At 38.0% G+C, this 121896-nt stretch overlaps 1 protein-coding gene across 3 annotated transcripts; it reads right to left on the reverse strand.

The window, feature by feature from the left end:
* Nucleotides 1–42663: 42663 nt before the first annotated feature.
* Nucleotides 42664–118901, reverse strand: SS18 (SS18 subunit of BAF chromatin remodeling complex). Of its 3 annotated transcripts, XM_060118131.1 has the most exons (11): nt 118574–118901; nt 115634–115710; nt 106122–106206; nt 80447–80600; nt 76172–76393; nt 63651–63818; nt 62892–62996; nt 59888–59980; nt 59051–59173; nt 56617–56750; nt 42664–44442 (listed from the first exon to the last, which is right to left on the reverse strand). In XM_060118131.1, the coding sequence occupies exons 1-11, from the start codon at nt 118640–118642 to the stop codon at nt 44416–44418; spliced, it is 1257 nt and encodes a 418-aa protein (XP_059974114.1). In that variant the 5' UTR covers nt 118643–118901; the 3' UTR covers nt 42664–44415. The 3 variants fall into 3 exon arrangements, with proteins under 3 accessions (XP_059974114.1, XP_059974115.1, XP_059974113.1); XM_060118132.1 differs by lacking the exon at nt 59888–59980 and having other exon boundaries at nt 118574–118898; XM_060118130.1 differs by lacking the exon at nt 56617–56750 and having other exon boundaries at nt 118574–118724.
* Between the last annotated feature and the right edge of the window lie 2995 nt (nt 118902–121896).

Consider the following 121896-nt stretch of genomic DNA (forward strand, 5'->3'; position numbering starts at 1 on the left):
TATGGAAGGCAGGTGGTAGCAATTAACAGGAGAACAAAGGGTTTTGTTTTTTTTCTGCATTGATTTTTCTGGAGAGAAGCATTGCAATGTTTGAGCCCAATTAAAAGAATTCTAATATTAATCGCTTCACTTGTAAAGAAGAATAAATCCAAAGGAAAGGTGTATACAATAGGTAATTGTTGTGTTTTTAATCAGAAGTACAGCATTTTAAGAGTCCAGTCACATTTTTTAATGGCGAAGAGGGCTACAATTGTTTTTCCAAGACAGTTATTCAATAATTCTTACACTAACTGTTTGCTGTTATAGAGAAAATCTTTGGAGAGAGGGAATTGATGGTTGTACAGGGACAAGACCTGCAGAAGTTCCAGCACAAAAATGCTCCTAACGTCCAGTTGACGGTTCTATCAAAGTCAACAGCCATCTGGGGCTTGAATGTCATTTGCTATTTGTGTTTCTAAAAGTTATTTATCATCATTTCTTTCTGCCTTTCTAAAAAAACAGAAAGAAAAAAAAATCTACTTTTTGTATCCTGGGAGATAAATTTCATCCTCAGTGGAAAAGAGCTTTATGCTCATATGTTTTCCTAACAACATTTGTGTTACCCAAGCAGCCTCCTCCTCAGCTCTACAATAAAAACCTATTGTTCAAGGAGAGACATGGTTCCTGAGATAGTTGTCATGCTTCAGTTTATTTGCTGCACTGAAGGAGAAAGAATGCTGATCCCTCAAGTCCTCACTGCACTTCTGAGGGATCTCAAGGTTCCAAAACTTCAGTTGATGATTGAAAAGAAGAATCCTACAATGTTGTGTGTGGAAAGTCATGTTTACCTAACAGGCCTGAATGTTATAGAGTCACCAAAACAAAGACATGACTGAAGAAGAGAAGTCTTGCAATAAAGAGACAAAGAATCCCTGGATAGCGATGGGCCAGCTGTCCCTCAAAAAAAGGCCTTCAGTTCATGGCATATCTTTTTGGACTTTTTCTATAAACTAGTTCAATTATCTACTAAACCTCTCCTGAACCTTTCACTAGCAACTTTTCGCTCCTCTCTGTTACTTAAGACAAAGTGAGACAAATAGCCCAAAGAGGAAAAAAAAGAAAACAAAACTATAGTAATGCTTACTAAAATCAAGAACTTAGAGTTTTTCCCTTAAAAATGCATTATAAATTTTTTAAGTCATGACTTTAGCCATTTACTAGTTTTATTTCAGAACAAAGTGTAAAGAGTCTGAAGAATGTACACACATGTGTACATTCCATGTGTGTACATTCCATTTGGCTCGGGAACCATATGTATAAATTCAGAGATTAAATCCCTTTAGTGTTTCATATCTGAGCTCACATAAGTCAATAAATTTTGAAGTTATGGGTTTCTAGAACAACAAGAATTTTCCAACTCCTTCACAGTAAATATTTTATACTTTTAAAAATATATAAGCAAACCCAAACTGAGAGACATTTTACAAAATAACTGAATTGTATTCTTCAAAATGTCAAGGTCATGACAAAGACAGACTGGAGACTGTTCCAGATTGAAGAAGACTAAAAAGACTTGACAGTTGAGTGCAATGCATCATCTGGGGTTTTCTCTTGCTATAAAGAAAATTATTGGGAAAACCAGTAATTTGAATAAGGTAGATTAGATAATAGTATTACATAAATGCTAATTTTGTAAGAGAATGTCCTTGCTTTAGGGAACATACAAGCATTGAAGAGCAGAGGGGCATCATGTCTGCAACCTACTCTTCAAAATACAGTTCAGAAAAAACTAATAAAATGTATATATGTGCGTATATATATGCTATACACACATACACACAAAATAGGGGCAGTATAAATAAAGCAAATGCAGTAGTATAAAAATATGGAGACTGACTAAAGGGCATACAAGAATTCTTTGTACTATTCTTCTAAGCTCTCTGGAAATCTGAAACTCTGTCAAAATGAAAAGCAAATAAAAATATTTTTAAATAAAAATATATAAAGTTAAAAATTTAACTATAATACATGCACTCTTATTCAACCTTTAGAAGTATTTAAAAAGAGAAACATATTAAGGGGTCAAGACTCCTACTAGGGTGTTTTATCCTAAAAATATGTATGAGGGAGCACTGTTTCAAGAAGGAAATACCTAGCAATAAGTTAAAAAACAAAAACAAAAAGCTGGGATCATTACATTCAAAGCCTGGTATCTGGAAAGAGACTTTAGAATGTGGACAGGTTTCTCACAGGTTAGCAATAAATATATTTTAAAAGCTGAGGCTTACTTATTTCAGAAAAGGGAAAAATTATTGTCAAAGGAAAGAATGATTCCCCCCCAAAAAAAATCAGTACCTTTTAAAAGAGGAAGATCCCCCTGCCAACTCCCTACTATACTAAATGTAGAGGAAGTTTGGGGAGAGGAAATTGATGGGAATGGAAGTAGCAATACCCACCACTGATAAAAGTCCCTGCACAAATTGCTCTAAACTGGGTCCTAGGCTTGGGTTCACTGGATGATTGTTTAACAAATGTTTTACCAGGAGCATGTACGAGTTCTTCACCTTCCTTTACACCAATCAATGGATCCCTCTTTCAGAAGGATGAGATTCACTCTCCCTTTTATTTTAACTGATATAGAGAAAAATATCAGTGCAGATGAAATGTAGTTGAAACAATAAGTCAAATAATGGTCCTAGACAATCTGTAAAATCCAGTGGCAAAACCAAGAAGAGCATACGCCTCCTGCATTATGTTTCATGTATTTAATATTAGTAATTTGGTCAGAAACTTAATGAATTTTTCAAATGTCCCTAGGCTTTTGTTTTTGTTTTTTAGTAAGAAGTGGATTTATTAGAGAGAAAAACACTCTACAGACAGAGTGTGAACCATCTCAGAAGGTAAGAGGTCAGATGTCCCTAGTTTTTAGATTAACATCTAGGAGAGTGGGTTGCTCTCCTCACCCTCTTAGAAACAGTTCTCTAAGCTAAAATAAGAGGAAATCATCATAAATATGAATATTATGGCTACATTACTAATTTTTTTTTCAATTTCAGTAAAATTTCAAACCAAAGTGATTCCTTTTCCAATCTAAACATTTTATTAACATATATATTTGCATTTAATTTTATGAGTATGAAAACTCCTGAGCAGAAAATAAAGCAAAGTTAAATGTTAATGTGAATAGTGCCTTGTTTTAGCTTAACCTGGGTATCTCTAAAAAGTCATATGAATTATCATGAATTGTCTAAATGTCTGGACACAGGCTTAAATTTTTAATATTCCCATCTAAAAAAATATGAACCATTTTTCTTCTAATTTGACCCCATTTTCTTTGCTCAATGAGAATGCTACTCACATTCAGTTTGAAGTTTATGGCTTCAGCTCTTTAAGTTATATAAGCCTCAAAAGGTCAGAGCATTTTTTTAGAGAAGTATGTTTTTTCACACTCACATAACTCAAATATGGCTAAAGTGACCCAGCGGAAGCTTTAAAAAGACTCACATACCTGTTGATTTGGAAAGTTTTGACCTAAGAGAACATAATCCATAACCTAAAATGAGACTTTTCAGTAGCATGTGTCAGGGAGGGGGAAATTTCCCCTTCTACCCATGTTGAGTTCTTGTGGTTGGACTAATAATAAAATTGACACAAGACAGATTAACAGGGGAAAAAGTAACAAATTTTAATTCATGCACATGTAGGTCTTAAAGATGTGGGACTTAAGAAGTGGCCATAGCAGGCAGCTTTTATACTTTTTAGATAAAGAAAGAGTAAGTTTGTGAGAAACTGACAGGACAAAGAAACTTAGGTTTTGGGTGCTTAATGAGTGAAGAACCTAGACAGAGTCTGGACTTGGGGTAGTAAATTAAAGAAATCACAAGGTTTGTTTATAAACACCCTATCTCTGGTGAAAAGGATGTCTTTCTACCACCAGATTCAGGCAGTGCACTTTTCACATGAGAGATTTATTTCCTGCTTTCAAGGAAACAGAGAGGAGGGTCAGAGCGTCCCTTTTGCACTGGCTGTTTCTTGAGTAACTTTAATTCAAAATAATCAATGCCATTATGGCATATTTGGGGGCAGCCAAACGTGTTCTCATATTACCTTGATTACATGTTCTGTAGTAACATATGCAAAGTCTTAAACTCACAAGGTTTAAGAATTTAACACAATTATTTTTATTTGGTTTTGCAATACTTTTTCTAGATGTAAAAAAGCGATTTATTAATAGATTAATAAATTAATGTTTTAAGTTAAACTGTTCATTCGAACAAATAGGCCTGATGGGCATAAAACAACTATGTTGTCTCCCACTGTCCTTCAAATTAGCCCTGTCTGAAGCTAGTTTCTCCCACCTCCTTGGATGAAAATTAGGGCAGGTTCAAGAGCTTTTCTCGACACTCTTAGGTAAGAAACGTTCCTCTGGTGACTCTGGTCCCCCCATCTCAGTTCATTAATAAAATGTTCACTCTCCGATACTTGTTAAATTTTCCAACAGTGCTTAAAGTTACATGTTCTTCTGTTCTGCAGCTTGGCCTGATTCAGGCTGGACACTGACAGTGACAAAGATGAGCATGATGGGGCTTCCCTGGTGGCGCAGTGGTTGGGAGTCCGCCTGCCTATGCAGGGGACGTGGGTTCGTGCCCCAGTCCAGGAGGATCCCACATGCCGCGGAGAGGCTGGGCCCGTGGGCCGTGGCCGCTGGGCCTGCGCATCCGGAGCCTGTGCTCCACAGTGGGAGAGGCCACAACAGTGAGAGGCGGCATACCGCAAAAAAAAAAAAAAAAAAAAAAAAAAAAAGAGATGAGCATGATTACAGGCTTACACTTACGATAATCCAGGATAATCTCTTCATCTCAAAATCATTAATGTAATCACATCTATCAAGACTTTTTTCCATTTTAGGTAACATTTACAGTTTCCACGGATGAGGACTTGCTATCTTTGTGGGTCATTATTCAGCCTAATACACTGACCATTTTAGAAATGAGGAAACTGAGACCAAGAGATGTTCCCTAAAAACCATGCAATGAGTTAAAGTAAACATAAGAATATAAATGTCCTGATACCCAGCTGAGTGCAGCCCCCTTCATTACAATGGTTCCATGATTTTTTTTTTTACTTTTGCAGAATTACAAAATACATGTACACACGTATTTATTTTTCAAAACTGGCACCATAATGTATATACTGTTTTTGCATAAACTTCTTTCCATGTCAATTATTATTGTTTTCACCTCATTTTTAATTGCCATGTAGTATTCTGTAGTACAAGTTTAGCAAAAAATGGTGATATATATATATATATATATATATATATATATATATATATATCATCATTCTTGTATTGTTGAAAATTTGGATAGTTTCTACGTTGTTTTTCCAATGAATATCTCTGCACTGCAATGAATATGCCTTTGCATCTTTGCATTTTTGTATATATTTCTGATTGATTTCTAATGACAAATTTTAGAAACAGAATTGTACAGTGAGAGAGAGTGTGCATGTTTTTGAGGTTGCCCTCCAGAAAGAACAGAAACCAGCAGTGATTTTGAGTGCCATTTCCCAACACCCTTACCAATAACAAGAATTGGCATTCTTCTTAAACTTCACTTATCTGAAAAATTTTAAATTGTATCTTACTATTATTTTAATTTGAAGTTAACTAACCCTTATCCATTTGTATTTATTATTGTATCCCTGATACATTGCCTACTCTCTTTTGCCTGTTTTTCTACTGGAATTTATCTTTTTGTTATTGATTTACAAAGCTTCTTAAATAAGTAGATTAACCCTTAATCATATAAATTGCAAGTTTTTCCCCCCAAGTTTATCAAGTTTTTTTAATGTTATTTAATGTGTTGCTTTTTCTTCTGACATAAAAAGGTTTAAATTGTTTCTTGGTCAAATGTATCATTCTTTCCCTTTAAGGTGTTCACAGTTCCACTTGGTGCCCACAATTCTTAAAAGAGCATATGGCCTGACGTATTTGGAGGAAGAAAAGGGAGGAACTGGCTCCAGCAGAGCCATAGTGATTCCATAGTGGTGTTACTGAACTCAGCTTGGGTCTGCTTTGCCCAACTGGCAAAACAAAGCCAATCTACTGACACCAGGTTGTGGTGAAGGATTTGTTGCAGGCACCAAGAGAGGAGAACGGGCAGCTCATGCTCAAAAAACCCAAACTCCCCAGTAACTTTCAGGGAAGGATTTTTAAAGGCAACATTTGGGGTGAGGACTGCGGGGTACATGACTTTCTTCTGATTGGTTGGTTGTGAGGTAACAATGATATTTCAGGAATCGTAATGTCACCAGCAAAGTCCATTAACAAGTCCCGGGGAATAAAAATAGAATGTTGGTAATAAAATAAAGTCTCACCTTTCTTTTTTCCTTTATGCTTAGTCTAGTTTCACTTGCTCACACGAAGTCGAGTGCAGGGCCTTGCACCCAGCACTTCAGATCAGAGTTTCTACTGCAAAATGGCCACGCTGATATCTCAGCTCAACTGGCCGAGTGCAGAAGGCTGTGCAAGACACCTCGATTCAAAATGGTGGTGGTGGGCTGTGTGCAGAGAGGCTGCACCTGGCACTGCAATTCACCACCACCACCCCCATCCCCACCACGAGATCCCTATAAAGCAGCCCACACCTGTTGGGGAGAGCAAGCGTTCTAGCTCTGGAGCCAGCACCTCTCCATTCTTTGCTTTCCTTTGTTTCTGAACTGAACTCGGTCTCGTTCTATTGGCTCAAAATGACACTGGGCAAGGGGACACTTGATGGCGCCCAAAAGGGTCAGTAACAAATTTTGATGCCCCAGATGGGACAGACCGTGGCTTTTTCACCTACACCTATCCACTAGGCCTATTCACTAGGCTCTGGGCTCACTCCAGCTCTAGCAGGAGGACAGTGGAGGTTTGGGGCAGTTCGTGTAGGGATGATGGACTCTGGTCTTTGAGGACACTCTGACAGGGTAGAACGGGGGCAGCCTTCGGCTGAATTCAGAGCAGCTCTGCCCAGCAACTCAATACTTGGATGTGGAACACACAGAGTGTAGCCCCCCGAGTAATCTGGATTGTATTCCCTTGAGGGGATTACACTGTGGCATCGCTGGGGATCTGAGAGTGAAACTCACACATGTCTTCCCGCTGCCTCTGGCTGGCCTTCCCACAGTACCAACGCCCGGGGACGGTGGGGATCTGTGGATGAGTGGGAGCCATGGCAGTCCTGCCTGCTCTCTTGCCATTAGTGCTGTTCTTTTGACCCTTGTACAAGGCAGTAACGGCGGCACCAGGGCTTTTGCCCTCCTCGCCGACCTTCAGGCATCATTATCAGCATTCTCCATTGTCACTTTTGGTTTGGTAAAGTGGCCAGCCCCATGAGCCAAGAGGCAAGACCAGGAAAAGGCCCAGGTCATGAGGCCACCTGACAAAATGGAACAAGGACGCTAGATCCAAGTTTAGGAAAAGGCACCAGAGGACACCCGGGGACGAAAAGATCCCAACGTAGGTACGTGACCGGTGACTTGACCTCTGCTGGTCAGCACCAGTTTCTCTGAGTTGGGCTGGGGAGCCCTCTGAGCCCCTTGAAAGACCAGGAACCCCATTATCGGGAAGCCCTGTGAGCTGCTGGCAAGAACAGGAAACACCCACCGCCCTTGCTCTCCTCCCCCCTCTGCTTGTGAGGGGGAACTTAGGTGATTCTTTATCAACTGAGGTTCTGCAGGCTCTCCTCCTGGGATCAGCACAGAATACCAGCTGCCCCAGTGATCTAGTGAGTACCCCATGGGACTCCCTCGTGCTTTTAGCTCTCACCCAGCAGGAAGTCCAAAAACTCCTCCTTTTCAGCCAAAAGGAGGAAAGAGAAGACACCTGCCTCAGACAGCTGTACCACTCCCTAATGGACCAAGTTGGTCAGGACCTTATGTGGCTAAGCTGCTCTGGCCCAGAGGCCATCATGTCTAACCTCCTGTGGGACAGTCTGACTGAGGAAGGACTATGTCAAGCACAGGCTGTTATAAATTCAAGGGAAACCCCCAACTGTATCAGAGCCCACGTCTATTGGGTCTCTTGAGGAATCCATTAACAGTTTGGTGGTGGTGCCAAATTTCCCAAATCAGAAATCTTATTTGAGTCACATCTTGTGGTATTTGTATGCCAACAAATCACTCCAGTGACCCGTTCGGTACCTGGAAACAAATCCACAACAGGACATCTAAGGTATAGGGAACAAACGTCCAGCGTACTGAAGGATAGCCCATGAGGATGCATCTTGCCGAACTGGAAGTTTTTCAGGTATCATTGCCTGACCCCAAAACATTTAATCATCCTGTATAACACAGCTTGGCCCCAATACCAGCTGAAAGATGGGGAAACGTGGCCCGTCAATGGGTCTACTAATTACCAGCCAGGGTCCAACAATCCACCAGGAAAAGTTCTCCCTTTGAAGCAGGTCCCCAGTGGAGAAGGAGGGCTCATCCAGGTTTGTATAACTGGAAAATTCATAGTAAGGTATTGAGGGAAGATACATCCAGAGCCTCATGCTATTTTCAGACTAGGGAATCAAGTGATCCCAGATAACAAACCCAACTGGGACCACGGAGACAATGGAGAAGGGAGTAGAAGACAGAGGCCAACCCGTTATAAAAATCTGATGCAAAAGGGAATCTAGGCAGCAGGAAAGAAACTGTCGATTGGAATGAGATAAAGGAAATCAATCAGAAGCCTTTGGCAATCCTAGAGCACCTAGGGAATGCCTACCCCTGACCCTGAGTCATTGGAAGGGAAAACAACCCTGAGGTCATATTTCATTTCCCTAAGCACCCCCGATATCAGGCATAAACTTCCTACCTCTCGCCTGGTCATGGTTGCCCACCGGGTATTTAATAACAAGACATACAATAGCCAGGACATGGAAGCAACCTAAGTGTCCATTGACAGATGAATGGATAAAGAAGATGTGGCATATATATACAATGGACTATTACTCAGCCATAAAAAGAAACGAAATTGAGTTATTTGTAGTGAGGTGGACGGACCTACAGTCTGTCATAAAGAGTGAAGTAAGTCAGAAAGAGAAAGACAAGTACCTTATGCTAACACATATATATGGAATCTTAAAAAAAAAGGTTCTGAAGAACCTAGGGGCAGGACAGGAATAAAGACGCAGATGTAGAGAATGGACATGAGGACAGGGGAGGCGGAAGGGTAAGCTGTGACAAAGTGAGAGAGTGGCATGGACATATATACACTACCAAATGTGAAAGATATAGCTAGTGGGAAGCAGCTGCATAGCACAGGGAGATCAGCTCGGTGCTCTGTGACCACCTAGAGGGGTGGGATAGGGAGGGTGGGAGGGAGGGAGACGCAAGAGGGAAGAGATATGGGAACATATGTATATGTATAACTGATTCACTTTGTTATAAAGCAGAAACTAACACACCATTGTAAAGCAATTATACTCCAATAAAGATGTGTAAAAAAAAAAATAACAAGACATAGAGGAGGATAAAAAGGCCCAGAGGCAAGCCTACCTACTGGCTGTTGTCCTCCAATGTCAACCAGTCAGCACGTGAATCTGGACTAACCACCCACAGAGATTCTTGACTCCAGTGAGTAATTCCTGGCTCCCATCAAAGGAGAGAAGCCAAGGAAACTAGGATCCAGTCAGTGCGCCATATGTAAACAAGAGGGACACTGGGAAAGAGAATGCCCTCGCCGACCCGAAGGGGGATGTAAATGACAGATCCCAGCCACTACACTTGAACACAGATGGTCCAAATAGATTAAGAGTGACGGGGCTGGGGGCTCCTAAGCTGCACGCCAATTGACCTCCAAGGAGCCCCAGCTGACACTGGACGTGGGGAAAACCCTGTTGAATTCTTAGTCGACACCAGTGCCACTTACTGGGTTCTGAAAACCAGATCGAGCAGACCCAGTCACAAGGGTTGTAAAACTAAGGGGGTATCAGAGAAAGCCTAGGAACAGGCATTCTTAGAGCCTTTACATTGCCATTCCTTCCTGTTTGTACAAATTGGAGATTGGTGTCCCCTTAGACAAAGGGCACAAGACGATAATATTAATGGCTGAGAGCAAACCTCCCCAGACAGAGCAAGTCCATCTCCCTGGAGTAAATCCCGAGGTCTGAGCTCAGGGACGGGCGGGCTGAGCTGCAGGAGCCAATCCCGTGATAGTCCATCAAAAGCCCGGACATATATGCCCAATAGAAAAGAGCATCCTCTTTGGCAGGAGGCCTTGTTGGGCACTGCCTAATTGACCCGGGCCTTGTTAGATCAGGCCAGCCTGTCATCTCCCCAATCTCCCTGTAAAGAAATGTACTGGGGAGTACCGGGTGGTACAGGACCTCAAGGCAGTCAGTGAAGCAGCTGAGGATATATATCCAGTGGTCCCCAATCCCTATACCCTGCTGGTCGCTGTACGTCCACCAGAACCTGGTATCTGTATTTGATTTACCTAAAGCTTTTCTTCTAAAAAACAACAAGACAACAAAAACTACAATACACCAGGGATATTCAGGCCCCGGCAGTGAGCCTCGACACCAGGGCACACTCGCGTACAGGCGACAAGATCTAGATACCTGCATTTTTAGGTAAAATTTGACATGTGACCATTATTCCTTTCCTAATATTTGGGCCATGCATCCTAAATTTTCTGGCATCCTCTGTCGCCCAAAGGTTTGACAAATGGTGGTCGCTCAGAGAAACAAACAGTGAGGGCTGAGGTCTGGGGGCAAACAAACACATCTAAAGGCAGCTGAGGAGAAGGTCTGCTCCTCCACCCGCGTTATGACGACGCCCACACTCAGCAGGCAGCGGTTACATAAGACGCACCTGCAGCCCTCAGCGTCCCGCGAGAATGAGGAGCAGGGCAAAAGGCAGAGGAGAAATTTATTACCAGCAAAGATGATTAACAATTTCCGGGGAACAGAAATAGAATCTGGATAATAAAGTACTAACCTTTTTTTCCCCTTTGTGCTTAGGCTAGTTTCACTGGCCCACAGGATGCTGCTGGCAGAGGCCTCGCACCTTGCTCTTCAGACCAGACGTCCTCATGCAAAATGGCTGCTCCGACAGCTCAGCTCGGCAGACCATGTGCAGAGACCGTGCGTGTGACACCTCAATCCAAGGTGGCGGTGGCAGGCCGTGTACAGAAGCACTGCAACCGGCACTGCAGTCTGGAGCCGGGAGCTGCACAGCTGCGCCCGCCCTGCGAGAACTCCCTAGCCCCGCGAGAACCCCCTAGCCCCGCGAGAACCCCCTAGCCCCGCGAGAATCCCGTAGCCCCGCGAGAACCCTCTAGCGACGCGAGAACCCGTTCCCCCGCCATGAGATCCCTATAAGGTAGCCCCGCCCACCCCTGTCTGGGAGAGCTTGTGCCCCAGAGCGAGAGCTTCCGTCACTCTATTGTTTGATCAAGGGATAAAGGTTGGCTTGAAGGATACCGTGAAGGGGGACCCTTGTTGGGTCACGACTTGAAACGTTTGGTAACACTAATCATCAGCCTTCTGTTTCCAACCAGTCTGGGGTCTTCCTGCTTGTTCTCAGCATGTAGCCACCATCCTCCACCTGCGTGGGCGACTTAGTTCCTGCCGAACAACTGAAAGGTATGTGTCAAATTGTTATGACTATCCCTTGAGGAGAAACTAGGTCTCTGTTTTATCACTGAGCTCGTTTCTTGACTGCTTTTCCTTTGTTTCTGCATTCCCTCACTTCCCTAGAGAGTAACTCTCTTGCCTGCTCTTTGGGACTCAGGAAAGGCCTAGGAGACTAAAGGCTTTTTCCTGCAAACAAGAAACAGGGTACATGGAGGGGCTTTTGTACCCAGGAAGGTCCCCACAGGGTCCTGCTCAGTTTCAATCCCTTCTTTGCTTTGACACTTCTCAATCTTGAGGGGAACAGGGGTGGGACAAGAAAGGGAATGAAGTTTTGGATGGAGAGGTTAGTCATCAACTCAGCAGGAGAACTCGGTTTTAGGGGGACTCGGTTTCAGTGGCAAGACACATAGACAGTTGGGGAATGTTAAAGCTGGCAGTGTCAAAGGTGACTATAAATATTATCAAGTTCAATTCTTTTCAAACTTTGGAAACGGAATTCCGAAGAAATGCCACCAGGAGTAAAGGGGAGACGGAGCATGTGACTCAGAACTTTCCACTTCAGCTTTAAATGGAACAGCTTAAATTTAATGTTTCATTATTAGGCTTCCACAAAATGTTTCATAAATTTTTTAAAGGGTCCTCTGGAAAACAAAACCCTGCTCAAAAGCAGTATGCTTATTTACAAAAGCCATTAGATGGCCTTCACTTTCTTATTGCCCCCATCATCTTGGTCTGCAGAAGCAACTCCATAAATGTTGGTTGAATTAAGGCACTTGCCCAAAACGACACTGTTGGTCAGTACTAAGCTGGGACTGGAACCGAGGTCTCCAGATTCCCAGCCCAGGGTTGTGACTGCCATTGTCACACTGCTTTCAGTTATTAGGGTCCTAAGTTTAATAAATACTTGCCGAATGATTGCCCTAATCTGCTTCATGTAAAAATTGATGCACACTTCCAGGAAAATATATTCAGCTCCATCGTCATGGTTGGTCATGGCTTTTCCAGGACCTAGCTTTGAGTTGAGATAGGACAGAGGGTTCCCTAGGTGGTGCAACTTGGAGAGGAGTGGCTATGGCAACACCGTAGAGAACCCAATTTCCACATCTTTTTATTTTTTTAATTATTTTTTATTGGCGTATAGTTCCTTTACATTGCTGTGTTAGTTTCTACTGTACAACAAAATGAATCAACTATACGTATACATATATCCCCTCTTTTTTGGATTTCCTTCCCATTTAGGTCACCACAGAGCACTGAGTAGAGTTTCCTGTACTATACAGTAGGTTCTCATTAGTTATCTATTTTATACAGAGTATCAATAGTGTATATATATTGTTTATCACAGACTTCTGTTCCTTCAGTACAAAATTTTGCATCACCAGAAGTCCCTTTTTCAAATGCAAATGTTCCTGGGTAGACCAATTCATTCAGTCACTATCAAAATGAATTAGAACAGTGATTCAGAAAATTGTACACAGCCTTTATCTTGGGCTCTCCTTACAAAGCAACTTCTGATTCAGTCATTCTGGGGTGAAGCCTGAGCTTCTGCATTTCAAACAAGATGCAGGTGCCGTGATGCTGCTAGCCTGAGGACCACTCTTTGAAACTAAGCAAACAAGTGTCCAAAAAAGACCTAGGGGGAATAGAGCACAGGCATAAATCTGGTGGCAGAGCTTCTGCATGAGTTCCAGATTCAGAAAGGCCAGGCCTTGGGGACTTCTAGTGTGGGAGATTCTAAAAATTTTCTAAGAAGGGCCTGAGTGTGGTCACGAGGCACAGAAAAGGCAGGGCACCAAAGACTGTTTTGCTGGAAGCTGGCTAGTTTGAAAAAGAAAGTACAAAGCTGGGTTCAGCCAAGGGAATGGGTGAGTCTTATAATGAGCCATCTCTATGCTTAGCACCCACCTGGGCATCCACAAGAGCCTGGAGTCCTGGATTGTTTAATAAGACCCCCTTCCCAGGCTCCCTCGACTTTCAAGTTAACACCTCACCGAGGTGACTAAGCTGTAAGCATGCACTGGAGTCTCACCTAGCTCCGCCACAGCAGCAATATCAGGATTGGAGATGATCTTCATAAAGGCTGGGGGACAGGAGCACTTGCTAAGTTGGTTTCAGTGAGACTTTCACAAAACTCCTTAAGCAGTTTGCCTCGTAGCAGGCAATATCCAGTCTTCCTCCCTCTGTGGCGTTATGCAGGGGCTTGGAGTTTCCTTAGCCCCAGCTTAATTTTTACCAGATCCCTACTGAGCATACACAGAAGCAATTTTTTTAATTGGGCTATTTTTTTAAATATATTTTGTACTTTTCTTTCTTCTTCTTTTTTAAAATTTAAGCAAATACTATTGCAAAAGGGAGATGAGTCATTGGTGAAGTTTGAAGTTTTATTTGTCAGGATTTTTTTAAGGCATTATGGTAAAAAATATCTTTTCTCTTTTAGACCTATACAATTTAGAAATATATCCATATTTTTTAAGGGTGGGGAATATCTTTGTATAACAAAATAAAGAAAAACTAGCTCTAAAGTAATTTCCCAAACTATGTTATATGTAAAATTACATCATTCATTCCTTTGCCAAATAAGGTGTAATTTTAATTTCTAGAAATGATAGTTATGTATTTTGTCCTCATCTTGAACACATCTTTTCTCTTATTGAACACATCTTTCTCTTATTGTATTAAAAAAAAACACTCCAGATTATCTTAATTGTCAGCCACAAGCTTGAGACAAACTGGAGCTAATCTCATTTTTAACTTTCTGAGTTTGTTGACACCACTTTGCATTCAATTAGTTAGCAGTTAGCCCTCCTTCTCCCAGAAAAAGAAAATTTTCTTGTTGGTGTTCAATACATTCTGCAGGGTTGTCTTCCTAGTTCTCATCTGCACTTCCCATGTTGAGGAGTCTTCCTACTTCTTTTCTATCACTGCAAAGTTAATGTTATTTTAAAATGTCCCGTCAGAGCCTAGATTCTCCCGAGGAGCATATTCCTTTCCATGGAATGGGCATTTTCGCAACTTAATATCTTATATTTGATTACCATCGGTGCATATTTAAATGTTGTCTTGCTCATCTTGTTTATTACATATATGTATTAAAAACTAATAAAAGCAAAATAAGACAAAAAATGAGCATTTCATTTTGGCATCCTCCCTACTACAAAACCCTGCAGATGTTTGGCTGCCTGTGATATATTTTGGAAGATGGAATTTGCAACTGTTATAATTAAGCAATGCCATTAAGTCACCCGAGAGTACGTTAGAAAGTAAACTGGTGCTGTGTGCTCAGGAACCCAAGATTATAGGCTGAGATCTCTATTCAGTGTCTGAAGTCAGCTCCCTTCAAATTGATTCTGAAATAAAAGGTGTTATTTCTATTCCCTACCTCCAAAATACATAAGTGTATTAAACATGTCCCTAATATTGATTTGGCATGCCAGTTGTAATCTTGAATTGTAGGGGAGGAAATGTTTTCGTAAATAGAGCTATTTCTATTTTGCTACTCCTGTTTCAGTGGTAATGGGCAAGAGAAATGCGTAGGTCTGGATTATTTCCAGGGATTTGGCTGAGATCCATGAACTCAGTAGTGGTTTGAAAAAAAAGGAAAGAAAGAAATCAAGAGAAAGAAAGGAATCTTAGCACTTCCCATTTCAGTTAGAATTAGATGAAGGTAATGTCACATCTCAGACTTTTCCCTACATAATACCATCTGGAAAGAGACAATCAAATCCCAACAACCCAAAATACAAATCGTCGGCAATCTGAATACAACATTGATACAATAGTTGTTCACCGAAGCAGCTTGAACAACCTATAATCCGATAAATTTAGAACATTAACAATTAAAAACTTGTTAATAATTACCTAACAAAATTAAGCTAGATAATCTTGAACATAGCACCATGCTAAACTCCTCTTCGACAGCAATTTAAGCTGACTAAACTAAGACATAAAGGTCCAGCCCCTTGCTATTAGCTACCCAAAGTATGGTCTTAGGAACTTGCCCCTTGCTACTCCAGGTATGGTCTTTGAAGCAATATTATAAGCACAGTTTGGGAGTTTGTTGGAAATGCAGAATCTTAGCCCCACCCAAGACCTACTGAATCTGAATCTCTCTATATATTTTTTAAAATTACTATTTATTTATTTGGCTGTGCCGGGTCTTAGTTGTGGCACGCAGGATCTTTAGTTGTGGCATGCAGGATCTTTAGTTGTGGCATGCGGGATCTAGTTCCCTGACCAGGGATCGAACCCGGGCCCCCTGCATTGGGAGCGTGGAGTCTTAACCACTGGACCACCAGGGAAGCCCCCTGAATCTATATTTTAACAAGATCTCCAGATGATTCATTCATTCACATATTTAAGTAGGAGAAGCACTGATCTAGATCCTTGGCTTCCTGCCTGTTTTCAGGGACCCAGGTCAGCCCAAATTCACAAAGCCTTTTAGTCACAGGACAGGTACCACCTTTTTCTACTTCCCCACTGGTCAGTCATTTCCTTGACTTTCATGATGTGGCTGATCTCCCTAAAGTCACACTGCATTTTGGCAGTTTCCAAGAATGCTTTACAAATACCACCTGTCTAGAGGATTGGATCCCCCCTCTTTTCAGTAGAGCTGCTTTTACTGAGCTCCTCACAGAAACATTAACAAGATATTGATGCTATACATTTTCAGTTTAGTCCTCAGACTGATCTTTCTGCACCTGAACTGTTGTTAGGATGGATTGCTTTTCTGCCCATACCTGACATATGCCTCCCCTGATCTAACAGTCTGTTGCAACTTGGCAGCCTAAGTTTATCAAGTTTTCTATTCTTCTTCCAGTTTTTCTTCTATAGATACTACTCTGCTTTTCTTCTTCATTTGTCTGGGTTTAATCGGTTTTGCTCTGATAGAATTGATGCAAAAGGAAACTCTTTGTAAAATGACACTGCCCTCTATAGATGTGGCCTATCAGGAATGTGTCCTCCCCACAATGACTCCAAAGACCTTCTTCCATGGCCTTCTCAGGCTCCCACTTTTTCACTCTACCCATCAGCAGAGGTGGAACAGTTTTCCCATTGTGTGTGAGTTTGTTGGAAGATTGCAAAGGATATCAATACCTGAGGACATAGACCCTCTAATGAACTTTAAGAAAAAGGAAAAACAAAAATACAAACCTAGCTACATGAGGTCCATTGCATCATGTTCATACAGATACAAAAAGATTTAACTATGGCAAAGTCCAATCAATCACTATGGTAACTAGTATATCAACCAGAAGGCCAAGGTCGGCTTTGTGCTCCAGGTAGCCTCTGTAGATTCTTCTCCTCCCCCACATATACTTGCTTGTCAGTTGCCTCCATGATTACATTTGATCCAAGATTTTGCTACATAGGGTTTGCTTTTATTTCTACTTGGCAATTCTAGTTTTGCTTTGACTTCCAGAAACTCAACATTATGAATCACTTGAGCAAATAACGAGCCAATAAACACAAATCCAAGGGAAATTTCTACAAAGCTGTCTTTGACTCTATTTTCACACAGAGTGAAGTGTTTCTTGTCATGGGATAATCTGAGAAACAACATCTGGCCAGATCCACAACTTCGTTTCAAATTGCATACTATTTTAATATGTTAGAATAAACATTCCTTTATGCAGTCAATATCTATTCAGTTGCCTACTAGATGCAAGAACAAAGGAAAAACTCACACAGTTAAATGATTTTTTTTCTTATTTCTTCAAGCCTGTTCTTCTCAAATCCATCAAAAGGGCCTCCTAGCTAATTGAAAGGTCTCCATGGCTTTCCCTACTCCTAAACAGCTCACATCAGCCCTGGGAGCACTATCAATTCAGAAGAGGCCTTGAACACTTTTCAACGCCCCATGGAGGCACTCTCGCAAGCATCTAGAAGAGAGAGCTCTTGATGGCAAATCAAACATAATTTTAGCTAATATGTTTCTTAGTCATCTCAGTTTAATTTTTGTCCTTCCCCCACATGAACCATTTTTCATACTACTTCCAATGGTAACAATTTCCCAGCCTCTTGAAACTATGTGCTTAGCACTGTGGGACCTAATCAGGTTTTCTAAGCAGCTCCATGCTGTGCTCTCAACACTCTGGGACAATGGAAGACAACTCTGAAATAAACTGGGGGAAATGTTTTTCTTTCCCTATTCCCAAGTATGCAGTTGGTTCTCAATAAGTTTGCTTCTGATACTGTAGCCAGGCATAAAACCTTGTGATCCTATTGAGAATCACTGCCCCCAAGATGCATCAAAAGGTGCTGAGAGACTTCTGATACCAGACGGGGGTTTGCACAAGGCCAAGGAGGGGGCGCTCAAGAGAGCAAGTCTCCATGCTGGATGCTGGATCTGTACATCATTGGCTGAGCAGAGAGATGTATGTGAGCAAATACAATCTCATTTTGTTGAAAAGCCCTATTTGTTTCAGCTCCCTGCTCCAATTTGGGCTGTTTTCCAATTGAGATGCCCTTTAACTTGGAAGAACTCTTCCTTCTATTTTCCTAAACATTCCCTGATAAATTCTTCTCTTTTGCATATGGTAAGTTTTTTGTCTCCAAGGCTTTTCCTTCTAAGCTTCCCTGGAGCTTCACACAGCCTCTTTTAGGAGATACCATAAGAGAAAAGGCAAACAGAATTATAAAGTTGAGACAAATGCTGCCTGATTCTAAAACTAAAAACAAGATTCAGCCATCACTATCTAGAAAAACAGACCCTATTAATAATAATATGATGCTTCTGAAACATCCCCTACTTTATACTTTGTAAATTAGTCTGCCATTCTCATCAGTCTCCCCTCAGGGTTGGCGAGAAGAGCACTGGCGCCCCAGGTAATGTTTTTTTGGCAACCCCTCCCCAAAACAACAAAGCCGGTCCCCCACTGCTCTCTCCTCTCCAGTCCTCAGGTCGCCCCATCTCTCTAATTGGTATTCATCCAACGCGGAACAGTAGCTATCAGTACTTGATGATTAACAGCCTTGTGAGACCTTGTGGTAGCAGCAAGAGTTGGCTCTTGTATCCACCATTTAAAAGGGATGCTTGAATGGGAGATTCTTGTTTCAGAGAGGTACAGATGGATGGCATTGTGTTTCCACCACCTGAATGGGTCATGGGAGCGAGGGACGTGTGGTGGAGGACGTACACCGAAATCCCTCTGTGCAGTGTCCCTCCCAACGTCACTATATTCTGGGGAACTTTGAAAGCTTGATCTGATTCTACAATGCTCAGACATTAATAAATCACTTGACTGTTTAGTCTTGAGACACCTGTTTGTATTTCAGAGGGCCTTCTGATCTTTATTCAGTTTTCTCCTCCATATATTTTTTTTATAAAAATTTATTTATTTTTGGCTGTGTTGGGTCTTCGTTGCTGCATGCGGGCTTCTCATTTCAGTGCCTTCTTTTGTTGCGGAGCACAGGCTCTAGGCATGCGGACTTCAGTAGTTGTGGCGCACGGGCTTAGTTGCTCCGTGGCGTGTGGGATCTTCCTGGACCAGGTATCGAACCCGTGTCCCCTGCATTGGCAGGTGGATTCTTAACCACTGCGCCACCAGGGAAGTCCCCTCTATGTTGATTTTTGTGCAGTCCAAACCTCTTGACCCCTGCCTCCCCCACCAACCCCAGATTTAGGATTCCTGACTCTCTGCATTCTGCACCAACTTCACTGAGTCATAGGAAATTGGATATTCATCTACATTTATGCCAGAGGGTAACCCAGAGTCACATATAGAATTAAACTTCTTTTCTGAATGATCCTAAAGGTCTCTAGTTACAAAGAATTTTGCATATCAAAATGATGACCCCACCATGTGGGGCTCTTGGCTTTGCACTGGACTTGAGCACTGGATTTCAGAAACATGTTTTGGGTCTCATGGAACTACCAAGTATGTTTAGATGGCACCAGACTTTATAAGCCACAGAGCAAATTGTAAATACTTTTGGATACTGGTGTACATTTTATAAATAATTCTGGCAGAGTTTTAATTCTTTAGGACTTGGGGGGTTTGTTATATTCCATTTTTCATTATTTGTTCATTGCCATGTGGCCTTATTTCTGCAAACACGATTTCTTGAGAAATGGAATTAGGTCCCGATTTAGCAAATACAAAAGGATGATTTGTAACATTTCTCTCATAAACTGGTTCTGAGCAAAGGCAAAATGAACTCATTTATACTTAGTGGAACATAATTGTAAATTTACACATAAAAGTTGAAGGGAAAATTGATATTTTGAATTTCACCGGTCTCTACAGTTGCTCTCCTAACCACTTTAGGGTGATGAGGCCCCCCTCTTTCAGTCAGTCTTATGCCCAGAACCCCACAGGGCCCGTCTACTGACTAGAGGAAGCAGTGACTAAGTGGCCCCGGAGACAAGTTCCTCTCAGTAGAACTATTTCTTTTTCGAATGCTTCAGACTCACCACTGTGCATTGGTTCTATAGAGTGACTCAAGGAGAAAGGAAATGGCTAATGTAAAAATAATTTTTTGAGCTATTCATATAATTATGTTCCCTCTGCCTAAAATACTCTTCAAGCAGATTACACGACACAATGGCTCACTCCCTCACCTCTTTTAGGTCACTCAATTGCCACCTTCTCAGGTAGGACCTCCGTGACCGCCTATTTTACATTGCAGCCCCTCCACCCCCAAACCCTTATCCCTCTCTGCTTTTTCTCCAGAGCCACTGTGCACGCACACAGACCATCAGACACACACACACACACACACACACTAGGATGCAGGCGCCATGAGGAAAGGGATTTTTAGTTTTTTGGTCACTCCTCTATCCCTAGTTCCTAGAATAGTGCCTAGCGCAGGAGAAACACTCTGTAAATATTTGTCGAATAAAAAAGGAATACAAATCCATAAACAACATACATATAAACACAATCTCAGCCACATTATCTGTGTAAAGTTCACACTGTAATATTCACTTTTCCCCTAGACTTTGCCTCAATAGGACTGAGGCTGTACTTGATACGCCTTTTAACCTGTTTTCCTCTCTATAGAAAGGTTTGAAGTAAGAGAAAATGCATTTCCTAAACTCTACACTTTACTGGAAGTAATTAGTTGAGCTCCTTAAATTACTAGTCTATGCCTTTTATTTCTTCAACAGGCTCCCTCTTCAACTCCCGAGTACTGAATTCAGTCCCCACCACGCCACATAACAACCCTGAAATTCTTCTCACTCAATCACAAAATCCAAGTGGATGAGTTTTCACTTTTGTGTGTGTCTCTCTCATGGAGACTAAGTGGCCTCCCTCATGGAGGTTACATGCTGGTGGGTCTTACCTCACTTTAATTCATTCTCCACAATGATGTCAGAAGGACGTTCCCAACTCTTTACTCATCCTTCAGGTCTGAGCTGAAATGCCACGTGCTCAGGAGAGATTTTCCTCATCCTACAGACTGGGTTGGATGCCCAGGTCAGATGTCTTCCTGGTGTCCTGCCTTTCTTCATTATGGTCCTTACCACTGTTAAACTGCTTAAGGATGAAGTTAAACCAAAGTATAATATGTGGCTTTTACTGCTCACTTCTGCCACGTGCTCACAATTCATCCCCATCGTGGCAACTTATCAAACCCCCCTCTCCCACCCAATGCACTGCATGCTCTCAGCTCTCTGGGCCTTTGCTCACAACAAGAACTGGCATTTCTTGAGGCCTGTTATGAATCAAACATGGTACCAGGTGCTTTTAATATATTATCTCATTCAGGACTTAAAACAATCTAAGAACTTTTGTTTTAATGGCAGTGGACAGAAACCCTCACAGAAATTGACTTATGCATAGGGAGATTTGATTCATAATAGTAGAGTGCAGGAGCAAAACGGGGGTCAGGCCTGACCTCACCGGGGTGACAATGAGGACCTTGGCACTCAGTTTCCCTTTTCTCACTTCTGAGATCTGCTTTCCTTATATTGGCATTTCTGTGGGATTCAGATGGCTGTAGAAGGTCTAGCCCAGTATAATTCTAGGTTCAAGCCTCCCCAGAAAAAGTCACGAATCAAAAAAAGACTCAAAATTGAATCTTGCTGGCCCTCAAGTGCCCATTCCTGGACCAACCATTGCCATCGGGAGGACACAAGGCATTGAGTGGCCCAGGCTGAAGACACACGTCTCCACTTGAAGCTGGGAGTGGACCCTGCCTCATGAGTCTCACCCAAAGATGAGAGACGGGTGGTTTCTCCAAAGCAAAATTAACATACACTTATAACAAGAAAAGGAGGTAAATAATAAATAACAAAAATAACTAACACCCAGTATACAACCCCATGATCATAAATAATGCTTCCTTTTTTTTTTTTTTTTTTAACAGTTTTGGCAATAAAGCTCACAAAGGTCAAGCCACTTGGCCAGGATCACAAAGGCCAGGTCTCTCTAGTATGACCAATGCTTCCTAACACCTCTCTTCTCCCTTTGCCTAGAAGGTTCTTACCCTATTTCTTCACATGCCTAACTCCAAGATGTGCTTTGAAATTCAGCTCAAATGTGACTCTGTTTTGGAAGCCTTTAGAGATGCACCTTCTCTCCTACCCAAGCTGATAAACTGAAACTCCACTGAGCAATCCCCCTCCTCCCATAATTTCCTCTCTATTCTCCTTAAGCCTTGACTTCTTATTTGCCTTCACCAGAAATCTGTAATTTATTCATCTGTAGAACCCAGTGCTTGGAGAAGTGCTAAGTTTGTTTAATAAAATTGAGTTAGCAGGGTACTTTAAATGTCACAAAACCAAATGAGGTAGTTTATCAGCTCCATTCTATAGGAGGAAACTTGAGGCTCTGACAAGTTATGTGTAACTCGCATCCTCACAGGGTCTTGGGTGAGCCAGAATGGGAACTAAGTCACCAAGGGTTGGTGCTAGGGCTAGATAACTTAGTTCAAAAAGGCTAAGATTAAAGTGAGTTTGAATCTAGGTTCTAAAGAGCGCTGGGAGTTAAGAGGGGAAAAAGATAGAAAATTAGGATACTTGGAAGCACATGGACGTAAACCTAGCAAGGAGGGGTCTGGATAATTGGCACAAAACAACAGAGCTGTTCACATTATCTCCAAGATTTATATTTACTGGCTGTTGTGTGGGATTGGTATGAAAATGTTGAGGAAAGGACTCAAGTGGAGGTCCTCTTCCTCAAAGTCAAATGCCGTTGACATTGTTTTTTTATGTTATAAAGCTCTTGGTTTCCTTAATCCATTTTATGGATTGTAGATGTCATTCTCATCTAACAGCTTAGTTAATAACTTCCTTGTGTAGCTCAATCTGGAAAGATGATTAGGAATCAGGAATATTTACTGAAGTAATTCATGTCCATGTTCATGCTAGTAGCAAAAGGGCAGGGGAGGAAGAAGAGAATTAGGAGGTATATGGCTTCAAATACCATGGCTAACGGGGGCACCCTGTGTTTTCTGGAATTCAGCAGGGCTATCCTTTGCTGTCTAGTCTATTTCTGGAAGAGCAGCTGAAGAGCTAGCTGCTAACTTCAGTTGCATTATTCTTACCAAGCTTTCCAAGAAGGCACTGATGCAGTGGGCAAGAAGACTGCCTTCCAGGAACGGTGAGTTACAGAGAGAAATGACCCTATGTTTCCTGGGAGAAGGTAAAAATGAGGGGAAACATGAGTAAATACGACACAACAACAATATTTGGGCCCACTAATAATGTGACTTGGAGGACTTTTATATGATTCCTGTTTTGGGGAAACTGTTTTAAAATCTTTCACTGGCCAAGGCAGACCTGGTACTGTTAGCTAGACCGGTTAATTTTACATCTGTTCTAACACAAATAGCCAACAGTCATATTATTTCCAGATTCCTAAAATTTGGTGAACAGCAGTGGAATTAATTCTTGATTACACATGAGAACATGCTCTCCCCCTACTTAAATCCCATCGTGTTTTTCTCTTATAGATGGCACACAGCGGAGCTTCTTTCACAGTCCTTGATTTCTTACTAAGAAAACCTGATCCTTTTGAAAACTTGAACTAAAAAGTTTTGGAGTTTCTATTATATGATTGCTATAAAAAATTGTGGAATTCACCAAAACTGTGATCCTGGATTTGATTTAGATAAGCTCCCAATAACAGAGCTAAAGTTATTAGCTCTGTTAAAGTTTGGTTTTCCTCATGGAGTTTACTCTGAGACTAGATTCTCTATCCAAGTCTAACCCAACTAGGGGAAGGGGATATATATATATATATATATATTTTTAAGTATTTCATTTTGTTAGTTTAGCATTGAATTGAACACTATTCAGATTGTAAGAATAGCAGAATATCACTGGAATTTAGGCCTTCAGAGAATATGAAGATGAATTAATTATAGTCCCTGCCCCCAAAATGTTTATAATCCAACAGGAGGATAAGACAGCGGGCTTACATAAGAGAGCTTCAAGCAAAATATAATGTAGATTCAAAAGAAAAATATGGGTCGAGAGCTAGAGGTTGTTGCATCTGAGAAGGTTCTTGAAGGATTTTATCAGGAATATATTGAGGGGAGGGAGAGGACTGCAGAGTTGTGGAGGATATCTCAGGGAGCAGGAAAGCATGGATACTCCCGTCCCATTGCCCATGGTCCTGAACATTGATCTATAAGAACTGCATGACTTATTCTTCTCTGAAAAACCAAACTGAGTGTTAAGACTGCTCCACAGACTTTTAAAATTTTACTCTGTTTTAATCATCACTGCTGTTGATCACCAATCAGTAAGCAAATTCTTAATGTGCTCTGGGCATAACAATCAAAAGAACCAGAATAAATCAAGCTAATTTAATGACTAATGTAAATATACTGGATCTTCTATTCATGATTCACTTTGTTATTTGCCAGTTGACTCCAAAGTTGTGGTCCAGGAATAGATAACAGGTAAGGCGATCTCAAAGTCAGAACTTGGCTCTCAGGCCATGCAGAGGAACTGTTACATAAGGCCACTGCCTCAGCTTGACCAACAGATGATGCAGCAACCACTCCCTTAAGAAATATTTGGAGTGACTATTTGTGAAGTTTTGTCACCTGATGTTCATCTTCCCTTTCCCACCGATATATCTTTCCATCAGTAATGTGCAGAGTAAAAGCAAGCATAACATAATATACAAGATCGTAACCCAGCAGAACTAACTATAACCAAGGAGAGGGGCTTCATCTAGTACGAGAGATGCAAGGGCTTTACACTTGAACTCTGAGATCCTCAAGTGACTGCCTTCTATATCTCTCTGTGTTGCCCTGCCTATAAAATGGGGCTAACTCAGCTCACCTAGATAACTCACAGACATGAAAGGAAGATTAATTATTCCGGGTTCATTGAGTGCTTTCAATATGAAAAGCACGATGTATGTCACAAACAGAGGGCTGTAACTTCAGGGGAGGGGATACAGTCAGCAGGCACAGATGAACATTTAAAACACAAAGGCCCTATTCTCATGTAAATATGCAATAATAAAGACTATGGAAAGAAAGCTGCAGGAAATGTAAAATATAAACAATATTTTCCATGAGGAGTCAGCAGATTTTATCAAGTTAATAAATTATTACAATAGAGTATATAAAATCAAACTCATGCAGAATCAGACCAGAGAATATCATGTGTGGCTGCTGGGATTATCTGGTGGGAAAGATCTCATTGATTTTTGTAGAGCATTGGATCTGAGAGATTTTTAAATTAGGTAAGGATGATGACCCAGTTTGGGTGGGAAAAGCTTAGAGGTTCCCAAGGAAGAATACAGCCCAAGAAGTAGTCTCTGGAGGTACAGTTATTTTTAACCTTTCAGACCTGCATGACATGAAGAGAATTCTGAAAACTGAATGCAAAAAGGAAACATTTTAAGAACTTCTGTATCCATTTCTCACTGTCATGATCTGAGCAAAGATTTTAAAAGGACAAAGTTTATTTACAATTAAATAGGGATTTAAGGAAAATAAAATTCAGGTTGCTTTTTTTATATTTACCAGTATATGAGGGAACAAAGTTGGGTGAATTTTCTCTTGGCCTGTGATTTGACTAAGAAAGCCCTGTAGGAAATAAAGACTATAAGCATCAAATACAGAACTTACTAGAGGTAAGTATGCCAAATTAAAAAATCAGTGGAGACATTACAGGAACACTAAAAACTTTAAAAAGACATTATGTATCAGTTAGCTATTGCCAAAATAATGCTGCATGACAGACAACCACAAAAACTAGTAGCATATAACAAGCACTTGCTCTCATGGTTCTTGGGCTGTTCTATTTCACACATCAGGCTGGACTGTTCCACACATCTCTCATTCTCCTTAAACCAGTGAGCTAGCCAGGGCATGTTTTCCTCATGGTTCCAGACTTCAAAACTGAAACTTCCACTCTATTCTGCCAGCCAAAGCGAGGAATATTGCCAAGCCCAAAGTCAAGGAGCAGGGAAGCACACTCTTTCTGTGTTATGAATCCAGGATGTGAATGCAAGGAAGGATGAAGAACTAAGCCCAAGAATTCAAGTAGAATTTTGTTCCAAAGTTATATATCAAAAAGCTCGGGAAAAAAAAAAGTCCAGAGACAGAGATCAAGGTGGACCTGAGATACAGAAGTACAACTTTTAACAAAATATTTATGAAATGATGACGTGTTCAATTTCTTTTCCATCTGTGTGTATATGTTCACTCGGGCATATAATTCTAATGGCTGACATTAATTCTCTTCTTACGGATAAAAAAAAGTCTAAGGCATTTTTCTTTTTAAACTTAAAGAACTTCATAATGGCTCTATAATATGGAGAGCTTAGCTTCTTTGAGAAGCATTCACCATGTACTGAAAGGTTTTGATAGTGTCATTTCTGTATATCACAAGTAAACTCTCAAAAAGTGTTCTACCAAGATACTGTCTTCAACCGTAGAGGTGAATTCCATCTCCATGAATCTTCGGAGAGTTTCGAACTAATGAGGAGTGGAGGTAGCAGCCCCAGAATTTCTAAACCATCTTCATCGACTCAATAAGATGTCCAACAGGCTCTCAGAAAAGTTAACTACTAAACACATTTTTAAATCAACTACTGAGAGAATATTTTCCACCTGCAATATCAACTGTCATAATGTCAGTTTTCATCTTTTATCACCAGAATTAGTTTTTTAATCTTAAAATATAACTTTAACCCATCAGATAGAAATAGTGATAATGTTCTGTGTGGGTAAAGAAACAAGCACTCTTCTACACAGTTGACTGGGAAATAAACTTATGCAGATTTTTGGAAGGCAGTCTGGCAGTGTGTATTAGTTAATTAACTAGTATGAAAAATAATCAGACCCTTTGACACAATAATTCTAGGAACTTATAGATAACTTTGATAACTTCTAGGAACTTATCTAAAGTAATTAAGTAGAAAAAGGAGTATATATTGGATGTTCCTTATCATATTGTTTATAGTAATAAAAAAGAATCTACTTAAATTCTTATCAATGGGGAATTTGTTCAATATCATGGAATATTAGGTAGCTATTAGGGTAAAACTAATCGTGTTAAAATATCCAAGATGTAGTATTGACTGAAAAGTAGTAGGTTAAAGACCAGAATATTATATATAATATTTTTCACATATTCATATATACATGTAAATTCCGTATGTGCTTACATATGCATGAAAGCCTATATACCAAACATTTACCAGTGATCGTCTCTAGGAGGAAAGAGTTGCTTTGGTGCAATAGGAAAATGGTTACCTTTTGTTTTTCTTCACACACTCCTATGTTATTTGAATTTGTATAAAGAATATGTATTACTTTCATAGCCTTATTCAACAACAGAAAAACCTTTTCAACTTCTTCTTTTTAAATTATTTATTTGTGGCTGTGTTGGGTCTTCGTTGCTGTGCGGTGTGTGCGGGTTTTCTCTAGTTGCTGCGAGCAGGGGCTACTCTTCGTTGCGGTGCGCGGGCTTCTCGTTGCGGTGGCTTCTCTTGTTGTGGAGCATGGGCTCTAGGTGCACAGACTTCAGTAGTTGTGGCACGCAGGCTCAGTAGTTGTGGCGCACGGTCTTAGTTGCTCCATGGCATGTGGGATCTTCCTGGACCAGGGCTCAAATCCTTGTCCCCTGCATTGACAGGTGGATTCCTAACCATTGTGCCACCAGGGAAGTCCCCCTTTTCAACTATTTTCACTTTCTCTGGCCTCAAAAATGCCTTTTCTAGTGGTTTTCACTTTTTCTGGCCTCCATACCACCTATATACAGTCCACCAAAATCCCCCACTTGCAGAAACCAAAATATGTAGTTGAGCTAAATGTGTTACTGTAAAGTTATGAAAGGTCAGTGGAGCCTGCACAACTAGGTAGTTCCAACAACTACTGCCACCAGTAGTTCTGGGTCAGGTGCTGGATCCAAATGTGCTTTAGTTGAGGTCTTGTTTGTCTACTAGTCTAGACAGTGTCTACTTTTGGTTTAAATATCAATAGCTACAATTCAGTGTTCATGTCTGGCTAGGATTTCAAAGGCAGTGCCAATAACCCCAGTTATCTCCTACTTAATTGGTATCCATTTCACAGCCACGGAAATAAGTCTAAGACACTACTGGGATGTGGCAACACACTCTTTTTACCTCTCTGCTTCCAAAGATGAGGTTACCTGCCACTCCCCTGGCCAGGTCTCCATCCCAAACCATTGCCACCCTCTTGCCCCAGCACAAGAGACTTAGCCTGCCCCTCTTTGAAAATGGGGCTGAGTGAGGACAAAAGCCAATGCCAACCACTCTACCTGATTTTACTTCCTGTGGGTACCTTGTTGCAGGCTTTACCATACTTCTAAATCACAGGTCTCTAACCAGATTGTGTTCATGCATTTTTTTTCTCCATGCTTTTCCTACACTATCGACTTTCATTTTCCCTCAGGGAGATTTGTCTCCCCACTGGCCCTTCAAGAGGCAGTTCAAATGCAGTCTCGTTCACGTGAAAGTCTTTACGTGAAGTTGTAAAAATTTACATCCTTAACTCTAAGAAAATGCTTCACTCTCTTCTCTGATCTTGCCCATACTTTCTATTTCTGTCATCACGTGAGAACACACTGTCTCGTCCTGTAATGTATTGTGTACATTTGTGCCTTGACAAAAAGTAGTAAGAGCCTTCAATAACTCTCACCATCATCCTCATGCCTCACCTTCTTCTGCTTGCATTACACTTACACAGCAAAATCTCAACACTGGGTCAAGCCAACCACCTGCCTTTGCACTCCTACACTGAGACTGCTGAGGAATGGTTAAATAGCAAAATGCAAAGTGCTGTCTCCAACAGTAACTGGACCCTGACACTGCCCAGGGCAGCCTCTCTCATACTGCCTACATGTAGTAGCTGCTCCAAAGCTTCCCACCCTAGTCAAGTTCTCTGCCCCCACCAGGATCCTGCCTACTCTCAGCAGTTAACTTGGATTGCTCTTAGAGAGAGAGCCCACTCACCAGGACCTGTCCCAGTCTCTTCTCCCTACCATCTCTCCCCACCTTACACCTATGCATGGATCCACACTACAGTGGAGGCTGCGGTGCCCAGATCCCCTTACTGGCAGGCGCTTTTGTCCCTCAGCTGCTCTGAGAGCTGGTTGTTTAAAATTCACAGCTATTGCCTTCCCTGGAGAACTGCCCTCGGACCAACAAGACACACCTAGTCTGGAAGGCTATGACCGACTCTCCTGGTGGGCAGACCTTAACCGATGAGTAACTGGTACAGGGGGAAAGGCCAGTCCCCTGCCTCAAGGTGGGTAACCTTGTGATGCAGCCCCTCCTTCCATGATCAGACTGAAATTAGTTTCCAGTCAAGATCACACTCTTGCTTAGCTTTCTTCCTTACCCCATAGAGAAGATGCAGAGTAGTATCAGAAGAGGAAAAGATTTTAGGAGAAAAATGAGTTCTGCTTTTGACATGTTAAGTCTGAAATGCCTATGATATTAAACTTCAAATGTTTAGTAGGCAATTGATATTGAAGGTTTCAAGAAGTGATGTGCTGGTAAACATATAACTGGCTCTTGGTGGGGAAGGGGGAATACATGCACACATACGTGCATAAGTTTTTATACATTTTCCTGATATGAAAGATGTGTGGTGCCTAATTTACAAATAATAAAGTATGTAACACTCTATTGTAAATTCCATACCACCGATCAGTACTCACAAAATGTTTTTGTTGACTTTTACCAAGTGCTTGTTGTATCATAGACAACCTATAAGTGCCGTTGACAAGTGACAGCAGTTATGGTCCATATTTGTTTAAGAGAAAGTGAAACAATGAAGATGTGGGTCAGAATTCTCTTGTTCATCAATGATAGGAGTAATTTCTTTGCTGAACTGGATAATAATTTTTGAATATTTCCTCAATTTTTTGGTGTTACAATGTTACAACTATAGACATGATACACTATTAAGCTTAATCTGCATTAACATTTTCTCAATCACCTTCTTAAGTCTAGACAATCAACAAAACAATAAATTAAGCCCTGATTTGAAGTATTTCCCAATTTCCATGGCATAAATATTCTCACTGTGGCAGTTTTCAAGTTACCGAGATGACATCACTGAATGCGAGTTGGAAGAGATGTGCAGTGATACACCACTATCGAGTCCTTTCAGTATACAAATACAACAGACATCCCAAATCTCAAGAGCATTAATAGTTTTAAAATGTAGAAAATTTGTTAGGAAGTAATGAGTTTTAAGTATTTACTACCTCTGTTTTTACTATAATTTATTTTATCATAAAGTTATAATAAAGGCTGGGTTTAGCAGCTGGCTCACAAAATTCCTGAAAATTGGTAGTTCCCTGGCAGTCCAGTGGTAGGATTTGACACTTTCACTGCCATGGCCCAGGTTCAATCCCTGGTCGGGGAACTGAGATCCCGCAAGCCACACGGCTCAGAAAAAAAAAAAAAAAAAAAAAATTAAAAATTAAATAAAATCCTGAAAATTTAACAGTCGGCTCTCCTGAGGTGGCACAAGCTGGCTGCCGCACACCACTGGTTTAAAGTGAAGTTGAGAGGTCCGGGCTGAGACATTAAGTGTATAGATAGTCGTCAGACCAGGGATATGGATGAAATTCCCCCAGGACGAATATATTTAATAAGAAGGTAAGACAAAGTAGTGAGGATGAAACCCTGGAGGAAACCAGCGTTTAAAGGCAGGTAGTAAAAAGTGAGCATGGGGAGGAGATGAGAAACTATGAAGGAGTAAAAAGGGTAGGAAGCAGAGGGCGGTAGGGGCAGGGCAAGGGCGAAGAGTGACATAAGAAATGGGGTGGTCAGCGGTATGAGATGATGCCAACAGGTGATCGCAAGGAATGAAAAGTATCCATTCATTCACGGGATCATTTGTTCACTCATGCAACACTGAGAATTCATTTCTGCTGAGCACTCTGGAGTGCTTGGAAATCTAATATATTAAAGTGGGACCTGTTAGCCTTACTTGAGGCTGAGGACCAAAGCACACTCCAAATAAGGTGCTAGCCCCCTTAGACACAGTTGGGGGATGTAGCAGCCTGGTGGCTGACTCATGCCAGGAAAAAGAGTACACGTGAGAGGCGGGCTGAAGTGGTCTACAGCCGGAGCAGGAGGCTATGTTTGAGAAGTAGAACCTCAGAACCACTGAATGCATCCTAAGAAGGTTCTGCCAGAGGGCTAGGCGGTCTCCGCAGAAAGGCTGGAGGTGTATGTTTGGATGCAGAGATTACAGCTACCATTTACTGTATAAAATGTTCTTTCCTTAGTTTCTGTGACATTTCTCACGTTGTCTCACTAATGCTCTGTATCCACCCACTCCCCCCTGTGCTTACCTCTTTAGGAGTTCAGTCCTCCTTCTATTACTGAGACTCTTCCATAAAATTATCTTCAGAAAGAAATACTACTTCCTAGTTTGAGCTGAATATACTATATTTCATCTAACCTAAGACTCATCTTAGATCTGAGTGAAGTGATATAATACGGCTTATCCTTTTCAGCCCGAATTTTCATACATCTTCCTTTCTCCACTGTGGCAAACTTATTGATGCGTCAGCCCAAATATGAGTGTACAGATCCCACACATGCTAACCGAGGTGCTCCAAGGAGCTCTTGCTATCTATTTTTCATAGAAGACAAATTATTAATAATGATAAAGCCACGTCAGAAGCCCATCACCCCTCATGTAAGGGAACTGTCTACTAGAGGAACTTGGAAATGCTTCGAAGCCAGAAAATGTTAATAAAGGAAACAGGTTTAACAGGCAACTGGATTGAACATGGTTGAGTGAATATTACGCAGTAAGGAAAGCCATTTGGAATGTAACAGTATGTTTGTGGAGGGTGATGCAGAGCGGGGGAGAAGCACGAGGAAATAAAAGGAGCATTGTTAAGGTCGAACTGCCATGCAGCCAAGGCTACAAGAGACATGTGAAGCGGAGAGGCCGAAGGAGCACATGATGGTAAGATCATTATATGTATCATATAGTTGGCTGTGTGGGTGGAGGAGCAGAATAGCACGTATTTTCCTAGCAAGTTGTAGAATCCTAATGGTTTCGCTCTGGGCACAGAATAGAGGAGAACAGAGACCAGTGAGGAATGTTGGCATCAGTGTCTTCATTCTTCCCACAAAAATAAACTCCCCTAAGGAGACTTTTTTTATTAACAAGGGGAAATAAGACAAAGTTAGCTTTGCTTACCACTTTATAACTACAAAATCATTGCAATACTCTAATTCATTAATAAATCACCAGCATAACCAGGCAACTACCCCTAGCCTACTTAAAAATGAAATGTATCCTTCTGCTACACCTCTTAAGTATAGACATTGAAACAGGTTCACAGTCCCTTATCTGAAACTCCTAGGACAAAATGTGGGCATATACAGTATCTTACATTGGCACCTCAAGCAGAATCTGAGTCAGATAAAGACAGACTATAAATAACCTCACCATAAGTCAGGCCAGGTTTTGCAGCCAGATGACCTCAGGATAGGTCAGGATGGGGGAATTGTGGAGAAGGTACTGTGGGTCTGTTAAAAACCTGACTTTTATTTTAACGCATCTGTTTTATCACTTCATTTATATGATTCCTTAATTTCTCCATATATCCTAATTCATAACCAAAATTCCTGATACTCTCTTTCAACTAATATTTATGGAACTCCCATTACATATTAAGCATTATTCCACGCACCGTGTGACCAGCAGTAGATAAAAACAAAGTCTCTCACTTTGGGGAGTTGACAATAACTCCCTTTGGGCAATAGGAAAATTCATAGATGAGCTATAAGTGATTAAAGAATTCAGTTTGATTGTTAAATCTTGTCATGGCTCCTAAAGGGGACAGAGACCACATCCCAAATCATGCCCATCATATTTTGTGATATTAATGCCAAATGTAAGAATTTTATGATTAGGCTTGCTATACAGCTTTTTTATAGTATTAAGTTTTAGCAAACTATTTGGAATATACAGCACATTTGTAATCATACTCATCTCTTTCTAAAACTGCTTCTTGTGCCTTAGTATTTTTTCTTTGTCAGATTATAGCTTTATGTTATTTTCAAAAATGCAGATTTGGTTCTTCTTGATGATCCTCTATTTTTTGCCTTATTAATTTATGACCTTTATTATTCCCTTCAAAATCCTTCCTTATAGTTATATTGTTTTATCTGCATTTAGTTTTGGCTTCCTCATCCATATTCCTGAGTTGAATTTATTTTCCTTTTTTTTTTTTTTGTTTTTACATGAAGGCACTTAAGGCTATCAGTTTACTTCTAAGAACTGTTGTATCAACACCTCACGAGTTTTTGATATTGACGACTTTTATTATAGCTCAGTTCTAAATGTTTTAAATTTCCACTGCAATATTCTCTTTAACTACAGATGTTTATTAATAAATTTTGAAGGCTCCTGGCACATGTACTGTTGTCAGATAGTGACTTCTATAATATTGACTCTTTAAAATTTGATCAGACTTCTTTTGTAAATTAGCATAAGGTCAATTTTTGTAAATATTACATGTACTTGAAAAAAATATATACTCTGTCAGGTATAGGATTTTATATTTACCTATTAGATTTTCTGCATCAAGACTATCCAGCATGGTAGCCACTAACCAGATGGGGTTACTGACCACTTTAAATGTGGCAGATGATGTACTGTAAGTATGAAATACAAACTAGATTTCTAAGACTCACTATGAAGAGAATGTAAAACATCTCATGAATTTTATATCTCTTGAAATAGCATTTGGGGCAGTTTGGGTTACATAAAATATATTATTAAGTTTTCCTGTTTCCATAATTTTATTTATTTATTATTATTTTTATTTATTTATTTTTTTTTTGCGGTATGCGGGCCTCTCACTGTTGTGGCCTCCCCTGTCGCGGAGCACAGGCTCCGGACGCGCAGGCTCCGGACGCGCAGGCTCAGCGGCCATGGCTCACGGGCCCAGCCGCTCCGCGGCATATGGGATCCTCCCAGACCGGGGCACGAACCCGTATCCCCTGCATCGGCAGGCGGACTCTCAACCACTTGCGCCACCAGGGAGGCCCCATAATTTTAAATGTAGCTACTAGAAAAAATTTTAATTACATATGGAGCTGACATTAATTTCTATTAGACACAATCGTTCTCTATCCTTATTGTTGTCTGAGCCGAGATTAAAATCCTTTCACTATGGTTTTGGAGTTTTACATTTTTGCTTGTAATTCTCGGTTTTTGCTTTATATATTCCAAAGTTATTAAATCTTAAGTGGTTTTCCTATTTAATTAACTTCAGATCCTTTTTTATTCCTATTATTGCTTTTGCTTATAAATTCTACTTTGATATCAATATACCTGTTTATTTTCTACCTTTTTGTTATATTTTAGTAATATCTCAATAAGAGTTTAGCTGGGTTTCCCAATTTAATGTCTTTTTTTTTTAATGTCTTTATTGAATGTGTTACAGTATTGCTTCTGTTTTATGTTTTGGTTTTTTGGCCACGAGGCATGTGGGATCTTAGCTCCCTGACCAGGGATCAAACGTGCACCCCCTGCATTGGAAGGTGAAGTCTTAACCGTTGGACCACGAGGGAAGTCTCTAATGTCTTTTAATAAATAAGCTTAATCTGTTTATACTTATCGTGATTGATGTATTTAGATCTAATTCTATGATATTCTTTTGTGACTTTTTGCCACTCCCCCCCCCGCCCTTTTTTCTTCCTTCCTTCCTTCCTTCCACGGAATTAACACATTTTCTCTATTTCTCCTCACTTTTTCCTCTTCCTCCTTCTTTCCTGGCTCTTAAACTTATAAAATATATGTCTTTTTAACATGATGACTCATATTTTTTATACTAACACTTTTACAGTACTCTTACAATTTCACCTTAAAACTTTCCAACAAAGTCTGAAGTTTTTCAGTCTTTCTATTCCCCTGAACATGAAAACCCATTTGCTTCCTATCTTGTATCTTGTTATTGTATCAGCTACCTATTGTTACAACAATGCTGCAAAACAAAGAAACACAGTCAGTGGCATACAACAAAAAACATTTACATAGCTTAAGAGCCTGTGGGGTCTAGCTGGTCTGGACTAGGCTTGCATCTGTGGTCAGCTGGCTGGTTGGCTGGGGGTTGGGGGTGGTTGGCTGGTGTTGTCTATGTTGATTTGGCTTTGCCTCTTATGTCTCTTACATTCCTGGGCAGGTTATCCTGGGCAGATTTCCATGGCAAAGGTAGAGGTATAGAGTGGAAGCAGAACTGCACCAATGCTTTTACAGGACTCCGTGCAAGTTACATCTGCTAACATCCCACTGACAAAATCAAGTAACACAGCCAAACTCAGAATCAAGGAGGAAGAAAACTAACTCTGCCTCTTCAGTGAGGAAGTGCAAAATCACGTGGCAAAGGTGCATGAACTCAGAGAGGGGTAAAGAACTGAGATCATGACTGCAACCAGCCTATCACATTGAACTTTACCTTTCCTTTCCATCCCAAAAAGAAGTGATGTTTCCTATGAATAAATACATTTGACAAATTTTGTGTAATCATTTTTTTCATCCCACACCTTCTTCTGAATTATTATTTTTTTGCTGAAGTACATCTTCCATGGATGATAAACTCTCTTGGTCTTTGTAAGTCTGAAAATGTTTCTATTTTGCCTTCATTAAAGAATGCTAGTTTTAGCTGGGAGTAACATTTAGGCTGACTTATTTTCCCTCAGTATCTGACTCCTCTGTATCTTTTGATTGTTGCATATAATTCTCTTGTCTAAATTTTATTTCCTTATAGGTAGTAATGTGTCTTTTCTCTCAGGTAGTTTTTAATCTTTTTCTTTTTGAACAGGATGATAATGTTATCTGAATATGGATTCATTTTCCTTTGCCCTGATTGGATTTAGGGAAAATTAACAATCTGAGTATTAACAGACTGAATTGTGGAAAACTGTCAGCTCTTATTTATGTATAGCTTTTCCAACAATCCCTCCATTTGTCTTCTTTTGGAGCTACCTTATTAAAACTCTGCATTCACTTCCATATTCGCCAATGTTCCTTCATTCATATATATTTTAATGTTTTTCTTTGTGTTTTGGGTATGAGACAATTTCTCACACTATCATCTAATTCACAAATTTCCTCTTCAGTTGTGTCCAGCCTACAGTTTATGCCAATTGAGCTTGTTTCAATGATTATATTTTTTACTTGTAAGATTCCTCAATAGATTTTACATATGTTTCATTTCTCCATGTTTTTGTTTTGTAATTTCATATCCATTTCATGATGTGACTGGATATGTTTCCTTTAGCATCTTAAACATTCATATTTTAAAATGTCAGACTGGTCTACAAAATTTAATTTTATGTGCTGGGAATACATGTTCTGCCAAGAGATTCTGACATATTTTGAAATTTTAGTTCATGGGCTTAAAGTAGGTTTTACTTGTATTTTTATTTTTCTCTCTTCCCCACCCTTCTTCCTCCATTTGTACTCCTGGACCCCTACAGGGAGTCCAGAACCAAATCTTTGAGAACTTCTTTCCCTTCAGTGATTATTTTAGGACTATTTTAGACCTAATTACCAAGCTTTGGAATACCTTGGTTCTGCTCAATATTAGGATGCTACATATGTATTTTCTAGCATCATTATACTTAGCTTCCTCAAAAGGAGGCCCTAGATAGTGGTCAGCAGCAGCAGGCTTTTATGTGTGAACAGTTGGGAAGAGTCACATTCTAGCTGCCTCTGATGTCAAGCAGTTAAACTTGGCTCCAGTATCCAATCCTGTGTAATATTTCTAGTTTCTACTACTTCACAGGAACCCTTTTTTTTTTTTTTTTTTTTTTTTCCGTACGTGGGCCTCTCACTGTTGTGGCCTCTCCCGTTGCGGAACACAGGCTCCGGACGCGCAGGCTCAACGGCCATGGCTCACGGGCCCAGCCGCTCTGCGGCATGTGGGATCTTCCCAGACGGGGGCACGAACCCATGTCCCCTGCATCGTCAGGCGGACTCTCAACCACTGCGCCACCAGGGAAGCCCGGAACCAATTTCTTAAGTACCGCTATCTGCTTCTAGACTCAGAACCCAGGTGGTCCATGGTTTCAGCCTCACTCACCAATTTACATTTTTATTCTATTTTTGGTTCCACGAGATGCTTTGTTTGAGCCTGGCTGTCTCTTGGTTCACTTTTTTGTTTTATCTAATAGTAGTAGTAGTACTAGTATGTGTTAGGAGACAGTACATCAAAGCATGAACTATGCCTTCTTGATCAGAAGTCTACATGGAATGTTCAAACACAAACCCACATATACTCACACACCCCAAAACAAACCACAAAAAAACCCATACACATTCTTTCTGGCCTTGAGTGACTGATCTTCTTGTTCATTTTCTATTTCCGATGAAACTTTTAAGTCAAATGACATATTTAGTGATACTAATGACTAAACAAACTGTTACCTTCCAAAGACTACTGTAAATTATGGTTCAAAGCCATTTAATCTTGGGAACGTTTAGGTATATTTTATTTCAAAGAACCAAAGAGTTAAGTGCCACTGATATGCAGCTTGGAATTCAATTTCTTCTTATGAAAATCCAGTTATTAAGTTACTAAAACTCAAAATGCTTTTGGGGGGTCATGGAGGATGAATGACTTTCAGAATAGCCTGAGAGTCATGAATAAAGAAAAACATTGCTGTGTTTATTTAGAGAGTATTACCCCTTGGAGCCAGCGTTTGCAGTAATGCATTTTACATTAGCGTGCCACATCAGGAAATCCTGACTTTTTTTGGTGCCAAGGGGGTAATTAATATCAGTTCATGTTCTCAAAATAGTTGTGTTTATGTGGGAATGAGGACTGAGCACTAACATGTTGAGCTTGAGGTATGAAAGCTTGCTGTGAAGCAAAATCTTGGAAAAGAATGGAATACTGAAATTAATGAACAGGAAATAGGATTTCTATGGAGAGAATAATATTAGGACCGAAAAGAAAGCCACAGCCACACTTCCTTGTTTTTAATTTACTAAGCATTAACAGAAATAATTCCCTAGTATACTCATATCAATAGAAGATAAAATCCTTGATAGCCATGAACAGTATTTTGATCCATGATATCAGGAGTCTTAAAAGTGAAAAAATTTGATGTGTATGAAAAAGTATATGAAAAATGGTCACTATTCCAAAATATCCTTCCATAGCTAATACAGTTACACCTCCTGCAGATAGTAAATTCTTTATATTTGACCTAAAGCTGAAAATAAGAGCTACTATAGGTGTAAAATCAGAATGCTTTTAGTATTATACACCTTTTTTTTTCTCCCAAAAGAAAAGTTGGCAGGGAAATTAGAATCAATGTACACACTTCATATAGTGAAAATCAGAAAACTAAGGAAATATCAAGAAAACATTAGAGAAAAAAATCCAAAGAACAAGTTAAAGCAGAAGCCAAAATAAAGTTAAAAACCGAAGAGATTTTATAAAGTCCTACCTAATGTAATTCTCAAAATAAGTACTTAGAAAACATGCTATTTATAAAATTTATAACTATAAAGATGCCAAAAAATAATAGTATGTATATTTTCCCCAGTATTTTAAAATTAACTAAATCTATTGTTACTAAATATAGCATTCAATTAATTCACGTGATGGAAAGCAGAGGATGATCTTAAAGGAAATATAATGGATTCTGTCCTATTTCATTAGTCAAGAATATGAACTGAATGACCATGAAGTACACTCCACACACAATACACTAATCTGTCATTCCTAAAAACTGTGACCCCAGACAGACTATGTCGTAGGGTAGTATGAACTGGCCCTCCACTATGTGACCCTACGTTAGAGTACGGGGTTTGCGGCTGTAACAAAGAGCCTAATGTGACAGAAGTGTTACTTCTCTCATGTCAACATCCAAGCAGATAGGCAGTAGGGAGATTCATGAGACAGAACATTCAGGAGACTTTTCATTCTATCTAGCTGCACTGCCATTCTCTATAGAGTATTTTTCTAATCTAGAAGGCCAAACCTCCCCACTAATATGTCATATGCCAGCCCTTGGGAAATGAAAAAAAATATGGAGCACACTTTTAAAAATGTAATCTAGAAGCTACACATATCACTCCAGCTCACATCCCACTGGCTGAACTTAAAGTCATATGACCACACCTAGCTGCAAAGGAGGCTGTAAAATGTAGTCATTGGGTAGGCAGCCATGTGCCCACCCAAAACTTGGGGATTATTTTTAAAAGGAAAGGAGAATATTGGGGAATAATCAGTATTCCCTAACAGAGACCAAATATATTTGATATCTCTCAAATATCAAAACCTTGATATTTCTCAAGGTTTTTCATTCAGCTATTTTTTTTTTTTTTTTTTTTGCGGTATGCGGGCCTCTCACTGTTGTGGCCTCCCCCGTCGCGGAGCACAGGCTCCGGACGCGCAGGCTCCGGACGCGCAGGCTCAGCGGCCATGGCTCACGGGCCCAGCCGCTCCGCGGCATATGGGATCCTCCCAGACCGGGGCACGAACCCGTATCCCCTGCATCGGCAGGCGGACTCTCAACCACTTGCGCCACCAGGGAGGCCCATCATTCAGCTATTTTAACATTAATTATTTATAACGTACCGTCTCATGAAAAACCTCTCAGTAGGTTATCAGTTAAAGATTATAGTCTAAACATAAATGCACTGATCACATATCTAAGTTCTGAAACTAAACATCTCTATCAGGAAAAAGATAAAATAAAAAAGATATATACACATTTATCTACATATATACAAGTACATAATACACACACATATATATATATGAATGTATATGTATGTGTATGTATAATATCCCCCTTTCATTCTCAGAAGTTTCCCAGATTGAGCAATAAATTAAATGATCACCCTATTTATAGGTCTACTGAATTAATGAAAACTATATTGCATTGTCTACTTCCAAGACATGAAGTTTTAAACAATAAAAAAGTTTACATTGATTAAAAAAATTTTTTTTGTAATAGTAGTCAAACTGAGATGCTTTGGGGTAGCCATGGAGAAAATTAATTAGTAGGGTACAAAAAATTACAGAGCTTGAAAACATCAGCAAGCAAAAATCTTCAAGAGGTTCCAGTTCTCTATAAATACACATTTCAGTAATTCTCTTACACATTCAGTAATTCTCTTATTAAGAAGCCACTCATTGTTTATACCCTTGCAGTTAACTCTTAGCCAATAAAAAACCCCTTGTGAGGGGGGAAAAACTCGTAACTTTATGAAAATTAAGTGACGTATACTTAAATATAACTAGTCTTTGAAATGACATAAATCAAACATGCCTTAACTATAATTAATGTTTTAAATAAGGTGACAAAATAAGGTGACAGATCAGTCGGTTTATTCAATAAATGATGTTGAAACAACTGGTTATCCATATAGGAAAAAAGTTAATGCTCTAAATCCTACCATGTAAAATAAATTTTAGAAAAATTCAAAAAGTATGGGGAATATTTTTATGGATGATTGTAAAGCTATGAAATTGAATATGTAAAGTCTTAAAACTTTAATACAGCGAAAGGCAGTATAACTAAAGTTAAAAAATAGACTGAAGAGGGCCTCCCTGGTGGCGCAGTGGTTGAGAGTCCGCCTGCCGATGCAGGGGATACGGGTTCGTGCCCCGGTCTGGGAGGATCCCATATGCCGCGGAGCGGCTGGGCCCGTGAGCCATGGCCGCTGGGCATGCGCATCCGGAGCCTGTGCTCCGCAACGGGAGAGGCCACAGCAGTGAGAGGCCCACATACCGCAAAAAAAAAAAAAAAAAAAAAATAGACTGAAGAGATGTGCAACATATAGAGGCAGAGAATTAACATTTGCAAATGTTGCATATATAATTTCATATATTTGCACATATGTCCTTACATTTCCTATCTCTCTTACATCCCAAAAGAAAAACAGACAAAGAACATTAAAAGGCATTTCACAGCAAAAAATAATAAAGTGTCTTTAAGTATCTGAAAAGATGCTCAAACTTACAAATTCTGAGGTAGCATTTTTTTAAAGCATACTAGAATTGCAAAAATTAGCTAGGCTAATAATCTGGTGTTAGCAAGGATATGTCTTTTAGGAAGACAAAAATGTACATAGCCTTACACCTAACAGAAATTTACTGTATAGAAATACCCCAACAATCATACAAAAACAAAACCAAAAACCTAGCCAGATAGTTTATGACAACTTTGTTTCTGCAGCTGTAAAAAAAAAAAAAAAAAATAAATAAATAAATAAATCTGGAACAATACAGGAATAAGGAGCATCCAAGATATTTTTAACCTTAAAAAAAAGTTACAAAAGTGTGGCTAGTATAAGTCCATTTTTGTTTAAAAAGACAAAAGAATAATATGTTGGCTTATGTGTGTAAAATCAAGCTGGAAGAAATGTATCAAACCTTTTTAGTAAGTGTTACCTTTAAGAGATGAAATTATGGAAAATGTTCACTTGCTATATACTTTTGCTAATATCTTAATTATTTAACATAAATGACTTTTTAAAATGAAAGGAAAGGCAGTGATTTAGTCGTACAAATTCTGAGATGGTTTCTTATTCATTGTTAACACTGAAAATACAAAATTTCAGGAGCAGGAAGCACCCTGGTACCAAGGTGTCACTTTAAAAAGTACTTATCCTTTAGAGATACTTACTGAAGCAATTAAAGGACATAGGGTTTGCTTCAATTTGTGGGTGAATGTACAGGCAACACAAGATTGGCCATGAGTTGCTAAGTGTGCATAAATTAGGTTTCTGGTACATGTGGATCTTTATACCATTCTCTCCACTTTGATGTATGTCTGAAAATTCCATTAAAAAATTAAAAACAAAACCGCAATTTGCCACCACAACTCTACAGAATACTACTAACATCTTCTCAAACAACTAAACAAGCACAGTTAAATATTTTTAAATGTTTATCAATAATCACCCTGCTCTATTCTTAGTAATATTTTGCTTCTGAAATTTCATGGGATGGTATGATATTTCTTCGTAATAATACATTTTGCTAAAACGAAACTTCCAGCTTTGGAATATATATAGTCTATATGGCAATGTCACACTTGGTAGAAAGCTATTGGTAAAGTTATGCTTCTTACAAGGTGTCAAAGGAGTAAGGTAATTTTTGTCACCACCAATTAAAAACTTTTACGAAACAGGACTGTTATAGAACAATTAAACCTTGCAAATGCACTAGTCTCCAGGAAGAAAGTCCTGGAGGAAATTCTGCTTATTAAAATTGCAATTTTAGTTTCCATTAAAAGAGAATAAGACAACAGAAGATGGGCTTGCAAGACAAATTATTTCTTAATGTCAGTTGAGCTTATTTCAAATGAGATAGCATATCTACACCAGGTTGGGTTCAGTACAATTTTGTCTCTTCAACTCATTTATCTAATTCAGTCATCTTGATTATGGCCTCATGGACTTCATTTTCAGAGAAAGAATTCTGTAACAAACAGCCCACACACATGCTGATTACTGAACAGTTAATTCTAATTAACTTGGGCATGACAGGAGAATTTTGATAAAGTCCTACAATACAAATATAGTCTGCTTATACTAGGCTAACTTATATAAAAAACCCACAGCATAGTCTCCAGACAAAACAAGAGAGTCAAAGAGATCTAATTTAAAACAACAAATGAGAAAATTAAAATCACAAATAATTTATTCTTCCGTTAGAGTTGATACAGTTTTAAATAGCAACAAAGTACACAGTGGTGGAAAATTGGCACAGAACCTAAAAGCGTTTCCATCACAATAAGGCTGTCCATGCTTTATGTGTTCAAACTTGATGTCCATTTTCTACTGACCATGTTGAAAAAAACCCTATTCTGACCTTAAAACACACACACTCTCTTTCATACACACACAGAGACACATTAAAATCTCTCCTTTTGATTACAGTATGTTGAGAACAGTACATTTTGCTTATTCAGATTTATCGCACCCCTTCTGTTTTGTTTCCAGTTAGAAGTGGGGAAAAAACAATTCAATTATAAAGAATATACCCTATTCCCTGGGCTCAGGCAACTGTGATGAAAATAGCAACTTACCTTTGGGCTAGATCTTTTCAGATTATGCTTAAGTAACTGTGGTTATAAACTTCTCAATGCATGACTTCCTGCCCAATGCAATATCCCTGAAATCACCTAAGACAGTCAGGCACAGGACAGTCTCAAATATGATTAAGTATACCATGCTAATAAACAAAGTGATCTGAAATGCAACCTCTATGCTTTTAATACAGATCAGAATAAACACCATCAATAAGCGTTTTCCTAAACATCTCTACATTATATTAACCAACATAAAAAAGGGAAAAACTTAGAAGTGTTCCTTCCTTTATAAATGGCATTATTTCCAGTCAATAAAGGTTTGTAAAGTCTCCTGAACTATTCTTATTATATAAACCAATTATCCTTCTAATGTTAAAAAATAAAGTTACTGAATCAACATTGACTCTTCTTTCTTTGACATCATTTATAAAATGTTTTGATATTACTAAGTTCCCTGATTACTCAAACAAGGTAAAATTAACACTTTCATTTTCAGTTATTGCTCTTTTAGGAGAGGATTACCACTTCATTTACATGAAACTGTTAGCAAGATTCTTCAGATCCAACATGAAGTAATTCTTATTGCCTCACATTTTAAAACTGTATTATAAATGATCTTTTATAAAAAGGTTTTAACCCACAAAACTGGAAAGCTTTTAAAAAATGTCTTTTTACGTAAAACTGTATCACAGTGCCCTTGATTATCTAACACATAAAAGGGATCTGAATTTTCTCTAAAGAACATAACAGTGGACATATGGTGTGCTTTGTCTTCTCCCTCACCTTCAGCTTCACAGAACACCACTTTGAGACCAACACAATCAAGCATCCACCATGCTCCAATCCCCATTAACAGAGGACTTCTGATTCTGTCCAGTGCGTAGTGTACCTCCTTGCATATTCACCACATGAAATAAACATAATATACAAAATATTGCTGCTGTAAAAAGTGTACATTTCCCTCTTCCCCTTACAAAAGAATCTGTGGAAAAGTATTAAATTCCCTTAACCTTCATAAACATACAAAGCTGTTCACACCTTTCAGTCTGTAACAGTCCATTTGAAATACTGTTCCGAAATCATTGCAAATTGGTTATGCCATTCTATTTTCTGTCCAATGTTGCCATCTAGAGTAGACATGTGAAATCAAGAGTATTTTTGCGCTACTAAAGCCTTTTATAACTAAGCCACAAAGGCTGTTTACTGATGAAACAGCCACTTATCCACAAGGTTTTTCCAAAAACTAGATGGAATGGAAGGGTCTCTTCACAGGGAGGTGTCCACAGTGCTGAGGCGACAATATGGCTGCTAACAGATTCTGGCTATTGGAATGTAAGTACTTTTCACTGCTGGTAATTTCCATACTGTCCCTAAAAGATAAATTAAAAAATATAATTAGATCATAGTTTGACCATAACAGTTCGGCACAGAAAATTACAAATCAATCTTAACACTGTCATACTACAAAAGCAACTACAATCACAACAAACAAAAACCGTTACATATAATATTTAGGTACAGAGTATCTCTGTAATTTCTTCTGATATTACGGTCAACTGCAAATGGATTTCAAAGTCTATGAGCCTAGAACAGCACCTATCAGAGTGAGAACTTAGATGTTTGGTGAATTTTATTGAACTGAATCAAGAATGAGTGAGAAGTTCTGGTTCTAAATGCTGGCATAGCATATACTAGTGTGTCAATTATATTCTAGTACAAGTTTGTGACTGTTTAGATTATTATAGTGACTTATGAATTAACACCAAGGGTATTTGGGAAAAGTAGCAAGGATGGAAAGATATCTGGGAGATAAAGGGAAAAGAACCTTCTAGCCACACTATGGAATTTGGGCCTCTTCCTGAGGCCAATGAGGTATTCACAGAGGTATTCAGACAGGCAGCTGGTACATAAGATCAAAGAAAGATTGTTTTTGATTTTTTTGCTTTTAGTAAGGTAGACTTGAAGGGCCTGTAGGCTGACAGGAAGGGAAAGAAAATGAAGCACAGGTATAAAAGAGGTAATGAATGAAGTAACAAAATTCTACAAGGGAGGTAAACAGTGTTCAGTATACAGCCGTTAAGGCTAGCTTTTGGAGAAGAGAAGGAACATCTTTTCCTTCAGAAGAGAAGAAAGGTAGAAGAAAAGAGGAATGTACTAGAAAAAAATTTCTTTTAATAACAAAAATGTCTTAAATGTGTTTATAATAGATGCTCATAAAAGCACTTGGGCACATAATCAGTAAACTGTTTCCTTTGACTAAATATCCCCCTCTAAGTCAAATTAACTTTTATATCAAGGAAGTATTCTATAGTTGAAAGCCTTCTGCACAATAAGAAATAGTAGGGTGCGGGTATATAAAACAACATTGGTAAAATGCCGATAATTATTGAATTTGGTTGGTGGGTACACAGGGATTCATGATGCTCCTCTTTTTGCTGTCTTTGTTGAAAAATTCCTATAATACCAAGTTTAAAGTAAGAAATGCTTAGCATACAGGAACTTACTGTTCAATTGTTACATTATCTAAATACTGAGTTTAAGTCCCAACTCTACTGTTGCCTTTTCACTTGAGCCCAAGGAAAGCTCTTTGAGATTCAGTTTCTTCACCTATAAGGTGGGACTGTAACACACTCATCCCTGGCTCTCAATTTTCTTTCTGTTTAAGGTTACACTAGTTCTACCTCATTTATTTGTTAGGACACTTAAATAAGAGAGGACATGAGAAAGAGCTTTCAAAAATTATAAAGAAGTATAAGTAAGCAAGCCTCAATGCTGGAAGGAAATGCTCCTGCAGTGAGTATGTGTGATGAGATATTAATGATGAAAGCAAGTTGCACATATTATGAATGACGTGAAAGCAGAAGAGAGGTTAAGAACTGGTGTGCTATATAGATAAAAGCTATAATGTATCTAACTATAGCATGAATTACTTGATGATAGGGACTAGGTCTTATCCATTCTTATGCTCCAAGTATTGAAGAGTGCCTGACACATAATAAGACTTCTTCAATAATGTACACCAAATATGATATTCAAGCAATTACAAACATTTACTGAGCAAATACTATATGCTCATCACCATAAATTTGAAAAACAGGGAAGGTAAGACTTACAAATAAAGTATAATTGCAGAACAAGGTCTACAAGAGTTCAGAAAGGAAAAGGCTATCGCAGCTAAAATGATTTGAAAAATATTTCAGAGACTGTGAGAGGCTTAAGAAAATAGTAAAATTTGAATGGCAGAGAAAAGAAAAAGGGGCACTTCAAATAGAAGAAACAGCTGAAGCAAAAGAATGGAGAAAAAATAGGTAAAAAATGCTTAGGAAATTGGAGAGTAAAAAAGAATATACAATAATCAGGACTAGAAGCTATTGATTATTTGTTAACACAGAGCTTGAAGTAATGGATACGAGAAGTCTGGCTAATATCAACAATAGCCGACTCTTAATATATCTCAATAACTTAATATATCTCAATAATATATCTCAATAAAACAATATATCTCGGGGCTTCCCTGGTGGCGCAGTGGTTGAGAGTCTGCCTGCCGATGCAGGGGACACGGGTTCGAGCCCCAGTCTGGGAGGATCCCACATGCCGCGGAGCGGCTGGGCCCGTGAGCCATGGCCGCTGAGCCTGCGCGTCCGGAGCCTGTGCTCCGCAACGGGAGAGGCCACAGCAGTGAGAGGCCCGTGTACCACAAAAAAAAAAACAAAAAAAAACAATATATCTCAATAACTCTTAATATATCTCAATAACTTGTACCATGTGTCAAACACTGTAACAAGTGCTTTGTGTCCATCTGTTACCTGTGCAGTAAATATGATATCCATTTTATGGATGAAGAAATTGAAGCACTGAGAATTTAAGTAACTTGACCCATACCAGATCACTTTGCTAGGACAAAATCAAATCACAGGCAAGCCTAAAAAAATACTGTATATCTGCGACCATCAGCAAATTCTAGGGTTAAAAGTATGGGTTTGAGAAGCAGAAATCAATGCCTAGTTTTAATTCTCCCACTTACCAGTTTCTTGTCCTTGAGGCAAGATATCTACCTTCCCTTTCTTATTTATTTATTTGGTTGCACCGGGTCTTAGTTGTGGCATGCATGTGGCATCTAGTTCCCTGGCCAGGGATCGAACCTGGGCCCCCTGCATTGGGAGTGTGGAGTCTTCACCACTGCGCCACCAGGGAAGTCCCCTACCTTCCCTTTCTTGACTGTCTCATCCAAAAAGTGAGGATAATCATGATTTCTCTTCAAACAGTTGCTCAAGAAGAAAAGCACGACAGCGCTCTGCAAAGTGCTGGTGTGGCTGGAGGCAGGGGCGTCATGAAGGGCCCAGTCCCTGGGTCTTAGCCACTCAGCTCGGCCCTGCTTACCCGTCATCTTGGGTGGATCACTCCAACTCTCTAAGCCTCGGCTTCTCTCTCTCTTTACTTCTTCAGCTTCTTTGTTTGTAAATTACAAAATTCCTCTGACTAGTAAAGAATAAATGGGAGAGGAGGCAAGAAGACAGCATGGGAGGATCCTTCATCCCATCATGAACTTAGGAGATGTTAATGGTATAAACAAAGATAAGGCAGTGGTCAGAGAGAAGTGGATAGATTCAAGAATGTTGAAGGAAGTCAGGCTAACAAGATTTTGTCATTTATTAGATGGGGAGAGGGAGGAAGACTTAAGCATCAAATGTGGCACGTGGCATTCTAACTTGGCGATAGTGCCCCTCTCTCTAAGAGAGAGCACAGAAAGGAGGAATGTGTGGGTACAAAAACTATGAATTCGTTTTGGTTATGTGAAATTGACATGATATTTCCAAGTGCAGATGACTACTAGGCACCTGACTTTCAGAAGAGAAAGTCAGACTAGAAATAGAGATTTGAGAGTCAACAGCATGGTAAATTAAAACCATGTGCGTAAATGAGATTTTCTAGGGAGTGTATGGAGTGAAGAGTCCCTAGACTGAGCAATAAATTTCTTTCTTTCTTAAAAGTATTCTGTCCCAGTACTTTTTAGGGGTTTCTTTCTCTATTCTTACAATCACCATTCAAATTTAGTAAGTGAAGGCCCTACATATTCACTCACCAGTATTTGACTACTCAATGTGTTCTACTAGGTGATGGAGACTCAACAGTGATAAAAAACAGATGTGGTGATGTCTTTAAAGAACTGACATCCTAGGGGAAGAGGGTATGATAATAAACAATAACTACATAATCTGTCACATGGAGATAAATGCTATGCTGAAAAATAAAAGCATCTAACACCATATTTCATGAAATTTTCCTTCTAAGATCAGGAACAAAGCAGGGATGTCCCCTCTCACCACTCTTTTTCTACACTGTACTGAAATCCCTAGTTTATGCAGTAAGAAAAAGAAACAAAGGTAAACAGATTGGAAAAGAAGAAATAAAACTGTCTTTGTTCACAGATGACATGATTGTTTAGGTAGAAAATCCCAAGGAATCAACCAAAGAAACTCCTGAAACTAATGAGCAAGGTTGCAGGATACGAGGTTAACAGAGAAAATTCCCCTATACACTAGCAATGAATAAGTCCAATTTGAAATTAAAAACAATACCATCTACATAAGCACTCCCCAAAATTGAATACTTAGGTATAAATCTAACAAAATATATAGAGAGAACTGTATGAGAAAAACTAAAAAATTAATGAAAGAAATCAAAGAACTAAATAAATGCAGAGTTGTTCCATGTTCATGGATAGGAAAATCAATATTGTTGTGACGTCAGTTCTTCCCAACTTGATCTAAAGATTCAACACAATCCCAATCAAAATCCCAGCAAGCAAGTTATTTCTGGATATTGAAAAAATAATTCTAAAATTATATGGAGAGGTAGAAGACCCAGAATACCCATACAATATTGGAGGAGAAGAACAAAGTCAGAGGAATGACTATTCAACTGCAAGACTTAATATAAAGCTACGGCAATCAAGACAATATGATATTGGTGAAAGAACAGAAAAATAGATCAATGGAACCGAACAGAGAGCCCAGAAATAGACCCACATACAGTCAACTGATCTTTGGCAAAGGAGCAAAGGTAATACAATAGTGCAGAGATAGTCTTGTCAACAAATGGTGCTAGAACAACTGGACATCCGTGTACAAAAAAATGAAATTTAGACACAAATCTTAACAATTAAGATTTTCTTCATTCAGAACATTAACTCAAATAGGACCTTTACCTAAATGTAAAATAGAAAACTATCTAACTCCTAGAAGATAACATGAAAAAAAATGTAGATGACCTTTAGTTTTGGAGTGACTTTATAGATACAACACCAAAGGCGTGATCCATGAAAGAAATAACTGATAAACTGGACTTCATTAAAATTAAAATCTACTCTAAGACAATATCAAAAAAATGAGAAGATAAGCCAAGAAGACAAGGCAGTATTTGCAAAAGACACTACTGATAAGGACTGTTATCTAAACTATGCAAAAAACTCTTAAAACTCAACAGTAAGAAAATGAACAACCCTATCAAAAAATGGGCCAAAGACCTGAACAGACGCCTCACCAAAGAAGATATAAAGATAGCAAGTGAGCATACTGAAAAGGTGTCTACATCACATGTCACTGGGGAAATGCAAAGTAAAACAACAATGAGATACCCCATAAACTTACTGGAATGGCCAAAATTCTGAACACTGATAACAGCAAATGCTGATGAAGATGTGGAGTTAACAGGAACTCTCATTCATTGCTGGTGAGAATACAATATGGTATAGCCACTACACAAGATAGTATGGCAGTTTCTTACAAAACTAAATATACTATTACCATATAATCCAAAAATCATGCTCACTCCTAGGCATTTATCCAAATGAGTTGAAATTTTATGTTCACACAAAAACCTGCTCATGGAAGTTTATAGCAGTTTCACTCACAATTGCCAAAACTTGAAAGCAACCAAGATGTCTTTCAATAAATGAATGGTATATCCAGACAATGGGCTACTATCCAGTGCTAAAAAGAAACACTTTATCAAGTCATGAGAAGACTTTAAATGCATATTATTAAGTGAAAAGCCCATCTGAAAAGGCTACATACTACATGATTCCAAGTGCATGACATTCTGGAAAACGCAAACTATGTAGATCAGTAGGAAGGATAGAGGGATGAATAAAGGGAGCACAGAGGATTTTTAAAGAAATGAAACTCTTCTGTATGGTATTATAATGGTGGATACAGGTCATTATATATTTGTCAAAATGCACAGACTGTACAACACCAAGAGTGAATCTAATGTAAGTTATGGACCTGGGGTGGTAGGTTTATTGATTATAACAGATGCACCACTAGGGTGTGGGATGTTGATAATGGAGTAGGCTATGTATGTGTAGGGGTAGGGAGTAAATGGAAACTCTCTGTACTTTCTTCTCAATTTTGCTGTGAACGTAAAACTGCTGGAAAAAAAAGTCTATTTTTAAAAAATTAAGTAGGTTTCTGGTCAAGACAGATTTATACTGCAGCCTGAAAAAAAACCCCAGGGCTTCCCTGGTGGCACAGTGGTTAAGAATCCGCCTGCCAATGAAGGGGACACAGGTTCGAGCCCTGGTCCGGGAAGATCCCACATGCCACCTTGTGCCTGTTCGCCACAACTACTGAGCCTGCGCTCTAGAGCCCGCGAGCCACAACTACTGAACCTGCGTGCTACAACTATAGAAGCCCATGCACCAGAGCTCATGCTCTGCAACAAGAGAAGACATCACAATGAGAAGCCCGCGCACCGCAACGAAGAGGAGCCCCCACTCACCGCAACTAGAAGAAAGCCCACGCGCAGCAATGAAGACCCAACACGGCCAAAGAAAACCCCAAAACTACAAAAAATATAGAAATACTTGTATTCAGGACACAGGACAGAAGGTAACAAAGAACAGCAATCTGTGAGAAATGGAAAACAAATGAGGCGAGCACTGATTACTGCACCTTACTGCACTGAGGGTTTCCACACTACAGCATATGGAGAGGAAGTAAGGCTGGGTCTGAGGTAAGAAGGTAAAGCTTAGAGTCTGAAGAGAAAAAAAGGAGCTAGAGTTCACAGGCCATAGTACCAAAGAGGAAAGAAATGCACAGAGAAAAGAAATGCACTGTGGAGATCTGCAGAGGAAACCTCTTGAGGATTCACCATAGCACTGATATGCAAATGCATGCAACGAAAATACCCAAGTCCAAGGAAAGAAACACCCCAACGGATTAGAGGAAACAATTCCTGCACTCACACAGGAACGGAAATAAACTATTATACTTTATATGAAGTGGTATAATATCACTTAAAGGTACTGATACATGATACAATATGGATGAACCCTGAAAACATTATACTAAGTGAGAGCAGCCAATCACAAACACCACATATGCATGACTCCACTTAGCCTAAATGCTCAGAATAGGAAAATCCATACAGACAAAAACTAAATCAGCTATTTCCCAGGGCTGGGTGATTGGAGGGAAATAAACATACTTTAAAAAAAAAAAAAAAGAATGGTACAAGTTAAAATGATGAATGGTATGTGAATTATATTGTAATAAAAACCATTTTTTAAAAACAGAAAAAAAAATCAAAATAAGACAGAAAATGAGGAAAAAGGACAAAGAACAGAAGGGACAAATAGGAAAAAATATCAAGATGACAGACTTAACCATTATCCATATTCACATTAAACATAATGTTCAAACCCCCTTCATTAAAAGGCAGAGATAGATTGGGTAAAAACAGAAAAAACAAACAAAAAAGCAAGTCCTAAGTATATGCTGCCTTCATAAAACAACTTAAACATAAAATACAAATGTGTTAAAAATAAAAAAGATTAAAAATATATTATCATTCTAGCACTAATCCAAAGAAAACGATATTACTATTAGACAAACAGATCTCAGAGCAAAGAATATTACCAGGGATAAAGAAAGTTATTACATAACGATACAGGAGAAAATTAATCAAGACATAAAAATCCCTAAAACATATGCACCTTAAAAATGTAGCATTGGGACTTCCCTGGTGGTGCAGTGGTTAAGAATCTGCCTGCCAATGCAGGAGACACGGGTTCAAGCCCTGGTCCAGGAAGATCCCACATGCGGCGGAGCAACTAAGCCCGTGCGCCACAACTACTGAGCCTGCGCTCTACAGCCCGCAAGCCATACCTCCTGAGCCCATGTGCCACAACTGCTGAAGCCTGCACACCTAGAGCCCATTCTCTGCAACAAGAGAGGTCACCGCAATGAGAAGCCCGTGTACCGCAGCGAAGAGTAGCCCCTGCTCACTGCAACTGGAGAGAGCCTGTGCGCAGCAATGAAGACCCAACGCAGCCAAATAAATAAAAATAAATAAATTTTTTAAAAAGTCACATTAAAATACATGAAGCAAAAATGAATAGAACTGCAAGAAAATATAGACAAACACACAGATATAGCCAGAGATTTAATATTTCATATCCCTTTCTCAATAACTAATAGAACAGAAAATCAGCTAAGTCATAGGAGACTTGAACACCACTATCAAGCAGCTTGATCTAATTGACATTTACAGAACATCCCCACAGACCATATTCTGAGCCATAAAAGAAGTCTCAATAAATGCAGAAGAATTCAAGTCATACCAAGTATGTTCTATCAAGATGATGAAATTAAATGGGAAATCAGTAACTGAAAACAATCTGGAAAATCCCCAAATATTCAAAAACTATACACTTCTAAGTAACTCTTGGGTCAAAGATGAAATCAAAAGCGAAATCAGAAAATATTTTGAACTGACTGCAATTAAAGACACAACAGAAGAGGGAGCGGTAAATACAAAGGTTCTGAGGGAGAAACATGCTGGAAACAGGCCAGTGTGACTGAAGCAGAATGAATGAAGGTGGCTATAAATACAGAGGTGAGGTGGTGGGGTAGGGGCTGGGGACATGAGCTGAGCAGGGCCTTCTAGGCCATTATATTACTCTGGGTGGGAATGAAGTCGCCACACGGTTATGCACGGAGGGGTGGCCTAATCGGACTGACGTGTTTAAAAGATCACTCTAGGTCCCATGAGGAGCACATCCTGTAGAGGAGCCAGGAGGAAAGCAGGAAGACCAGGAAGGAGGACAGCGCAGCAGTCCAGATGAGTGAGAGTTATGACTGTGACTTGGGTAAGGGCAGGAAGTTGTGAAAAATGACTATAGATATGGCATGTATTTTGAAGGAAGAGGTGGCTGGCTGAGGAAGATTTGCTGGCTGACTAGATGTTTGATTTGCAAAAAGAAGGGAGTCAAGGATGACTCCGGGTTTTCCACCTGAGGAAGTGGAAAACTGAGCTGCTGTTCACGGAGGTGGAAAGACTGACGGGGGGTGGGGGGCGCAGCCCCTAACAGGGTTCTCTCTCAATGCCCCTCTTTTATTCTTTTTTTATTTTTATTTTTATTTTTTTGCAGTACGCGGGCCTCTCACTCACTGTTGTGGCCTCTCCCGTTGCGGAGCGCAGGCTCCGGACGCGCAGGCTCAGCGGCCATGGCTCACGGGCCCAGCCGCTCCGCGGCACGTGGGATCTTCCCGGACCGGGACATGAACCCGTGTCCCCTGCGTCGGCAGGCGGACTCCCAACCACTGCGCCACCAGGGAGGCCCCACTGCCCCTCTTTTAATTCATCCTGCATACTGCCACAAGAGTCACCTGCCTAAACACCACTATAAGTAGATTTCTTTTCCATTGCCTTAACTACCTTGAAGAGTTGAACTACTTTCCCTAAAATGAAGAAACCAACAGGTGTTTGGGTTGGGGGGATCCATGAGGTACATGTGGGGAGGCTACTAACACTAGAGTAGCTAGAATGGTCCCCTCCTCATAGCCTTTTCTAATGGGGAAGAAGATGTGGCTGGCAACTACCCCAACATCACAGGTCTTTTTCTACTGTATAGTCCCCAAATTCCTGAGAACTTTAAAGGGTGGAATAATTATCATGATAAAAGAAGAAACATATTATGTACCTATTATATATGCCAGCCACTGCTATATACTTTAGATACATCATTTAAAACACTTTAAAGGCTCCACACTGTTATCAGGATAAAGCCCAAGTTCCCCAACATGGCTTAGAAGAGCCCTCCTAATCTGGCCCCAATTCATCTCTCCACTCTTGCCTCTTCTTCCCCACACTCCTGCTTTACTGAGCCACACATCTTAAGACGAGTCCTTTGTGAGTGCACTTCTTTCTGACCAGAATATCCTTCTCTCCTCCACAACCAGCTGGCTAATACCTACTCATCCTTGGGCTCTCGCACTATAATACTTCCCAAGGAACACATGTCTGGGTTAGGAGCACCCTTCCACAAAAATCTTGCCTTTCCTCATCCAAGTACTTCTCACAGTATATCGTATCATCTGCTTACTTGTCTGTTCCCACCTAGACTTAAGTTCACAAAGGCAGAGTCCATGTCGATCTTATTTCCCAGTATAGCCCCATCTTAGGTACTTGGCATATAAATGTTACTCGAGAAACATTTGCTTAAGGAATGATGTTAAGTTTAGGAGACTTAGAAATATGCTGATTTAGAGAGAAAATGACGAAGCTGAGAAAAATGAAAAGACATCCAAAAAGAGATGTTCTGCTCACGGCTGGAAAAATGGAGCTGAAGTTGGGTTGAGAAGAGTAGGCTAAGGATACTGAAAATGTAAGACAGGGTGAATACAGAGACTGGGAAAAACACTAAGCCAAGGATTGATATCTGGGGAAAAGAAAGATGAGAAACAAATAAAAAATAAAGGAGGAATCACTGAAAATGTAAGAAGAACAAAACAGTACAGTAATATAGAGGCTAAAGAAGACCACTTAAGAATGAAGACAGGAACAGGTGTCAAATGCTAAAGTGAAGTCAAGGAAGATCCAGATAGTTGCTCCATGAGCCATAAGGACCAGGTCTGTTTTACTCATCTAGGACATAATACAGTATCCAGCACACACAGAAAATTAATAAATATTTGTTGAATTAGGGAGTAAAGGACCACTTTTCAGCAGTTAACCTGTGGATGTGAAGGAGCCTACATTTTATCTGCTCAGGGATCTTGTCCTTAGATACTCACTAGTCAACACTTATTTTACTTTTAAAATTTAGATAAAACTTCTGCCTACTCCTTTGATTTAGTTCTAGTGTATTTTTTTTTTTAGTATTACTTATCTGTCCATACTTTTTTTTAAAAAATTAATTAATTAATTTATGTTTGGCTGTGTTGGGTCTCCGTTGCTGTGCGCGGGGTTTCTCTCTAGTTGCGGCGAGCGGGGGCTACTCTTCGTTACGGTGGGCGGGCTTCTCATTGCAGTGGCTTCTCTTGTTGCGGAGCACAGGCTCTAGGCGTGTGGGCTTCAGTTGTTGCAGCACACCGCCTCAGCAACTGTGGTGCACGGGCTTAGCTGCTCTGCGGCATGTGGGATCTTCCCAGACCAGGGCTCAAACCTATGTCCCCTGCACTGGCAGGCAGATTCTTAACCACTGCGTCACCAGGGAAGTCCCGTCCATACTTTTAAGCCTCTTATATCTCTTTTATTTTTTCCACTTAACTAGAACGTATCAGTACAGGGGGTTGTAGACTTGAGAGAGCGTCGATGAGAGAGCTGCTTATGCCTTAGAGTCTAATCAGCACTGCATACGCGTTGTTTCTCAAACCAGATCATCCCCACTGGTCCTGGAACCCTAACATTAAAAAGTAACCTATTTTAGGTAGCTTAAGCAGTGAAGAGATCAGATTCTCCTCACTAGAAAGTCATCAGACAAACCTGAAATCAATTTAAAAAAAACCCTGCCAACATAATAAATCATTTTAATAATAATTCAGAGTATGTATGAGAAGATTCACAGAACAATGACTGTGGCACAGATTATTAAGTCTGAGAAATTTACTGATGAAAAGAAGGTAACACTAGGTTCAAGAGAATACAGTCATCTTAGGATGAGATACACTTATAGATATCTGAAGGTAGTAGAAGGAAAGATAACAGGGGAGAAAGAAAGATGATTAATATCTGAGATAATGGATATGTGTATGGAAGGAGGCAACAGAGACAGGTGGTGAGTATGAGTTTAAAGAGAAGGGATATCGTGCCTGTGAGGGGAGTGGGGTGAATATGCTGGAGTGAAGACGAGAGCCAGGAAGAGCACTGCCTCAGATGGACTCCACATTTCAATAGGTCAAAGCAGAGTCTTGAACAATAAACGAGGGACATCAGAGAAGTTAAGGGCTTCAGAACACGGAATAATGTTTGGGATAGCGAAGGGAAGTATGCCTGGAGGGTAAAGCCCAGGGAGAGACTATGAATGAACAAACCTGAACGAATGCTGGCGCTGAGAGATACGCCATGTTTTGTAGGCTACAGCAACGATGATTAACTGTGTTAGCGTTCTATGAAGAAGACTCAAGAGTAAGTAACCACTTTTTTTCGGTTAACACTATAAACGAGAGGCGGGAAAAATGAATCTTCAGCTGAGAAACGTGCAACCTAATCGAGAGTGAGCGAACAACAGGGCAGTCCTGGCCACCCGGGTAACTCACCTGGTCATACCCGTAAGGCCTCTGCTGCGGGGGCTGGGGTGGCCCAGGCTGGGCTGGTCTGTAACCTCCATACTGCTGCCCTTGCCCCTGTGGGTAGTTAGGGTACTGAGGACCTGGACCACCCTGCGAAGGACCTGTAAAATAATCAGCACACACAAGAGCCCAGAAGAAAATACAGTAAGTCCCTAGAATTCCAGAAGCGGTTTAAGATTAGATGTTACCATATTCCCTTGCAGTCTGGTATCTGGGTTTTTCTCAAATGCGTTTTGAAATACATTCTGAAAGTTATAAGAAGTAAAAATACTGTTAAGGACACTACCATATACCAAGATGCTCTGATTCAGTATAACTATTGTGCTATGTGTTAGCCATTAAGATTTTATATGTCAAAATGAGTAAGAGACTCAGGAGTTGTAAAGCAGGTTAACTCCATGATGTTAAGGAAATTCATCTATACCTCTACTAGGAAGTTAACCAGTATAATCAGCAAGTGGTGAAAAGAAAAGGCAAGGAGCAGACTCAAATTGAAATACTGAAGTAATTTCTGAATAAAGTTTGGAAATCAGTGATAGTTACAGCTGTATAACTCTAAGACTTATACTTGCAATCACTAAAAGAATCACAAAGAATGATTTTACATGTAAATTCTAGATTTGCATTTGCAATCACCATAAGAAAGCTTTATGTTCTGCACTGACAAACTCATTATCACAATATTTGCAAACAGAAACTAAAGAAGACTTGAAAAGCCACAGGCTGTATGTGGAAAAAAACTGATTCAAAAGTTAGACTCTGCGTACCCATCACCTTTAATACTTAACCCATATAAATGAATGATTTCAACTTCCAGAGATGACAAGGGACTAATTTGGCTTGCCAAACAAATACGTCTATTTCATAAACTCTCCTCCTGTCTATTGTAAAGAATGCTTTATAAAGCATAAGCTGAAAAGCTTTGATACTTAAATGTTTTCTATCACAGCCATTCAAATCCTGTCATAAAAAACACTGCAGAGAAAGATGTCAAAGAGAACAAGAAATTTTCAAGCTTAAATTCCACCAGTCTATTATTTTGTTTATTTAGCTATTCATCCAATTATTAAAACTCTGTATTTTTTATTAGAAGCAAGTCTGACAGCTGAAACCTACAGATAAGCAAAATGGGAACGTCTCCTTTAGGGTGCTCAACGATGTCTGACAAAACAGCATTTAACTACCTAAGCCAAAATCACTAAATTTATTTTACTCTCTCTTTCCACTGAAAATAATATTTCTCTTAAATCAATAAACTTACCTGACTGATCCACATAATATTTGTTTTCATGCAAACACAATAAAAGCAGAATACTCTATTTATTCAATGTACAAATATTTAATGGTCATGAAATGGAAATGCCATTTGAGAGGAGCAAGAAAGTCCCTTTGTAAAGACAAGAAATACATGGAGTATTTCTAAAGTCATAGCTGGGATTTGGGAACCAGAACTGATCATTTTGGGGAAAATTCCTGACACCCAATACCTGGCTGAATTCCAGTGCTTCTGTTGAAGGTGCAAGAGAATTTCAGCCTGATCCTGGTTCTTAGATTTGCTATCACAGGTGGAAAGAGGTGCCCATAATAACAGCAGAGTTTAAAACAATGAATAAAAATAATAAGACATTACTAATGTTAAAAAAGAGGCCATGTTAGCAAGAGATGATGTCAGATTAAGCAGCTACTTCTCTTATCGTAGGAATCATATTTTCCTATATCTAAATTAGTTATTATAGAAGCCGAAAATTTAAGACTGAGATATCAGGTCTGTATTATTCCCCCCCCCCCCATCTAACAGTCAGATAGCCAACTAGTAGACATCATAGTGAGTATATAATAAGAAAAGATGGCTATACTTCTCCCAAAGTGTAAGATACATACCTGCAATAAATATACTCCTATGAATGTGTATACTGCTATTTTAACAGAGAATGACAAAGACATTTTCTTTACGCATTCCAAATAGATCTCACTTGTACACTAAAAGATCAATGTTACTTTTCATGGTAACAGTCATTAGTTTTAGAAACAAATTTGCCAAGCAGATTATGCAGATGTTGTTAATAATCACCCAACTCATCAGTTTTCCAAGCACATACAAAGCTATTGGCTGGTTGTAGATGCCAAATAGGTTTAAGAATTCATTAAGGATTTCATTTTGAGTGACTACATACCCTAGCTTTGGTCAATGAACCATCTCTAGTTTATGTTTCTTTTTAAATGGATTACTAGTTTAAGAACAACACTTTAAATATAAACACTCCAGTAACAAGCTAAGCTACAACTGTGAATTTTCAAAAATAATTCTTAGAAAAATAAACATTAAATATCCACTTCTGTATTATGAAAGAGTAATCATCACATCTTTTGGTGACAAGAATAAACTGCAGTAAGCCATTACCGTAGCCCTGCTGCTGTCCTGGGTAGCCCTGCTGCCCTGGGTACTGCTGCTGCTGGGCTGGATATCCCTGTTGGGGAGGTGGTCCTTGGTAAGCATCTTGCTGTTGGCCATACTGTGAATTCCCTACAGGATAATTGGAGAAGAGGAAAAAAAAAAAAAACTGAGAAGTTTGCTTAATTAACTTTTTTCCTCTAAGATGCATAGCCAACAACACAAGAACAAAATAAAATGCCATATTGATTTTTAAAAGTTAACAAAACAAAGAAAAAACTCAAACCAAACAGAAGGATTTCGGCCAAACAAACTGCAGTTAAAGCCAATTGTGCAAGGTTGAACTGCAGCATTTTCAGCGTCTCTGCCATACGAGCATTACATTTACTGGAACATCACAGTCATAAGATCATGACTATGCTAAATAAAATAAAAAAGACAAAATTAAAGACAGCTACAAGAGCACACACTAGCTACACAAGATCAGCAAGCTGTTTCCTAAAGGCACTAAACTTATATGTAAAATTATACATATGTAAACACACACAAGAAAAAAAAAATTGGATTGATGGATTTATGTTCAAATAGAAAATTTCCACTGAGGAAAAAATTATTTTTAAATGTTTTAGTCTTTTTATTGTTGTTAGAAATGGCAAGTCACGGTTATACATTTTAAATATTTGTAAGGAAATTATTTTGATTGTTCTAGGCTCCCTGCAACTTTCAAGACAGCCAGCAACTAGTATTCTACGAGAGCTTTGCGTGGGTAGAAGTTGTCTTATGCAAGAATTTTCGTTCCTGTAGGAGGGGATATATATGTGTATGTGTGTGAAGGTATATAGATACCTCCTTCGTAGTAATGTTGTGAGGAATCCTCATAAGGCCTATCGTAGCCTTGTTCAGGATACGACGGTTGCTGATAACCGTAATCATTATGACCTACATCAATTCGACAAGAGACAGGAAGAAACGTTAATGGCCACTGAGTGAAAACCCTAAATATATTTAAACTTTCAGATAAAATTGAAAAAAAGAAAAAGAAATGGAAATACATAAAAAATAATTTCAATTGCATTAGCCAAATATTTACCAAATGTGATTGTTTTCATATTGAGATAACGTGCAAATTTTTTTTAAAGCAAAAAACAGTTTTAGAAACATTACACTTAGTCTTAACTCTGATAATCCTCATCAAGGAGGGAAAAAAAAACTTTATCTTCAATTAAAAAAAAAAAAAGAGAATGAAAGCATTTAGGACTTTCACATGTAAATAACTTGAATTAAATTAGAACGAACAAAGGAAGCAATTATATTTTGTCAAACACCTGTTCTGCTGGTCGCCAATTCCACAGCATATGCTAAAACAATGCAAAATATAAAAGAGCTCCATAAGTTTTTTTCCCCTAAAAGAAACTGAAACAAATTTTTCACATTTTCTATTAACTTGCTTAAAGTATATGTATCTCAAAGTATTTTCAGATGCAAAAATATATTGCTTAATCCTGCCATTTTAGGAGCCTTTAGAAAATATTTCTAGAGTATCATAAACATACACCTTCATAAAATTAATACTGTGTTAAGTGCTAGAGTACACCTTTAATTTTAAGGCACGATAAATTTACACCTGCAAGATGACTAGACTTTTAATGAAATCAATACTCTAGTCCTTTTAACTAAGCTGCTCAAAGAAATCGCAGGAAGTAACTTTTCAGTTAGCTAAAATCTGAACTAAATTTTAGAAAAATACCTAATTAAGTAAGGAGGAATATAGTTATGAATAAATGTAATACTCATTGCTCTAGTATTCCAATGTTCCCAAACCACCTCATAAATATCTATATTATGGATTGGCAAACTATGGTCTGCAGTCTAAACACAGCCAGTGGCCTGTTTTTGTAAAGAAAGTTTCACTGGAATAGTCATATCCATTCATATTTTCTATAGCTGTTTTCATGCTACCACAAGAGTTCAGTAGTTTAGACTGCGACCACATGATATGCAAAGATGAAAATATTTATTTCCTGGCCCTTTACAGAAAAAAAGTTTGCCAACCCCTAATCTACATATTTATTGACATAGTATCTGAACATAATAACAAAATATCCAATGCTGTTTAAGAAAATTAATTGTTGTTATAAATGGAATAAATACTCTATGTAAATGTCAGACAAATATATTAATACACAGCTATGCAAAAATTTGATACCACTGAAATTTTAAAATTCCATTATGTAATAAAATGAATTATTTATAGCAACCTTAAAGTTCTGCTATTTACAAAAATAACATCTCTATTTTGAATAGAAAGTTCATATTTATAACAATATAAATTTCACATTTCAGGAAATACTCAGGACCAAAATAACAGTGTTAAATTCAACTCAATTACTTAAAATGTATTTTTAAAATTAAACAAAACAATCATTTATTTTCAGCAGACTTCCTAATATATAATATTTAACAACCTAGAGTTCATTTCTTTAAAATATCTATAGTCTATAAATGTAACTAAAGTTTTTCATTTAAAAAAAACTTAAATGTATGACTAATTCACTTTGTTATAAAGCAGAAACTAATAAAAAAAACTTAATATAATGTCTACATGTGAAAGGAAAAAGAAAAAACCCCCAACATTCTAAATAATTCAGGGCAAGTAAAACATTAAAAAAAATGTTGTTTTCTAACCAGAATTATCCATACATATCACTGCCACTAACAAACATAGATTTTGTGTGCAAAATTCTACAGGTGAGTGTTCTGCTTGTGTAAGCAGAATCTTTGCAGGAAAAAACCAACATCCCTATACCACTTATGCTTTATACATTGATAAAAAGGGGCGGACAAAATTATTTTTTAAATACACCAAATTATATCTTCTTGCTAAGCTTACATTAGCTTCTAGTCAAATGGTCCCAACACTTTAGCTTGAAGTTCTTAGTTTGCCCAGGTTTTCTGTTAAGCAGTTTACCTTAAATACATCAAGGGAGCTTAATATAAATGAAGATTTTGGCAAGTCCTTCCAAAACAAGAAAAATCTAACCACCTCTATTTGATCAATTGTATTTGTTTGTATTATTTTTTCTTCAACATTGTATCATAAAGTTTTCAAACATACAGGAAAACAAAGAACTGTATGATGAAAGCCTGCTTGTATGCTTGTATTACTACTAAGCACAGTACATCTTTTACTGACCACTTTTTCACAAGCCACCTTCCCACTAAAAAATAAACATACCATTAAACTAAATAACTAAAGTTAAAATCTGGTTTCCAAATGTCTTTCTATTCTACTAACTCTATTATAAACAGCTATATTATGGATATGATTCAGTCTCTAAAATCTTTCTCAAGTGCAAATGCTAATGTATATAAACATAGTTCTGTTCTTTGAGACATATGCAACATTAACGAACATGATGAAATTTGGAAGAATACTCAAAACTATATTCTCTTCGTATTTATACAATGCATAAGAGTAAACCAGTGGGTGAACTTTACGGTATATGAATTACCTCAATAAAGCTTTTATTTAAAAAAGTAAATCAGTAACACTTGCTTTGGTTCAAATGAACAATTCCAAATATAAAAGGATCCTCTTTTATATAAGAAAGGATTCCAATGACAGAACATGATTCCTGATGGTACTAATATGGAATAACCAAACAAAATATACTTTAAAATAGATTATAAACGAATGCTACCATTGATGCTTTATATTACTGAAGTGTTTCTAAATTTGGAAGAAACACATTGTTAGTTTCTTCATTCTGATTAGAATGTTTTGAGTAGCTACCCACATTAATACTGGGCAGGGATAGAAAATGGGAAAGTTAACATTAGGAGAGATTACCATCAGGGTAATATTGCTGGTTCATGCCTTCTGGAGGACCTTGTCCACCATGACTGTACTGGTCCCCATAATAGTCTTCCTGGCCTGAGTACTGCTGTGGTGGGCCTGAAAAACCACAACCAGTCAAGATGTAAATAATTTGTTCTCCAGGTCATTCAAAGGCTTTCCGTCTAATCTGGTGTTATGAGAGATGATTTCTGTAGATTCCCCTCCCATGCTTTGGCATTTCAGATACTTTTGACTATTCGTATACACACACATACATAAACACACAGCAACACCACACACCACATTTCACAAAAATTAATGTTAAGACCATACATGCAATATCAAACAATACCAACTCAAAAAAACAAACATTAACTTCCTAAAAAGAGATTCAAACTGGAAGAAAATTAATTTCCTTTTTATTTTGATATTAGAGCAGTTTGAAATAAATTACGGTTTGTTTCTGATCATATATTTAGTAACTTCTCAAAAATAAAACAGTATTTTCTGCTGTAAATTAGTAAGCTTTCGATATAAAATTTTGACGTAAACTTTTCCCAGAAAAGAATAAAAGAAAGCTATGAACCAGGAAGTTCATATCCACTTTCTGTGACCCTTTGTACCTACTATACTCACTACCTTTTAAGAAAAATAATAAAATATGATTTTTAAAAATCAAGAAACAAAAGCTCTGACTTTGCCTGTATGAAAAGTTCATTAAAATTTAAAGCCTTCTGACTACTGTTAAAAATTTTCCAAATGGAATCGTACCCTGTTGCGGTGGTCTATAGGGAGGAATCTGTCTCTGTGCCATCATATGATTGCCCTGGTTAACTTGACCCATCATTCCCATAGGTGGCTGCTGGCCTTGGTAATGCTGCCCACCTCCCTGCGGCATATTGTACTGTTGAGAAGGAGGCTGCTGGTGCATCATTGGACCTGAAAACAGACAAAACATTATGCACGTAATTTTTTGCATATAATTTTAACATCTTAAGAGAAATACAAAAATCTTTTATCATATAACCCCTAAACTATATAATCTATTGCAAGATAAACTGACATCAAGTAATAAAAACAAATCTTTGAACTACAGGTCACATGCCTAAAATAATCTGCAAACAAGGGAAAACAAGTAATCCATGGTAGCTGATTTGAATTCCACTGGAGGAATACTGTAACAATTTCTAAAAAAACAGAGTGGATACAATATATGAACATCCTGAATGTATATATTTTTTATTATGTACTATATAGTATTTATCTATGCAATCTTTCTAGGAAAGATAGAATCCTTATGCTACATAAGAACATATGCCAAAACAAAGTAAACCACAAAATCACACAGCAAATCAGTAGTCGAACTAACGGAAAGAAATCTAATTTCAGTGTATCCTTTTTTTTTTCCCTTTTTCAATGCCCAGTCATTATATAATGGTAGACAGGGAAACTACAAACACATTTATGAATATACTCCTTATATTGGTGGAATTTCATAAACAATTTTAAAACAAAAATTTAAGGGTCTTCTTTCCTTTTTCCAACTTTAAGATTTATAAACTAAAAAGGTTTTCCTGAAAGCAAAAGACTATACAATGCTTCTTAATAAGCTCTAACACACACATACACAATCAAAAACACCTAGGCAGAGAAGTACAATAAGCCATAGACTTAGAAATCAGAACTATGCGGTTTCCAAAGTGAGTAATATCGAGGTAGCCCAACTACCACTGCTATAGTATCACATTGGCAACAGTAAAAATATATCACATGATATAATGAACAATGGCCATAAAGTTCCGTGTTGTCATGTAAACATGTAAGCAGCTCTTCAGAGGTTCACCAGGCTAAGTTATGGTATGGGAAGCTCATCATTCTACCATTATAACCATTACTGTCTGAGAAGTATGTATGAGTCATCCCCCAGTTTACTGCCTAAAGAGCTACATACTCCCCCCCTTTACTGACTTGAGGAAAACTTAAGAAGAAAGTACAAAAGGCAAAGAACTAGAAAACTTTTACAGGCAAAACTGCCCAGATGAGCCAAAAGCTCATTATTTATATAAAAATTCAAAACAAAACATGCCCACCTCTTTAAATATGTTGCTGACCTACAATAGCAGCAACAATGTAAGCAGAAGGAACTCCCTCCTTTCCAGTTTGAAGAACTGGTTATCTAAAGAAGTATTTTACCAGAGCTAACTCTTTTTCTCCTACTTGCCTTCTTCTGTTCTTCTACTTCTTTTCAAATTCCTTTTTCCTTCTAATTTTGTCATAAATATAAACCTTTCAAAGGTTACTCTGGGACTTGTTTTTTTCAACAATAAACTCTTAATAGTAGGGATAAGGTGGCTCAGTGGAGAGTGGAGGGGAAGAGAACTTGAAACAGAATGCACTTAACACTACCAGACACGCTTTCACATTTATTTAATGTAAATCACTAACAACTACCAAAGGTAAGGATACTAATTTTCAAGTTTTTAGCCAAAGAATCCAAAGATCAAGATCATATAAGCTAATAGATATCAACTGGGAATCAGGCATAACTCAAGTTTGATTTCAAAAGCACATTTATTCTACTGTTCTTCACTGTCTCTACTGAAGCTATAGCAAATTCAGTAGTTCAGAAACAAATTATGCAATTTAAAAAGTTCCAAAACACTAACTACTTTAACTGAGGTTAAAATTTTTAAAATGCATTTTGTATATAATAAAGTACTGAATACTAGCATTCATAATATAGTAGGCAGCATGATTGGCCATTTATAGAATTCATTTTTAGTAAATGAAGGTTTTGCCTTGTCTTTCTTCTCCATCACTGATTAAAGACCTCTTGTCTTAACAGAAGATAACTATAAAATTAAAGCATATAATATGCACTGGAAGCAAAATTAAAAATAAAGGAGAAAGAAAGCAAAAACACAATAGCTGGGGGAAAATCCCAAAGGATACAATAACAACAAAATTCCAAGCTCTGCTGTAAAGGAGAAAAGTAATTCTAGTTTAAGCCCTAGATAGAAAAGACCATGCCACTTGTGCTTTATCTTTGGGGAGAGTCAGAACTTCCAATCCCAAAGAGCTCAATTACCACCCTTCTTTTTATTCTCTGTCACTTCTCTCCCTCTAAGGATCCCTGACATCATTCAAGATCAAGCCTAAAACGGCAGAGAATGGAGGAGGAGAGCATTGCTAAAGCATGGTACTTTTCATGTTTTCCCTTGAAGCCTTATCCATTAAAAAAAAATTACGACTTCAATTCTGATTGTTTAGGAAGCATATTATTTTTCTTATGATAATGAAATATGCTACATTGGCAAATAAATGTATGTTATCTCTTGAGATACTAATGGAAATAAGAGAGCTAAATCTCAAAAGGTTACCCCCAAAATAAGTTCTAAAAATTTGTGCTACAGAGTGAAGATTATAAAATAAGTCTATTAAAATCATTTTCTACAAACACTGACCTCACACATTACTGTATGCTTAAAGATTACTCTTTATCTTTTACATAAATCATTCTGATGCTAAGATGAACTAAAAAGTGTGATACCAAGATCCTACTAATGTCTTAATTATAATATGCTTTTGTAAAAGTGTTTTAAAAGGACATGTAACAAATGTACATCACCAAATTATTTCTTTCCATTTTGAGCTTCACACCCTAACAGATATTCTATGGAAACAATGTCCTGTATCTTAAACACATGTGAAATATTCCCAATTCACCGTATTTTACATTACTGGAATTCTTTGCTCCAGTGAGACAGTTAATACTTAGTTTTGTCTCAAGTTACTTGTTCAAAAAGAAGAATTTTTTTAAGACTCAACTATAAAGATAACAATAAGCTTTGCACAGCAACAGAGACCCAACGCAGCCAAAAATAAAATAAAATAAATTAATTAAAAAAATAAGCTTCAAATAATCTGTGAAGAATTCAGAACTATATAATTTTTAAAATTCTATATACATATAATATATACATACATGCATATATATTCATATATTGAGATGCAAACCAATACACTAAAACTCTGTAAATCATACCATTAATCTACAAATTATTTTAAGTGAAGGTTAAATATGACAGCTAACAGTTAATGAGCACTTATTACAGGCCAGGCATTAAGCTAAGAGCTTTTTTTTCTTGTTGCAGAGCACGGGCTCTAGGTGCACGGGCTTCAGTAGTTGTGGCACATGGGCTCAGTAGTTGTGGCGCACAGGCCTAGTTGCTCCGCGGCATGTGGGATCCTCCCGGACCAGGGTTTGAACCCATGTCCCCTACATTGGCAGGCGGATCCTTAACCACTGTGCCACCAGGGAGGCCCAAGCTAAGAGCTTTATGTCTATTATTTATCCTCCTCAAACCCTATGAAACATGTAGTATTGTTATCAACTTCACTTTACAAGTAAGAAAATTTAAGGCATACAAGCATTAAGAACCTTACCTAAAGTTGTATAGCTAGGAAACGGTGGTGAGAACTCTAAAGCCATGCTCTTAACCATTATGTGTACCTCTTCTTCGAAGTCAAATCATACTTCTCCCATGTAATATCTCCCAGGAAAACAGTTCTATGTAACATCATCACTCTAATAATAAAATCCTAGAATACAAGAAGTTTCTTCACTTCATCTATTATCTCTGTTATAGTGACCACGAAACTGCGTAGATAATACCTACTCCAAGCCTATTTTCTTGTTCATATTTCATCATCTACTGCTCACATTTTACTACTTGTTCCTTAACCATTCAGTCTCAAACTAAACCACTTACAGCTCTCATTTGAATGTATTACTAATGGTTTATTTGCAAGAAAAAAAACCCCTGTATTCCAGTAAATTCAATTAGCTCACCTACCTATTAAATAGCCACTTAAAGCGAATAGGATTCTTTACTTATCAAAAACGTACATCTGTCCTCATCAAGAGTTTTAAGCAGTTCATAATAAGACATTTAGATATAACACCAAGGATAAAAGAACATGAGCCAAGTAACTAAGAAAATCCCAGCAGCTTAGTAAAGTCACTGTTAACTAGTACAAACTTAGCTGAATTTCCTAGAAGCCAATGAAGAAATAGAACCATGATAGATTTTATCTAGTAAAAAGAACAGTTCATTAAGAGATACAAACTTTTCATAACATGAAGTTTTTAGAGAAATCTCATGGAAGTATTAAAAAGTACTGAAACATAATAGTATCAATCAATAACTTTTGTTATTGTTAGTTTCTTCAGTAGCACAGACAATCCTTACATGTACTTCCTTACAGTAATTATTTCTTAAGGCTGTGATTTTCAACTGTGGGTGATTTTGTCCCCAGGGGACATTCAGTAAAGTTTGGAGCCATTTTTGGTCGTCGCAACTGGTGTGGGGGGTTGCTACTGTCACCTAGTGGGTACAGGACAGAAATACTGCTAAATATCTCACGATGCACAGGACAGGCCCCAACAACAAAAAATTATGCAGCTCAAAATGTCAATAGTGCTGAGTTAAGAAGTCCTGGATTCTCAAGGGCATAATTCTAAATCACAGGCATCTCTACAAACTAGTCTGAGAATTAGATTATGTATTCAGTTTTCTGGTGATTGAAAATTGGAAAAGGGATGTATTGTGGCTTCATAAATCCAGCAAAGTAAAAAGCTAGGCAATTTCTTAGCCAACTTCTCTTAATAGTTTCAACTATACTATACAATATTAATTCAAAAACAAAGTCACTGTTAAACATCTATTGTAGAATGAAAGGCATTCCAAAAGCTCTAGATTTATGGGACACATGTGACAATCTGTTGTGAAAGTAAGGTCCAATCTTGTCCAAGTAGAAAGCCATGGAGATGGGCTATATTAGAACATATAGCTTTGTGTCACTTAGCATGAAAGCTGAAAAGTTATGAACCATCAGGTACAGAAGAAATGATCCTGCCTAGAAAAAACTTCAGAGGGAATGGACTGTAAGTAACTATGAACTTGGAATGATTGTAAAACGTAATTTCTAAAATTTACCCCCAGAGATTCTGATTTAGCAGGTATGGGGGTGGAGCAGACAAATCTTGTTTTAACAACTACCCCAGATGATTCTGATCCCGGTAGTCTTAGGATCACACATTGAGACAGAGGTGTAATGGAAAAAAAGTAACCAATTATCCTCTTTTACCATAAAAGCAGCCAGATTATAGTTCATGAAAAATGGTTAAACTGGATTAGAACTGCATCCCATAAGGGCACCTAGGATGTTAGCTATAAAATGAATCCCAAGGAGTAAATGTTACAAATACGTCAAAACCCAGTGAATGATACACTTAAGATTGGTGCACTTCATTGCATGTAAATATTACCTAAAGAAAAAACTATTAAAAGAAAAAATAAAAATTTTTAAACGTTGAGCTCTAATGATACGCAGACTAAAATATTCATGAGTAAAGTGTACTAATATCTGCAAGTTACTCTGAAATGCATTTTGAAAAAGAAGATGCTATTAATGGATGAGTAGATGGATGGACAGACAGACAGTTAAAAAATAATTCAACTAGAAAACGGGCAAAAGACATGAAGAGACATTTCACTGAAGAGGATATAGAGATGGCAAATAAGCACATGAAAAGATGTGCAGTATCAGTAGCCATTGGGGAGATGCAAATTAGGACCACAATGAGATGTAGTCTACTACACATTTTTAGAACAGCTAAGATAAAAAAGAAAAAAACTGACAATACCAAATGCTGGCAAGGACTTGGAAAAAGCAGATCTCTCACACATTGCTGATGGGATGGTAAAATGATAATTACTTTGGTGATCATTTCGGCAGTTTCTAAAAAAACTGAATATATAACTTATCATATGACCCAGCAATAGCACTCCTGGTTATTTATCCCAGAGAAGTGAAAACTAATGTCCAAACAAAAACATTATCATGTACACGACTGTTCAGAGCATCTTTATTTGTAAAAGCCAAAAACTAGCCCTCAATAGATGAATGGTTAAACAAACTGTGGTACAGCCATAACATGGAATACTACTCAGCAACAAAAAGGAATTAACAACTGATACATGCAACAGGTTGAATAAATATTAATCACGCTGAGTAAAAAAAGCCAATCTCAAAAGGCTGCACACTGCGTGATACCATTTATGTAGCATTCTGAAAATGACAAAATAATAGAAATGGAGAGAAGAGCAACAGTGGTTGCCAGGGCTTAAAGATGATTGCAAGGAGGATACACAGGATCTCTCTATATTACCTCTGCAACTTCCTGTAAACCTATAATTATTTCAAAATAAAAAATATTTTAAAATGAGTCATAATGAAACTAAGTTTATAATCTGTTGAACAGAAATTCATCTGGATTCTGTCTCCTAAAACTGAAAGGTTTTAGTATAACTGACAATCATCCATTTTCTCTGACAGTACCTGACAGGTTCCTTCTTCAGTTCATTCATGGAATGACAACCAATGGATGACAATACAACAGACAAGGATGCTAGTTTTCTAATTTGTTACAGCAGCAGGAAATCTACCTTATCTATCAGTTAACAAATAGGATAAAATAATGAACAAAACATGACACAGTTCCTGAATTCATAGAACTTAAAGCGTCTAGGGAAAAATAATTAAACAGATATTTACAAATAATTATGTAATTACAGGTACTCAAACTGTTGCTACAAAGAGCCTAAGTACAGGTTACTTACTATCCATAAGTGGACTGTACCCTGTCTGTGGAGTAATTTAAAACTTACAGTGCAAGATTATATAGGTGATTTTATTTTATGCTCTATGCTTTTCCTTCTTTTCCAAATTTTTCATATTAAATATTTTACAACCAGAAAAATGTCATCAGTGGGGGAAAGATTACAATCTTGAAAAACCCATCCAATATAGGAATAATGATCAAATGTTTAAGCAAAGCATCTAGTCTGAACTACAATGTAATGGTTGTGTATACCTAAACTGTAACAAGAAGAAACTTGCAATATTACCAATGTTGATTTACCAATTTTTAGAGTGAAGAAAGATGAGTGTATGCACAGTTATCACTCATTCAAATCCACTATGGAGGTACACATGATATTTCTATGGAAAAAAATACTTGAAATAATTCTTTCATTTGTAGATATTCTATGTTGTACTTGAAATTCAGTATAATTTCACAGTGCTTTTTTATACTGAAGATTTACTAAATTTATTAAACTGAGGATTCCTAAAGCTCCTGAACCTGGTTGGCGGGAGCTTTGAATCATGCCCAGAGGGACCAGAGACTGGAGACTGAGACAGACACCGTGAGCAATCAATCAATCAATCAATCAATCAATCAAATCTACATAATAGAGTCCCAGTATAAACTCTGAACATTGATGGAGGTTCGGGTGAATTCCCCTGGTTAGCAATACTCTGTGTGTACTGTCACACACTGGACCAGGAGAGCAAAGCATCCTGACTGCATGAGGAAAGAAACTCTGCATTCATACGTCTTCTGGATTCTTCCCTTGGCTGATGTTAATCTGTATCCTTTCACTGTAATAAATCATAACTCTAAGTATAACAACTTTTAGTGAGTTCTGTGAGTCTTTCCAGCAAATCACTGAACTTGAGAGTAGTTTTGGGAACCCCAGACTTGTAACTGGTGTCAGATATGAAGCCAATCTCGGGGACTGTTCCCTGTAACTCTGCAGTTGGCTAGACTCAGAGGTGACAGAAGTCTTGGGGACTTTGACTTCAAACTCCTCCCAGCAGCTCAAATACATTGCTCCTGCAATTGTCCCTTTCCTCACTCTCTTGCAGCAGCAACTCCCCTATCTCCAATGGATCATTCCTATCAGTATACAAACATGATTTAGTATCTTCCCATCTTTAGTTCAAAAAGATGCTAGCTCCAAATTGTCATGATGTAACTGATGATTCGGAGCTAGTGTCTTTTCTATAGCTTGACAAATTGGCATATTCCTTTTTAAGTATAGACCAACTTCCAGGGCTTCCCTGGTGGTGCAGTGGTTAAGAATCCGCTTGCCAATGCAGAGGACAAGGGTTCGATCCCTGGTCCAGGAAGATCCCACATGCTGCAGAACATCTAAGCCCATGCACCACAACTACTGAGCCTGCGCTCTAGAGCCCGTGAGCCACAACTACTGAAGGCCACGTGCCTAGAGCCTGTGCTCCGTAACCAGAGAAGCCACCGCAATGAGAAGCCTGTACACCACAATGAAGAGTAGCCCCTGCCCGCTGCAACTAGAGAAAGCCCGCATGCAGCAGTGAAGACCCAATGCAGCCAAAAATAAATAAATTTTAAAAAAGAGTACAGATCAACCTCCAACGTTTTATCCTTTGCGCTTTCAATGTTATGAAATGTCTCCAAGACTTTCCTTAATACAAAATATTTTGCTAGTCTCGCTTTCTCTGGGACATCTTCGTTCTTTCATCACAGCCAGTTTCCTCATTTACATCAGCAAGTTCACCTTCACTGAGGACCTGCAATGCAGATCTAGAGTCTCTCAAATGGCAGCAGTGTCAATATTCCCAAGGTCAGCAATTCCTTCTGTAATTCTACTTACAAAGGACTTGGATTTATTTCCCGCAGTATTACTTTTCATTTCTTTGTTAGACTTTTATCTTTGTTGGCCAAGGCCCTCTTTGAATTATCTATTTTTATAAAATAACATGTATCTCTGGGAGCCAAGGAAGCAACACAACTCCATGCTTTGCTGTTATGTGCATAACTGATGGATGCACAGTGATCAATCACTGACGGAATCTGAAAGTGACATGAATGGTCATCGATCATGACACTCATAAATACAGTGATTTGTGGACTGAGGAGATAGCAGCCAAGTTTGTGCTTTATGCAACTACTCACAGTTAATACAGCATGGTAAGTGAACTCTGAACCATGTTGTTCGGCAACAGGTGTTATTTACTACATTGTGGTCACAGAAGTTCATGCATATCAGAACTTTGCAACAGCAGGCCTGCCTGTATTTCCAAAGGATGTGTTTCCTCATGCACGGAATGAGGATAATAACAGTAGCTTCTAACCCAAAGATGTGTACAGCTCTGATCAGATAATAAACCACTGTATAATAAGAGTAAATATAACAGTCTTGGCTATGGTAATACATACTTTTTGCCCTTCATATTTACAATAATAAAGGTACTGAAAGAAAAATTTCCCACTACTCTAATGCCAAGCCTCTAGATCAGATCATTATCACTTGCAACTTATTAGCTAAATGAATCAAAACTTTAATACTATTCAAACAAAATTAAAGCCAGAAATAAATTAGATCTTATGGTTAAAAAAGACAATAGCCAATAAGCTGATCTCGAGTTTTTATTACAAAAAAAGAAACAAAACCTTGTTTATTCTAACTGATTTTATGTAAACTATACAATTACCGAATTAGGATTTTTAAATGCTATCATCTCACTTAATCTCACTTAAAGAAATTGGGTGAGTGAGTCAAAGATCCCACACATGGTAATCTATGGGGCCAAGACTTGGATCCAAGTCTGAAGAATTATATACCATACCCTGAACTTGTGAAATACATGCTTTAACACAAATATAACAATTTGTGAAAATCCTTATATTTGAATATGGAATCAGTAAGTAAAATGGTGTTAAATGTGGAAAGTGATAATCACTAATGCCTGGGAATGAAAACTGCTGATTCTATCAAATGCTATCTGTTGGTCCAGAAAGCCTTACTATTCCTACTTGACTTTTAAAGAAACATCTTTAAGGCACTAACTCTGTCTTTCCGGGTTATCATATAACCTCTGGTTTCAATTCCTATTCACTGAAGAGACAGATTTTTATGCCTACCCTCAGGTTTTGTTCTAGGCACCAGAACAAAACAGTGTGAACAAAAGAAGCAAACTTCTCCCTTTCTGAAGCTTTTTCAATTCCAGTGGAGCTTACGCTCTCTCTACATGAGTGAGTAGATCCAGTTCGTAAGGAGACAGTGATTCACTCTGAACACAGGTCTTACTCCTAAAGTTCAAAGTGATCGTCACTGAACTTTATCTGGATAACAGTGAAAATAACATGGAAAGTTTGTTGGATTGCCTATTTACAACATTTTCCTAGCAATTTAAGAAAGAAATTAACATTAAAAACTTGCTAAACCTTTCACCTAAAAGCAGTAGTCCTCATAAGAGAACTTAGAGGGAAATATTCTGTTAAAATAATAAACCTAAATGCTGAATTAAAAAATATTTCAGTTTTCTCAATTCATAGATATGTATAAAACCACAACTAAAAAAAAAAAACTACAACTAAAAGTAGGCACTAATTACAATGCCACTGTCATATAAACTCATTTTTCTTTTAAAACTAAAAATATAGTAACTGCTGAAATTTTTATAATGACCATGAACATACTAATATATAATCAGTAAATTTAATAGGGCCAACTTTTTGAGCAGCTTTTTGAAATGACATGTTTTGTGTGGCAGGTCTACATGTTTTTGTTATATTAGCCTTTGCATTAATACGTTTTTTTTTTCCACATAGGGAATACAGTCAAAAACATTTAACAATTTTGTTCAATGACAGTTGGTAACTAGACTTAATGTGGTGATCATTTCATAATGTGTGAAAATATCAAATCATGTTGTACACCTGAAACTAATATTGTATGTTAATTATAACTCAATAAAAGAAAAATAGGGCTTCCCTGGTGGCGCCGTAGTTGGGAGTCCGCCTGGCGATGCAGGGGACACGGGTTCGTGCCCCGGTCCGGGAAGATCCCACATGCCGCGGAGCAGCTGGGCCCGTGAGCCATGGCCGCTGAGGCTGTGAGTCCGGAGCCTGTGCTCCGCAACGGGAGAGGCCACAGCAGTGAGAGGCCCGTGTACCGCAAAAAAAAAAAAAAAAAAGAAAAATAATTTTAGTTAAAAAAAATAGAAAGAATAGTTGGTCCCTATGTTTTGAACAAAAAATTCCTATAAACACTTCAAGTCCTTTCTCCAAAAACAGTTAACTATTTTCTACATACACACCGCTGCATGCATTATTTTTTCTTCTTCAGATCTTATGATGTCATATCAAACCATGCTGCAGCAACATCCATTTTTGCGCACATCCTACCTTTCTTTCCTTAAACATAGTTTCTAAGAAGTGTACCATAACTACAGCGGTTGCTGTAAAGAATCACTATCAATTTTTCTGCTTTTTCCTGGTAACCAAACTGTACAGAGAAACATGTGAACCCCCTTCTGATCTAGCACTGACTGGATCTTGCTGTTGTTTTTAACCTTTAATTGATAGAATAAAAAAATTAAAAAAAATACTCCACCATTGGCACTGAACAACTTTTGCGGGGAAAAATGGAGCAAGTGCCAGTTTTGTGAAGCTGCATTCATTGACAATTTGCTCTATTATCTCCCTTTGTTTCCGGTGTATTTTATCTAAATTACAGAAAATATCTTTATTAATATTTAAAAATTACAATATATTATTTTATCAAAAATCATGATCAACAGATTAACACTAACTTCCTTTTTCTGGGTGTACTTTGGTGATGTGTTTTTCATAAGCAAAATCTAGAAAATTTTATTGCAAATACATTTAATTCTATCTTAGACTCTTAACCTCACCGCATTTAATAACTGAAATAGCTTTAGGCTGGCAACATGCCAAATGTTTTCCCAGGCAATTAGCAGAACAGAGCGCCACTTACTGGTTTTTAGTTATTATTCACAAGAATACTTAAAAGAGAAACATGATAACAATTTCATTCTCTGAGGCTGGTAATAAACTTTAATAGACTTCACACCACTCTAAGAATATAAGAATACAGCAGCACCTCCACTGAACATTCTAATAACAAATTATGTTAAAATTACCTTTAATGCTGAAACACAGCATCAGAAAACATTAAATCAAGGGAAATTCATAGAAATTAATATATTCTTCACAAGTAAAATGAACCATAGAACAGATGTTCTTTAAGGAGTGTACTTACAAAGATAAAATTGTATTTTCTCAGTTTTCTAGCTCTAACCAAATGTTTGGTTATTCATTGATTAGCTTAAAAATCCAAAAATATAAAATCTCAAACTGTCCAAAAGACATAAAAACAAATAAGCTTAAAAAGCTAAATTGAGCATTTTAATTTCTAAATGTAAAAGGAAAAAATTATTTTAAGCTGGTTTCGAACTTGATGTTCCTTTCCTATGGGTATGATTATTCCTCACTTCAAACTTGTAATTTTGAAAATCAGCTAACATTTTGAAAAAATTGTTTGATTTTCGAAGGCTAATGGAGCATCCTAGTCAAGAATTTTATAAAGCTTACTTACCTTGGTTTGGTTGAATATTCATATTTGGTCTGGGGCCATAGTTTCCCATCGGCTGCCCTTGACTCATGGTCATCTGGTTCTGTACCGGCATGCTCTGGGACGATGGCACGGAATGGCTGTAACCTCCCATGGACCCGTGGCTACTTGAAGGCATATTCATGGAACTGTTTGTCATATTGAGTTGATTGGGTCCAGGTCCCTGCATAGGCATATGGTTAGGCCCTTTGAAGAAAAGTGATCAGAACCAAAATATGAAAGTTAAACAGATGATCTATACAAAAGTACCTTAAAAAGCGTATTTATTTCTTTGCATTAATGTAACAAGAACACAAACAATAACTTGAGTATTTAATCAATAGCAAACAAAGTAAATGCTTTACATGAATGATAGCAAATAATGTGAGGTAGACATTATTATCATTTTACAGATTAAGAAACTGTTGCTTTTGAAAAGCCAGGAACATCCTGGAAAAAAAAAAAAGAGTAATGAAGGAGGACTTGCTTTATAAGAGACAAAAACATATAAAGCTGAATTAAAAGTATGTAGTATTAACACATAAATGAACCGATTAACAGATCAATAAACCTAGAGCACAGTCTGAAAGTGACCGAAATGCATAATTTGGTAAATGACAATGGCGCTGACATTAAGTATCAGTGAGCAAAAGAAAAGATAATTCAATAAATGATGTTTAACAACTGAGTAGATATCTGGAAAAATACAGGTTGGGTCCCTACCACATTTCTTCTACCAAAACTAAGTCCAGATGGATAAAAAAAATTAAACATTAAAAAAGAAGAAAAAGCAAAGAAGTTGTAACAGAGTATTTCAAAACAGAGAATTTTATAAATAATCTTGGACTATAGGGGCCTTTTTAAGTGTGCCAAAAAACCCAGAACCATAAAAGATTTATAAAGTAGAGTACATAAAAATAAAACATTTGCGCATGACCAACAAAACAAAATTAAGTAATAAAAAGATAAACTGGGAAAAAATTATTTACAAGAAATATCACAGACCAAACTACTTACTTAACATATAAAGCAAGTAAAAGACCACCAGCAGTAAAAGGGCCAAGTATATGAATGATCACTTCACACGAAAACTACAAAAGGGGTCATAAAACATGAGAAAATTACTTGCTTTATTTACTATAATAAAAAGGCAAATTAAAACTATGAGATCCATTTTTCACCTTCTAGATTTGCAAAGATCAAAAGTTTTGTTCCAACTATATTATGAAGAAAGAAGCACTTTCATACTTTGTTGAGAGAATATAAATGTATAAATAAGTCTACTATAAATTGGTCTACTATTTTTATGTAGACCAATATGGTAATAACTACCATATTTTTTTTTTTTATAACTACCATATTTTAAAATGCATATACCTTTAGGGCTTCCCTGGTGGCGCAGTGCAGGGGAAGTGGTGCTAATGCAGGGGACACGGGTTCGAGCCCTGGTCCGGGAAGATCCCACATGCCGCGGAGCAACTAAGCCCTGCACCACAACTACTGAGCCTGTGTGCCACAACTACTGAGCCCACGTATCACAATTACTGAAGCCTGCGCGCCTAAAGCCCGTGCTCCGCAACAAGAGAAGCCACCGCAATGAGAAGCCCACGCACCGAAACGAAGAGTAGCCCCCCAAAACTAAATAAAGCCCACATGCAGCAACAAGGACCCAACGCAGCCATGAATGAATGAATGAATGAATAAAAATAAAATGCATATACCTTTAACCTAGCAATTTCAGTTCTAGGAACTTATTCTATAAATATACAAGTTTTTGTGTGTGTACGTATATGGATGCAAAATTTTAAGTTTATCTGTTTACTTATTTATTTATATTTTACAGGCATAGTCACAAGAGTATAATTTTTAACACCAAAAGACTAGAAATAACCTATATTTCTATCAGAAGGGAACTGTCCAAGTAAATTAGAGGCATCCGTAAAAAAGAATGTAATGCAGTCATCAAAAGGAATGAGGCAGCTCTTTATATACCGAGTGGTCTCCAAAATATATGTTTATATACTCATGGTCTCCAAGAGAAACCTTTAAGAGGTAAAAAAAAATGATATATAGTAATATCTACTGTATGCTACCATTTGTGTTTTTAAAAAAAGAATAAGAAGAAAGAAAATAGAATGTATACGTGCATATGTGTTTCAAGGATAACTGGGTACCAATGCCTGTCTGGAACAAAGAGTCTGGGAAGGTAGGGGCTGTATGCCTTTTTTGTACCTTTTTTATTTTGGTGCCATAGGTATGTATTATCTAATTTTTTTTAATCAATTAAATTTTTTTAAAAAGGAACCTAAGACTAAGAGGATATATGAACAAATCAAACAGCATATAAGAAGCACTACAACTTACATTATAAAATAAAATATTAAAAACAAACTAAAATTGGAAATTAAAAGCCTAGTTACAAATTTGTGTGCATAAAAAGGTTGGCTAAACACTATACAAAACTTATTAAATAAAGACAATATAAGTAACTGGACTTCCAATTTCTCCTATACACCTAAACTGTAAACTCTCTAACTATAAATTGTTTTAGAAGCTCTAAGGTATTCTGGACAATCTAGGTCATAAGTGCTTGAAAATCCCTGGCTCATAAAGAGTATATCTTACTCCAGACAGCCTTACACAAAAACAAAAATGTCATATTAACAATAATTATATTGCTGCTGCTTGCTTCCTCAGCCTTAGGCTTGAATGTTATCTGGAGAAGTTGAGTCAAAATCCTAATTAAAGGTACCACCGGGCTTCCTTGGTGGCGCAGTGGTTGGGAGTCTGCCTGCCGATGCAGGGGACATGGGTTCGTGCCCCAGTCTGGGAAGATCCCACATGCCACGGAGCGGCTGGGCCCGTGAGCCATGGCCGCTGAGCCTGCGTGTCCGGAGCCTGTGCTCCGCAATGGGAGAGGCCACAACAGTGAGAGGTCCGTGTACCACAAAAAAAAAAAAAAAGGTACCACCATAAAAAGTCACAAAACTCCTCTAACGTGCTAACCTGCATTAGCACTACCCCACCAGTTTTTAAAACAACGTGTCCTAATGAGCTAGATGTGGATTAAGCAAGAAGCGTGCTTCTGACCACAACCAGACAAGTAGTTACCTCTTTATTCCTACCTCCACATGGTGGAGGGCTACTGGGCCATGACCGTGGAAGCCTTGGCAGGAAAGAGAAGGTTGCCACCAAGACACCACAGCCCTCCTACATGACCCATCACACATCAATCTCCTATAAGCCAGGCTATCTGGCCTCTTTTGCTCTGTGCTCTTTTGCTTCATTTTTTACACCCATAGTCCCTGGACACCAATGCTACCAACGAACATAATCAGTTAAGACAACACTATCCTAAGGATGCTAATATTATTAATTTAAAAAATAAATTGCTCTGTTATTTTAATTTACTCTCTTTATTGCTATTTGTTTAATACTTTCTTTTCGTTAATGAAAACAACCTTTGTCTTTAGAAAGTAAAAGTATGCCCCACCAAGAATTATAGGTATGGGTGTGACTGATGTTATAAAAACAAAATAGTTTAAAGATACTGATACTTTTCAGATTAAAAATTCAAACCAGCAAAAGTTAACTAAATAAGCATCCAATGGTCTGAAAGATATTTTAAGCGGCTCTAAACTTAAAATGGATAAATAGTAAATGGTTCATTATATAAGAAACCTGACACTTCTCAGCTTTTAATTTTGCTTCAATATCAATTTCCATATTTCTATTATACTATAAACATATGTATTCATAAAAATGCATACTCAGTTTCAAAAGACCAATGAGGAAATACTAAATACATGAGCACTTTAGAGCCCGTTTTGTTTTTTCTCCCCATGTGTCTTTTCCAGCAATACTGTTTCTGAGACCAATAAATTTTTAAGTAAATACAAAACTCAGAGAAATGTTACACATTTTTATAAACAGATCTTAATTCTTAAGCCATGGCACAATGCCTTTTTTCCCCCAAAAGCTTCTAAAGCCAGCTGTATTGCATAGTTTCAGACAGACTAAATTTAGCCAGTTCTGTTCATCAGAGGAATGCTGTGTGTCAGCTACATCAAAGCCCAAGGGCAGCCTGATAAACACTGAATACAGGTCACGTAGCTCTGTAGCTAACAAACTCTAAGAGAGCTTGGACTCGGGGGCATTCAAAGCAGTTTTGTCATCAACAATCTAGTATCCCTTGAGCCCCCACGTCGTTTCAGTTGCTAAGCAACTCCGGTGTTAATGTCTTAGAGGAGAAAAACTTACCAGGCATCTGGCCGTTCATCTGGTTCTGCATGTGTGGTGCAGGAGGACCCCCAGCTACCATTCCATCTGAAGGCATGTTGTGTGAGCGTGGAGGTGGGGGAGGGCCGCTCTGATTCATCCCTCCAGGACCCATAGGCATATTCTGTGTGGGTGGCTGAAAGGAGACAGTTTAGTAAAATAAGAAAAACAGTCAGACTAATATACTAAAGATGCATATGGTATAACAGTTGCCTATACTATTCAGTTGAGTAGGGACAAAAACACAAATGCATTTCAAGTTATTCTAATGCATTTTAATCATGGACTTAACAACATCATATTTAATATGCTCCAAAGACTTCACAAGATTGTTAGCATGAATATATCATCCGACCACCTTAAACCAAAAGAACACCACGATTCAAGTATATTCTACTTTACAGTGAAAATTAAAAATTATAACATTCTATACAAAAAGAATTCTTATTTATTTATGTATAAGGATTTCTAATGTGCCCACTATTGTTGTTATTTAAATTATGTTTTAAAAATTAAGTCTCCTTTCATTATTAATATATTTGGATATATTTACTATTAATGATGAATTTTACCTGAAAAGATATAGTAACAAAAGACTAAGGACCAGAAGCTTCAAAATGTGATATATTTTATACTGTTTGAGGAGGGGGAGTGGTTTTGGAGGGGGAATGTTTTAAACCGCAAAGACTCAGCTCAGCCCAACATTTCTGTGCCGACTACTCCTATGGATTGGAAACATTACTGATGGCCTCCAAGGGTACAGAGACAGCTGCCTCAAAAGGATGCCTTTGGCAAATTTCCTAATGAAAGTGTGAAAAAAATCACTAACCTTGAGAGTTCACAAAAGGGCGAAAGGAAAAACACAGATACAAGGTGCTCTATAACACCTGGCTCCCTTCTTGGGAATATTTGGGTAGAGAAAGCACATAGTTAGTTTCTTTCCAAACCCCAGTTTTTTAATCCTACAAGAGGATAGGGAAGTATTGTTCTTTACAACTCATTTCTGCCTTTTTTCTCTGCTTGTCTACGTTTTAAACATAATGTCCATTCCTAGAACTTCAGTCATTCTCTTCCTCCCGTATGTTTATTGTGTCTGTACCACCCAGACTTTGCGAACACAATCCTCCCTGGCATACTTACCAGACATACATTGTTCTTTAGACATCACAGTAAACACTCACATCTCCAACCACCTAATAACCACTAACATTTACAAAATTAACCAAGTACTACTCTAATAGCACTCGTTCCAAATTCATAATCTTAATTTCTTCACTACTCAATCAATCCAATAATTGCTCATTAAATATTTTCTCTTCAATTCTTATCTTAAATTCTTCATCCAATTTGTATTCTTTAAACACTTTGTTCCGTTTTCAAAAAACTTACTAAATATCAACTTAGTGTCACATATCTCACTTTTAATCATCCTTTACCATCCTTCAATATGGCTGACTTGGCCCTCTTGCTTGAAAATAAAATTCCTTTCTCCTATATCCTTGTACAGATTTTCTCTGGAAAATTCATGCTCTCACTCTCAATAGGTATCAGTTTTTCATTTTCTTGTGATTCAATTCATGAAACATCAGTATGCGTGGTTCCCATCATAATAGACTAGGTTGTACCAAACCAACCCTCTTGCTAATAAAAGTTATAAAATCTAGACAAATGTAGAAACCATGTGAAGGCACTGAAGCGTAATGTACACAGAGAGGAACAAGAGGGGCTACAACTCTTGAAAGAAGGGAAAAATAGAAAATCAGCCCCATAATCAACTTGGCTTTTCCTTTACTTTGCTGTATAACAGGAAAATAGAGTCCAAGTAGAAAGTGGCAGTCCTACTAGACTGAGAGAAGACAGAATTTTTGGCTAACAGAGAGCTGGAAACTAAAGAACCAAGTTCCAGAGAGGAAGAAATACAAAAAGGAGTAAATTCAAGAAAACTAGCAGAAAACAGCAGTTAGGAAGCAAAAGAGCTGAGAAGAGATTTCAGCTTCTGCCCAGTTCGAGGGAGACAAAGATTGGAGTGTAGGCCCCACCAAATCAGAAGTGCCTTCAAAAACAATTCAGTCTCTCTGTTGAGACTTCAAAAAAGCCTCTCCTTGGACTAAGGTCAAAATTGAAACAGATCAGCCCTAACAAGTCAATAAGCCCTCAGTTAAAAGTTACAAGGCATTCTAAAAAAAAATAAGAATAAATGGCCAACACCCATTAGGATGGCCATAATAATTAAAAAAAAAAAAACTACAGAAAGTAACGTGTTGGCAAGAATGCAGAGAAAAAACACTCGTACATGCTGATGGGATCGTAAAAGGGTGCAACTATTGTGGAGTACACTTTAGCAGTTTCTCAAAGAGTTAAAACATAGAGTTATCATATGACCTAGCAATTCCACTCCTGGTATAGACCCAAGAGAACTGAAGACGTACATTCACACTAAACTTACACGTGAATGTTCACAGCAGCACTATTCATAATAGCCAGACAGTAGGAAAAAACCTAAATGTCCTTCAGCTGATGAACTGAAAAACAAAATGTGGTAAAAATCCACACAATGGAATATTATTCAGCCACAAAATGGAATGAAGTAGTGATACACACTACAACATGGATAAATCTTGAAAACACTATGCTAAGTGAAGAAGTCAGACTCAAATGGCCATACATTGTATGATTCCATTTATATGAACTGTCCAGAATAGGCAAAGCCGGAGAGACAGAAAACAGACTGATCAGTCTTTGCCAGGGGATGGGCAGAGGGGAGAATTGGGATTGACTGTCAATGGTCATGAGTTTTCTTCTTTGGGGTGATGGTGTCCTAGAATTAGATAATGGTGATGGCTGCATAGCACTATGAATATACTAACACCCACTGAATTGTATACAGGGATTTCTCATTTTATTGTGCTCCACAGATACCATGTTTTTCTACAAATCAGAGGTCTGTGGCAACCCTGTGTGGAACAAGTGGACTGGCACCATTTTTCCAACAGCATCTGCTCATTTCGTATCTTTATGTCACATTTTGGTAATTTTCACCACACTTCAAACTTTTTCATGATTATTATATATTTTATGGTGGTCTGTGAGCAGTGCCTTTTAATGTTACTATTGCAAAAAGATTATCACTCACTGAAGGTTCAGATTATGGTTAGCATTTTTTAGCAATAAAATATTTTTTAATTAAGGTATGTAAATTGATTTTTAGACACAGTGCTACTGCATACTTCACAGACTACAGTACAGTCTAAACATAACCTTTTTTTTTTTTTTTTTTTTTTTTGTGGTACGCGGGCCTCTCACTGTTGTGGCCTCTCCTGTTGCGGAGCACAGGCTCCGGACATGCAGGCTCAGCGGCCACGGCTCACGGGCCCAGATGCTCCACGGCATGTGGGATCTTCCCGGACCAGGGTATGAGCCCATGTCCCCTGCATCGGCAGGCAGACTCTCAACCACTGCGCCACCAGGGAAGCCCCAAACGTAACCTTTATATGCTCTGGGAAACGGAAAAATTTCTGTGACTAGCTTTATTGCAATATTCACTGTACTGTGGTGGTCTGGAACTGAATCCACAATATCTCTGAGGGGTGCCTGTACTTTAAAAGGTTAAAATGATGAACCTCATGTTATGCGAATTTCATCTCCATTAAAAAAAAAAAGAGTAGATGGACAACAAATAGAAATAATAGAAAACAGGAGAAGACACATAGGTCATTCACATTTTAGAGTTATCTGAGAGACTTTAAAAATGACTGATTAATATATTCAAGGCAAAAAACAAACAGGACAAATGGAGAATTTCAGCAAAGCCTAGAATTCTTAAGTCAAAGGGAGCAACAAATGTATAGAAAATACGACACGTCAAAAAGATACAAAGGAGAGAAAATATGAACAGAAAGTGTAAAGAAAGACATGTACGTCATGGTGAAAAGGCCTAAAACACATCTAACTGGAGTTACAAAAGTAGAAGAGACGGAATTCCCTGGAGGTCCAGAGGTTAGGACTCCATGCTCTCACTGCCAAGGACATGGGCTTGATACCTGGTCGGGGAACTAAAATCCCACAAGCCATGCAGTGCAGCCAAAAAAAGAGAAAAAATGTAGAAAAGAGAAAATAACACATAAGCAATAAGAATACTGTTCAAGAATTTTCCAAAGCTAACAAAAGACATGAGTCTCTAGCAAACGTATGAAGCGCTACAAACCTCAGCAGGGTATGAAGATAACCATGGCTAGATACTTCAAAGTCCTAAAAACCAAAGTCAAAGTGAAAATCTTAAAAGTAGCCAGGGAAAATAAAACACATTACCTTCAGGTGAATGGCAATTAGACTAAAAACCTATTTTTTATCAGAAATAATGGAAATAGAATATTTTAAAAATGACATCTTTAAAGTGCTAAGACAGCAAAAGAAAATAATCAACAACCAACCTAGAATTCTATACTAAGAGAAAATAACCTCCAAACACAAAAATGAAACAATAATAGTTTCAGATGAACAAAAGCTAAGATAACCTGTAACAAATGAAGAGAATTCATACAGCTAAATGAAAATGACACAGAACTAGAGGGATTAATAGGAATGGAAAGGTAAATATGTAGATAAATAAAAATATTAACATTTAAAATAATAGTGGGACTTTCCTGGTGGCACAGTGGTTAAGAATCCGCCTGCCAGTGCAGGGGACATGGGTTTGAGCCCTGGTCCAGGAAGATCCCACATGCCACGGAGCAACTAAGCCCGTGCGCCACAACTACTGAGCCTGTGCTCTAGAGTCCGTGAGCCACAACTACTGAGCCCGCATGCCACAACTACTGAAGCCCATGCGCCGAGGGCCTGTGCTCCGCAACAAGAGAAGCATGCGCACGGCAACAAAGAGTAGCCCCCGCTCGCCACAACTACAGAAAGCCCACGTGCAGCAACAAAGACCCAACGTGGCCAAAAATAAATAAATTAATTAATTAATTTAATTAAATAATAGTAACAATGAATAGTATAGTTTAAACATATGTAGAAGTATAAAATATGACAAGACTAACATAAAGGACAGCAGGATACATGAAGTTATATTGTTGCAAGTTTCCTGTATTTCTCAGCAACTGTTAAAAGTACAAATTTAGAGCAGAATCTAATAAACCAAAGATGCATATTGTAATCTGTTAGGCAACTACTTAAAAATGCATATGCACATATAAAAAATGTATAACTAACAAACTAGAAGAGAGGAACAAATAATGCTTGACTAATTCAAAGAAGGACCAGAAAGAGACAAATAGGAAACTAGTATCAGGGTGATAGACGGAAAGCCTACTATATCATGTTCAAAGGTAAATGTATATAGACCCCTCATTTCAATAAAATAATAAAATTATTTTTTAAAACGCTCAACTATATTCTGTTCACAAGAGATCCACTTTAAACTTAAGAACACATATGTGTTAAAAGAAAAAGAATACTATGTAAACTCTAATCAAAAGTATGGTGATGTAACCATACATTAGATAGTTGACTTAAATCAAGAAATATTACTGGGGGAATTCCCTGGCAGTCCAGTTAGGACTCTGTGCTTCCACTGCAGGGGGCACGGGTTCAATCCCTGGTCTCTGGTTGGGGAACTAAGATCCCACAAGCCATGTGGTGTGACCAAATAAACAAATAAATAAAATAAAAAGAAATACTACTAGAAATACTAAAGGGATAGTTTATTATAATAAAAGGATCAATTCAACAGAAATGTAACAATCATAAATTTGTATACATCTCATAATTGCAGTTTCAAAATCTATAACGTAAAAGGAAAAACGGAATAATCCATAATAATGGTTGGAGATTTTAATATACTTCTTCTGGTAACTGACAGAACAAGGAGACCAAAAAAACAACAAACAAATGAAAAAAAAAACCCTGAGAATATGAAAGATTTGACAACATTATTAACAACTCAATGTAATTAACATGCATAGACTACTATATGCAACAATTGCATAATACACATTCTTCTCAAATACTCAAGGAATATAGACCAAACTAGGTCATATACAGGGCCACAGGGCAAGTCAACAAATTCCACTCAAATGATTGAAATCTTATGCTGTATGTTTTGAGCACAGTGAAATTAAACTAGAAATCAATAACAGAAAACCAATAACCTGTTAGTTAATGAAGAAACAACAATGGAAATTAGAAAATACGTTTAACTGAATGGTAATGAAAATGCAACATCAAAATTTGTGAGACGCAGCTACAGCTATGCTAAAAGGAAAATTATAGCTTTAAAATGCATATTTAAAATTCATTTTTAAGAAAAGTTGAGGGCTTCCCTGGTGGCGCAGTGGTTGAGAGTCTGCCTGCTGATGCAGAGAACGCGGGTTCGTGCCCCGGTCCAGGGGGATCCCACATGCCGCGGAGCGGCTGGGCCCGCGCGTCCAGAGCCTGTGCTCCGCAACGGGAGAGGCCACAACAGTGAGAGGCCCACGTACCACAAAAGAAAAAAAAAAAAAAAAGTTGAAAAATTAATGATATAAGCTTCTACCTGCAGTAGCTAGGAAAAGACATCAGTCAAACCCAAAGTAGTATAATGAAGGAAATAAAATAGACAAGTACTCAATGAACCATATACAATCTTCCAGAGAACACAAAAATGTAGAACAATTCCCAATCCTTAATGAGGTCACCAAAACTCTGACACCAAAACCTCAAAATGACATTACAAAAAAGAAATTTACATGCCAATATTTCTCATGAACAGACACAAAAATCCTAAACAAAATTTTTCAAATCAAATACTGACTGTATTAAAAAGACGATACATTATATAACCAATGGAATTTATTCCAGGAGTGCAGGCTGATTTAACTTTTGGAAATTGATCATTGTAACTCACCAAATTACCAAAATAAAATTCATATAATCATCTCAATAAAGGAAAAGTATCTGATAAAATTCAACACCCACTAAAGACTTTAAAAAATTAATAGGAGCATCCTTAATATAACAAATCTAGTTTACAAAAAAAATGTATACTCAATATCATCTTACTGATGAAATACTGGACTTTCAGGAAAGAAAACAAGAATTCAGGAACAAGACAAGAATATCCATTAACACCAAGTCTATTCAACAAAATAAATAAACCAATAAACAAATTAGTATAAAAAAATAAAGTAGGAAAAAAATAAGAAGGAATAAAAGATTGGAAAAGATATATAATTATTATTCAAAGATGACAGGATTGAATGCATAGAAAACCCCAAGAAAATCTGTAACAAACTATGAGAATCACTAAGGTAACTAGAGACAAGGTCAATATATAAAAATCAACTGTATTTCTATATATTTCCAATAAACTAGAAAATTAAAATTTAAAAGACGATACCATGTATAATAGCATCCAAAAAAACTGAATAGCTAGGAACAAATCTAGCAAGAGATGTGCATTACTTCTACACTGTGACACTGTTGAGAGAAATTAAGGAGTTTACTAAACAGAGGTATATGCCATCTTCATTGACTGGAAGACTAAATATTGTGGAGATACCAGTTTCTCCAATGTTGACTTAGAGATTCCATGTAATCTCAATCAAAATCCCAACAGGCTTTCTGTAGAAATTAACAAACTGACTGTAAAATTTATATGGAAATACAAAAGACAAAATAGCCAGGACACTCAAAGAACAATACTACCTGCTGCTATAATTAAGATATTGGTTGGTGCAAGGACAGATAAACAGACCCATAGAATAAAAAGACCAACAGAATAGAGTTGAGGAACAGTGTAACACATACAGTCACCTTACAACAAAACGACTTATATTCAATGGGTAAAAACTGATCTTTCCAATAAATGGTACTGAATAAGTTGAATATCATATGAACAAAAATGAACCCTGACTCCTAGCTCAGATCATAAACAAATTTAATTTGCAATGAATCATGGATAGACAAACTTTTAGAAGAATGCATAGGCATATCTTCATGACCCTGATACAAGAAAATATTTCTTAAACAAGATACAGAAAAGAAATTAAAAAATTGATAAACTGGATTTCATTTAAATTAGAAACTCTGTTCATCCAAAGACATCATAAAGAGAATAAAAAAGCAACTTTCGAACTGGAAGAAGGTATCTGCAATATATATAGCCAATAAAAGATTTGTATCTAGAATAAAGAACCCCTACAAATAAATTTTAAAAAAGAAAACCCAATGGAAAATGGGCAAAAAACAGGCATCAGAAAACTTTTCTGGAATGGCAGCATTGTTCTATATCCGGATTGTAGTGGTGGTTACATGGATTTGTCAAAATGAATCCATCTATACAATTTAAATGAATGAATTTTATTCTCTGTAAATTATACCTCAAATGTCATTTCCTCAAGGAAGACCACCAGAATCATCAGCCCCCATTATCTGCTCCCTCCTTAGTCCTAGATGCCCTTCCTTTACAGCATTTACAATCGGCACTTAAAATGTTTGTGTAATTACTTAATGAATATCTGCCGACCACACTACATGTTAACTTCTGTTAGGACTGAGTCCATAATTGTATCTGCCTATCACTGTAGCCCCCAATCAACTAGTGTAAAATATGGTACTCAATAAAGATTTGTTAAATGAAAAAATGATTTTAAAATACAGCATTTCAAAATTAAATAGGGGCCGGTATCTCTGTGGTAATTTTCATGTTTTTTAATTGTCAAAATTCCCTATTCTACCTCACCTCCATCTGGAAGTCTATCAGACATCTCAACTTAAAATCTACAACACTGACTCCCTGATATCTCTGCCTCAGCCTCAAATCCCTTTACCCAACAGTATCAGCTGATGGCAATTTCATCTGTCCGGTTGCTCTGAAAACCATGGGGTCATCTTTGACACTTTTCTTCTTACACTCTGCCCCCTACGTCCAATTTTCAACATATCCTTTGAGCTCTACCTTTAACATATACTCACAGTTTGACCACTTCTACCACTACCTCTTCTGCTACCACCCTGCTACCAGCCACCATCACCTCTCTCATGCTGATTACTCCAAGGGCCTCCTTACTGGATTTCCTGCTCCGACCCACACTTCTCCATGGTAAATTCTCCACACAGTAAGCAGAATGAGCTTATTAAAATATACCAGTTCACTCTTCAGCTCAAAATCCTCCAAGGGCTTCCGATTTCATTGTGAAAAAGTCCTTACAATAGCCTACACAACAGGTTCTGTTCATATAAACTCCTGATTCTGTCCCAGCCACAGCAGCCTTCATGTTGTTCCTTCAACAAGCCAGGCACAGTTTCACTTCAGGAGCTTCCCACTGCTTCTTTCCTCTGCCTAAAACACTCTTCCTCAAGTCTTAGCTCAGATGTCACCTTCTCAAAGAGGTATACCCTGACCACTCTACTTCATATTACAAATTCCATCCCCCGCCTCCAGCATTCCCAATACACCTCTCCCTCTCCTATCTGTTTTCCTTTTCCTTAGCTCTTTCCATTGTTCGACAGACCACATGATTTAATTATTTGTTATGCCTGCCTCGTTTGCTAGAATATAAAACCCAAGAGAGCAGGAATGTTTTGCTCACTGATGTTTCAAAAACTAACTATTGCCTGACACACAGTAGGCACTTATAAACGGCACTTCATTTATAAATAAATGAAGAAACCATCAAGTTTATATGATTTACTATAAAACTAAAAATAATTCTGACTATAAAATTATCTTCAATATTTCTTTAGAATATAAAAAAACTGAAAAATACAAATTTTAACAATTCTTCATCTGTATAACTATCATTAGCATAGCTGTCATTAAAACAGTTCCCCAAAGGAGGCACTAAAGTGACATGTAGAAATAGGAGATTTAAAAATAAATTATTCAAAACAGGCTACACATATTTTACATATATAGATACATATACACAGATAAAATACTTCCAAAAGTTGATAAAGAGATGATCCCTATACACACAAAAGACTCTTGATTAGTCAACCAAGACTGGATCCAAAAGCCCCATCTGTATCATATTTGCCTTACTTCCTAGTCCTAAAATCAGTCTCCCCAAAATGAATTTTACACATATCTGAAACAGTTTAGGAAGGTCTCCTCGATTCCTCATTCGTGCCTACAAGACATTTCAGGATGCCACCATGGGTAGCCTTGAATTTATGCTGGCTTTTGACCTCACCAATTGATTTCTTCGATTTAACAATCTCATAAATTGTCATATGGCACCTTGTTCCAAAAAAGACAGCTAATATTCAGTCCTATCATAAAATGTGATCAGTTTAACTTTCATAACTAATAATATCTCCCAGTTATTTTCACAGCATTTTGATTCTTCATATGTCCTAAAGCCTTAGGCTCCAGAATGACTGACGTACTAAAAATACTCTCCCCAGTTTTAGTACTAGGTTCCCCACTAAATTCAACTTTATGAAACAGCAAACATTTTTACCATAACAAATCCAACATTACACTTTGTCTCAGCTCTGAAAAACCAAGCCTTCCAGACCCTGATAATGTTAATCACTAAACAATCACTCCAGAACCATATAATCTAAAGAACAAAAAGTAAATGTCTTTTTCTTCACAGACCAGAAGATTTCTCTAGAGTATTCTTTCAAAAGAAAAGAAAAAAATAAATAAACTAATCTACTCCTGAAACACTGGGAGATAGGACTCTAAGCCTTTCTTAAAGTTGTAATAATACCACCCATTAAGAAATGTATATTTGGCTTGGGACTTCCCTGGTGGCACAGTGCCAGGGTAGGGGACACGGGTTCAAGCTCTGGAACGGGAAGATCCCACATGCTGCGGAGCAACTAAGCCCATGCACCACAACTACTGAGCCTGTGCTCTAGAGCCCGCGAGCCACAACTACTGAAGCCTGCGCACCTAGAGCCTGTGCTCCGCAACAAGAGAAGCCACCGCAATGAGAAGCCCGCACACCGCAACGAAGAGTAACCCCCGCTCACCACAACTAGAGAAAGCCTGTGTGCGGCAAGGAAGACCCAGCACAATCAAAACTAATAAATAAATAAATAAATACATTTTTTTTAAAAAAGAAGAAATATATATTTGCTTGATCTTGGATTTTTTAAATATTATTTTTGTATCTATACCAGTCTGGCTAAATTACAAAAATAATGTGTAATCATTATAAAAATAGAAACAATACACACGGGAACCATTGCTAAAAGCTTGGTATGCATGTCTCCAGGATCTTTTTCAAAATTCATATATATAAACATATATTTAGTTTTTAAAAGTACGGTCACACTATCCTGTTATTAATTCTACTGTAGGTATTATTCTATATCAGCAAATAATTCAATCTCATGCAAAAGTACAGAACTCAACTGAATAAGATATAACAGTTTTTCACCCATCCTCACTACTGACAGTTTTTCCTTGTATTGTTTTATTATTTTGCCAATAAAAATAATGCTTAAACAACCTTGTACAAATACTTTTCTGTACTTATTCTGTGCAAATAAGAGTAAACTACTTAATTTCCAACATTTAGGTTCTTTACTTTCTTAGCTACACGGCAAACAAATTCTCCTCTTTATAGAGGTGAGCTAGATACATTATTTTCAATTAATAACAAAAGGACAACCTTTAGGTTCTCTAGTACATTTATAAGCTTCATTCACTAATATAGTTCTGCAAGAAAATTACACACACATTTGTATTTCTCGCAGTAAGATATATCCAATTTCTTTACATATTTGGACTCAGACAGTCTTCTGAATTTTATATATGCTATCCAGCAAATAGTAAACATGATTTTTCCTAGGATTCTAAAAAGACAAGATAGGCAACAATGTTGGCAAAATGCTCTCTATAGTACATTAATGTAGAGAAATGTGCCCCCATAAATCAATTCTCTATGAAATACAGGGTTACCTCCTTTATGAAACCTTCCCTAATCCTCAACAGAACTAATGACTTCTATGTTTCAAATGTACTTTAAATATACATAATTCCAAAATAGCATATAAGTATACTACAGAATTACTATCTGTTGTCTTTAATATCATTTATAGAACTTTCTGGCATATAAAATACACATACACATTTCAAAAGACCACTTCACCTGTAGTCTTGCTTCTGTTTTTAATACCAAAATGTCTTAATTAGACACCTTTTATTTTGCAGCACTGTATTAGGTAGAAGAGAAAGAAGACAGCTGTGGCTGGTGAAAGAAAGGGTAGTAGTCTGAGATGATCACTATGTTTCTGACTAAAAGAACTCAGTGTTTACACTACTCACTTGAGATAGGAAATAGCAAAATGGCTGTGCACTTTTTTTTCCTTTAACAGCAGGGAACAGAGGGGGAACTGAGACAGATGACTTTTGCCTACATTGTGTGGAGAGGCCTGTAAAATACCCAAACTGGTTATGTCAAGTGGAAGCTAGATTCGTGGGGGCACACTTGGGCAAGAAGATACATATTTGGGAGCCAAGAATATGGAGGGGAACATCAAGTCAAGAATATAAAAAACCAGGAGTGTGGGTGAAATCTCCCAGGAAGGGCGTGTATAGTAAAAAGTTGTTCAAGTACAGATCATCACCATTTGATAGGCAGGTAAAACATAGGGAGCCGAGCAGCTAGAAAGGTAAAAAAGAAAACTATCACAGAAGTTAAAGAATACAAGTTTCAACATTATCACACTGACCAAATAAATATGATCATGTTCAGCAAACACTTAAAACATTCTGAAAATGATGACAATATTGAAGAAAAGTTCTTTCCATAGTTCTAAATAAGAACTTAAACCCTTTCATTAAAAAAACTGTAGGGCCTCCCTGGTGGCGCAAGTGGTTGAGAGTCCGCCTGCCGATGCAGGGGATGCGGGTTCGTGCCCCGGTCTGGGAGGATCCCATATGCCGCGGAGCGGCTGGGCCCGTGGGCCATGGCCGCTGGGCCTGCGCGTCCGGAGCCTGTGCTCCGCAACGGGAGAGGCCACAACAGTGAGAGGCCCACATACCGCAAAAAGAAAAAAAAAAAAAAAACTGTAATAAAATAACTAGGTACAGAACAGTGTGTATGGCAAGGTTCTACCTGCCTAGAAAAGAAGGGGAAAGTATGTATTTACATTGCCTTTTATTTGCATAAAAAGCAGGTATAAGACAGAGGTGGGAGTAGGCTTCTGTATGACCTTTTGTAGTTTTTAATGTTCTAACCACATCAAAGTATTTCCTGTGCTAAAAATTAAGTTAAAATTTATGAAAGAAATAAACTCTGCTAATCTTTAAAATGTTCCACAACTCTAACCAAGTGTTCCCACGTGTTCCTTCACTTCACTTGGATCACACCTGTAAACAGTAAATCCTATAATATCAAATTTTAGTCAGTGAAATATCTTAACAGATGGACGGTCTGCCAGCACAGTCACTGAACCTGAAGACAGATATATTATCGTTTTTACTGACACTTGTGTAAGGAAAGGCTGATCAAGTGCCCAATGCTAACTCAAAACATCAAGTGTGGTATCACCAAAAAATGAAATTTAGGAAATAAAAAACAATATATAAAATGTAAGGCTACTTCCTCTAACCAATTTTCATTAATAGTTAAGACTTTTATTTTTTGGACAGAACACCTATTAAACAAAACTGATCTTTAATACTTTTAAAATTCAAGTGTATCTGATTAGAGATTTCTTTAAACAATGCTCATAATGAATTAAGTGAAAAGCAAGACAAGTAATTCCAATCAACTTTCAGCCTTCTTTTAAAATTAAATGCATACCATAAAAAGAAACGAAATTGAGTTATTTGTAGTGAGGTGGATGGACCTAGAGACTGTCATACAGAGTCAAGTAAGTCAGAAAGAGAAAAACAAATACCGTATGCTAACACATATATATGGAATCTTAAAAAAAAAAAATGGTTCTGAAGAACCTTCAGGCAGGACAGGAATAAAGACGCAGACATAGAGAATGGACTTGAGGACACAGGGAGGGGGAAGGGTAAGCTGGGACGAAGTGAGAGAGTGGAATGGACATATATACACTACCAAACGTAAAATAGATAGCTAGTGGGAAGCAGCCGCAGAGCACAATGAGATCAGCTCGGTGCTTTGTGTCCACCTAGAGGGGTGGGATAGGGAGGGTGGGAGGGAGACGCAAGAGGGAGGGGATATGAGGATATATGTATACATATAGCTGATTCACTTTGTTATACAGCAGAAACTAACACACCATTGTAAAGCAATTATACTCCAATAAAGATGTTAAAAAAAAAACTTTGATTCTACAAATATACGCTTTGCCTTCTTCCATACTGACAAAAGAAAATTAAATGCATACATACTCAATCTTAGGGAATGGCATTAATGTCAGTTGAGTCTCCAAACTCCTTCCTTATCCTGCATATGTATTCAGTAACTGAAACTTGCTAATCTTCTTTCAAATTCTCCTTAATCTGACTTCTCTTTCCATTTACACGTTCCAATTGCGTACTACCTTCATCTTCATCACCATCAATATTTACTGAGTACCTCCTACATACTGGACACCATGAATTGTCTGAATTAATCCTTCATTTAATAGTATTATAGAATAAGTATTATCTTTCTTGTATTGTAAAAATGGTCACGGTACACATCAAATGAAGGTGATACTACAGAAATAGGAATCATATTTTTCCAAAGTTTTGCATATCCTCAAACATCACTGGATATTCCATTTAAAATGCGTAGCAATATAAAATCTTCAATTCCTAGTTACACAATAGAATCACCTGAAAAGCTTTTAAAATGTGCAGCCAAGGTAAAGAAACACTAGACTATGTGATTATCCAAGCTCCTTCCAGTCCTAAAACTTTTAATTCTGTAGAAATATTTCTAGACTGTATGCCTTCAAAATGAACTACCACAATAAAAAGACTATTTTCTCCCCAAGTTTTTCCCAAAGAAAAATTAAATCAATGGATAAAAGCTTTTTTTTCATTTAAACTTTTCTCTCATAATTCTTTCTTAAATCAATGGTGCTTACTACTTCATAATACTAGCAGATGACAAAAATAAACTAACAATAACTAATACTAGCCTAAAACTTAGAAATGCAATTTCTTCAAAGTACATTTGTAGGAAGGACTTACATACACATAATATAGCCATATTTTCTACTGGTAAAATTGTTCCTAGTTCATATAATGAAAATAATTATGTCAATAGCTTATGTTGTTTCAGAAAGTAAATACCAACTCTGAAAACCAACATTCTAATGATGCCTCCAACAGTTACCAAGGTAGATAGGACCCTATATACCTCTACTAAATGGAGGCAGAATAGTGTAAATTTTGAATTATGTCAGTTTTGTACAAATGTTTGGTCTCTTTCAATGCCACCTCAGCTGTCAGGTACACTGCTTGTAAGTATGCCTGCCTATGGAATACACTCTCCAAGTTCTGATGTGTGATTTGCTGCTTTTTGGCTATGGGCTTAAAATAGAAAAAGCAAACTTGTTCAAATATGTGTAAGACTAAGAATAGTTTCTGTTACAAATACAATGCCTTTGAAATAAGAAAAGAATACCCAGGGCACAAACTAAGAAGCAAAATGCCTAAGTGTTAGTACACTGGCTTTATAAATTGTTTTTCTCCTTTTAGGTCTTTTTCCATTTATTCCTGGTTTTTTAATTCTTGACTTTCTTTCAAATAGGAGAAGTTTGCTAGATCTGGTCTTGTTCCAGATACATGAAATATTACTATAAATACATAATTCCTCTTTTGGGAGGACATTAAAAAACTTAAAAGTCGAGCATATGTATAATCATGAGCACACTACTAACCAGTTAAATAAAGTGAAAAACGCTGTTCTGGAAAACTTCAGTAAAATCACCCTAAAACATACAGCCCTTTTTCAGGGTCAAAATTTCTCAAACTACAGTTAGTAAGTAGTATATTCTATCCCTTTCGGCAGATTGGTTGTATGTATTCTACTATTCTAGTTTTCTCAAATTCACCTTTCTTCCTATTTCATCTCTAATCCAACTGCTTTCCTTCTTGCTGATTTTTCCCCTCTTTAGCCCCGCTTTTATTATTGGTCCAGCTCTCTGTTGTTACCCCTACTATGAGGATCTATTTATTTCTAGGCTTTCTAAAACCCCTCTTCCTTTGTTAACTTAGCTTCCCAAGCAACCTAACCTTCAAAATACCCATTTTTTCAAATGAAAATTTGATCATATATTTTAAATAAAACTTTGACCAATATTAAGAAGGAAAAATTTTATTTCAAAATACACAAATGGCAATAACTATATTCTTTAGTAAAATATGATGTAAAATAGTGACTGTGTTAAATGAATCTGAAACAATGGTAGGTTTGTAATGAAATGTGTGTCTTTCCTTTGTAATGGTTCTTAACCAGGTGATGGTAAAATAACATAATATTTTCCCTGAATATAAATAGTAATAATTTTTACTGTCCTATTTCATTTGTAGGGAAAAATGTAAACTCTATAAAAAACAAATGAAAAAATTCAATAACAGTGTATAACTTAGCAACAGATGAGAATGGAATAGTAAATTCTGAGTTAGAGATTTTGCAGTACCTTAATGAATATCTATGGGAAGCTAAATTTTACCACATTGGCTTCTCAATAATTACTACCTCCTTGAGAAAGGGCAAGAGAAATGAGTAACTAAATCTCAAGATGTGTGGTATGACCCAACATTTTTGTGTTCTGCATAAAAGCTGGAGAGAATATGGGACATATATGAGAAACTGTAATGTTTAAGACTTTAAGACATTTCCATATATTATGAAGACAATATTTCAAATCAAGACAGACTGACAAAATCCAGAATTACACAGTATCATAAGTCACAGAGACTTATTAGAGACTCTCAATTGGTTGGGTAGAAGGGATACAGAAGGGTTAACAGAATCACTTGAGAACACTCTGCAAACTACCCTCATTCCCCAACCACCCACGAGACTCTAATAAGACTATCTGGAGGAGAACGTCCCCTCTCCACACTCAGTGCCCTGACTTGAGAACCCCTGCGCAATGCGTTACTGTTTTGATGAGAACATGTTCACAATGTGTCACATCTTTCAGATGTACTAGAACAGGAAAAAAAAAAAAAAAGAATCACTGAGTTATAGGCCACCATGGTGATAATAAGCTAAATTCTTTTTTTTAACATCTTTATTGGAGTATAATTGCTTTACAATGGTGTGTTAGTTTCTGCTGTATAACAAAGTGAATCAGCTATACATATACATATATCCCCATATCCCCTCCCTCCTACGTCTCCTTCCCACCCTCCCCATCCCACCCCTCTAGGTGGTCACAAAGAGCTGATCTCCCTGTGCTATGCGGCTGCTTCCCACTAATAAGCTAAATTCTCAACCTGCCTCTTAAATCTATAGTATAGTCCCCAAACTATAAGCAGACCCATTCATTTAACTTTTTTTTAAACTTAACACCTGAGTACAGGAATAATGCTAGACAAGAAAGAAACACAATGATCAAGGCATTCATTTCCATAACAACACAGTAGAACAATCAAGACACTGCAGGTTGTAAAATTTAGATTCAAGCTCTTGAAAAATCTAGCCACGTCCTATGCTGATACACAAACTTAAGAGCAAATGGGTCAGACTTTAATTTCTATTCCATCCTAATAGCAACATGACTTGGTATCATAATGCATGAACTGCTTTCAGTAAGGCCTGGGTTCAAATGCCATGCTAGCACTTACCAACTACAAGTCCCTAGACGCATTAATCACCCTGAGACTCAGTTTCCTCAACCATAGAATGGGACTAATATCTTAAAAAACTCTCTAAGGATAAAATAAAGTACTGAAAGGACCCAATACTTAGTAGTCCTTCTGCAAGTGTTTGTTCTCTCTCCAGTGAAACAGTCATATCTAAGAAGCCTCAAAAATAACTACTATTCTATGGATAGCAAAACAGAATTCTATTCCAATACTCAGGAATCACATAGGTTAACAGCAAATTAGGTCATTCAAACCCTCCACTGCGGACAACAAAAAAAGCTGGAGAAAATACTTTTAAAATATGTTTAAAGATATGGAAGAGCAGACAAAGTAGTCAGAAATGAACAGACCAAGATCCAGAAGAAAAAAAATCTAGAGACATGGGCCCAAACCTGGGGGCTACATTTGCTGTGGGCATGTTAGCCAATATAGAAAGCCAGTTGAGAATTTTCCAAAACTGATATCAATCCACAGATTTCAAAAATCTCAACAAACACCAAGCAGGATAAATAAAAAGAAACGCACACCTAGAGAGATCATAGTAAAACTACAAAAAACTCTAGACAAAGCAAAAAATCTTCAACACAGTCAAAGAAAATAGTCAAACTGCCTTCAAAATAGTAACGTTTACATTGACATTCAACTGTCAATAGATAAAAGCCAGAAAACAGTAGAATGATTAATTTAATGTGCTCACATGCCAACCTAAAATCTGTCCCTGGCAAAAACATCTTCTAAGAATGATAGTGAAAAGGCATTTTCAGATCACCAAAAAAACAAAAACAAACCAACAAAAAAAGACCGGAAGGTATTTATCACCACCAAACCAATGCTAAACGGAAATACTGAAATATGTTCTCTAGGGAGGAAAAAAGAAATGATCTGAGAGAAAAGGTTGTAAATGAAGGGAGGAATGAAAGGCATCAAAAATGGTAACAATGATAATCATCTAATGAAGACTAACTTTAAAAAAAAGTAAAAATCACTTGTGAGTAAACATCCACAGATTTAAAATGTGTAACACAATGGATAGGTCATTGAGGGAATGAATTGAAATAAAGTATCTGAGGGTCCTTGAATTGTTAACTATATAGTAACCTCTAAAATAACAGTAAGTATGTAAGTATATAATTTCCAAACTAGTGGGGAAAAAAATTTTTTTTAATAATTATCAAGACAAAAAGAACAGGAAAAAAAGGAATATAAACAGATGAGACAAAAATAAAGTGCATTCTATGATGGTAGGTTTAAATTAAGATATATGAGCAATTACGTTCACTGTAAATGGATTTGTGTTTCAAGTAAATAACAAAGATTGCTGGATTGGATTTTTTTTTAAAAAACATCATGCTGTTCATAAGACACATATCTCTAACACAAAGAAATGGAAAGGTAGATACACCATGCAAACGCTAAAGAAAGCTGACTCAGCTACACAAAAACTAGACAAGTAGACATTAACACCAAAAGCATAATTAGAGATAAGGAGGGATACTTCATAATGACATATTACAAAGAATCAGAAAGCTATAACATTTCTAAACATATATGCATCCACTACCATGCCTCAAAATGTAATAAACTCGAAAGAGTTACAAGGAAAAACAGTCAATCCACAACTATACTTGGACATTTTAAACATACACCTCTCAGTAACTGATAGAACAAACACACAAATGAAACTTCACAAAGTTAAAAAAAAATCAGTAAGGCTATGCAGAAGTTTCAAACAAGATTAACACACTTGAACTAGTGAACATATACAGGACTCTGCACTCAGGGGCTAAAGAATACATGGAACATTTGTAAAAACAGACCATATGCTGGATCGTAAAACAAATCTCAAAGAATTCCCAAGAACTGAAATCATACAAAGTGTTACCTACCCATGATGCAATGAAGTCAGAAATCATTAAGAAAAAGAAAACAATAAAATCTCCCTATGTTTGCAAACTAAGAAATATATTTATCAACCCATGTAAAAAGAAGAAATAACAATGGAAATTATAAAATATTTGGAACTGAATAAATATGAATATACTACATAACAGAACTAATTAGACAGAAATTTACACCCTTCAAATCCATGTATTAGTATGGAAGGATTAAAACTGATGGAAGGCATTCATCTTAAAACTCAGAAAAAGGGGTTTCCCTGGTGGTGCAGTGGTTGAGAGTCTGCCTGCCGATGCAGGAGACATGGGTTCGTGCCCCGGTCCGGGAGGATCCCACATGCCGCGGAGCGGCTGGGCCCGTGAGCCATGGCCGCTGAGTCTGCGCGTCCAGAGCCTGTGCTCCGCAACGGGAGAGGCCACAGCAGTGAGAGGCCCGCGAACCGCAAAAAAATAAAAATTAAAAAAATTAAAAACTCAGAAAAAGGACAGCAAAATACACTGAAGGAAAATAAAGTGAAATAATAAAGATGAGATCAGAAATTAATCATATCCAAAAACATACAAAAGAGTAATGGTCACAAAGTCTGCTTCTCAAGATTCTTTTAGGGAATCCAAAAGGTCACAACTATTTCCGTAATAATACTAAGTTGATGTTTGCCTTTTAGGCTATGTTGATATTTACAACATCATGGTGCAAAAGCAAAAGTGGATGTCACTGATGGAGCCTTGGCATATATAAAGGTATCAAACTCTACTGTAAATCATCGTACTATTGACTGCCCCAGGCTAGCAGTTAAAGAAAGAAAAAGTCATTTTCACTTAAGAATGTCCTTGATGAAGCAGTAAAAATTATTCATTTATTAAATTCTCCATGTCAGTTAAATATTCTGTGTGACAAAATGTGAAAATAATAAACATATCTGCTGCAAATCAAAGTAAAATGAAAACACTTTTGTGATTGTGCTGCTTGCTGATTTAGGCACTGTTTTCATGGGACACCAATTTTATTTAAAAGAACAACATCTAGGGCTTCCCTGGTGGTGCAGTGGTTGAGAGTCCGCCTGCCGATGCAGGGGACACGGGTTCATGCCCCGGTCCAGGAAGATCCCACATGCCGGGGAGTGGCTGGGCCCCTGAACCATGGCCACTGAGCCTGCGTGTCCGGAGCCTGTGCTCCACAATGGGAGAGGCCACAGCAGTGAGAGGCCCACGTACCGGGGGAAAAAAAAAGAATAATATCTAGACAAATTATACTTATCCAGGCTTGGGTATCTGGCAGACATTTCCTCAAAACTGAACACCGTGAGCCTGGAAAACAACTGATGGCATTTTCTGCGAATGATCAGATTTGACTTTTCAAGGAAGAGTTGGGAATTTGGCAAACTTATATTTACTGTCTTGAGCTTGACAACATCCCAGTACTTAAGAGACCTTTCTGATTAGATTGGTGGTGATTTCAACAAATCGCCAATTTTTTGGTATCATATAATGAAATATATCAGTATTTGGAAAAGGTGCATAACTAAGTGAACTTATTATTTTCCAAATGACCAAAGAATGATGTTATGAAATCACACATGAGTAAAAGATCCATACAGAATGCAAGACAGACCAATGAATTTAATGTACCAGAGTAAGAAAAATGTACTGATATAATTTCAGATTCCATACTGCAACTAACCTTTAAAAAACACTTGCTGAGATCTGCTATACTATCACAGATTATCCACAACCTAAAAAGGCTAAAAATATTCTTCCCTTTTCAAATTTCACATCTGTGTGGGACTGGATTTTCTCCTACTTCAACCAAAACATATGCTAGATTGAATCCAGAAGTAGATATGAGAATACAGATGTTTCCTATTAAGCCAGTTAAAAGAAATTTGCAAAATTATTAAACAGTGTCATTTAACTCACTAAATTTGTTTTCAAAGATAGTTATTTTTCCTTTAAAGAATGTTACTTATATTAACACGCAATGGGTTTACTGTTGTTCATTTTAAATGAATATTAGCATAATAAGTAAAATATAATCAATAATATCAGTGTATATAACTGACATGAAACTCCTCAGAGTGCTCAGTAATGTTTAAGTATAATATAATGGGGTTCTGTGAACAAAAAGTTTGAGAAATGCTGCAACAGAGAAAGATCAAAGTCAAAAACTGATGCTTTAAAAAGACTAAAAGAAGAAAATACAATAAATACTTGGCAACAGTGATCAAAAAAATTTTTTAACGAGGAGACACAAATAAACCACATTAAGAATAAAATAAACTATCACTATAGATCCCACAAACATTAGAAAAAAGAGATTATTTCACAAACTTTATGTCAATAAATTTGAAAATTTGGATAAAATGTTAAAAAGCACAATTTACCAAAATAGCTATCTCATAAGATATAGAAATGTATAAGCTGTCCTATAACCATAAAGAAATTGAGTCAGTAAATAAAAGCCTCACAAAGAAAACTTCAGATCCAGATCGCTTTTCTAAAGAATTATACCAATCATTTAGGAAATGGCTATACTCCGCAAATTCTTCCAGATAGGAAAAAGTGGGAAAATTCTGCAGGTCATTTTATGAAGCCAGCATAACCTCAAAATAAAGAACAGACAAAGGCATTATAAGAAAAGAAAATTAAAAGTTAATGACACTCATGAACAGCCATAAAAATCTTGATCAAAAATTTAACAAACTGAATACAGCAATTTTTTTAAAAAGACCATGACCAAGTGGGTCATGAAAAAGTAGGTTAATTACAAAAACCCAAGACTGACTGAGCATTGAGAAGTAAATCAATGTAATTCACCACATTAACAGATTAAAGAGAAAACTATGATCACCTCATTAGATGTAATAAAAGTGTTTAATAAAATTTAACATCCATTCAAAAACTATTAGCACAACAGAAACGAAAGGGAACTTCCTTAATCTGATAAAAGGTATCCACAAAAAAACTACAGCAAGCATCATACATAATGGTCAAACAGTGAAAGCTTTCCCTTTGTGATCAGGAACAAGATTAAGATGTCCTCTATCACCACTTCTATTCAGGAATGTACTGGAGGTCCTAGCCAGAGAAGTAAGGCAAGAGAAAGAAATAAAAGGTGTAAGGATTGGCAAGAAAAAACAAAACTCATTATTCACAAATATGTTCGTGAATATAGAAAAGTGGAAGTATCTACAGAAAAATTGTTAGAAGTAAGAGTTGAACAAGGCTGTGAGATTCAAAACCAATTGCGTTTCTATGTAAACTGCAATCACAGTTACAAAATAAAACTTAAAAAACAATGATTCCGGGCCTCCCTGGTGGCGCAAGTGGTTAAGAGTCCGCCTGCCGATGCAGGGGATACGGGTTCGTGCCCCGGTCTGGGAGGATCCCATATGCCGCGGAGCGGCTGGGCCCGTGAGCCATGGCCGCTGGGCCTGCGCATCCGGAGCCTGTGCTCCGCAACGGGAGAGGCCACAACAGTGAGAGGCCCACATACCGCAAAAAGAAAAAAAAAAAAAAAAAAAAAAAAACAATGATTCCATTTCAAATTGCCTCAAAAATACGAGGTACTTAGCAATAAATCCAATGAGAGATGTGTAAATCTCTCTGCAGGAGAGAGATGTGTAAATCTCTCTGCAGGAGACAGATGTGTAAATTTCCTTTGCAGGAAAACCACAAAACTTTATTGACAGATAGTAAAGGACTAAATAAATCAAAATGCATGCAATGATCATGATTTGAAAGACTCAGTATTGTAGAGACATCAATTCTCCCCAAATTGATTTATAGTCAAGTTCACCTCAATGAAAATCACAAGCAGATTATGTTGGACATGCTGATGTTTAAGTGTATATGTAAATGCAAAGGACCAGTACACAAGATATTCCTGAAAAAAATAAGGAACATAAGGAATAAGTAAAGAACTTCTCTAATATACATCAAGACTTACTAGACTATGACAACTGTGACAAGATAGTGGAATTTATAAAAATTGGCCAATGGAACAGACTAGAGAGGTTAGACACAGACCCGCACATATATGGACACTTGATATATAATATCAAGTGGCATGACAAAATGGAGAAAAGATACTTTGTTTTATTTTTCCAACAGATAATGCTGGGAGAGAATTATCGACCTGGAAACAAATGAAATCAAATCTATTGCTCATACTAGCAGGTAATGAAGTCCATGGCAAAAATCACATTAACATTCTTTCAGATTCAAAACTAAATTTATTCATTATATATCCCTAGTGAGATATATCTAAGGACAAGCATATTATTGTTAGCGGCAATCTTGGTATTGTTATATTGAAATTATGTTACATATATAGTAGTATAAAGCAAACAAGTGACTATAATAATGTCATTGAGGTATCAAGATTTTGAGAGTAAGACAGAAGAGATACTAATACATAAAATCAAATCTGGGTAAAAAAACTTTTCCTGAAGTGGCAATATCACTAATTTAATATTTTCTTTCTTTTTAAAAAGCATGTTTACTACCTCTGTCTGCTGAAAATGCCAAGAAAAAATGGAAACTCAGTAATAATGAATGCCCCAAACATCCAAATTGTGGTTTCTAAATACCAATTCCCATAGGAAAAAGGCTGGTTGGAAAAACAGTTGGGGCAGAATAGTTCTGGGACAGAAAATATAATCAGTCTGATCTCTCTCACAAATTCTGAAGCGAAGAAGCTATACAATACCGAAATCATGTCAGAAGGACACAGGAGCCAAATGAAGGGGTACCCACTGACCACAGGTGAGAAAACTTGAGTATCACAAAGAATGACTCAATGGATTTAAACACATTAAAAATATAAAAATGTATAAGTTCAGATAATTAAAAAAAGATAAAATCCTTGGTCATCTTTCGCAGGTTGCTAGAGACCAACTTGTTACTACGAAAATTGATAAAGGAATAGAATCAAGCCTTTATCATGATTTTCCTATAGGAACTCTCTATTTCAGGATAACCAAATATTTGATGAAAGGAAATTTTCCTTTTTAAAAGAAGTACAATGCAGGAGGAACTGTAAGATTAGAAACTCATTGTTCTTGGATCCCAAAATTAAACAACGAACCTGGTCAACAAGCACCAATGACTGCTAAAACCACTAACTGAAAGATAGATGGGGAACTTTATAATGGACTGATCAGACCAGTACCAACTGTGTGCACTGATCAATCCTGACATCACTAAAAACGGGACAACAAAATATGTCCCTGCTAATGAGATACAACAGGCAACACAAACACGGTGCCACCAATGAAATAACATAAAACTAAACCTAATTCTAATGGAGCCTCTCAATCTATAAATTATCAGTTTAGAGGAAACAGAGATGAGATGGAGGAACACGTTAAAGAACCACAAGGATACAATCAGCCAAATCCAAAATGTGAGAAATTCTGCAAAATATATGACCCCGTTTCTTCAACAAATAAATGGAGAATAAAAAATATAAACTGATACAGATTTAAAAAAACTTAAGACACAGATCAACAAATGCAACAGGTGGACCCCGTTTGGATTCTGCGGCAAACAATCATTAAGACATTCGAGTTTTTTAGATAATTGGTGAAAAGTGAAAACATCCTGGGTATTATAAGACATTAAGAGATTCTGGTTAATTTTGTGGTGTGGGATAACAGTCCTTATCTGCCAGAGATGCATATTAAATTATGTGTATGATGGCTGGGGATCTGCTTTAAAATATTACAGATCTGTTCCTAAATAATTTGTGCAATTACACATTTAACTAACTAACTAACTAACTAAATAAGTGGGTTAGTGAATAGATGGATGGATATAACTTCCTCAGTCAGGGAATCAATTCCAGGTGAATTAATTCAAATTAAATATGAAGGCAAAATAATAAAGCTTATAGATCATATAGGAGAATATCTTCATGTTCTCAGAAGAGGGCAGGATTTGCTAAACAAAACTCAGAATCACCAAACAAAAATGTGTTATTCTGTAAAGAACTCTATAAAGATTATCTACTTCACATTATTTTAAAGGTACTTACTGCTGGTAAAAGAGACTGCATGTTTTGATTAGAATCTGCTATTGTAGCAAGGTAGACCAGGTTTGTATGCAGCATCTGTTGATACCTATTAAAACAAAACAAATATCAATATTAAAAAATAATTTTCTTCCTATCTGCTTACATATTATACAAACAGCATTTTATTTCTCAAGTTTAATGAGTGATTTCTGTTACCTGAACATCAACAGCACTTCAATTTTTCCTAGTTCCTCTGCAAAATAATTCCAAATAAGTATGTTCAAAGACAATAATAAACACGGAGCTCTTACCATGTGCTAGATATTGCTATAGTTGTTTTACATACTTAAACATCCGATTTAATCCTCAAACCAACACTATGAGGTGAAGATTCTTATTTTCTCCATTTCACAGATGAAGAAATTGAGGTTTAGAAAGGTTAATAACTTGTACAAGATTGTACAGTGTAGTAAATGGAATAACTGAGACAGGTTCTGGCTCCACACATATATGCAAAGAGATCTAGAATGAAGGAATCAACAAAACTGATATGCTTATTCCCTTCCCTCTGCCATTTTCGTGTTGCCAAAAACCTCAAAGCCAAGTACAGTCAACACGCTCTGCTAAAATGTCAGAAAGGAGGTGGAAACCACACATTTTTTCCCTTCTCATTCCTGCAGCAGTGACCAACAATTTATGCCTGCTGTGGTTATGCTGCCCATCTATCAGGATGTATAGAGAGGACAATAAAGAGGCATCTCCAATTACAAAAAAAAGAAAAAAGTTATATGCTGAAGCACCGGGATGGAGGAAATAATAGGACACCAACACCAACAACACAGCAAATTAACTTTAAAAAATAAAGCAAATTCTCATTATCAGAGTCAAGTGGTTAAGCATGTTTATTGTGATCTTACTTACCTATGAATTAGTTTTGCTAAGCCACTCTTCATAATTTAAAAAATTAACTCAGATGAAACCAGATTGAAATTAGTAGTGATCGAATTATTAGTGCTGGTAAACCCACAAAATAATACAAACGTAAAACGTGCATCAAATTAAGCTTTCAGAATTTCACTTAGTAATACTATACAAATTAAAATAATGAAAATAAGGCAAAAGAACTTTATTCAGCTAAATAAAGTCTTCTAATACGGATCCCAAATGAAGTAATTTTCTAAAACAGACACCATTAAGAGGAATCCTAGTAAATTCTTCGCTGCATTATTTTTATCCTGCTGGAAAAACTGGTTTCACTACTATTTTCTTATTAGGGAGGAAAAAACTTATTTCTCACTGAACTTAAAGTTTCTTCACCAACAAGATCATGCTTGTTTGTTTTTTAATAAATTTATTGAGATACAACTGATATATATAAAGAACTTCACGTATTTAATGTATACAATTTGATGAGTTTGGACATACACGAACACCAGTGAAGACATCACCACCATGGAGGTAACAGATATATCCAACACTTCCCAAGGTTTCCTTGTTTCCTTGTTTTTGTTTTTTTGTTGTTGTTTAAAAACAAGTCTAAGTTCTTAATGCTCCTCTTCACATATACACTATGTTGCTCAATCAGACATGATATATTGTTATAGGGATCCTTAAACAAACAAGGACCAAGAATTATTATTTTGCACTGAATTATTCATAATGGTTAATTATGTCATCGAAATTCTTCAAACAGCACTAACAGGCACCACTAGCTGGAACTACTTCATTATTCCATAGACGTCTTGAATGGAATTTAAGATACAGGATTCTACAATCTTGCCATTTTTAAAAAACCAACCAGCCATTTTTAATTAGAACATGTAACCCATTTCAAAGGCTGCTCTTTCAAGTTTTTCTTTTCTTCTGAATATTAGTATGGCTCTATCACATGTACTCAGATATGAGATTTGCTGACTGCCCTATCAAAAATAAAAACACCAACTTTACTCAGAGACTATGGCTTACTCATGACCCTTTAAGAAAAATTCTAGTCATGCTTATTGGTCCTCGGTAAGCCAGTGTTAAAATACTATTTAGGGGCTTCCCTGGTGGCACAGTGGTTGAGAGTCCACCTGCCGATGCAGGGGACACGGGTTCGTGCCCCGGTCCCCGCGGAGCAGCTGGGCCCATGAGCCATGGCCGCTGAGCCTGTGCGTCTGGAGGCTGTGCTCCGCAACGGGAGAGGCCACAACAGTGAGAGGCCCGTGTACCGCAAAAAAAAAAAAAAAAATACTGTTTAATCTGCCATACACTTCAGGCCTCATTTATAAAATAATGGCAGGGACTTCCCTGGTGGCACAGTGGTTAAAAATCCGCTGCCAATGCGGGGAACATGGGTTCGAGCCCTGGTCCAGGAAGATCCCACATGCCGTGGAGCAACTAAGCCCCTGCGCCACAACTACTGAGGCTGCACTCTAGAGCCCGCGAGCCATAACTACTGAGTCCGCGTGCTACAACTACTGAAGCCCACACGCCTAGAGCCCGTGCTCCACAACAAGAGAAGCCACCGCAATAAGAAGCACGTGCACTGCAACAAAGAGGAGCCCTCGCTCGCCCCAACTAGAGAAAGCCCACGCACAGCAATGAAGACCCAACGCAGACAAAAATAAATAAATTTATTTAAAAAAATAATAACAAAATAAAATAATGGCAGTGAGGGTAGATCTCTAAAGTCCTTGTGGTTCTAAATATCTATAAATACAGCAACTTTTATGAAATACTTTAAAGACATTTCCCCAACTATCAAACCTTAATTTTTAATCTTGAGATAATCTCAAACTTACAGTTTCAAGAATAGTATGAAGAACTCCCAAATATTTTTCTCCCACGCTCCCCAATTGTCAGCATCTTACATCTGTCTCATACTATCTCTAAACACCTACACCAACATACATGTGCATGCAATGACACACTTTTTTCCAAAACCATGGAGAGTCAGTTACTGGCATGATACCCCATTACTCCTAACATTTCAGTGTCAATTTCCCAAAAACAAGGACATTCCCCTATATAACTACAATACAACCATCATAACAAGGAAATGAATACTGATACAATATTACCATCGAATCCACAGAAACCAGTCAAATTTCTACAATTGTCCCAATAGCCCCAAATCTTTTTACCTAATGTAAGGGGGTAAGTAAAAATGATCATTTTTAATGGGTCTTTCGTAACTTCAGTAGGTTTTCTTTTTGTAAAAACTGCATTCTTTTTACAGCACTCATCAAATAAGCTTATTGTAAGATTCTACAAATATTAAAGAAACATTTTCCTGAGAAACTTTTTTAAATTCTATAAATACTATTAATTTGTCACTGAAGCAGTTTTTATATGCTTATTATTTCTAAAATAGTATACGTTAATAAAAGAAAACAGAGTATGTAAGCAAAGGGAAGATATAAAATATATTCAACATTTTATACTTCATGATGGTAACTTCCTCATAAATACTGGAAGATACTTCCAGATACCCTTAATTATTAACCTATCAAATGAGAGGCAGTTCACTTCCCAAAGATTCCACTAAGAGCCACTACATGAATTACCTTGAATAAAGTGAAATAACCACCATTAAATTTATTGATATAATTACACAATGAATCCAAAAAAGTCAGATTTCATTTTGAAAAAGAAACTTTTACCTAGAAGCTATGAACAGTGTATTTTTAGGTCAACAGAAATACAACTTATAGGATAAAAGTTAACTTCCTAACTAGAGATTTAAAACTAAATTCATTTACACTATGATGAACAAAAATTTTTCACTTGAGAACTGTTTATAACACACTCTGAAATAGGTGCTCACCCTGAAATACAAAAAATAAGGGCTGATTTAAGCAAATACATGGGATGATTTAGAAAATGCTCAAACCAAACACCACAAGAGAGCAATAATATATTCTTACATATAAGTTGTCAGAATTTAAAGGGAAGAGGATCTGGGCATATGAGCTCTAAAAGTGATTCACTGACTTATATGAGTGTGCGTGTGAGTGTGTGTGTGAGTGTGTGTGTGTGTGTAGATAAGGGTAGAGTAATATATCCAAAGATGTTACCAGTGAAAAATCTTTGGGTGGTGAGAATATGGTGTTCGTTCTCTAAATTTTAAATATCTGTGTTTTCTAATTTTCTACAATGCCTATACTGCTTTCATAAAAATAAAGTTACTTTCGATTTTAAAAAACACTGCTTCAGGCAGTTATCACATCTTAAGGAACTGTTTAATTAAAATTGAACTTGGGCTTCCCTGGTGGCGCAGTGGTTGAGAATCTGCCTGCCAAGGCAGGGGACACGGGTTCAAGCCCTGATCTGGGAAGATCCCACGTGCCACAGAGCAACTGGGCCCGTGAGCCACAACTACTGAGCCTGCGTGTCTGGAGCCTGTGCTCCGCAACAAGAGAGGCCACGACAATGAGAGGCCCGCACACCGCAATGAAGAGTGGCCCCCGCTTGCCACAACTAGAGAAAGCCCTCGCACAGAGACCCAACACAGCCAAAATATTAAATAAATAAAATTGAACTATCAATTCCCAGATGGCTATCATTGATGTTTCTCTTTATTTTCCTTTCACTTCTCCTATGAGAAACAAGAACATTTATTAATGTTGAGAGGAGAAATTTTTTTCTTCACTCACAAACCAATTCTGACAACTTGAGAAAGAAAGAGTGTATGAAGAACTCTAAGAATGAAATTAAATACAACAGAAAGGGCAGAATTTAAGATTCTACCTAAATCAATTTAAGCCCCATTTATACATATATGTGAGCAAATGAGGTCTATGCCAATAGGCAGAGAAGGGGGAAATGATCACATTCACAAAAAAGCTAAGACTGTAAAGAATAAGACAGTATAAACTTTTGCCGACAAGTTGGAAAAGTGGGTTCTACATCTGAACATGTCTTATCCCTGTCACGTACTGCTAGGGCCTATAGGAAATTGAACCAGTCCTATGCCCGTGGCTTTACCTGGCATTTTAAAACGCCACAGGTGTGGTGATCATTTTGTAACATATAGAAATGTCAAATCACTATGTTGTGCACCAGCAACTATCATAGTGATGTAGGTCAGTTATACTTCAAAAACAAATGGACAGGGACTTCCCTGGCCGTCCTGCAGTTAAGACTCAGCGCTTCCACCACAAGGGGCGTGGGTTCGATCCCTGGTCAGGAAACTAAGATCCCACATGCTACACAGTACAGCCCCCCCAAAAGAATAACAGAATAACAAAAACAGACAGACAAACTCACAGAAAAAGCGATCAGATTTGTGGTTACCAGCGGTGGGGGGGCGGGGAAGAGGAGGAGGTGGATAAAGGTAGTAAAAAGAAGAAAAAAAGCCGTAAGTGAAAATAATTATTCTAATCAGTGCCTCTCAGTTGTTATCATTCCATGGCTGACTTGAGGTAGTGATCTCCTAACCACTGATGATTATCCACAGTTGTAATTTCTTTTTTTTTTCTTTTTTTTTTTTTTTTGGTAGTACGCGGGCCTCTCACTGCTGTGGCCTCTCCCGTTACGGAGCACAGGCTCCGGACACGCAGGCTCAGCGGCCATGGCTCACGGGCCCAGCCGCTCTGCAGCATGTGGGATCTTCCTTGACCGGGGCATGAACCCGTGTCCCCTGCATCGGCAGGCGGACTCTCAACCACTGCGCCACCAGGGAAGCCCACACAGTTGTAATTTCTTAAAAGAAATTTTCACATATAAACAGACAAGATTCATCAAAGAAAGTATACATAAAAGAAGTGGCAATGGTTACATAAAATGCAAAATGCACAAGTGATTAGAAATTAAGATATCCTAGCATCCAGATCTTAATTTCTAAATACTATTCTCCAAAAAAAGAACTAGGCCTTGGAGAAATGATTCTAGACTGGGGCAGAAAAAAGTACAAGAGGAGCCTGGAACATTCTGTCATACAAGAAATTTTTTAAATGCTCAAAAAATAATAGAGACAAGTCAAGAAGCCAGCATGAGAGGTTCCCAGTGGCCAACATCTGGGACAACTTGAAAAATAAAATAAATAAATAATAGACTAACAAATTAAAACCCAGAGAATACAGTAAGAAACCATAAGTTCATTCAGATATAAATCAATGAATGAATGAATGGGACAGGGGCTGGGAAATTTGTTCCTTACAGTAGGATTCCAAATAACTGTAGAAGGAAAGATGGGTTCAGTCACCTTTTGGCAACTGCCACAGTAATAACTGTTTTAGTCAAGAATCACTGGTGGATGTTAAAACGAATGTGTGGAAATAGGCTATGAAACAGGGTTATGTGTGTCTCAAGGTATCTCCCCAACACATACACAGAAATAACAAAGGAAGAAATAGTAACTTTACAGTTGAGATCCTGGCAGGCACCACCTTAACAAAGTAGCCAGGCACCACCTTAACAAAGTAGCCAAAGTTATCATGAATATTGGGACAAACAGCTATCACACGGCTACTGAGGATGCACTGAGAAGGACGCAACATCATGTCTGTGGTACTCCTGCCAAAAGTGTATAACATGAGTCTAATCAAGGAGAAACACCAGTCAACCCAAAATGAGGGACATATAACACAACAGCTGGTCTGTACTCTTCAACAATGTCAACATCATGAAAGATAACAGAAAAACTGAAGGACAGTTCCAGATTAAAGTATTCTGAAGACACACGCCTAAATATAACATCGGATCCTGCACTGGATCATGGAACTGAAAAAATACACTAATGGGACAATTGGCAAAATTTTTGCAAGGTCTGAAAATTTGATAACAGTATTTAATCACTGGAGCACCAGGGAAGTCCCTGTATTCTTGATTTTAACAGTTAGACTCTAAGAATTTGTGCTTGTTTTTATGAAATACACATGGATGTTATAAAGGTAAGAGAGAATCATGCCTGCAACTTTTTTTTTTTTTTTTGCGGTATGCGGGCCTCTCACTGCTGTGGCCTCTCCCGTTGCGGAGCACAGGCTCTGGACACACAGGCTCAGCAGCCATGGCTCAGGGGCCCAGCCGCTCCGCGGCATGTGGGATCCTCCCAGACCGGGGCACGAACCCACGTCCCCTGCATCGGCAGGCGGACTCTCAACCACTGAACCACCAGGGAAGCCCCACCTGCAACTTTTTTCTCAAATACTTTAGAAAAACGACATGGGGAAGAAGTGAATGACATGGCGGACTAATATGTTAACATTTGAGGCATTTCAGTGAAAGGCATACAGCAATTTCTTCTACTATCTTTGAAACTTTTTTATAAGAGTGAAATTATTTAAAAATAAAAAGTTTTAGAAAGAGATACCACTTTTCACCAACCAGATGTGTAAAAAACTTTTAAAAGATGGCCAGTATCCGTTGCTGGAAGATATGGTTGAAAACCAGGACTCTGAAACCTAGTGGGAGGAAAGCAAACCAATACAATCTCTTTGCAGGGTAATTTGGAGATTTAGAACAGTCTTTGACCCAGCCATTCCATTTAGAAAACCCTAATCTATGAAAACTAAAATATCTGTCTAAATGTGTTTATATAAATGTGAGCACATATTTGTAAATGCACAGAAAAATGTTTTGAAAGATAGGTACTAAACCATTGTAAGTAATTACCTCTGTGGAGAGAAGAGAGATATAAGAGTGAGAAGTAAAAAAGCGACTTTTATCCCTACAAACGTTTATGGTTTAAAAGTTTCTTAATTCAAAAACAATTTTAAACAAAGGGGAAAGAGACAAAGTCATGGAGAGGGACTCAAAACTAGGTGAAGAGTTAATCGGATGATAGCAGGCGACCAGCACAGCATGAAAGCCACGCAGAGAAAGAGCCAGGGTTGCTGAAAAAATCTTCCTGAGAGCAGACCAATGAGATCTCTAGGAAAGATACATATGTCCCAAAACAATGGTGAGGGTAAAATATTCAGAGCTGAGTTGTCCAATACGGTAGCCACTAGACACACTGAACTTGTGGCTAGTACAAAATGACGTGTTAGCAGGGTAAGGATGCACAATAGATTTCGAAGACTTATTATGAAACAAAAGAACGAAAATAACTCATTAGTATTTTTACACTGATTACATATTGAAGAGATATTATCTTAGAAATAGTAAGTTAAATAAAATATATCATAAAAATTAATTTCATATGTTTCTTTTTACTGGTTTAATGTGCCTACTAGCAAATGTAGAATTACTTATGTGGCTCCCAATACATTCCTACTGACAGTGTTGTTCTAGAGACTTTTGATAAAATATTCAATTTGTTCCACTATACCAGATTCTATTAGGGGATACCGCTTACTTCAGACACATCATCACTTCAAAGTAAGAAGTTTGGTTCTTATGAGTGGTAATCAATTCTGTACTAGACATAAACTTTGCATTCTCAACCACATACAGCTGAGCTTTGAACACAGTGGTAGGAGGGACTGAACCCGGCGCAGTTGAAAATCTGAGTATAACTCTACAGTCTGCCCCCAGTATCCATGGTTCCACATCCACATATTCAACCAACCGCAGATCATGTAGCACTGCAGTACATCTTTACTGAAAAAAATCCACATGAAAGTGCACCTGTGTAGTTTAAACCCATGTTGTTCAAGAGTCAACTGTACATGGATATAACTAAATACCTTATAAATGTGAAGATCTAACTTTTCCACAAATCAGACTATGCAAATTTGAAGTCATTATTTTATAATGCAGGATAAGAAGTATTAGAAAAACACTGATATCCACTCCATCCCAAAGAACAAAATTTTTTTATAAAAAATCAAGAAAAGTCGCACAAAAAATTCACGAATGTTCACAGCAGCATTATTCATCATAGTCAAGAATTGGAACCAACCCAAACAACATCACTGATGAATAAATAAAATGTGGTATAGCCATGGAAGATTATTCAGCAATAAAAAGGAAGGAAATACTGATACAAGCTTCAACATGGATGAATCTTGAAAACACTATGCTAAGGGAAAGAAGTCAGTCAAAAAAAAACACGTACTGGGCTTCCCTGGTGGCGCAGTGGTTGCGAGTCCGCCTGACGATGCAGGGGACACGGGTTCGTGCCCCGGTCCGGGAAGATCCCACATGCCGCAGAGCAGCTGGGCCCGTGAGCCATGGCCGCTGAGCCTGTGCGTCCGGAGCCTGTGCTCCGCAATGGGAAAGGCCACAACAGTGAGAGGCCCACATACCGCAAAAAAAAAAAAAAAAAAAAAACCATGTATTGAATGAATCCATTAATATGAAGTGTCCACAATAATCTACACAAACAGAAAACAAATTAGTGGTTAACAGGGGATGTGGGATTGGGAGGTGAGAACAGGGAGTGACTGCTAATGGGATACGGTTTCTTTGGGAATGATGAAAATGTTCTAAAATTGATTAAAGTAACAGCACAACTCTATGAATATACTAAAAACCACTGAATTGTACACTTTAAAATAGGTGAATTATATGGTATGTGAATTATATCTCAATAAAGCTGTTCTTAAAAAGAAAAGTAAAAAATTAACCAACATAGAAAATACAAAAAAAATTCATATCAATCTTACTGAGAACACTCTGAGGTCTTTCCTTTATTCTGATAGTCCATTATACACTGAATAAGATGGTTATTTTCATCCAACATCTGAAATGAAATGAGAAAAAGATTACTGTAAATCTAGTGCAACAATTAATAAAAAATTCAGATTTCTAGAAACATTTATCTCTACAGGAACTGAATCCACACAGGTCTTTTTTTATACATAGTATATAGCTCAGCACAAAAGATCTTATTTTATACCTTTGGAATGTTATCACGTTTAATCAACATTTTTAAATTTTTTTTTTTGGCAGTGCCGCCCGGCTTGCATGATCTTATTCCCTGACCAGGGATTGAACCCGCGCCCCCTGCAGTGGAAGCGTGGACTCTTAACCATTGGACCACCAGGGAATTCCCTAATATTTCTATTTCACTTATTCTCCCTCTGAAGCTCAGCACAGAAAATTTGGAGTTTCTTTTCTGTTCAAACATTTAATTACCTCTACTATCTGAAACAGAAGTTTTAGCCTACTAAGACTAAAAGTTAAGAGGGAATTCCCTGATGGTCCAGTGGTTAGGACTCCTGAGCTTCCACTGCAGAGAGCACGGATTCAATCCCTGGCAGGGGAACTAAGAGCCCCCAAGCCGCGGGGTACAGCCACAAAACACAAACAAAAAAGACTAAAAGTTAAGAGTCCAAGTTGGCTTTGCATCATTGTAATGCTTTGTCTTAGTGAAAAAAAAATCTGTCTTTATCCAGAATAAGCTCATGAAAACTTCAGCTCAGGAGGCTTAAGGAGACAGCTGGCTAGTTTCCAAGTTTTATACAGCATGGTTTTGTGATTCTCCAAATATGCAATAATCAATTACAATAATTTCTAGGTAAGTACTGTAATATTTATCGCAGACTCTATGAGCCTACCTTATAATTTAATTGTCCCAAAAGTTTAAAAATAAGAAGCATATCAATTTATCATACTCTCATCTTATAACAATTCAAAGCAAAACTAGCTTTAAGGGTTAAATAATTCATCTAAGCAAAGTGGCACTGAGGAAAAAGCACTGATGTAGCAATTAAAAGGCCAGTTAGTTTTAGTGCCAGCTTTGCTACCCTGTGCAAACCACTTAAGATTTCAGGGTCTCAGATTTATCAAGTGACAGGAGTAGATGTTCCTCCTAAAACTGCACCACCCTTCCAGGATTCAACGAAAGCATGAAGTATAATACCATAACCACTTTCCCACTAATTTAGTTAATGTAATTCTTTTAACTAAACACGAAAACCCATTGAAGAGTATGACTTTCCTGCATATGACTCATATGCAGAAAAAAATACTGTGCATATGATTCATATCGCTGGAAAAAAATATTAACATGCCCTTCTAAAAAATGTAGTTTTCTTCTTAATCATCAGATGCCAAAAAATTTGTCTTTAAAATGTGTTAATACAATCTCCAACCTAACGATTTCACAACCTATCTTCTCGGATTCTTCAACCTAATAAACTTCACCATTAGAATATTTGTCTCATACCTAACATCAATCCCTCACACTATAGAATGAGGCACTTAATTTGGAATCCTTTTTCTCTCCTCAGCTGAGGATGAAAACTTTAACTGATCAGCATCTCCTGAATTAATCACCCATGATAAGTATCTTTAGATGTATGTAAGAAAAACTCTTTACAGAAAAGAAAAACTCAGAACTTTTCTACAGGCCAAAAATAAAAAGCGAAGCCTTCCAGAAACACGTTTTGCCTATGTGTACTTGGGGCTGTTTGCCAGGCCGCAGACTTACCCCAGTACGCTACACGAAAAGCACTGCATTTTCAGGCACTGCCAAGCCGGTTTGTTCATAAAAATAAAGCAACAGTTGGGCAAATGTCAAATGCCACACTACAAAGAACCTGAGAGTCAACAGAAGCCAATTAACATAATCTCCGGGAGTACAATGGTATCCTGAGTGGTACTAGAAGATGACTTCTCTTCAATTTTCACCTTTGTTCCGGTGCATAAAACAAAACCGAAATATTTAAGGTAAACTGCAAAATTTTCCAAGTAACTTTTCAAAGTCTGGTTAACCAGAACTCAGAACGCTGCCTTGCTCATAGGCAACAAGGGGTAGAGAATAAAGAACCTTTGTGTCCCCAACTGGCAAGTAACAGCAACGACAGCACAGCTCCCTGTGTATTTATCACTACTTCTGCAATTGGTCACGAGAATCAGACTGTCTCCACTACTCGACTGTAAGCTCTGTGAAGGCAAGGACCATGTTCACCACTGCAGCCTCGGCGCCTTCAGTAGGCGCTCAATGAGTATTCGCTGCAGCTGTAAAGAGGTAAGGGGTGGATCCGGAAGGGAGGAGGGACTCCGAGAGAACCCCGAAATCCAGTGGGTTCTCCCTCGCCCACCCCTGAGCCTCGACTAAGGTTCCCTGCCGCGTCCCCCAAGTTCTGGTGACAGCTCCCCAACTCGGCCGGAGTTTGCAGCTCTGCGCGGGGAGAGAGCAACGCTCCGGCTTCCCCTCGGCCCCCCGGCGACCCTAGGTGGGGTCTGCACTGAGCCGCCTCGGCGCGCGGGGCGGGGCGACGCCAAAGTAACTCCGGAGCGACGCGCGGGGCCGCGGGGGGCGCGGGCCGCGGAAAACAGCCCTTCCCCGCGCGGCCGCCACCGCCGGGTGCACGCGCCCCGCCGCGCGAACGCCGCCCCATCCCTAGAGAAATCGGGCGCCAGTTGCTCGGGCTTTTGTGCCTGTAGAAAGGAGCCCAAACGCGCGCAGAACTCCTCGAGAGAACCGGTTCGCCCCCTTCCGCCACCCACTCGGGCGCAGCCCGCGGCTCGGGTTCCCACACCCACCCGCCTCCCAGCAGGCCCGCCTCCGCCCCCAGCCCGGCCGACTCCCGGCCCGGCCCCCGGGTCCCTCCCAAACGCGGGCCGGGCCTGGCATCTCCGACCCCGCGCGGTTTCACCTTCTGAATCGCAGCGGGAGTGATCTCCCCCTTGCCGCGCTGCCTTGGGGCCGCGAACGCCACGGACATGTTGCCGCCGTCACCACTATCGGCAAGTCCCAAGCGCTCCGGGTGAACGGCAAACTGGGGGAAAGACGCCGGTCTCTCGGGCCGAACCACGTCGAGAACGCGGGGAGGGGGGATGCTCCAGCGCCCGACGGGCAGCCGGCCGGCCCAGCCTGGACGGGGAACTCTGGCCCGTACTAGTCCAGTTTCTGCGTGGTACTTTGGGACCACAGCCCCGGTAGAACTTCCCTGCTCTTGATCGCCCACTCGTTCCTCCACCTTTCCTTCCCCGCCACCCCCCGGGCCTCTGCGCTTGTGGTAGGGCCGCGCCCCAGCCCTCCCTCCGTTTCAGCGATTCAGGAAATGGTCCCGCCGCCGCGGGAGAGGGAGCGGCTAGGGCAGCCCCTGTCACAGGAAATGCGAGCGCCTGAGCCGGCCCGCCCCTTTCGCGCGGGGCCGCTTTCCTCCCGCTCCGCGCACTGGAGCGTCCCTCCGGCTGCGTTTCGGCGCTCTGCTGTAGACCGCGTTTAGTTTTTCCAACTTCATCTTTACCCCTTCCGGGGAAGAAGTGGCCTCCCCGAGCTGTCCGGGTACCCCGGAGATGGGAGGAGGGAGGTCAGGACCCGGGAGTTCGTGCCAACCCGTGGGGCATCTGCCAAGATGAGGCAGAGTTGGGAGGACGAGGAGAACGCGGATTCGCTGGTTTGAATGGCTCGGCTACGCCCCGAGTGCGCACCTCCGAGTCCACGGTCTCGCGCGCACACACAGTCTTTCTTAACACTTGGAAAGTAAGCGCGACCCAAAATCGGGAAACGAAGGCTGTGTCCTGCACTCGGGAGCGGTCGGCCAAGTTGGCTGGAAAGGCCACAGTTGAAAAGTTCACCTCTTAGGATAAACCCTTGTCAGAAATGTGGGTCGATTTCATCTGACTTGCATCTTCGGAACTAACTTTTGAAATAGGGCTCCCTTGCTCTTTTCTTTTGCAATATTTAGTGGCTTGTAAATTAGGCCCAAGCTACCAGGCTTCCAATCAGTGTGAGGCAAAAAGCCATAGCTTTCAAATTTTGTAAGGGACATGGGCAAATGTGTTTAATGCGTTGGTGTGGGGTTTACTACTATGGTGTAAATTTAGACTTCCATGTAACACAAAGGAAAAGTTTAAAAGTGTCACCCAACATTAATGAGGCTCAAAAATCAATCCCTCTGTTTATGTATAAACTAAATCAGAAAAAATAAAGGAAATTTTCATATTTTAAAATTTATGTTTCAAATAAATGCTCTTCACAAAAAGGTCATGAGTTTCATTCATTCAGCAAATGTGGGTGCATTTTATGTGCTAGGCTTTATGCTAGGCACCTAGGATACAGCTGTGATAGAGTTGAGAGACCAGAAACAAGTAAACGAATATGTACGTACGTAAAGTACTAACAGGGACTTCCCTGGGGGTCCAGTAGTGAGGATTCTGCCCTTCCACTGCAAGGGGCACGGGTTCTATTCCTGGTTGGGGAAATAAGATCCCACATGCCACATGGCACAGCTAAAAAAAAAACTACTAAGAAAGACTAGCAAACGGGACTGAGAGAGTGACAGAGGCACCCGTGTGGGTTAGGGTGGGAAATCCCCTCGGTTATATTTAAGCTGAGGCCTAAAGGATGAAAAGCCTCAAGCCATCCTAAGAATAAAAGTAAGATGATTTGTACTCCTACAAATAGTAGTTACTCTTAGGAATTCAATTGTCTTTCACTACCCTAAGCCTTGACAAAAATACTCTGGTATATTTGGACATAATGTAACACATCAATTTAGAAAACCTACTGAATTCAGAACAGAAACGAAATCCATCACTAAGCCTTTCAAGATGAAAGCCTGGCTGCCATCATCTTGTCTTGATGTTTACACAAATGTGCCTTAGTAGTTAAGAACAATATTTCAGTAGGAGAAATGAAACATACTCTTACTGCTCCAGTTCTGTCTGCTAGGCAGATAGCACAGAAATTTTAGAAGAATGACATGAACCAGTAGGAACACTGTCTGAATTACTATATCCCAGAAAAAAAAAAAAGTGTGCCAAGGGGACTCCTATTCCAAGGAGGTACCCAGAGATGGGTACGTTTTTTTGTCTAAATTACAGTTTCCCAACAGCAGGAAAGGAAATCAACTGAGAATGGGTAAGAGATCTGCTTAAGGTGTTTATTCCTTCAGAGTAGCACGCTAGAGTCTAGGGCACCCCAAGCCTCTAGGCATGGACCACAGTTTTCTCTGATACCATGTGTGCCATAAAAATACCAGTATTTTCTATGTGTCCATCACATGAAATCAGAGGGGTAGCACTGGTGTAAAGATCCATCCAAAAATACAAATGATCTCCCCAGGAGAAGACACTTTTTAAAAGGGACTTTATCTTACTCTTAAGCGTCCATTGTAAACCAATCAATCAGCTTGACCTGGAAAAGTGGAAAATTCAGAAAGTGATAAGGAACGTTGTAGCCTGGAAGAACTTTCTTAGAATTTTGGAGTCTTTGAACCTGTAAAAACCCTGAGTTAGAAAAAAGATAGAAGCATCTAGTAAATCCTGTGTCACTTCGCCATTAAGAGAGAGGAATCCCAAGGTACAGATTGAGTGGTAGCAGAGCTGGAAAGAAAAGAATAGAGTCCCCAGCATTTAGTTAAGGAGAAAACAGAGAATGAATACGGGCAGTTGGCCCAAGTTTGAGAAATGACTCTGGGAACTTAAAAATGAGCTACCCAGGCAACCATCTCCCCAACCAGAAAAATCAGTCCCATTATTTAAATTGTTCTTCGATTGAGACATCTGAAAAAGGAATTGAGATCACATAATGAAGATGTGAAAGGTTTTTTAGAATATACAATAGCTCAGAGTAAATAAAATAATCTGGATGAACAATTAAGTGTTGATTATTCACCCTAATGAATGTAGGTACAAACCAAAAAAAGGTAATAAGGAAATTATCCATGCTTGATTTTCAAATATGCTTCAATTTTTTATTTGTTTTACATGAATCTGTATTCCTTAAATGTATTTCACTGAAGTGATAGCTTGAAGTGCTGTAGGAATATACTCAATATTTAGTGAAACTATATTATCATGGCATTAAAATTACCTTAATCCACAAAAAAAATCATGAATTTGCAGATAATTGAGATTACTTTCATACAAACATTTCTTTAATACTTATTGTTTTATAATTAGTAGAATCTCTGTACTATCAAATTAGCTGATATTTTAAGCCCCAGTGCTGCCCTAAATTCTTATAATA

This window comes from Mesoplodon densirostris, chromosome 15, assembly GCF_025265405.1.
Source record: "Mesoplodon densirostris isolate mMesDen1 chromosome 15, mMesDen1 primary haplotype, whole genome shotgun sequence".
Taxonomy (NCBI): domain Eukaryota; kingdom Metazoa; phylum Chordata; class Mammalia; order Artiodactyla; family Ziphiidae; genus Mesoplodon; species Mesoplodon densirostris.

Excerpts from the sequence above, each read along its gene's own strand:
- SS18 (XM_060118131.1), bottom strand. The coding sequence starts at position 118,642 with ATGTCCGTGGCGTTCGCGGCCCCAAGGCAGCGCGGCAAGGGGGAGATC. Across the intron at positions 106,207-115,633 it reads AAGACCTCAGAGTGTTCTCA|GTATCAACAGATGCTGCATA; the intron begins GTAAGATTGATA and ends TTGTTTTAATAG. Across the intron at positions 63,819-76,171 it reads GAATATTCAACCAAACCAAG|GTCCAATGATGCACCAGCAG; the intron begins GTAAGTAAGCTT and ends GTCTGTTTTCAG.